Source organism: Mustelus asterias, chromosome 15, assembly GCF_964213995.1.
Source record: "Mustelus asterias chromosome 15, sMusAst1.hap1.1, whole genome shotgun sequence".
NCBI lineage: Eukaryota > Metazoa > Chordata > Chondrichthyes > Carcharhiniformes > Triakidae > Mustelus > Mustelus asterias.
This window is the reverse complement of record NC_135815.1, coordinates 86,500,163-86,629,676: the sequence shown is the minus strand read 5'-3', so window position 1 is coordinate 86,629,676 and position 129,514 is coordinate 86,500,163. Positions and strand designations below refer to the sequence as shown.

The 129,514-nt window shown below is 42.9% G+C and overlaps 2 protein-coding genes across 4 annotated transcripts; one reads left to right on the top strand and one right to left on the bottom strand.

Moving 5' to 3' along the window:
* Positions 1–21,104: 21,104 nt before the first annotated feature.
* dcph1 (damage control phosphatase 1) lies at positions 21,105–40,502 on the bottom strand. Of its 2 annotated transcripts, none has more exons than XM_078230280.1 (5): positions 40,356–40,502; positions 32,548–32,653; positions 28,981–29,222; positions 27,661–27,826; positions 21,105–22,260 (listed from the first exon to the last, which is right to left on the bottom strand). In XM_078230280.1, exons 1-5 carry the CDS (start codon positions 40,424–40,426, stop codon positions 21,484–21,486), a joined length of 1,362 nt encoding a protein of 453 aa, XP_078086406.1. In that variant the 5' UTR covers positions 40,427–40,502; the 3' UTR covers positions 21,105–21,483. The 2 variants fall into 2 exon arrangements, with proteins under 2 accessions (XP_078086406.1, XP_078086407.1); XM_078230281.1 differs by having other exon boundaries at positions 40,388–40,462.
* Positions 40,503–40,524: 22 nt separating this feature from the next.
* On the top strand, positions 40,525–126,019 carry rmnd1 (required for meiotic nuclear division 1 homolog). 2 transcript variants are annotated; one of them, XM_078230282.1, is made up of 14 exons: positions 40,535–40,633; positions 45,659–45,763; positions 55,106–55,534; positions 81,848–81,956; positions 90,966–91,041; positions 96,750–96,789; positions 97,669–97,769; positions 104,737–104,843; positions 106,875–106,939; positions 110,515–110,591; positions 111,897–112,017; positions 119,389–119,505; positions 122,846–124,361; positions 125,449–126,019. In XM_078230282.1, exons 3-13 carry the CDS (start codon positions 55,124–55,126, stop codon positions 122,876–122,878), a joined length of 1,257 nt encoding a protein of 418 aa, XP_078086408.1. In that variant the 5' UTR covers positions 40,535–40,633; positions 45,659–45,763; positions 55,106–55,123; the 3' UTR covers positions 122,879–124,361; positions 125,449–126,019. The 2 variants fall into 2 exon arrangements, with proteins under 2 accessions (XP_078086409.1, XP_078086408.1); XM_078230283.1 differs by lacking the exon at positions 45,659–45,763 and having other exon boundaries at positions 40,525–40,633.
* Positions 126,020–129,514: the final 3,495 nt, after the last annotated feature.

The window sequence follows — 129,514 nt, the reverse complement described above, 5'->3', positions numbered from 1 at the left end:
ACAAGTCTCTCTTTCAACCACTGTAGTTGCACACTTACATCCCTAGTCCTATACTCAAATCCTCATGCTAATGTTTCCAGAGATTATTGATTTGGGAAACCTGGTTCTGGGTGGCTGAACGCACACTCCACCCCCTGGGTCTCTGGCATGTCATGATGTGGAGATGCCGGCGTTGGACTGGGGTAAACACAGTAAGAGTTTTAACAACACCAGGTTAAAGTCCAACAAGTTTATTTGGTAGCAAATGCCATTAGCTTTCGGAGCGCTGCTCCTTCGTCAGATGGAGTGGATTCCTGCAGATATCCACTCCATCTAACGAAGGAGCAGCACTCCGAAAGCTAATGACATTTGCTACCAAATAAACCTGTTGGACTTTAACCTGGTGTTGTTAAAACTCTTACTGTGTCTCTGACATGTTTGCAGTCTCTGTCACTCTGTTGATGTGTTAATATAGGGCAGTGGTCTGTTGTGCAGGATGCTGTCTTTTTTTTGGTTCGTTTGGGGTCTTTGTTTCTTTCTTCTGTTGGTTGTGTTCCTTTGATTCATAGAATCCATAGAATTCATAGAATCCCTACAGTACAGAAGGAGACTATTCAGCCCATCGAGTCTGTACCAACCATAATTCCACCAGGCCCTATTCCCGTAAACCCTAGCTAATCCCCCTGACATTAACGTCAAGTTAGCATGGCCAATCAACCGAACTCACACATCTTTGGACTGTGGGAGGAAACCGGAGCATCCGGAGGAAACCCATGCAGACATGGGGAGAACATGCAGACCCCACACAGACAGTGACCCGAGGTCGGAATCGAACCTGGGTCCCTGGCACTGTGAGGCAGCAGTGCCCTGGAGTGCTTGCAGCCGATCCCTGGGGTGCAGGGAGTGGAGAGAGAATGGGGATGTGTTGCTAACCTCACTGTGGATTGACCACAGCCACATTTCAAGATGGCGCCGGAGCGTTGGCAACTATTTGCGAGCTATGTATGGTATCTGTATGGATAGCAATGTATCTCGGGTACCTGTGACATTAATAAATCAAATCACATCAAATCACTTGTTCACTCAATGTTGCTGGTGCTCTGATATTCACCTGAATTCCAGGATGCCATCAGCAGATCTTTAAGTTGGGCACTTCTGACAACTAGGACCAGGTGGGTATGCAAGGTCAGGGACCAGAGCAGAACTGACTGTCCTGTTCCCCTACTGTGCTGCTCACCTGCGTTTCAATCCTCTTCCAGGCTCAGTTACTCTGTCCACAGGCTTACAGTAACACAGCTAACTCATCCCTACTCCCAACGCTGAGTATGTGTCAGCCATACGAGCGGCACGGTAGCACAGTGGTTAGCACTGCTGCTTCACAGCTCCAGGGACCTGGGTTCGATTCCCGGCTTGGGTCACTGTCTGTGTGGAGTTTGCACATTCTCCTTGTGTCTGCGTGGGTTTCCTCCGGGTGCTCCGGTTTCCTCCCACAGTCCAAAGATGTGCAGGTTAGGTTGATTGGCCAGGTTAAAAATTGCCCCTTAGAGTCCTGAGATGCGTAGGTTAGAGGGATTAGCGGGTAAATATGTGGGGATATGGGGGTGGGGCCTGGGTGGGATTGTGGTCAGTGCAGACTCGATGGGCCAAATGGCCTCCTTCTGCACTGTAGGATTTCTATGATTTCTACCTCAGTAAGCCGGCCTGTTGTTTCTGAGTCGAGACTTGAGAACATGATCCACTGAGATCATAATGCAAAGTTTTTTGTTTTATTCATTCATGGGACATGGGCGTCGCCGGCTGGCCAGCATTTATTGCCCATCCCTAGTTGCCCTTGGAGGGCAGTTGAGAGTCAACCACATTCCTGTGGCTCTGGAGTCACATGTAGACCAGACCAGGTAAGGATGGCAGATTTCCCTAAAGGACATCAGTGAGCCAGTTGGGTTTTTCTGACAATCGACAATGGTTTCATGGTAATCAGTAGATTCCTAATTCCAGATATTTTTATTAAGTTTTAGTTCATTGTTGGACGGTACGGTAGCACAGTGGTTAGCACTGCTGCTTCACAGCTCCAGGGTCCCAGGTTCGATTCCCGGCTCGGGTCACTGTCTGTGTGGAGTGTGCACATTCTCCTCGTGTCTGCGTGGGTTTCCTCCGGGTGCTCCGGTTTCCTCCCACAGTCCAAAGATGTGCGGGTTAGGTTGATTGGCCATGCTAAAAATTGCCCCTTAGAATTCTGGGATGCGTAGGTTGGAGGGATTAGCGGGTAAATATGTGGGGGTAGGGCCTGGGTGGGATTGTCGTCGGTGCAGACTCGATGGGCCGAATGGCCTCCTTCTGCACTGTAGGGTTTCTATGTTTCTAAACACCTCTTTCCATTTGTTTTGCCAAACCACAACTTGGTCTCCTACCATCTGACTGCACTGGGGACAGCACGATGGCACAGTTCCACCATCTGCTGTGGCGGGATTCGAACCCGGGTCCCCAGAACATTAGCTGAGTTTCTGGATTAATAGTCTAGTGATAATACCGCTAGGCCATCACCTCCCCACAAGATAGGTGCTATCTTTTGAATGAGATGTTCAACTGATTTGATTTGATTTGATTTATTATTACCACATGTATTGGGATACAGTGAAAGTATTGTTTCTTGCACGCTATACAGACAAAGCATATCATTCATCGAGTACATTGGGGAGGAAAGAATAGGGTGCAGAATATAGTGTTGCAGTTACAGATAGAGTGTAGAGAAAGATCAGCTTACTATGTGATAGGACCATTCAAAACTCTGGTGGCAGCAGGGAAGAAGTTACACCTGGTCTCTCAGGTGCACATAAAATAACCTACAGCCCTATTGCAAGTAGGGTTGTGGAGTTCTCCTACTGTCTGACCAATAATTATCCCCAAAGCAACAACAGAAGATTTGGTGACTATTACAAGCCTATTCATAGTCTCCTGTGCATAGATTCACTGCCATGTTTCCGATTTTACCCATCAGAAACAACAGCTTAGCGTCATGGCAACTGAAGGCAACAGCCACCAATGCTGGAGCGGTTAAAATAAGGGACCCTCAGGAGGTCAGAATTGGAGGAGTGCCAATGTCTTGGAAGGTTTATGCTGCTGGAGAGAATTTCAGATGTCAGGGAGGGTCAAGGCTGTTGGGGGGTGGGAGGAGGGGGGGGGATTTGAAAACTAGGATGAGAGTTTTAAAAATCGAGATACTGCCTAATGGACAGAGAATGCAAAGCAGTGAGCTCAAGGATGCTCACTTGGGTCACTGTCTGTGCGGAGTCTGCACGTTCTCCCCATGTCTGCGTGGGTTTCCTCCGGGTGCTCCGGTTTCCTCCCACAGTCCAAAGACGTGTTGGTTAGGTGCATTGGCCATGCTAAATTCTCCCTCAGTGTACCCGAACAGGCACCGGAGTGTGGCGACTAGGGGATTTTCATAGTAACTGCACTGCAGTGTTAATGTAAACCTACTTGTGACTGATTAATAAATAAATAAACTTTTCCTATTTCTTCTGTTCTTATGGGTGAATGGAACTTGGCACGAGTGAGGACCTGAGTGACAGAACTTTTGATGATTTCAAATTTACAGAGAATAATATGTGCAAGGCTGGCCAATATGCATTGAAATAGCCAAGTCTTTGATTTGATTTATTATTGTCAGATGAACAGAGAGTTGGGATAAATGGGTCATTTGCAGGAAGACAAACTGTAACTAGAGGGGTGTCGCAAGAATCAATGCTGGAGCCTCAACTGATTTGATTTGATTTATTATTGTCACATGTGTTAGTATGCAGTGAAAAGTATTGTTTCTTGTGCGCTATACAGACAAAACATACCATTCATCAAGACGGAAACAAGAAAGTGCAGAAGGTAATGTTACAGTCATAGCTAGGGTGTAGAGAAAGATCAACTTAATGCAACGTGAGTCCATTCAAAAATCTGACAGCAGCAGGGAAGAAGCTGTTCTTGAGTCGGTTGGTACGTGACCTCAGACTTTTGTATCTTTTTCCCGAAGGAAGAAGGTGGAAGAGAGAATGTCTGGGGTTTGTGGGGTCCTTAATTATGCTGGCTGCTTTGCCGAGGCAGCTGGAAGTGTAGACAGAGTCAATGGATGGGAGGCTGGTTTGCGTGTTGGGTTGGGCTACATTCACGACCTTTTGTAGTTCCTTGCGGTCTTGGGCAGAGCAGGAGCCATACCAAGCTGTGATACAACCAGAAAGAATGCTTTCTATGGTGCATCTGTAAAAGTTGGTGAGAGTCGTAGCTGACATGCCAAATTCCCTTAGTCTTCTGAGAAAGTAGAGGCGTTGGTGGGCTTTCTTAACTATAGTGTTGGCATGGGGGGACCAGGACACGTTGTTGGTGATCTGGACACCTAAAAACTTGAAGCTTTCGACCCTTTCTACTTCGTCCCCGTTGATGTAGACAGGGGCATGTTCTCCTTTACACTGTTTTTACGCAACTGTTTATAATCTTTATCAATGACCTAAAACTATGGGCCAAGTGCTGGCAAGTGGTATTATGTGGGCAGGCCAGGACACTTCATGCATCGGTACAGACTCGATGGGCTGAAGGGCCTCTTCTGCACTGTATTAATCTGTGATTCTGTGAATCTGTGATTCATGAAGGGACTGAGTGCATTAAAACCAAATTTTGTGACAATGCAAAGATAGGTAGGAAAGTAAGTGTCGAGGATATAAAGATTTATCAAAGGGAATATGGATTGGTTAAGTGGGTGGGCAAAAATCCAGCAGCTGGAGTAATGTGGGAAAATGTGAGGAGGTCCAATCTGGTAGGGAGAATACAAAATCAGAATATTATCTAAATGGAGGGAGATTGCAGAATGCTGTGGTACAGAAGGATCTGGGTGTGGTACAGAAGGATCTGGGTGTCATACAGAATCACAAAAGGATACATGCAAGCAGAGCAAGTAATTAGGAAACAGATGGAGCATTGGCCTTTATGGCAAGGAGAAAGAAGGAGAAAAGTAGAAAAGCCTGCTGCAACTGTACAGGGCATTGGTGTAGACCACACCTAGAGTAATGGATAAAAGCAAATTACTACGGATGCTGGAATCTAAAACCAAAAGAGAAAATGCTGGAAAATCTCAGCAGTCCTGGCAGCATCTGTAAGGAGAGAAAAGAGCTGACGTTTCGAGTCCAGATGACCCTTTGTCAAAGGGACTCAAAATGTCAACTCTTTTCTCTCCTTACAGATGCAGCCAGGCCTGCTGAGATTTTCCAGCATTTTTTCTTTTGGTCATAGAGTAACGCATGTGGTTTTAGTCTCCCCATTTAAGGAAGAATACACTTGCATTGGAGACAGTTCAGAGAAGGTTCACTAAGCTGATTCCTGGGACGAAGGGGCTGTTTTCTGAGGAAAGGTTGAGCAGGTTGGGCCTATATATTAGAAAATAAGAGGTGATCTTATTGAAACGTATAAGATTCTAAGAGGGCCGTACACGGTAGATGCCCTCTGTGGGGAATCTAAAGCTATGGAGAGTACAGTTTCAATTTGAAAATGGAGGAGGAATTTCTTCTCTGAGAGGATCTTTAGTCTTTGGAATTCTCTATCCCAGAAAGCTGTGCATCCCAGCATTTGAATATATTAAAGGTTGACCTATCCCTATTGACGGTGACACAGTGGTTAGCACTGCTGCCTCACAGCGCCAAGAACCCGGGTTCGATTCTCAGCTTGGGTCACTGTCTGTGTGGAGTTTGCACATTCTCCCCGTGTCAGCATGGGTTTCCTCCGGGTGCTCCGGTTTCCTCCCACAGTCCAAAAGACGTGCTGGTTAGATGCATTGGCCATGCTAAATTCTCCCTCAGTGTACCCGAACAGGCACAGAGTGTGGCGACTAGGGGATTTTCATAGTAACTGCACTGCAGTGTTAATGTAAGCCTACTTGTGACTGATTAATAAATAAATAAACTTTTCTTATTTCTTCTGTTCTTATGGGTGAATGGAACTTGGCACGAGTGAGGACCTGAGTGACAGAGCCTTTGATGATCTCAAGTTTACAGAGAATAATATGTGCAAGGCTGGCCAATATGCATTGAAATAGCCAAGTCTTTGATTTGATTTATTATTGTCAGATGAACAGAGAGTTGGGATAAATGGGTCATTTGCAGGAAGACAAGCTGTAACTCGAGGGGTGTCGCAAGAATCAATGCTGGAGCCTTAACTGATTTGATTTGATTTATTATTGTCACGTGTATTAACATACAGTGAAAAGTATTGTTTCTTGCACGCTATACAGACAAAGCATACCGTTCATCAAGAAGGAAAGGAGAGAGTGCAGAATGTAGTGTTACAGTCATAGCTAGGGTGTAGCGAAAGATCAACTTAATGCGAGGTAGGTCCATTCAAAAGTCTGACAGCAGCAGGGAAGAAGCTGTTCTTGAGTCGGTTGGTACGTGACCTCAGACTTTTGTATCTTTTTCCCGAAGGAAGAAGGTGGAAGAGAGAATGTCCAGGGTGCGTGGGGTCCTTGATTATGCTGCTGCTTTGTCACGTGTATTGGGATACAGTGAAAAGTATTTCTTTTTGCGCGCTATACAGACAAAACATACCGTTCATAGAGTACATAAGAGAGAAGGAAAGGAGGGGAAACAAAAGGCATGGATGAGAGTTTCAGCAGCAGATGAACTATGGCGGGGGCAGTAGTGGGCAATGCTACAGAGATGAAAGTAGGCTGCCTTAGTGATAGCGTGGAAATGTGGTGGAAAGCTCATCCGAGGGTCAAATATGACACCAAGACTGTGAACAATCTGTTAACGTCTCAGGCAGTTACCAAGCAGGGGGATGGAATTAGTGGTTAGGAATTAGAATCATATAATCCTACAGTGCAGAAGGAGACCATTCGGCCCATTGAGTCTGCACCAACCACAATCCCACCCAGGCCCTATCCCCATACATTTACCCTAGCTAGTCCCCCTGACACTAAGGAGCACGGCCAATCCACCTAACCCGCACATCTTTGGACTGTGGGAGGAAACTGGAGCGCCTGGAGGAAACCCACACGGACACGGGGAGAATGTGCAGCCTCCGCACAGACAGTGTCCCAGGGCGGGAATCGAACCCATGTCGCTGGCATCTGAGGCAGCAGTGCTAACCACTGTGCCACCCTGCAGCTTGTAGCAGAGATCAAAAACAATGGCAACAGTCTTCACAATATTTAGTTGGAAGTTAATTTCTGCTTATCTGCTACTGGATAACAATTTAGAGGCAGTGGAGAAGGTCGAGAGAGTTGGCGGGGAGGTAGAGCTAGATAGAGCCTCTTTATAAATGCAAATTCTTTCTTATAAGATGGCCCAAACTTTACATGGTAGTTTCCTGAATGGTTAATTTTAATTAATTTAATTATCTTCCCAATTGCCTCAAACTAATATTTATGTTGAATGAGGAAGATTAGGAAGGATTAAGAATCTAATTTAATAGTTTCCTGTTGGAAGCTGGATTCATTACATTACCTTTGGGACAAATTACCTTCTCTATTCTTTTGGGTACATTGGTAAACAATGTACCCAAGAATAGAGAAGGTAATGTATTCCAAAGGTTTTATATTCAACGAGATAGTGCATATATATCTTACTGACCTGCTTAATATGGGGGTTGGTCTACAGAATTAGACCTTTTCTATAAATTTAATACTATGAACAGAGTTCGGTTATGTGCATGATAGTCAATGCGAAATTTTATAACACGACACGCAAAGCCCTCAAGAAATCGTAAACTCATGATTGCTCAGTTTGGAAAATGAGTAACAAAGAAGCACCACAAATAAACCGACAAACAAAAATGAAAGGAAACTTAACGCATTAAATTAGTACGTACCTACCAATGAAACATTCCAATACACCTCGGTCATGTTCTGTAACCCTGACTGAATGGTGATGATGCTACCTAATGGCAGAATGCCTCAGTTGCCTCATGGAATCAGTACTTCATCTATTTCCCCATTGTTTAAAGTTTATTCATTAGTGTCACAAGTAGGCTGACATTAACACTGCAATGAAGTTACTGTGAAAAAACCCCTAGTCGCCACACTCCGGCGCCAGTTCGGGTACACTGAGGGAGAATTTACCATGGACTATATAAATTACGTACATAGTCAAATTGGGAAATATATCAAATAGCAGTGAGGAAGAAGCTGGAAAATTGCTACTAAGAAACTACTAAGGGTTTATGAAATAAGCCAAACTTTTATGAGCCATCAGCAGAAATTACTGATAAGAATGTAAAAATTAATTAATCAAATCAATAGGTGGCATGGTGGCCAAGTGTTAGCACAGCTGCCTCACAGCGCCGGGAGTTTGATTCCCGGCTTAGGTGACTGTGTGGAGTTTGCACCTTTTTCCTGTGTCCGCATGGGTTTCTGGGTGCTCTGGTTTCCTCCCACAATCCAAAGATGTGCGGGTTAGGTGGATTGGCCATGCTAAATTGTCCCTTAGTGTCAGAGGGGATTAGCTAGGGTAAATGCAGGAAGGTTATGGGGATAGAGCCTGGGTGGTTGGTGCAGACTTGGTGGGCCAAATGGCCTCCTTCTGCACTGTAAGATTTTATGACTCTAAATCATGTTCCTCAGTAACTGAAATTGATATGTCCAACATGGAGTTTTAAAAATAAAAACAATTACATTTAATCATCAAATTATCTTTGTCTTTTGATATTTCACTACTTGAAGATCCCAGTTTCTTCAAAAAGCTTGGATACAGACTTCATGGGATAGATTTTCTTGATAGAACAAAGCACAAAGAACAGTACAGCACAGGAAACAGGCCCTTCAGCCCTCCAAGCCTGCGCCGCTCATTGGTCCAACTAGACCATTCGTTTGTATCCCTTCATTCCCAGATTGCTCATGTGACTATCCAGGTAAGTCTTAAACGATGCCAGCGTGTCTGCCTCCACCACCCTATTTGGCAGCGCATTCCAGGCCCCCACCACTCTCTGTGAAAAAAATGTCCCTCTGATATCTGAGTTATGCTTCGCCCCTCTCACCTTGAGCCCGTGACCCCTCGTGATCGTCACCTCCGACCTGGGAAAAAGCTTCCCACTGTTCACCCTATCTATACCCTTCATAATTTTGTACACCTCTATTAGGTCTCCCCTCATTCTCCGTCTTTCCAGGGAGAACAAGCCAGTTTACCCAATCTCTCCTCATAGCTAAGACCCTCCATACCAGGCAACATCCTGGTAAACCTTCTCTGCACTCTCTCTAAAGCCTCCACGTCCTTCTGGTAGTGCGGCGACCAGAACTGGACGCAGTACTCCAAATGTGGCCTAACCAGCGTTCTATACAGCTGCAACATCAGACTCCAGCTTTTATACTCTGTACCCCGTCCTATAAAGGCAAGCATACCATATGCCTTCTTCACCACCTTCTCCACCTGTGCTGCCACCTTCAAGGATTTGTGGACTTGCACACCTAGGTCCCTCTGTGTTTCTATACCCTTGATGGCTCTGCCATTTATTGTATAACTTCTCCCTACGTTAGTTCTTCCAAAATGCATCACTTCGCATTTATCTGAATTAAATTCCATCTGCCATTTCTCTGCCCAATTTTCCAGCCTATCTATATCCTGCTGTATTGTCCAACAATGTTCATCGCTATCCACAAGTCTAGCCATCTTCGTGTCATCCGCAAACTTGCTGATAACACCAGTTACACCTTCTTCCAAATCATTTATATATATCACAAATAGCAGAGGTCCCTGTACAGAGCCCTGCGGAACACCACTGGTCACAGACCTCCAGCTGGAAAAAGACCCTTCGACTGCTACCTTCTGATGTGGAGATGCCGGCATTGGACTGGGGTAAACACAGTAAGAAGTTTAACAACACCAGGTTAAAGTCCAACAGGTTTATTTGGTAGCAAATGCCACTAGCTTTCGGAGCACTGCCCCTTCGTCAGGTGGAGTGGAGAACTTCTTACATAGATTTTCTTCCCAGTGGAAATTCAGCAGCAAAAGGCTGCCACTTGCTTCAATGTCAGGGTCGTTTAGATTTTTTCAAAATTCCAGCCCTGTGAGGAGTCCAACTTCAGAAGATGGTGGGTAGATGGATGGAGGACAATCTCTGCAGCGGCCTTGGGCACCAGCTGCAGTGATAGCAGCAACCTGCCGTCGGGACAGCTGGAAAGGACCTCACAATATTTAAAATAGAATCACAAGGCTGAGCGTGTAATTGATTGGGTGGCATGGTGGCACAGTGGTTAGTACTGCTGCCTCACAGCGCCAGGGACTCAGGTTCAATTCCAGACTCGGGTCACTGTCTGTGTGGAGTTTGCACGTTCTCCCCGTGTCTGCGTGGGTTTCCTCCGGGTGCTCCGGTTCCCTCCCACAGTCCAAAGATTTGCGGGTCAGGTTGATTGGCCATACTAAATTGCCCCTTAGTGTCAGGGGGATTAGCAGGGTAAATATGTGGGGTTACGGGGATAGGGCCTGGGCAGGGTTGCTGTCAGTGCAGACTCAATGGGCCGAATGGCCTCCTTCTGCACTGTAGGGGTTCTATGATTCTATGATTATCCCATGATCAATTGCAATCCCTTTGAAAATTTGCAACATTTAAAGTACCACCTATCCCATAGCAATGAACTGCCGTAGGAACCCTCAGTCCCAGCTGCTATGAAGCACAAATTTGTCTTTCCTGTCCTGACCCTTTGACAAACTGATTTAATCTGAGCAATCAACAAGATAGAGCATCAAAAATGCTGCAGCAAACATTAATACACAGCAAATACAGTGTTCAATTCTGGTCCCACACTACCAGAAGGATGTGGAGGCTTTGAAGAGGGTACAGAAAAGATTTACCAGGATGTTGCCTGGTATAAAGGGCATTAGCTATGGGGAGAGGTTGGTGAAACTTGGTTTGTTCTCACTGGAATGACAGAGGTTGAGGGGCGACCTGATAGAAGTTTACAAGATTATGAGAGGCATGAACAGAATGGATTGTCGGAAGCTTTTTCCCAGGGTGGAAGAGTCAATTACTAGGGGGCATAGGTTTAAGATGCGAGGAGCATGGGTTAAAGGAGATGTACGAGGCAAGTTTTTTACACAGAGGCTGCTGAGTGCCTGGAATTCACTGCCAGGGGAGGCAGTTTAAGCAGATACGACAGTGACTTTGAAGGGGCATCTTGACAAATACATGAATAGGATGGGCATAGAGGGATATGGTCCCCGGAAGGGTAGGGGGTTATAGTTTAGACGGGCAGCATGGTTGGTGCAGGCTTGGAGGGCTGAAGGGCCTGTTCCTGTGCTGTAATTTTCTTTGTTCTATTTTATTATGAGCAAGTGTGCACAAAATGTGCACTACAGAAACAGCCACAATGCAATATTAGGCCAATTAGTTTATGCTAACTGAATGTGTCAAATTTATTTTCTGTCATATAGTATTTGGAGATTTTTAATAGGTACTTTCACTTTGACTGCTCTCTCCATTTATTTATCAACTTTTACCCAGTAAAACATCCCAAGGTGTTTCACAGAAGCATCATCAGTCAAGATTTGACAGCAAGAGCCACTTTAAAAGATATTAGGACAGGGTTGCCAAAATCTTGGTGAGAGAGGTGGGTCTCAAGGAGCGCCTTATAGGGGGAGAGAGAAGGCTGTGATGTTTAGAGAAGAAATTCTCTTGAAGGCACAGCTAGCAATGGAAATGCAATGGGAATTGGAAATGACCAAGAGGCCAGAATTGTTGGAACACTGAGTTCTCACAGTGACCTTGATTACTCTGTTCCTTTACATGTGCATGTGATTCTCACCCCTTATTTTCCTTTAAGAGAACGGGGCACACAGGTAGGTAGCACCCAACAAGTTGCATACTGGATCGGGAAAAAGATACAAAAGTCTGAGAACATGCACCAACTGACTCAAGAACAGCTTCTTCCCTGCTGCCATCAGACCTTTGAATGGACTTACCTCACATTAAGTTGATCTTTCTCTACACCCTAGCTATGACTGTAACACTACATTCTGCGCCCTCTCCTTTCCTTCTCTATGAACGGTATGCTTTGTATAGCGCGCAAGAAACAAATATTTTTACTGTATACTAATACACTTAACAATAATAAATCAAATCAAAATCAAGATGTGGAAATGCCGGTGTTGGACTGGGCTGGGCACAGTAAGAAGTCTCACAACACCAGGTTAAAGTCCAACTGGTTTATTTGGAATCACAAGCTTTTGGAGCGCTGCTCCTTCATCAGGTGAGTGGAGAGGTGGGTTCACAAACATGACATATATAGACAGAGGCACAATTGCAAGATAATGGTTGGAATGCGAGTCTTTACATGGAACTCACATCTCTACAGCTACAGATAATGTGAGTGGAGAGAGGGTTAAGCACAGGTTAAAGATGTGTGAATTGTCTCAAGCCAGGACAGTTAGTGAGATTTTTCAAGCCCAGGCAAGTCGTGGGGGGTTACAGATAGTGTGACATGAACCCAATATCCCGGTTGAGGCCGTCCTCATGCATGCGGAACTTGGCTATCAAATCAAATCAGTGGTAGGGAGCAAATTATGGGGTTTTGGAGGATAGCTCCTCAGTAATTTAGAGGGTGAATCTAGGGTCGTAAAGTGAGTGAAAGTTCGTGTTACATGCAATCAAACTTGAAACTCTTAACCACTTGACCATTATTATATTTGGGTTCTGTGTTTCACATATGGCAGTCCAACATCTTGTTGAGAATTATACCATAATTTTCATCAAATTCTAGCCTCTTGCATATCCCTGATTCCCTTCACCATTGGGGACAGATCCTAGAACCATCTTCATAGAAATCATAGAAACCCTACAGTGCAGAAGGAGGCCATTCGGCCCATCGAGTCTGCACCGACCACAATCCCACCCAGGCCCTACCCCCACATATTTACCCGCTAATCCACGCACCTCAGAACTCTAAGGGGCAATTTTTTTTTTTAACCTGGCCAATCAACCTAACCCGCACATCTTTGGACTGTGGGAGGAAGCCGGAGCACCCGGAGGAAACCCACGCAGACACGAGGAGAATGTGCAAACTCCACACAGACAGTGACCCGAGCCGGGAATTGAACCCGGGACCCTGGAGCTGTGAAGCAGCAGTGCTAACCACTGTGCTACCGTGCTGCCCCTTGATGAGAAATTCTGTCTAAATACTCTTCAGTGAGGTGGTATAGCACATTTGTCCAATTAAGAGGCTCTATATAAATGCAAGCTGCATCAAAACAGCCACATTTGCACTTTTTAAAAATCCTACCCCGACATTGGGCTGGAGAGGCATTCCGGGAGCCAAGGGGTGCCCCAGAAAACATACAGGTAAAGAATGAGAGGCTTAGCAATGCAGCGAATTAAAAGCTGAAGTTTCTAAATCAGGGCCGTATCTTGAAAACTGAAGTTGAATAAATCAACATTTAAAAAACGTGGAAAAGAAGATGAGTGGAGCCTAACATTTGCAGTCCAGTTATTTTGCATAATTCCCATTGCTAAAGGTTTTTGGCAAATTAAAGCCGGTCCCTTTGCTATTTAGGGATGCATACAGCTGGGCTTAGCAACCTTTCAATTTTTAGTCCCATCAACAAGAACTTGCGAAAATCGATGTCTTTCGGACCATTATTAATCCGGACTTGCGGCAATGATGATGAAACTGTCAGCATTTGCTACTGTTATTTCTCTGAAACTGATAACAATTCTGGAGTCTCGACGTGCAGTTAAACGCAGAAATTCAGAAGTTATCAGCGATTTAACAATTCTTCGCAGGCTGCACTGCAGACTAATCAATTCAAAATCAGTGGGGACTGATCACTCCCACTTTTACATTGTAAGATCATTGTTAAAAACCCCAAAATAAATTATGCTTCATTCCTAAGGTGTTACTGGAATTTTAATGGTGTATTAAGTCGCAACTATCACCAAAGAACTTCTCTGGTAATTGTATGTCCATGTAATACAATTACAATTACAGGACGGCACGGTAGCACAGTGGTTAGCACTGCTGCTTCACAGCTCTAGGGTCCCGGGTTCGATTCCCGGCTTGGGTCACTGTCTGTGTGGAGTTTGCACGTTCTCCTCGTGTCTGCGTGGGTTTCCTCCTACAGTCCAAATATGTGTGGGTTAGGTTGATTGGCCAGGTTTTAAAAAAATTGCCCCTTAGAGTCCTGGGCTGCGTAGGTTAGAGGGATTAGTCGGCAAAATATGTGGGGGTAAGGCCTGGGTGGGATTGTGGTCGGTGCAGACTCGATGGGCTGAATGGCCTCCTTCTGCACTGTAGGATTTCAATGTAATGTCAATTTTATTTCATGTTGATAAAAATGTTATATGTCAGTTTATTTGTAAGTTCCAATCATGCTTTACTTTCTGTATTATAAGAACGAACAAAATAGGAGCAGGAGGCCATTCAGCCCTTCGAGCCTGTTCTGCCATTCAATGAGACCATGACGGCTCTTCTACTTGTGGTGATAGTAGTGCAATTGATATGAATATATATATATATTGTTTTGTTGTATTTGAGGGGAATGTTTAAAAAATCAGCTTTATGCTACAGGCAGTCAGTATGTCTGGTGGGAATGCAGCTCAGATTTTGGGACAGCAGGGTAATTATTCATTTCAACCTTGCAGGTGTTTATTTTAAGTAGAGCTAATACACTTTTGTTTACTTAGATTCTCCTCAGATTTCTGATTAGAGTGATTGACAGGGTCATGTGATGATGTGGTTAATGGGTAAAACTGGGTCGGAGGCAGAAAGAAGCTTTTGCAGTTTAGAGTTGCAGTTCTAGCTGTGAATTGTTTGAAGACAGAGGCTTCTGCAAGTTGCCTGAAACTCATTTTTCTCTCTGACAGCTTTAAGACTATCTACTGCTCTTGGAATGTTTGATGAGACATTGTACTTGAGCTTTTCACCATATCTAATTTAAGTTATACATGCCGAGAGGGGGGTTTAATCAGACATATTAATTTGCTGTGTACGGTCCTGTATCGGCCTGCATTAAAGCTGAGCATGTTCAGTACACAAGATATGGAGGAAGTAATTCACTCGAGTCTGCTTCTGCACGGGCTATATGTTTGCCAGCTCAGAGCATAGTCATATAGGGGAAAGGGAGACAATTTATCCTCTTGAGCCTTTCATTATGGCTAACCATGACCCAACTCCATACCTGGGCTTTCCCCCCATATCCCTTAATACTTTGGTTCACAAAAATCTCAACCTCAGATTTAAAAAGAACAGCTGATATAGCCTTATTTGCTATTTGCTGTAGACAATTCCAAATCACTACTACCTTGGATATGTAGAAGTGATTCCTAATATTACTCTTGTAAACTTTGGCTCCAACTATTCCCCCCTTGCCTTTCCAATCAGCAGAAACAATTGGTTGATATTTTATGTGCCTCCAGCAGGTGTGTTTCCCATGAGGGAGCACATAAAATGGTGTGGGCACCCATCCCACTACCTTGCTGCCCATCCCCATCTCTAATATGGGGGCTTGGGTAAAGGAGGAGGCGATGGCCTAATGGTATTATCGCTAGACTGTTAATCCAGAAACTTTGGGAACCCAGGTTCGAATCCTGTCATGGCAGCTGGTGGAATTTGAATTCAATTTTAAAAATCTGGAATTAAGAATCTACCAATGACCATGAAACCATCGTTGATTGTCAGAAAAACCCATCTGGTTCACTAATGTCCTTTAGGGGAGGAAATCTGCCATCCTTACCTGGTCTGGCCTACACGTGACTCTAGAGCCACAGCAATGTGGTTGACTCTCAACCACCCTCTGAAATGGCCGAGCAAGACACTCAGCTCAAGGGCAACTAGGGATGGGCAATGAATACTGGCCCAGCCAGCGACGCCCATGTCCCACAAATGAATAAAGAAAGGGTAGGCTCCAAGACCTGAAGCCTGCCCGCCAAATTAAAATGACAATTTGAGGGTCTAGTAGGCAGGTTATAAAGCCTGATAATATGCTGCCCACATCGTAATACACTCAGTGTGAGCAGGATGCCTGATTTTAACCTTGATTTGATTTATTATTGTCACATGTATTAGCATATAGTGAGAAGTATTGTTTCTTGCGCACTATACAGAGAAAGCATACCGTTCATAGAGAAGGAAACAAGAGAGTGCAGAATGTAGTGTTACAGTTAGAGCTAGGATGTAGAGAAAGAAACCTCAAATGGTTAAATGGCAGGAAGGAGGGGTGCTTTGTGGGGCTGCCCTTTATCAATTGTAAGTCAGACCCCTCCTTAGATTAACCCCCTCTTTCCTTCATCCCTGCTCCCTCTCTTAAACTCACCTCTCCCCCCAATGCCCCTCTCCCTTTAATGAGATCCCCTCTCCTTCTAAATTCCAGTGAACAGAGGCTCAGTTGACCCACTCTCTCCTCATACGACAATCTTGCCATCAGTCTGGTGAGCCTTCGCTGTACTCCCTCTATGGCAAGTATATCCTGTCGTAGACAAGGGGCGGCATGGTGGCGCAGTGGTTAGCACTCCTGTCTCACAGTGTCAGGGACCTAGGTTCAATTCCAGCCTTGGGTGAGTGTACGTGTGTGGAGGTTGCACTTTCTCCCCAAGTCTGCGTGGGTTTCCTCCGGATGCTCCGCTTTCCTCCTACAGTCCAAAGATGTGCGGGTTAGGTGGATTGGTCAAGGTAAATTGTCCCTTGATGTCAGAGGGATTAGCAGGGTAAATATGTGGGGTTACGCGGATAGGGCCTGGGTGGGATTGCTGTCGGTGCCGAAGGCCAAAATAGCCTCCTTCTGCACTGTCATGATTCTATGATTCTAAGTGGACTAAAACGGAACACAATACTCCAAGTGTGGTCTCACCAGGGCCCTGTACAGCTGCAGTAAGACATCCTTGCTTCTGTACTCAAATCCTCTTGCAATGAAGGCCAACATACCATTTGCCTACCTAACTGGTTGCTGTACCTGCATGCTTGCTTTTAGTTGACTGGTATACTAGGACACCCATGTCCCTTTATATGTCAACATTTCCCAATCCATCACCATTTAAACAATACTCTGTCATTATGTTTCTCCGTCCAAATTGGATAACTTCACATTTATCCACATTATATTGCATCTGGTGTGTATTTGTGCACACACTCAACTTATCTACATCAATTTGAAGCTTTTTAATATCCTCCTCACCACTCACATTCCCACCAAGTTTGGTGTCATTAGCAAACTTGGAAATATTACATTTGGTTTCCACATCCAAATCATTGAAGTATATTGTGAATAGCTGGGGCCCAAACACTGTTCCCTGCAGGACTTCAATAGTCACTGCCTGCCACTTCAAAAAAGATTCATTTATTCCTACTCTCTGTTTCCTGTTTGCTAACCAATTCTCAATCCATGCCAGTTTGTCACCCTCAATCCTATGCACTTTAGATTTTGCACACTAACCTCTTATGTGGAACTTTATCAAAAGCTTTCTGAAAATTCAAATACACCCATAAAATCCTGACAGTGCAGAAGGAGGTCATTCAGCTCATCAGGTCTGCACAGACTCTTCAAAAGAGCATCTTACCCAGGCCCAATCCCTGCCCTATCCCTGTAATCCCAAACATTTATCATGGCTAATGCCCCTGACTTGCACATCTTTGGAAACTAAGGGGCAATTTAGCATGGCCAATCCACCTAACTCCCACATCTTTGGAGTGTGGGAGAAACCGGAGCACCCGGAGGAAACCCACGCAGCCACGGGGAGAACATGCAAACTCCAAACAGTTACCCATTGCCAAAATTGAACCTGAGTCCCTGGCACTGTGAGGTGCAGTGCTAACCACTGGGCCACCCTTATCAATTCTGGAAATTATATCCTCGAAAAACCCCAGTGTGTTTGTCAAACATGATTGCCCTTTCATAAATCCATGCTGATTTTGTCTAATCCCATTGATATTTTCTAAGTGTCCTGTTATCATATCCTTTATAATACTCTCTAGCACGGTGACACACGGTGCCCGGCAAGAAGCGGGAGAATGCAGGCATGCTGAGATGAACAGTGGGAACAGTTCGAGGAACTAGGGCGGCACGGTGGCACAGTGGTTAGCACTGCTACGTCACAGCACCAGGGACCTGGGTTCGATTCCTGGCCTCGGGTCACTGTGTGTGGAGTTTGCACGTACTCTCCACGTCTGCGTGGGTTTCCTCCGGGTGCTCCGGTTTCCTCCCACAGTCCAAAGATATGTGGGTTAGGTTGATTGGTCATGGCAACTTGCCCCTGAACGTCAGAGGAGATTAGCAGGTTACGTGGGGTTACGGGGATAGGGCCTTGTTGGGATTGTTGCCGGTGCAGGCTCGATGGGCCAAATGGCCTCCTTCTGCACTGTTGGGATTCTATGGAAGTCACCTGGGGGAAAGCAGCCAGAGCCACTGGAACGCGTGGTAATCAGTGGCCCAGTGCCTCTGTCTCTAACTTTACATACTCACTTGTTGGTGCTCATTGACCCTCCAATCACAGCCATGTTTCTCAGTCATCTTTGCTGCTGATAGGCTCCCTATTGAGCCTAACAATGGCAGGAGAATAGCAGATTGGGGGAGGAGTTCCCTGCAGAAATCTTCAAACTCACTGACCCATCTTACTGAAATTTCAGCCATCAGGCGGCAGTGAGGACCTCCGCAGGCTGCAATGCAGACAAACCTGGTGTAGGGTTTTGGTTTCCATACCTAAAAAAGGTTCTATTTCCTTTAGAGATGGTTCAAATAAGCTTCAGTGGATAATGGTGGAGTAGACATGATGGGCCCTGCTGCTGTTTCTTGTTTTTAAGTTCTAATAACCGTAAATAAAGTAAAGTTTATTTCTTCGTGTCACAAGTAGGCTTACTTTAACACTGCAATGAAGTTACTGTGAAACTCCCCTAGTCGCCACACTCCGGTGCCTGTACGGGTACACGGAGGGAGAATTTAGCCTAACCAGCACGTCTTTCGGACCGTGGGAGGAAACCGGAGAACCCAGAGGAAACGCACGCAGACACGGTGAGAACATGCAGACTCCACACAGAGCCTCCCAAGCCGGGAATTGAACCCGGGTCCCTGGTGCTATGAAGCAGCAGTGCTAACCACTGTGTCACCGTGCCGCACAGGGAGGGGCAGGAGGACAAATTGGTCTTAAAAAAAAAAGGGAAGGGGCCAGAGAGTGAAAAAAGAGAAAACACGAATTTTAGGAGAGAAAGATTTCACCAAAAACCAGATTCAAAGTAACATCAGGGAAAGTGAAATCCATGCCACAGAGATTGCTGGATCCTTGCAAACAGCTTTCTTTCAGGTCAATGGCAAGTGCTGTCACTGCTGCTGTCCACAAAATCCAGGCGAATAATCCGACTGCTCAGCAAACCAACAGGATAGTCTCTAAGGGATTTATATTGAAGAATCAAGTTTAGCCTCCATGTCCTAGCACTTGAGAGCAGTGAACAAAAGGCTGGCAGTATTGGAACACTGTTAGAAAACTATGAACAATTTATGTATCAAAATATGAACACTTGAAAGATATAATTCAGGGAAGGAGGCACAAAACATAAAAGGGAAAACTTTCCTTTGGAAAGAATGTTAACTCATTGATTATAGTTGAGCCTCAGCTGATGTCAGAATCTGTCTGCTATACTTTACATCGCAGCAGTACAGGCTGGGTAGACCAAGGCAGACAGCATACAGGAATAAGGCCGGTAGGCTGAGATTTGCAACGATGGGGCTGGAATGAGATTGAAGGCCGTCCACGAAAAGCAGTCATGGATGTTTACAGTTTATTTTAATTTTATTTATTATTATTTTTATTTATTACATTTATTTGTATTAATTTTATTTATTAATTAAATTTATTGCATTTACAGTTGTTTTAACAGTGAAATATGAAAGTTATTCAGTGTTTTGTGTGTATTATGTTCTGGGAAACAAGCTTGCCACAGTTCTTTTTTTAACATCATTATCCTACTACAATGTCCAGGAGGGAAGAAGATTAATTCTATCTCATTAGTATCACAGCAAATAGCTTTACAGTATTAAGATCTGTGAGAGCATGTATTTTGCGGTATCGCTAAGACCTGTTTACCTTGTGTCACCATGTGATAGATTGTTGCAGTGAATTTGCTGTGTTACATAGAAACATAGAAGCTAGGAGCAGGGGGAGGCCATTTGGCCCATCGAACCTGCTCCATCATTCATTACGATCATGGCTGATCATCCAACTCAATAGCCTAATCCTGCTTTTTCCCCATAACCTTTGATCCCATTCGCCCCAAGTGCCATTTTTTAAAAAAAATATCCAGCCACCTCTTGAATACACTCAATGTTTTGGCCTCAACTACTTCCTGTGTTAATGAATTCCACAGACTCACCACTCTTCAGGTGAAGAAATGTCTCCTCACCTCTATCCTAAATGGTCTGTCTACCCTGAATCCTCAGACTTTGATCCCTGGTTCTGGACTCCCCACCATCGGGAATATCCTCCCTGCATCTACCCTGTCTAGACCTATTAGAATTTTATAAGTCTGAACTCCAGCGAAAACAATCCTGACCTAGTCAATCTCTCCTCATACATCAGTCCCGCCATCCCCGGAATCAGCCTGGTAAACCTTCACTGCACTCCCTCGAGAGCAAGAACATTCCTCCTCAGAAAAGGAGACCAAAGCCGCACACAATACTCTAGGTGTGGCCTCATCAAGGCCCTGTATAATTGTTACTGTGATGGGTGAACCACTGTTGTTTAAATAGCCTTGTGGATAATTTAACACACGACCCATGAGCCAAATGATTCGCAGACCTTCAATACACCATGAGCAATGTCGCAGAGAGTGGTTTTACTCGGATCCATCTCGTGGGTAACTTGCATGGTTAGATCAGACAGCCATTTTACACACTGCCTGATTTTACTTTCCATTGAGCTAAGAGTGTAAAATGAGTAGCTGGTTTGATCATACTGATTTTCCATAGGTTAAAACATAGTCTGGCACAATTATGTGTTCTTCATCCTGAAAGGTTATATGTTAAAACAGGTATATATGGTGATACACCTTTTGTAGTCATTTATCAGTTCACATAGGAAAGAAGCCAATATACATTTCACTCTAATTCTATTAGAATAATTACTTGTTGATCGCCGAAGCATCTGCTAAATGTTCACAAAAATGCTTGAAACAAAAGCATAAAATGTCATGTCACCTCCAGCAATCATTTTAATTCTGAATGAACACATATTTCACAAGGAACTGGTAACTGATATTAAAATGATTTGTTGTTAATCATATATTAGCGACACTAGAGTAGCATTTCAGTTTTACATAAAGACATTTTGTTTTCTGCAGATTACGTCCTGGTCGATTCTGCTATTTTCATAAAACATTCCTGAAATGAAGCCCCCTTCATTCCTGCCCGCCTCAAAAAACTAAATTATAAAAAATCTTAGACCATAACTTTCTTAAGATCAGTACGTGTTCTGTAAACAATAAAGAAGCAAGCTGACTGTTACAGAGCAGCCCCATGATCAACCAGACAGACTTGCTGATATACCGTGCAGGTAGCTTTGTAAGCATTATTTTTGGTGAGAGTTACTGAACTGAATCACGGCATACCGTCCGCTGATCATCCATTCTGTATCAGAGGCTGCCAGCTGCTCGCCTTGTCCGGGCTTTAAGCCAACCTGAATGTCAGCTTTCAGTGTTCTCAAGCTACAAAGTGGCGCTGGTTGAAATCCACGTAGAGCAGTGTCAAAGGAAACAGTATAGCTCCACTTTCTGTCCCCTGTTAGTTTCCTATAGTTCAGGTCTCCCTTGAAAAAGATCAAATTTGACTTCTGCAATTCGGCATACAGGTCATGTGCAACCAGAGGCATGTCACAGAACTCGTGAGGGAGGGTCCAGAAAGGATGATCGTGATAAACCCAAATACCTTGCTTCATATTATTTTCCCACATCACACCGCATCTGGACAACTGCGCGTGATTGGCTGCCTGCATCTGCTTCAGCGTCCAGTCAAAATCTTCCTTGGTTGTATCCGAAACGAACCAAGGTATGCTTTTGCCGTGAAAGTGAATCACGTCGGCCAATCGTGAGGTAATGAGAAAATCCGCCAGTATCAGGTCTGTCACCAGCTCAAATCCTGAATTGTCAAGGACAATATCTATTCGGGTGCAAGCTGTTTCTGAGGTTTTGTTTCTCTTACTGTTCATGAGGAGTTCCCCAACAATTTCAGAATCATCCACCAGGATGCAGGGCTTCAGAGATTCCAGAGACGTTAGTGGATTGAGCTTTTGAGAGTTGTCCTGGCCGCCAGAAATGGAAAGGTCACATCTGTTTCCCCACAGTGCAACCTAGATTTTAAAAATAACACGATAAGCGACCAACATTTTCTTCTCACAGCACAGGAAATTAAAATGTTGACAAAGTGTCCACAATAACTCCAGAAACATTATTTCGCACGTTAAGAAAATACTTCTTTCCGCCCAAGATGACAAGACACAGAAATGACAGTGAAAACATTCACTTTGAAGTGATCCTTGATTTAATACTGTGCAACTTAATAAAAGCAGGTGACAGTGAACCATAGAATCCTACAGTGCAGAAGGAGGCCATTTGGCCCGTCGAGACTGCACCGACCACAATCCCACCCAGGCTCTATTCCCATAACCCCATGCATTTACCCTAGCTAGTCTCCCTGGCACTAAGGGGCAATTTAGCTTGGCCAATCCACCTAACCCGCACATCTTTGGACTGTGGAAGGAAACTGGAGCATGACCTAAAGTTTGCATTCATTTTTTAAAAATTGAATACTGCAGTGAGAAAATGTTAAGGAAAATCAATTTTTAAACAGTGCAGATTTATTGCCATGATACCTCAGAAATATGGAAATAGCAATTTGTAATCATAAGCATCACAAATGGACGTTCCACTCAGCCCACATCTTTTCAAAAAATGATTGATATCATAAGTGGACTTAGAACACCTTAAAAGATCACTTGTTAAAGTTTAAAGTTTATTTATTAGTGTCACAAGTAGGCTTACATTAACACTGCAATGAAGTTACTGTGAAAATCTCCTATTCGCCACACTACGGCACCTGTTCGAGTACACTGAGGGAGAATTTAGCATGGCCAATGCACCTAACCAGCACGTCTTTCAGACTATGGGAGGAAACCGGAGCACCCGGAGGAAACCCACACAGACACGGGGAGAACGTGCAGGCTCCACACAGACAGTGACCCAAGCTGGGAATCGAACCCGGGTCCCTGGCACTGAGAGGCAGCAGTGCTAACCACTGTGCCGCCGTAGCACCCTTTTGAAACTTTTCCCTCTTCCCTACCATTCCTAATTGACACATGGAAAGGTGTTCAAACTGTATTTGGTGAGTTATATATGGTAGAGACCTAAGTATATTATTAGTCATCTGTGCATTTTAAAACATTTATTGGTCTATTTGAATTTTCTGGGCCTGGGGAACTTGCAAAGTGATGCGTTCAATGCTGTCCAATAAATCCCAATTCAGAACACTGAAAATCTGTTTGGAACAGCAACTGAGATACACATAAATCAATAAGACATTGAGTTAAATATCAAGGCTACATTGAATGCACTATTGCAATCCATGAAGACAGACCGCCTCAGGGTATTTCATTATTTTGATAACTACCTGCCCAGCTTTGAATTTTGTTTGTAATAATGTGTTATTTATGCAGCTTCTTTTCCGAAAATACTTCTTTATTGCAAATGTGTTTTTTTAATTCATTCATGGGACATGGGCGACGCTGGATGGCCAGCATTTGTTGCCCATCCCTAGCTGCCCTTGAACTGAGTGGCTTGCTCGGACATTTCAGAGGGCAGTTGAAAGTCAACCACATTGCTGTGGCTCTGGAGTCACATATAGGCCAGACCAGGTAAGGACAGCAGATTTCCTTCCCTAAAGGATATTAGTGAGCCAGATGTGACAAACAATGTATATTTTTTAAGTTGTATTTTTATTTGTATGTCTTCTTGTGTTAAGGAAGGTAGAGTGATTTCAGTTTCATGTTGGTGGGGTTTATGAGTTTTGGTGTCTACAAGTCTAGATGGATCTGTGGCGGAAAAGTCAGGCTTTTCATTTTAATGAGTTAGAAGTTAAAGAGATGGGTAAAAAAGGGTTTGAGGTTTCATGATTTTGGGAAAAAAACATGGAAGCAGAAAAAGACATGGTCAAGTGACACAGAGAAAGGCAGGGAAGAATTCAGTATATGTCAGGGAGAGAAGACAGAATTTAAAGCTCTCTATTAAAAAATACTACAAGGCCACTAGGAGACTGAGTTTAGGGAACTCGTATTTGCTCTACAGTTGAAGCCATAGTGAGTATAGAGTACGGCTTTGGGTGCTTCAGGGAGAGATACAAGTTGGGTGAAAAGCATTGAGCATCCACCAAAACTCATAAACCCCACCAACATGAAACTGAAATCACTCTACCTTCCTTAACACAAGAAGACATACAAATAAAAATACAACTTTAAAAATGTACATTGTTTGTCACATCTGGTTCACTAATATCCTTTAGGGAAGGAAATCTGCTGTCCTTACCTGGTCTGGCCCATATAATAATTCACCAGAAGAAACCACTGGCAACTCTTCCAGTCTCAAGTGAAAAGCCTGTTGGTGAGGGTGGTGATGAGTAAATCTTCACTGGTTTATGTGTCTGTAAAGGAATTGTGATGATACTGTGCCTTCAAGGAATGTATTTGTCATGTTCCTTATGTAAGATCTGTTTAGGCAGTTTTTGTTTATTTCCAATACAGTTTTGTCTGTATCCAGCAGCCCTTTATTGTTATTGCAGCAGCATAACTGCTCCTAATTGCTAGAATGTTTGTTTTAATCTGGACTAATGCTGTTCTGGTGCTTTTACTGGTTCCCCAAAGGTAGGACTTGATTAGGTTGATTGATAGGTAAGGTCATATGACTGGGTGGAGCTCGGCATACACAGAGAATTCAAGCTTAGTTGCTGCTTTGAGTTGTTGGCGAACAATCGAAGAACAGTGCCTCTCTTTTTCCCTCTCTGAAGTTGGAGACTGGAATCTGCTAGGAAATAAGTCTCTTTCTCTGCTGTTTGGAAGCTGCAGATAGATGTATCCCTCTCTGACTCTGAAGTCTGAGAACTGCCAGAGACTAGGTTCACTTCTCTGAAGTTCTGCTGTTTTGAGGATATATCCTTCTCTGGAAACTGCTGTCTGGATCTCTGTCCAGAAGTGATAAAAGGCTGGAAATCTAGCATTACATGAGCATACTTGTTTTTTATGCTAATTAATTCTGAAGAAGGATGTATGTCTATGGGGATATTGCTTTAAATTGGAACTATAGAGATTGCTGGTTAAGAATTATACTTTGTCATGTTCAAGTATTTTAATTGGTAAAAGTTATGCTAATTCTTTTTGCTACATTCTAACTGTGTTCTTAAATAAAGTTTGTTCTGATAAAAGCTTCCTACTGAGTCACTTGCATCATACCTGGAGTGAAACACCTTATGCTCACCCTAATGCCAAAAGTAAAAGTTGGGGTCGAGGCTAACTTCATAACATACCTTGGAGTTTCTGGTCTGGCCCCTAACAGATTAGTGTGATTTGAAACATTTTCTTGTGGCATTGACATCTTTCTGCTTTTTGTCTGGTGTAATATAGTTAACATTTCTTGTTTAATAAATGTTTTATTCTTTATGTTAAAAGTTCATCAGCAGTCTCCGTTAGTTCAGTAACATTCCACCATGGTTTCTAAAAAAAGTTAGCATTAATCAAGCCAGGTTTCACTCTAGAATCTGACTTGTCCAGTGTTATCAGCTGGGATTGTAACAAATGGAAGTTAAAGGCTAAAGCATCTCCTGCTGATTTTCCATATTGTTTCTGAAATTACAAAATATAAATTTCAGTGGTGTTGATAATTATAGCTGTTTTGAACAAGTGGGAGTTAGCATTTTTCTGGGGAATTTCAAATTATCTAACAATTTGAAATTCAGCTGTACCGACCAGATAAAGCTCGGCACAACATCGTGGGCCGAAGGGCCTGTTCTGTGCTGTACTGTTCTATGTTCTAAGAGAAAGAATTGGCTGAGGGCTAATCTGCACCCATTATATGAGTGACTGTAACTGTCGCATGAAATACAACACTTATTCTTAAAATTTCAAATACATACTAAAAATGCATCAGATTGTAAAGCATTTATCTCACTGCATCCTAGTGTATCCTGCCTATTTTCACATCTTTTATCTGTATGTAGCATCCTTGGCAGATGCCTTGAACACAGTAAGAAGTCTCACAACACCAGGTTAAAGTCCAATAGGTTTATTTGGTAGCAAATACCATAAGCTTTCGGAGCACTGCTCCTTCGTCAGATGGAGTGGAAATCTGCTCTCAAACAGTGCAAACAGTTCCCTCCACCCACATTGTCTGTACATTTAAGATCTGGCTGGCTGTAGGATTCGCATTCTAATCAGTATTCTGCAACTTGATTCTGTCTGTTTGCACTGTTTGACAGCAGATTTCCACTCCATCTGACGAAGGAGCAGTGCTCCGAAAGCTTATGGTATTTGCTACCAAATAAACCTGTTGGACTTTAACCTGGTGTTGTGAGACTTCTTACTGTGTTTACCCCAGTCCAACACCGACATCTCCACATCATGACAGATGCCTTGAACCCAGGGGTAGGAAAAGTCTGACTGATCCCTACTAACTAAGCGACCAATAATAGATTAATAATCACAAGATTGTTACAAAGCATGGAAATGACTGCAAATGGATGTATATGGATACATGCAATCCTTATAAACAATCATAAAAATGCAGCTATAATAAAATCATAGAATCCCTACAGTACAGAAGGAAGCCATTCAGCCCATCAAGTCTGTACCGACCCAGGCCCTACTCCTGCTGATTTTCCATATTGTTTCTGAAGTTACAAAAGATAAATTTCAGTGGTGTTGATACATAATTTATCCACAATTATCCACAATTTGAACAACTGGGAGTTAGCATTTTTCTGAGAATTTCGAATTATCTAACTATAATCTAACAAACAATATGTGTAAACCCAAATATTTACCTTGCTAATCCCCCTGACACTAGGGTCAATTTAGCATAGCCAATCAACCTAACCCACACATCTTTGGAGTGTGGGAGGACACGGGGAGAAAGTGTAAACTCCACACAGTGACCCGAGGCCGGAATTGAACCTGGGACCCTGGCACTGTGAGGCAGCAGCACTAATCACTGTGCCACCATGCCGCCTCTTCACCTCAAGAAAACTATATGAATGACTACAAGTACACAAAGATGAGAGATCTTGTGGTTGCTGTCAGTTATCTACAATATTAATCATAACTTTACAAACACTCATATCGTGGCACAATTGCTTTTTAGGATATATTTTGTGACTTTTCCTTTGGTGTTGGTGAGATTTTGTTTATGTGAACTGTGCATTAAAATGAACCCTGGAAGCTGATTCTAGCAAGGATCTTGTACCTTGAAGCTATGTTGTCGATACTGAATGAAAATAAGAAAATACTCAAGTATCTTTCTTTCCTAATGCTTAAAAAACTTCACCTTACAGACTTTGTGTGGCACTGAGCAACAATGCCAGGGTCTGTAGCTCCAAGTGAATCATGGATCAATTATTGTATTGTACAATCTGATATTAGCACTCAACCTTCAACTTTAGTAATAACTAGACAAATACAAACTTGTACACGACCCATTTATTTAAGGCCTACCTGCACGAGCAGCAGAAACTCAGCTTTGAGTTGAGTATCCTCAAAACATTTTATTTTCTTTTTCATTTCTAGAAAGTAGGTGCAGATAACAATGATAGCCTGTTGCGATGTGAAGAAACTTTGGGTCTTTGCTTCATTAAATACATCAAAATCACACATGGGAGGACTGCAACACAGTGAACATAAAAGTAAATTAATTTACAGACTTTACAGCTTAAAGTCCAACATTTCCTTGATCTTTAACATCATCGATTCTTGTTGATCTCTTGTGGGATTGTTCAAACAAAAATAAAAGCTTATATTTATTAACACACATTATTAACAGAGAGGAACATCTCAAGGTGCTACACAATCAGACAGAAATTTGCTTTTATATGGCACCTTACTACATCCTCAGGATATCCCAAAGATCTTCACAACTAAGAAACACAGGGACACAACATCACAGTTTGCAAATGTCCCAGAACTGTTGCATTGGTTCAGATGTGGAAATGCCGGCATTTGACTGGGGTGGGCAGTGTGGCGACTAGGGGATTTTCACAGTAACTTCATTGCAGTGTTGATGTAAGCCTACTTGTGACACTAATAAATAGAAAAAACAGTAAGAAGTCTCATAACACCAGGTTAAAGTCATTGAGGTTTACAGCATGTAAACCTCTATGACTTCGGCCCAACCTGTCCATGCCGCCATTGGAGCGCTGCTCCTTCATCAGATGAGTGCCATACTAGAGTTTCACTCAGCTGATGAAGGAGCAGTGCTCCGAAAGCTCATGGTTCCAAATAAACCTGTTGGACTTTAACCTGGCGTTGTGAGACTTCTTACTGTGCATTGGTTAAGAGAGCAGGGCATGACTTCGGAAGGATAAAGACAGATCAGTCAATTGGGTAGATCGACGGCGGATGAAATTTAATGAATAGAAAGGAAAGGTGATATGTTTAGGGAAGAAGAGTTTGTACAAACTCAATGGTAAAACTTTACAAGCAGAGCAACCTTGGGTTTTAGGTCCACAAATCTTTAAAAATGGGAGAACAAGGTGATAAAAGCGTTCTTCAAAAGTGTTGCAAAGACACCATACAAATGCAATTTCCATCTTCAGATCTTTATATTCTAGACACAATGGGTGAAATTTTCCCGTCCCGCCTGCCACGGGAATCGTACTGGGTAAAACACGGACCACGCAAAGGTCCTTTGACCGCGGGTGGGATTTTCCAGCCTTGGGGCGAGCGTGGCCAGAAAATCCTGCCCAATTTTTTCAAATGAAAAGTTATGGAAGTTTTTAAAAGTTTAAAATTTATTTTCAGCGAATTGAATTCACTCACTTGAGTTGTAGTGATTCATGAATGCGACGGTACATGTAACACTCCATGTACAGCCAGGCTGATTTAAACCAGCTGGGGCTTTCACCCGTATCCAGTCTAGCCTGTTGGTGTTCCAGGTATTCATTCCACAGGTCAGCATCAGGTAATCCATCTGTAAGAGGTAGTGCCGGCTTGTCAGTTTGCAGCTCATTCCGTAACTTAGACATGAGGTAGATAGCTCTTTTTTCTGCCTCCACACCTTCCTAGAAAAACACGCAGCATTATCTGAGATACATTCAGGCAAAATCATTACAAATTAACATGTTATTCTTTGAGAAATACAATACAAAATAAAACCAACATTTTTATATGGTCATTTTAAAACAAGTTATAGTTTAGCTATTTCTGGCAAAACCTGATAACTCCACCCAAATGAGCAGAGAAATTATGATAGTACATTAATCCCACTGCTTTAGCTAACATATAACCAAGTAATCACACAGCACAATAGTTTTAAAGTTTACTTATTATTGTCACAAGTAGGCTTACAATAACACTGCAATGAAATTACTGTGAAAATCCCCTAGTCGCCACAGTCTGGTGCCTGTTCGGGTACAGTGAGGGAGAATTTAGCATGGCCAATTCACCTAACCAGCACGTCTTTCAGACTGTGGGAGGAAACCGGAGCACCCGGAGGAAACCCACGCAGACACGGGGAGAATGTGCAGACTCCACACCAAAGTGACCCAAGCCGGGAATCCAATCCGGGTTCCTGATGCTGTGAGGCAGCAGTGATAACCACTGTGCCACCGTGCCGCGCCCATAGGAAAACAGCATTTCACCCATTGGGTCTGTACTAGTTGTTTTTGTTCAATGAGCATCCCAATCTAATCTTAATGTCCTATTGGCTTCCAACAAGCTTCATTCAATATTCTTTTTTAAACCAATTTTTTTGAACTTTAACTGCTACATCAATGCTTATTTATTATTCCTATTGGGATGACTGCTATGTTTTATGGGCTGCAGAGGGAGTCAAAGGTTATGGGAGGCAGACAAAAAAGTGGGGCTAAGATCACTATCAGATCATTGACGATCTCAATGAATGACGGAGCAGGCTCAAAGAGTTGAAAAGCCTACTCTTTCTATTTCTCATGATCTTATGATCAGAGATTTCCTGATATTAGAGGAGGACAAGGAACAGACCTCTAACGAAATTCCATTATTCAAGTTAAATTTTCAGCATAGTTCAGCACTAACACTTTTAATGGGAGTTAGAAAGTTCAAGCCCCAATCCAGCAATTGAGTAAAAAAATGTAGGCTGACCCTCGAGTACGGCACTGTCACAGGACATCTTGCAAATCAGATATTAAAGTGAGGGCCTGTCTGCTTGTTCAGATAGATGTTAAAGATGCCGTGGCCTTTTTGAAGAATTGGCCAATGTTCGTAAGAACATAACATCGGATCTTCAAATCCATTCAATTAGAGAATGGCTTATCTTCACCATGACTCCATTTAACTACATTCTCTCTTTATCCCTACTTGACAAAAATCTAACAATTTCAGTCTTGAAAATCTCAATTGACCAAGCACACACAACCATTAGGAGAATCAAGTTCCAGATTTCCACTCCACTTTGTGTGAAAACACGCACCCTGATTTCACTCCTAAATGGCTGAGCTATAATGTTGAGATTATGACCTCTTGGTCAGGATTCCTTCAACATGGGAAAAGCTTTCTGTGCATTGGCTCCGACGAGTCCTTTAATAATTTCAAACACCTTGCCAAGTTCAACCTTAAATCTTCTAAACTCCAAGGAATATAAAACAAGTTTATGCAATCTGTCCACTTAATTTAGCATTTTAAATTTAGTATCAGGTTTGGTATCAAAGGACCCGAATGTATGGTAGGCAAATTTGCTGATGACACAGAGATAGGTGGGAAATTAAGTTGGCATAGGAAAGTCTATAAAATCATTTAGACAGGTTAAGTGAGTGGGCAAAAATTTGGCAGATGGAGTATAATGTGAGAAAGTGTGAACTTGTCCACCTGGCATAAGAATAAAAACAGCAGTTCATTGTTTAAATAGAGAGAGACTGCAGAACTCTATGGTGCAGAGGGATCTGGGTACACGGACCACAAAATGCTAGTATGCAGGTACGGCTAGTGGTTAGGAAAACAAATGGAATGTGGCCATTTAATGCAAGGGGAATTGAGAATAAAGGTAGGGAAACCAAAAGAGGAAATGCTGGAAAATCTCAATAGGTCTGGCAGCATCTGTAAGGAGAGAAAAGAGCTGATGTTTCAAGTCCAGATGACCCTTTGTCAAAGCTAAAAGGCATAGATAGTGGGATTTATACTGTGGGGTGAGGGAATGAAAGATGAGTCATAGCCACAAAAACAAGGGGAAAGGCTGCTAATGGCAGTCCATTGAGAGAATAAAGACTGTGAATGGCCAAACGGCAGAGAAGCTGAAATCAGAGGGCAAGCTGTGACAGATGAAGATGTGGGAGAAGGGGAAGATGGGTAGGAGAGAGGTAAAATTGAGAAGAGGGGGATAAAATAGAGGAAAGAGTGGGGGGGAAGAAAAATAAAGGAAGGCAATAAAGAAATAAAAGGTAGAGAACAGTTAAAAACTAAATAAGATGAAAACAAAGGGGTTGAGGTGGGGCAGAGCTAATCATCTGAAGTTGTTGAACTCGATGTTGAGACCGGAAGGCTGTAAAGTGCCGAGCCGGAAGATGAGATGCTGTTCCTCCAGTTTGCGTTGAGCTTCACTGGAACATTGCAGTTGGCCAAGGACAGACATGTGGGCATGGGAGCAGGATCATGTGTTAAAATGGCAAAGCAACTGGGAGGTCAGGGTTCTGATTGCGCACAGACCAAAGGTGCTCAGCAAAGCTATCACTCAGTCTACATTTGGCCTCTCCGATATAGAAACCACATTGGGAGCAGCGACTACAATAGACCAAACTGAAGGAGGTGCAAGTGAAATGCTGGTTAACCTGGAATGAGTGTTACAAATTTTGCTACAACTGTATAAAACTTTAGTGAGAGTGCGTCTGGAATACCGTGTAAAGTTTAGAGTCACAGTACTGGTCTCCTTATTTAAGGAAGAATAAAACTGCATTATAAGCAGTTCAGACAAGTTTCACTCAACTGATTCTGGGAATGATGGGGTAATTTTATGAGGAAAGATTAAACAAGTTAGGCCTATACCTGTTGGATTTAAAAGAATGAGAGGTGATCTTATTGAAACATAGAAGACCCTGTGGGGGCTTGACAGAGTGGCTGTTGAGAGGATGTTTCCCCTTCTGGGGAAGTCTAGAATTAGTGGGCACAGCGGAAACTGGGTAGTTGAATATATTCAAGGCTGAGTTAGATAGATTGTTGATCAATAGTGGAGTCAATGGCAATGGGGGACAGACAAGAAAGGGGAGTTGAGGCCAGAATCAGATCAGCCATGATCTTATTGAGTAGCGGAGCAGGCTGGATGAGCCAAATGGCCCACTGCCACTCCTAATTCTTGTGTATTCATTCTGTACCCCTTCCAAGGCCATTATTAGTTTGTAAAATTATATTTCAACCCACCTGTCCATATTTCTGAAAAAAGTTCTCCATATTCCGATGCACTGTATCAATAGCCTTGGTCAGGATTTGTGGAAGTCGGTCTTTCACAGTAAAGTATGCAAATGACCTAGAAAGAGAAATGGATGTCAGCCAGGATCCGCAGCTACAGAATGCAAGAATCGAACATACATTTTTCATTTTGTATAATCATAGGATCACACAGAAGTATTTCCTGCAATTTTAACATAACTGACAGATCTCTCAAATAACTGATGTTATTTTACTGGCAAATGCAGTGGACTTCTATGATGGGAAAGTGCACGCAAAGAACAAAATCTATACTATATTCCATACCATCGTCCCAACTGAAACATGTTCAATATACTGTGCAAGCTCAGGGCGGCATGTGCATGTAATTGCAAAACTGAAAGCATTAAACAAATTCTGATGTTGCAAATTTCTGCTCTGATATAGGTGGACCTGTGTTCAAGTTCAGCCCTTAACGGAGTGGTGAAACTTTTCTCTGCCTGAAGGTTATGTGGGTTCTTTTTAAAATAAATTTGACCAATTTCACAAAATTGCCTGACTCAGCAGCAACAGGGAAGTCACTCAGAGACGCCACAGGATGATGAAGTCGGCATGTGAGGTAGAGCAGCCTTTTGGATGGAACATTAAACTGAGGTCCCATCAGGCCTCAGGCGGACGCAAAGGTTCCCACACTATCCAAAAGAGCAGGGGGGACTGGATCAATCAACATGACTGAAACAGATTATCTGGTCATTATCACATTGTTGTTTTTGGGACCTTGCTGAGCACATATTGATTGTTTCCCAATATAGTGACTACACGTCAAATAGTTCATCGTTGGCTAGAAAGTGCTCAGTGGAGTTAAGTAAATTTAAGTATTTTACATAAATTTAAGTATTCCTTTCAGCGATTATAGATATACGGTTGTTGCTAATGATCGGACATCCATTTGAGTTCCAGGGCAACAGCCTGAGCAAATGGCAGAAATGTTTCAGGCTATGGGCCAGAAAAGATATAGGCCGGAATTATCTGGTCTTGTGCATCCCGTCACTGCTGCAAGTGAGAACGGAGATTTTTGGCACTCAGCCAAAACTCCATTCACTTCAGTTGGACCGGAGAATCCCAGCCGCGGGCGAGGTCGGAGAATTCCAGCCATAATTACCACAGAGCTGAGTGAAACGCTCAATGAAACCTGCTCACATTGGAATGCCCACATCTCTCAGATAATGTTATTCTTGCCTCGGATTTAGAAGCTTGCCCCAATGCAGAATTTGAGCATAGGCTCGGATGACACATTAATGTAGAACTAAGGAAGTGCTGCATAGTTGCTGGTGCCCGTCTTTGATAGGAGACGCGAAACTAAGACCCCAATTCAGTTAGATATAAATGATCCCATGGCATAGCTGGAATAACAAACTTCTCACACCCTGGGAAACATTTCTCTCTCAATCAACACCACCAAAACTGGATTAATTGCTTCTGCATCTCACAGGTATTGCAAGATATCTCTGTGTGCCTACATAACAATTACTGCGCTTTGACCATAATTTATTACATCGATTTTGAAGACATAAATGTCAATAAAGCACTAACTTTAACAGTTATAAAACCTCGCAAGTATTTCACTTAAAAAACAAAATCAGACTGAGTTAATTGGCGTGAGCATTCTGTTCTGTGTACTGACAAAGAAATCTATGCTGGAGATTTTGCTAGCTCTAGACTTGACTATTCCAATGCACTCTTGGCTGGCCTCCCATTTTCTACCTACAGTAAACTTCAAAATTCTGCTGCTCATGTCCTAACTTGCACCAAATCCTGTTCATTTATCATTCCTATTCTTGCTGACGTACATTGGTCCCCCAGTTAACAAAAATCTGGATTCTTGAATTAAAATCCCTCAATGACTTTGTCCCTCCCTATCTGTGCAATACTCTAAAGTCCTCCAGCCTTCCAGAGATACCTGCGCTTCTCCAATTCTGGCCTCTTGAGCATCCCTGATTTTAACTGTTCCACCATTGGTGTCTCTGCTTTCACATGGCAAGGTCTTAGCGCTCTGGAATTCCCTCCTTTAACTTCTGCGTTGCTCTTTCTTCCTTTGGAATGATCATCGTAGAATCCCTACAGTACAGAATGCAGCCATTCGGCCCATCAAGTCTGTACCGACCATAATCCCTCCTTCTGTACTGTAGGAGTTCTATGATTCTGTGAACCCTTATGAAATCATGGGTTTCCAAATCTTACAATTTTTGAACTTTCATAATTAATATAATACCAATAAGACATAAAAATTCCAAGAGCAAAAGATTAAGTACTAAAAATTAGGGCTACATTTCCACATCAATGGGTGGAAAATATATCCTTGATGCCCAAGTGTTTTTGTTTGTAAAATGATGGCAATGCATTTCTGAAATCATAGAATCGCTACAGTGCAGGAGACCATTCAGCCCACCGAGTCTGCACCGACTCTCTGACAGAGTACCTTATCCAGGCCTTTCCCCCACCCTATCCTCGTTGCCCCACACACTTACCATGGCTAATCCACCTAACCTACACATCTTTGGACTGTGGGAGCAAACCGGAGCACCCGGAGGAAATCCATTCAGACACGGGGAGAATGTGCAAACCCCAAACAGACCAAGGCCAGAATCGAACCCGGGTCCCTGGCGCTGTGAGGCAGCAGTGCTAACCACTGTGCCATGCTGAGGTTTCAAGATGTCAAGAGGCTGCCAAAAAAGGTGCCAGTTTTTTTTGTCTTCTTTACGTCAATTCTAAAAGGGTAATTATTCAAAATACAGTCTCAGGAAAGGGTTGCCAATAAACAGTCGCATTTGTAACATGGCCAATCTGAAAAATGACAGGATGCAATGTGCTGACTAAACTCCATTTTGCTGCAGACAGATGGTTGGATCCACAGTGTGGGAACATAACCCCAGAGAGTAAAACAGTTGAAAGGTCATCCATTTCCTCAGTAAATAAATGCAGCAAGCCAGGTCAGCGCTACCACCCTATTATGGTGAAAACATTCCAACAATTCCACCTGCAAATCTGTTTTTCTTCAAAAATAATTGTTTCTCTGCTTTTATTCTTTTTCTTTTTTCAGATTATTTTAAAGGAGCAAGCTGCCTTGATGTGGCTGGCAGCAAAATCAATGGTTGCAATTTTAATGAGATGCCAAAAGTGGCAACTTATTTTTAATAATTTAAGAACCAACATCAGCATTCGGTATCATACAGTAGCTGCTATGTCAAGGTTATCGGAACAAAATGAACCTCAAAAGTACATTCCCATTCACCTACAGCATGATCTCATAGCCCAAAGATCATGTGGTACAAGACATAATCACTTTTGAGTGGCCCATTGATCTAGAGATGAGTTCAGTTTATCTATTAGTGTCACAAGTAGGCTTACATTAACACTGCAACGAAGTTACTGTGAAAATCCCCGAGTCGCCACACTGTTCGGGTACACGGAAGGAGAATTTAGCATGGCCAATGCACCTGACCAGCATGTCTTTCGGACTGTGGGAGGAAACCGGAGCGCCCGGAGGAAACCCACGCAGACAAGGGGAGAATGTGCAGACTCCACACGGATAGTGACCCAAGCTGGGAATCGAACCTGGGTCCCTGGCGCTGTGAGGCAGCAGTGCTAACCACTGTCCCGCCCAACAATGAAAGGAGTGAACAATGGAATGTTGCATATTATCAATGCTAATAATGAACCTAAGATTTTTACACATTAAAGCAACTTAGGTGAAGTCATGCAGTATGATCAGACGTAACTATGATAAAGGCAGTGTCTACTGATCTGACATTGGAATGACCGGGTAAGTTATAGATCTTCTATAAGCTAATGCTAGCTCTAGCTCTGAGTGAATGCTAGCAGTTAGCATTGTGTCTGAATTACTGTATAAAAAGGGACAAGTCTCAGAAGACACTGGCTGGGAGTATTTCAAGGCCAGAGAAGTGTGTGTCAAGTTTCACTGCCAGGATTTTGTGCAGACGTTTATATTTTTAGAACCTCATCATTTTCCTTGAAAAGGTGAATCGCAGAAATAATGATATCACAGCTGAGCAGTTTCAAAAAAAACCATAGGTGAATTTGATGTGAGGGGGAAAGGGGGGAGGGGAAAGCACATAATCAGGTGAGATGGTGGCAGATGGGGACCCTGCCATATTCCTGCTCCACCCCATTAAAATCCATGGTACTTTCTGCCTTGCCACCAACTGAGGTACTGAAGGAGGAAAATAATGCCCAAGGGCCTCTTCCAGCCACCTCGAGATTAACCCAATAGCGGGCAGGCCTATTGCCTGCCCCCAGAGAGCATGAAATGCAAATCTGCGTGGATTGTGTGTGGTCTCCGAGAAAGGCTCCTTGTTCAAAAGCATTCAGTGCAGGATCAAGGGATCCAGCATTGAGAAGTGGGGGACGGGGCTGTAAGAGCAAGACCCCTGCTCTTACTGCTGACCCTTTTACAACTCCTCCCTGTGACACCCCTATCCTGCAAAACCCCTTCTGCCATGACTTAAATCCAGTCTGGGTCACTCTGTGATCCTGGGACTCTGGTGGATGTGATTTCAGCAGCAAGCACCAGCTCCCCCGGTGGCGCTGCTGGCAGCTCTGGGTGGGTCTTCCCATCCCTGGCTCCTGATCCCAAGGAAGGCCTGCCAGTGGTCTCTTAATTGCCTGATTGGGGAAGACCCACCGAATTATGAGCCAAAGGCGGCAACACTGGTCCCTCACAGGCTCTCCAGTTGATGACTGAAGCGCCCCATCTCCTCCGTAAAATGATGGGAAGACCCACCCACCCAGAGCTGCGCTGCCAGCAGTGCCACCAGGGGAGCTGGTGGTTGCTGTTGAAATTACATCCACCAGAGTCCCAGGATCACAGAATGACCCAGACCCAGATTTAAGTGATGGCAGAAGGGGTTTTGCAGGATAGGGTGTCACAGGGAGAGGTTGTAGAAGGGTCAGTAGCAAGAGCAGGGGTCTTGCTCTTACAGCCCCGTCCCCCACTTCTCAATGCTGGGTCCCTCGGTCCTGCACTGAATGCTTTTGAATAAGGAACCTTCCTACAGCAATCATTCAGTGCATTTTTGCAATACTCCAGGAATTGTGTTCAAGAAATCTTTCATTCATTCATTTCACAAACGCATAACACAATCTGCAGTGAAAGCCATCCTGCATTATGAAAATATAGTGCCTAAGTACTGGCTTTTCTAGCTCCCCACCAAATGCCCCCACCTTCCTTTAGAGAAAATCCTTTATCGGTGTTATAGATTTTCAGTAGTAATATTGTTAGCCTAGCCATATCTGAATAACAGATAGGGAATCTCATGCTACATTTAGTTTTCAAAAGGATATTGTGTTAAATAGAATTTATTTTTTAATTCAACATCTGTACACCTTCAACTTTAAAAATCATTTAATCCAAGTATATTGCTTTGGAGTTGAAAAGCAAGCACATTGTTCAAGTCAAGATGGGATGAGGCTTTGAGATGATAGTGTTCTCATGCACTCAGCGATACCATTGCCTCCAAGTGTTTTGGGGAAATAGTTTTGGCTCTTTTATTATAGAGGGTCATTGCCTAGCACTGGTGTGACACGAACATTACTTGCCACTTTATCAGCCTAAGCCTGGATGTTGCCCACATCTTGCTGATTACCATATTAGCCTGTTCCATGCAGAGGAATTGCAAACATAGCTGAGCATTGTGTAATCATCAGGAGACAGACTCATTTCTAACCTTACAATGGAGGGAATGTCATTGTTAGAGCAGGCGAAGATAGTTTGGCCTCGAATGCAGCCTTGACCAACACCTGCAGTGATGACCTGAAACTTAGACACCCATCTTCCTTTCCGCTTTGTATGAATCCAGCCAGAGAGTTTTCCCCCTGAACTCCAGTTTTATTGGGGGGCTTATTGATACTACACTTGGTCAAATGCTGCCTTGATGTTAGGTGAAGTAACAGTGTGACCCAGATACAAACCATTTTTGGATAAAGGTTGTAATGTGGTCTGGAGTTGAGTGGTCCAGATGGATCACAAACAGGGCATCAGCAAGCAGTTTATTAGTGAAAAATGTGCCACTTGATAGCACTGCTGTTGATTCCTTTCTCCGCATTGTTTGTTTATGAGGTGGAAATTGACCCAGTTGGATTTGTCCTTCTTGCAATAGGAATGCGTGAACAATTTTTCACATTATTGGTTCGGTATTAGTGTGAATGTTCGATGCTAGTGTTATAGCTTAGCTAGGGGTATGACTAGTTGTAGAACACAGGTCTTCAGCATTACAGCTGGAATGTCATAAGTCCATAGTCTTAGCTGTATCAACTACACAGTTTATGTCACATGAATTGAATAAAAGACAGGCATGTGATAGTGGGGACCTGTGGAGAAGGCAGAAATGGTTCATCCATACAACAAAGTGAATGAAGATGGTTGCAAATGCTTCAGCCTCATTTTTGCACTCAAGTGCTGCATTGTATCATCGTGAAGGACAGCAATGTTAATAACTCTCCTTGCCATGTCAACATTTTTAACCAAGACTGAGGCAGGACGACAGAGTTTGATCTGGTCTATTGGTCATGTTATATTTTGCTATCTGTGGCATATCGTTATCACTGTTTAGCAAGTATGAAATGCAGTGTTGTAGCTGCACTAGTTTGGGATATTTTTAGGTACATCTAGTGTTACCCTCGACACATGTTCATGTATAGGTTCTACATACCTCATTGAACGAGGGTTGTACATAATTTTGCTGCTGCCCCACAGCACTGCATGGATTCCCTGTTTTGAGCTGCTGGATCTTGACTTAATGTATCCCATGCAGCCCAGTGATAGCACCACATGACACAATGGAAGATCTCCTCTCTTTGTGGTGCTACATGGAATAAATTAACATATTGTAAAGCACTTCCTGAGGTCATGAGGCACTATGTTAATGAAAGTCTTTTTTCTACATTGAAATCTGAACAAGCAGCGGAAACGCAGATTGTACCAGATTACACCAAGTAACTTTGCCCCTCGCCTGAGATGGGGTGATCCTCAGGTTAAATCACCACCAGTCCATTCTTCTCCTCAAAAGGGGAGAGCTGCCAGCTCAAGAACACCACACACACCGGACATACTCTCTTTCACCTTCTTCGATCGGGAAAAAGATCGAAAATCTGAGGTCACGCACCAACTGACTCAAGGACAGCTTCTTCCCTGCTGCCATCAGACTTTTGAATGGGGGGGGCGAGGGGTGACTCGAAGTTAAAGTTTATTTATTAAGTCACAAGTAAGGCTTCCATTAACACTGCAATTATGTTACTGTGAAATTCCCCTATTCGCCACATTCTGGCACCTGTTTGGGTCAATGCACCTAACCAACACGTCTCTCAGAATGTGGGAGGAAACCCACGCAGACACAGGGAGAATGTGCACACAGACAGTGACCGGAGCCGGGAATCGAACCCGGGTCCCTGGGTGTTGTGAAGCAGCAGTGCTCACCACTGCACCGATCCATACCCTACACAAATCCAAAACGATGGAACAACACTTCACAGACCCATGCCCTTTGGGACCACATCGGAGGTTTTCTCCTCCTCATTCGCCAGCCTCTCTATAGACAAGCACTGGATTTGAATGGAAATCCTAGTAAAGACTATAGCATTACGATTCATAGAATCCCCACAGTGCAGAAGGAGGCCATTCAGCCCATCGAGCCTGCACCGACCACAATCCCACCCAGGCTCTAGGGGGAATGGGGGGGGGGAGGGGAATCGGCGCGCGGTACAGTCGGTCCCTCCTAACTACAGACCCGGTGTACTTGGCCGAAAGCGAGTCCGGTACCTCCACCTGTGGCATCGCCAAACCCGGCCTCGCCGCCATCTTGTCGCGCAGCGTCCCGAACGGGAGGGGGCCGGGCCGGAGGCGGGGCCCAGGGCAGGAAGTGACGACACCCAAGGTGATTGGGGCGTGCGGGGGGGGCGGGGCGGTGTCCAACGGTCGGTGCACGAGCGGGGGAGGGGCGATTCGCCAGGGAACGTCAGAGGATTGTCACCCGGGGGGGCTGTGAGGAAGAGTCCGGCCACGGAGGTGCGTCAAAGGAGCAAAAAAAATTCTGTTGAGTCATCCCCGGAGGAACATTTATTTATTTGGGAGGAGAGAAGCTGTGTGCACGCGCGCATGCGCTTAGCCGGGGATCCGCGGCAGATCCTGCTCACCTCCCACCTACTGCGCACGCGCGGCTGCTCACCTCCCACCCACTGCGCACGCGCGGCTGCTCACATCCCACCCACTCCGCACGCGCGGATGCTCACCTCCAACCCACTACGCACGCGCGGCTGCTCACTCCCCCAAAGCATTGCATATTGGTAGCAAAGTGCTTTGCAATGGCTTAAAATAATAGAATCCCTGCAGTGCAGAAAGAGGCCATTCGGTCAATTGAGCCTGCACAGATAACAGTCCCACTCAGACCCTATCCCCGTTACCCCACCCCTGTTAATCTCCCTGACACTAAGAGGCTATTTGCGGCACTAAGAGGCTATGGCGGCACGGTAGCACAGTGGTTAGCACTGCTGCTTCACAGCTCCAGGGTCCCGGGTTCGATTCCCGGCTCGGGTCACTGTCTGTGTGGAGTTTGCACATTCTCCTCGTGTCTGCATGGGCTTCCTCCGGGTGCTCCGGTTTCCTCCCACAGTCCAAAGATGTGCGGGTTAGGTTGATTGGCCAGGTTGAAAATTGCCCCTTAGAGTCCTAGGATGCGTAGGTTAGAGGGATTAGCGGGTAAATATGTGGGGGTAGGGCCTGGGTGGGATTGTGGTCGGTGCAGACTCGATGGGCCGAATGGCCTCCTTCTGCACTGTAGGGTTTCTATGATTTCTATTTAACGTAGCCAATTGACCTAACTTGTGCATCTTTGGACTGTGGGTGGAAACCAGAGCACCCAGAGGAAACCCATGCAGACACGGGGAGAATGTGCAAACTCTGCACAGTTACCTGAAGCTGGAATGGTGGTGCTGTGAGGCAGCAGTGCCAACCACTGTGCCAGCATGCCACCCATGGATCTTAAGCTTATGAAAGACGTTATGTCAATGCATTCTTTTATACCAATAGCTGACAAACATGTAGGTCTATTAATGTGAAAGCTGAGCAGATTGATGTAGGGGCAAACATAAGCATGAATCATAGAATCCCTATAATGCAGAAGGAGGCCATTTGGCCCATCGAGCCTGTACCAACGACAATCCCACCCAGGCCCTATCCCTGTAACCCCATGTATTTACCCTGTTAGTCCCCCTGACACTGATGGACAATTCAGCATAGCCAATCCACCTCAGTATGTGGGAAGCTTTTTCCAAAATTTTAATCTAAAATTGACTTCGTTTAGAACCAATCACAAATCCCAAATCCAATGAATATTGGCTGGGTGGTTAACAGTGAGGTTGAGTGTCTTGGGTGACAGGAAGATATAGATGAGATGGTCAAATGGGCAGATAAGTGGCAGATGGAATTTAATCCTGAAAAGTGTGAGGTGATGCACTTTGGAAAGAGTAATTTGACAAGGAAATATACACTGAAGTTCTGAAGAACAAAGGGACGATGGTGTGTTTGTCCATAGATCTCTGAAGGCAGAAAAGCAGGTTAATAGGGTGGTGAAAACGGTATATGGCACACTCACCTTTAACAATCGGGGTATAGATTACAAAAGCAGAGAGGTCATGATGGAGTTGTATAGGACTTTGGTGAGGCCACGGCTGGAGTACTGTGTGCAGTTCTGATCGCCACATTATAGGAAGGACGTGAACGCACTGGAGGGGATGCAGAGGAGATTCACCAGGATGTTGCCTGGGATGGAGCATTTTAAGTTATAAAGAGAGGTTGGATAGGGTTGGGTTGTTTTCTCTAGAGCAGAGAAGACTGAGGGGTGACCTGATTGAGGTGTTCAAGATTATGAGGGGCATGGACACGGTGGATAGGGAGCAGCTGTTCCCCTTAGTTGAAGGGTCAGTTAAGAGGGGACACAAGTTAAAAGTGAGGGGTGGGAGGTTTAGGGGGGATTTGAGGAAAAACTTTTTTACTCAGAGGGTGGTGATGGTCTGGAATGCACTGCCTGGGAGGGTGGTGGAGGCGGGATGCCTCACATCCTTTAAAAAGTACCTGGATGAGTACTTGGCACGCCATAACATTCAAGGCTGTGGGCCAAGTGCTGGCAAGTGGGATTAGGTGGCAGATCCAGGGCCTCTCGTGTTGGTGTAGACTCGATGGGCTGAAGGGCCTCTTCTGCATTGCAGGATTCTGTGATTCTGAGTCTGTGATTAATCTGGCAGACCTTTGCTGCACCCCCTCTAAGTCAGCTTGGTAAGGAGATCAAAACTGTACCACTTCATATAGCCCCATATAATTGCCGTAAAACTTTCTGACTTTTATACTCCAACCCCTTGCAGTAAAGGTTAAAATACCATTTGCCCTTTGAATTGCTTGCTGTACTTGCTCAAGGACACCCAAATCCCTCTGAAATACCAACCTTTTTTAGACCTGGTGTTGTGTAACAATATAAGGCTAATTAGTAATGAAGGATCCTGTGGAGCGCGATTAGAATATGCTGGAATTTCATATTTATGAGTGATATGTCAAAATGTAAACAAATTCAATTACAGATAGATGAGGATGAGTTGCCTGAAATAGATTAGGAAATTAGATTTTAAAATATGACAGTAGATAAACAAGGGAAAACATTTAATAATATAATTCTCAATGGATATCCATTTGCTTGAGATATAAGAAGTGCACTGAGTGATCCAAACACGAGAGAAGTTGCAGATAGTGTTAGATTAAAAGAAAAGGCTTACAGTATTGTCAAAAAGGGTTGTATCACAGAATCCCTACAGTGCAGAAGGAGGCCATTCGGCCCTTCAAACCTGCACTGACAACAATCCCTCAGACCCTATCCCTGTAACCTCATGTATTTACCCTTCTAGTCCCCCTGACACTAAGGGGCCGTTTTAGCATGGCCAAACCACCTAACCTGCACATCTTTGGACTCTGGGAGGAAAGCAGAGCACCCGGAGGAAACCAACGCAGACAGTCACCCGAATTGAACCTGTGTCCCTGGCGCTGTGAGGCAGCAGTGCTAACCACTGTGTTGCTGTGCCACTCTGTAACCCTGAGGATTAGAAAGGTTTTAAAAATTAGCAAAGGATGACCAAGACCTTGCTAAAGGCATGAAATAGAATATGAGAGTAAACTAGCATGAAATATTAAAAAAGATTAAAAGAACCATTCGTGGATGTAAAAAAGAGATTTGTGAAATATGGGTCCCGTATAGACTGAGCCAGGGCAAGTGCCATTGAGTGTATTGTGATGGAATTAGCATGGTCAGTACTTCTGAGGAGTCAGGACTCTTGACCTGCCAAGAGATGCTGAGGATGTACCTGAGACAGTGAAGATGGAAACTGTTCAAACTTTTCTCTGCAGCACATATGTGGTCCAGGCCTCACCACCAAGGATGCAGAATCATAGTTTGCTGTTCTCAGTCAAATTACTGTTGTTCCACAATCTCTTATTCAGCTTGGACTTAAAAATTACAGCCTTTGCAATGTGTGTTGATATCAGTATCAATTGACAGATTGCTGGTGATTCTGGAGCTTAGATATGTGAAGCTAGCAACAACCTCCAGCATCACATTGTCAATGCTGATAGATAATGCTATGGCAACATCCTGGACCATGACATTTGTCCCCCTGATGGTCAAACTAAACTCTTACATTGAAAACCAATTTAAGATTTTCAGCAGGACAGTTAATTGTTCCATGCTGTATTCTCCCTGGCAATGCCTCCACCAAACCATTGTCTCGTGCAGTATAAGTTGTTGTTCCCCTGTACTGTTGGTAATTTTTTGCGAGCTGACCTGATGAGTCCAAGATGAAAAGCTTTGATAGCCTATCCTGTTTTTAGCAATATTCATAAATACTTGTTGTTGGCCTTTGTTAATGACCTCAATGCATCTCTGCTAATCTCTTCCATGCCTCTTAATCCAAATTTCCTCTTTGTCCAATTGTATGCACACTTCACGTGCTCTTCCAGAGCCAAGCCATTACTTCTATCTCCCTCACCCACTCTCTCCTCTTACTGTCACTTGGTCATTGCTACCTTTAATTTTTCCTCCCTCAATAACTTTACGCCTCCGTCAATCTAAACCAACATCAGAGGGAGCACATTAGCATTCTGAGGACCTATGGGCTAGGACTTGTATTAACTTTGTGTGAGCATATTTTGTTATACAAATCCAATTTTTAAAACTAATTTAAGTCTTTTTTATGCATAGCCCAAAACTTCTTAAAACATGACAATATCTGAATTATTAGAATATGACATTTTAAATTTCCAGGGAGCTTCTCGTTCTCTTTAACCAGTGGGACAGAATACCGTGCCTCTTACATGACTGTAGTTGGTGTTACTCTCGTCCAGGGTTTTTCAAAGTGATGGTCGTGACCCATGCGTGAATTGCGAGGATTTTGAAAATGTGCCGCTGGATATCTTGTTTACAAAAAAAAGTGAGATGTTTCTTGGTCCTTTTCAAAAGAAAAGCAGGATGTGCTGTGGTTCTGTTCGAACATTGTGAGGTGTGTTCAATGCATCACAACATGTTCTGTGATCCTGTTCGTCGCAAGATGTGTTCAAAACATCGCAAAGATGTTCAGTGATCCTTTTTGAAAGAAAAGCGGGATGTTCTGTTTGTAGAGCGCATTTTATAGAAGGTGGTATGATAACAAGGATCTCTTGACTCAGACGATGACAGGGCCAGCATGAAGAGAAAAAGCTTAGTATTGCCTGATACAATTCAAGTTATGTGCATTTTATGAAAGGGAAACGTAAGAAGGTGTATTTTTAAATGTACAGTAAATCCCATTTAGATTGTGACTGTAGTACTGCATGTTGTCTGGCCAGTAGGTCGTGAGGAGTGGCCATTTTGTAAAAAGGGGTCCCCGGAAAAATAGTTTGAAAACCACTGCTCTAGTCAATTGATAAGAGGTGAATTTAAAATGGGAGCCTAGATTCACTTTGCTGTTGTTATGGTTTAGGCACCTAACTGTCTATGCTTTTCTTTCCTTTTGACAGTGATTATGCATTTGTTTTTAATGTTCCTTCCAATGGCCTTGCCAAGAACTGAGGAAACTCACGACCAATAGCTCCAATCTTTGGAATTAAGACTATAGTTACCTGGTAGGTATAGACTACCATTTTCTGTAATACGATATAAACCTTTATATTTAGCTAGTTTTAAGGAACAAAAGTTAGACTGAGAAAATAATTCTATTTCAATAGAAAAGGTCGAGTACTTAGCGCCTATTACATAACAAGGAATGCTAGTACCAGTACTTGGTGCTAGAACAGTACTTCCAGCTTCTGTCCCACTTTCCTTATCCGTTTCCCTTAATTTTCTGTTAATCCTTTAATTTAACATGACTATAGTTTCAAAATATTATTTTGAGAATGCTAGAGTTCAAAAGCAAAGTGAGAGGTTGAGGCCCAAGAATTTGAAAGCAACATCAAAGGGGAGATGTCCAAGAGTTTGAAAGAAATGTGAGAGGGGAAAGGCCGGAATTTGAAAACAGCTGAGTCTTTTAGCTAACTGCATTGTGTGAGAAAGAATAAAATGTGATGACACAAGGAAACAAGTGAGTGATTAGTTGTTAAGTATTTTGCTTTTTTACTCATTTACCTTTCAAAGCATAGATAATTTATTAGTAATTGTAAGGTTTTATTAGTAAAGTTTACCAGCTGTTGTAAAGCTTATTGAAAGTCGTTGGGTTTATTAATTATGCTCTGATGAAGGGTCATCCAGGCTTGAAACATTGGCTCTATTCTCTATCCACAGTTGCTGTCAGACCTGTTGAGATTTTTCCAGCACTTCCTGTTTTTGTTCATTAATTAGTTAATTAAGAAAAAAACACTTAACTAAGATGACAGAGCAGGTGATATGTTGCAACTGCAAGATGGGAGTTCCTGGATGTCAGTGTGATCAAGGGCAAACATGTTAATGGCAAGTGTCTGCAGCTGCAAAGTAGTTGGGCTGGAGGCCAAGCTGCAGACATTGCAATGCATCAGGGAATGAAAAGTTACTGGGATGCTTTATTCCACGAGGTAGGCACACCCTTTAGGATAAGGATTTCTGATTTGGTCAGTGGTCAGGCACAGGAGGTGTGCCTGCAAATGAGGCAGGTATGAGGACATGGAAGATAGAAGCGGAGGAGCATCAGCCTTTGTGGTTGTCTAACAGGTTCAATGTGCTTGCAACCTGTATGGGTGAAAGTGGGGCTGCAAATTGACTATGGCACCATTGACTAGAAAACCATTCAAGCAGGGGTGGGGGAGAATAGGAATGTACTATTAGCAGGGAATAATATTTCTCTGCAACCAAGAGTTCAGGTGTCTGCCCGGTGCCAACATTGAGGACATCTGCTCTGGGCTGGAGAGGGAATTACAGTGGGAGGGGAGGATTCAGTGGGTCCAGCTTGGCGAAGATAGGGATCTAGATGAGTATACGGCTTGTAGGAAGGGACTAAAGAAGGAAATTAGGAGAGCCAGAAGGGGTCACGAGAAGGCCTTGGCAGGTAAGATTAAGGAAAACCCTAAGGTGTTCTATAAATATGTGAAGAGTAAAAGGATGAGACGTGAAGGAATAGGGCCTATAAAAGGTGAAGGCGGGAAAATCTGTACGGAACCAGTAGAAATGGCAGAGGTGCTTAATGAGTATTTTGCCTCGGTTTTCACAGAGGAGAAGGACCTGGGTGGATGTACTGCGGGCTTGCGGTGGACTGAAAAGATTGAGTATGTGGACTTTAACAAAGATGTTGTGCTGGAATCTTTGAATGGCATCAAGATAGATAAGTCGCCGGGTCCGGATGGGATGTACCCCAGGTTACTGTGGGAGGCGAGGGAAGAGATCGCAGAGCCTCTGGCGATGATCTTTGCGTCGTCGATGGAGACGGGGGAGGTGCCGGAGGATTGCAGATGTGGTTCCTAGGGATAGCCCAGGAAATTACCGACCGGTGAGTCTAACCTCAGTGGTTGGTAAGCTGATGGAGAAGATCCTGAGGGACAAGATTTATGAGCATTTAGAGAGGTTTAGTATGCTCAAGAATACTCAGCATGGCTTTGTCAAAGGCAGATCGTGCCTTACGAGCCTGCTGGAGTTCTTCGAAAATGTGACTAAACACATTGACGAAGGGAAAGCGATAGATGTGGTTTATATGGATTTTAGCAAGGCGTTCGATAAGGTCCCCCATGCAAGGCTTCTAGAAAAAGTGAGAGGGTATGGGATCCAAGGGGCTGCTGCCCTGTGGATCCAGAACTGGCTTGCCCAAAGGAGGCAGAGAGTGGGTATAGATGGGTCTTTTTCTAAATGGAGGTCAGTCACCAGTGGTGTGCCCCAGGGATCTGTTCTGGGACCCTTGCTGTTTGTCATTTTCATAAATGACCTGGATGAGGAAGTGGAGGGATGGGTTGGTAAGCTTGCTGACGACACAAAGGTTGGTGGGGTTGTGGATAGTCTGGAGGGATGTCAGAAGTTACAGAGGGACATAGTTGGATGCAAGACTGGGCGGAGAAGTGCCAGATGGACTTCAACCCAGATAAATGCGTAGTGGTCCATTTTGGCAGGTCAAATGGGATGAAGGAGTACAATATAAAGGGAAAGACTCTTAGTACTGTAGAGGATCAGAAGGACCTTGGGGGTCCGGGTCCATAGGACTCTAAAATCGGCCCCGCAGGTGGAGGAGGTGGTTAAGAAGGCGTATGGTGTGCTGGCTTTTATCAATCGAGGGATTGAGTTTAGGACTCCGGGGATAATGATGCAGCTATATAAAACCCTCGTCAGACCCCACTTGGAGTACTGTGCTCAGTTCTGGTTGCCTCATTACAGGAAGGATGTGGAAAAGATTGAAAGGGTGCAGAGGAGATTTACAAGGATGTTGCCTGGATTGAGTGGCATGTCTTATGAGGATAGGCTGAGGGAGCTCGGTCTTTTCTCCTTGGAGAGACGAAGGATGAGAGGAGACCTAATAGAGGTATATAAGATGAGAGAGGCATAGATCGGGTGGACTCTCAGAGGCTTTTTCCCAGGGTGGAAATGGCTGCTACGAGAGGACACAGGTTTAAGGTGCTGAGGGATAGGTACAGGGGAGATGTTAGGGGGAAGTTTTTCACAGAGGGTGGTGGGCGAGTGGAATCGGCTGCCGTCAGTGGTGGTGGAGGCAAACTCAATAGGGTCTTTTAAGAGCCTCCTGGATGAGTACATGGAGCTTAATAGGATGGAGGGTTATAGGTAGGCCTAAAAGGTAGGGATATGTTCGGCACAACCTGTGGGGCCGAAGAGCCTGTTTTGTGCTGTAGTTTTTCTATGTTTCTATGTGGGTACCAACAACATAGGTAGAACTGGGAAAGGGGTTCTGCTGAGGGAGTATGAGCAGCTAGGGGCTAAATTAAAATGCAACACCTCAAAGGTAATAATCTCTGGATTATTACATGAGTCACGAACAAATTAGTGTAGGCAAATCAGATTAGAGAGTTAAATGTGTGGCTGAAAGATTGATGTGAGAGAAGTGGGCTTCAATTCATGAGGCTTCGGCATCAGTACTAGGGAAAGTGGGAGCTCCTGTTGGGACAGTCTTCACCTGAATTGTGCTGGGACTAGTGTTCTTACGAGTCATGTAACTAGGATGGTAGGGAGGGCTTTAAACTAAATATTGGGGCCAAGGGATCAATTTTGGGAAGACATGATAAATAGAGAAGACAAGGCAAAAAAGCAAGGTAGCAATAAGGGAAATGGTGAAGGAACAAACAACATGGGAGGAAGGGACAGAATGTACAAAGAGTAAGCAAGTAAGGCTAAAGGTTGCAAAAAAATGAAAAAGGCAGTATTAAATGCTTGATCTGAATGCTCATGGCATTTGTCACAAAGCATCCAAATAGAAATAAATATGTATGATTTGATAGCCATTACAGAGACATGATTGCAAGATGTCAAAGACTAGGACCTGAATATTCAAGAGTATACGAAGGACAGGAAGAAAGGAAAAGGTGGTGGGTTGCTCTGTTAATAAGGAATGATATTGATACAATAGAGAAAGATTGCTTAGTTCTGGAGATCAGGTTATAGAATCAGTTTAGGTAGTGATGATAAATAGTAACGGTAAGAATACCATTGTGGAGATAGTTTAAAGGCTCCCTAACAGTAACCACATTGTAGGACAGGGTATACAGAAATAAATAATGGGTGTTTGTGTAAAAGTTACAATGATAATCATGGGTAATTTTAATCTACATATAGATTGGATGAATCAGATTGGCAAAGGCAGTCTGGTAATGAGTTAATGGAGTGTTTTCAGGACAGCTTCTTAGAGCAGGATGTTCTAGAATCAACCAGAGAGCAGGCTACATGAGATCTGGTAATGTGCAATGGAATAGAATTAATGAATGATCTTGTAGTGAAGGTGCCCCTAGGTAGCAGTGATCACAATATGATTGAATTTCACATTTAATTTGAGGGAGAGAAGAGTGGACCTAAGATTAGTGTTTTAAACTTGAGGTGGAGATGCCGGCGTTGGACTGGGTGGGCAAAGTAAGAAATGTCACAACACCAGGTTAAAGTCCAACAGGTTTATTTGGAATCATGAGCTTTCGAAGCGCTGCTCCTTCATCAGGTGAGTGGAGATTAGTTCACAAACATGGCATATGGGCAAAGACACAATTGCAAGATAATTACAGCTGGAATGAGAGTCTTTACAAATAATCAAGTCTTTTCAGGCATGAACAGTGTGCATGGAGAGAGGGATAATCACAGGTTAAAGAGGTGTGAATTGTCTCAAGACAGGACAGTTAGTAGGATTTTGCAAATCCAGGCAGTATAGTGGGGATTACAAGTAGTGTGACATGAACCCAAGATCCCAGTTGAGGCTGTCCTCATGCATACGGAACTTGGCTATCAGTTTCTGCTCGGCGATTCTGCATTGTGTGTATTGAAGGCCGCTTTGGAGAACGTTTACCCTAAGATCGGAGGCTGAATGTCCTTGCCTGCTGAAGTGCTCCCCAACTGAAAGGGAACATTTCTGCCTGGCGATTGTGCGGTGTCCGTTCATCCGTTGTCATAGTGTCTGCATGGTCTTGCCGATGTACCACGCCTCAGGACATCCTTTCCTGCAGCATATGAGGTAGACAACATTGGCCGAGTCGCATGAGTATGTACTGTGTTCCTGGTGGGTGGTATTCTCATGTGTGATGGTGGTGTCCATGTCAATGATCCGGCACATCTTGCAGACGTTGCCGTGGCAGGGTTGCATGGTGTTGTGGTTGCTGTTTTCCTGAAGGCTGGGTAGTTTGCTGCAAACAATGGTCTGTTTGAGGTGGGCGGTTGTTTGAATCCATTATGACACTTGGAAGCTCTCAATGCAATCAACAGAGTCAACATGGTTTTATGAAAGGGAAATCATTTTGATTTATCTATTGGAGTTATTTGATGAAGGCACAAACAACATGAATAAAGTGGAATCTGTGGCTGTGTTGTACTTCGATTTTCAAAAGTAATTTGCTCAGGTGCTACATCATAGTCACTACACAAAAAAATCTTATGGTGTAGGAGGTAACATTTTGGCATGGATAAAGGATTGGTCAGCTAATAGGAAACAGAGCAGGCATAAATAAGTTATTTTGAGGCAGGATGTGACGAATGAAGTGCCACTGGAATCATTGTTGAGGGCGGCACGGTAGCGCAGTGGTTAGCACTGCTGCTTCACAGCTCCAGGGTCCCGGGTTCGATCCCCGGCTCGGGTCACTGTCTGTGTGGAGTTTGCACATTCTCCTCGTGTCTGCGTGGGTTTCCTCCGGGTGCTCCGGTTTCCTCCCACAGTCCAAAGATGTGCGGGTTAGGTTGATTGGCCAGGTTAAAAATTGCCCCTTAGAATCCTAAAATGCGTAGGTTAGAGGGATTAGCGGGTAAATATGTGGGGGTAGGGTCTGGATGGGATTGTGGTCGGTGCAGACTCGCTGGGCCGAATGGCCTCCTTCTGCACTGTAGGGTTTCTATGATTTCTATGATTTACAATTTATATCAATGATTTGGATAATGGAATCGAATGTATAGTAGCTAAATTTGCTGATGACAAATGTAGGTAGGAAATTAAGTTGTGAAGAGGACTTAAGGAATCTGCAACGGGTTACAAATGGGTTAAGTGGGTGGCAACCATTTGGCAGATGGAGTCTGATGTGGAAAAATGTCCACTTTGGCAGAAAGAATAGAAAAGAATAGAAAAGAATAGAAATAGTGGAGGCGTTAGTTATGATCTTTCAAAAGTCACTGGAGTCAGGGAAAGTCCCAGAGGATTGGAAAATCGCTGTTGTAACCCCATTGTTCAAGAAGGGAACAAGAAAAAAGATGGAAAATTATAGGCCAATTAGCCTAACCTCAGTTGTTGGCAAAATTCTAGAATCCATCGTTAAGGATGAGATTTCTAAATTCTTGGAAGTGCAGGGTCGGATTAAGACAAGTCAGCATGGATTTAGTAAGGGGAGGTCGTGCCTGACAAACCTGTTAGAGTTCTTTGAAGAGATAACAAATAGGTTAGACCAAGGAGAGCCAATGGATGTTATCTATCTTGACTTCCAAAAGGCCTTTGACAAGGTGCCTCACGGGAGACTGCTGAGTAAAATAAGGGCCCATGGTATTCGAGGCAAGGTACTAACATGGATTGACGATTGGCTGTCAGACAGAAGGCAGAGAGTTGGGATAAAAGGTTCTTTCTCAGAATGGCAACCGGTGACAAGTGGTGTCCCGCAGGGTTCAGTGTTGGGGCCACAGCTGTTCTCTTTATATATTAACGATCTAGATGACGGGACTGGGAGCATTCTGGCCAAGTTTGCCGATGATACAAAGATAGGTGGAGGGGCAGGTAGTATTGAGGAGGTGGGGAGGCTGCAGAAAGATTTAGACAGTTTAGGAGAGTGGTCCAAGAAGTGGCTGATGAAATTCAACGTGGGCAAGTGCGAGGTCGTACACTTTGGAAAAAAGAATAGGGGCATGGACTATTTTCTAAACGGTGACAAAATTCATAATGCTAAAGTGCAAAGGGACTTGGGAGTCCTAGTCCAGGATTCTCTAAAGGTAAACTTGCAGGTTGAGTCCGTAATTAAGAAAGCAAATGTAATGTTGTCATTTATCTCAAGAGGCTTGGAATACAAAAGCAGGGATGTACTTCTGAGGCTTTATAAAGCACTGGTTAGGCCCCATTTGGAGTACTGTGAGCAATTTTGGGCCCCACACCTCAGGAAGGACATACTGGCACTGGAGCGGGTCCAGCGGAGATTCACACGGATGATCCCAGGAATGGTAGGCCTGACATACGATGAACGTCTGAGGATCGTGGGATTATATTCATTGGAGTTTAGGAGGTTGAGGGGAGATCTGATAGAAACTTACAAGATAATGAACGGCTTAGATAGGATGGACGTAGGGAAGTTGTTTCCATTAACAGGGGAGACTAGGACGCGGGGGCACAGCCTTAGAATAAAAGGGAGTCACTTTAGAACAGAGATGAGGAGAAATTTCTTCAGCCAGAGAGTGGTGGGTCTGTGGAATTCATTGCCACAGAGGGCTGTGGAGGCCGAGACGTTGAGCGTCTTCAAGACAGAAATTGATAAATTCTTGATTTCTCGAGGAATTAAGGGCTATGGGGAGAGAGCGGGTAAATGGAGTTGAAATCAACCATGATTGAATGGTGGAGTGGACTCGATGGGCCGAATGGCCTTACTTCCGCTCCTATGTCTTATGGTCTTATGGTCTAAAAGAGATTGCAGAGCTCTGTGGTACAGAGGGATTTGGGTATCCTTTTACTTGAATCACAAAAAATTAGTTTGAGGGTAAAGCAAGTAATTAGGAAGGCAAATAGAGTCATAGAGGTTTACAGCATGGAAACAGGCCCTTCGGCCCAACTTGTCCATGCCGCCCTTTTTTAAAACCCCTAAGCTAATCCCAATTGCCCGCATTTGGCCCATATCCCCCTATACCCATCGTACCCATGTAACTATCTAAATGCTTTTTAAATGATAAAATTGTACCCGCCTCTTCTACTACCTCTGGCAGCTTGTTCCAGACACTCACCACCCTCTGCATAGTGGTGTTTATTGCAAAGGGAATGGACTATTAAAATTGTGGTATTTGGCTACAGTTGTCTAGGGTGTTGGTGAGACCACATCTGGAGAACTGTACAGTTTTGGTCTCCTTATTTAAGAAAGGATAAATATGTTCAAAGCAGTTCAGAGAAGATTAACTCAACTGATATCTGAGATGGAGGGGTTTTCTTTTGAAGAACAGGTTTGGACAGGTTGAACCTTTATCCATTTGTGTTTAGAAGAATGAGAAGTGATCCTATTGAAACATACAAAATCGTGATTGACAGGGTAGACGCTGAAAGGAGGTTTTCCCTAGTGGATGAGACTACTCGAGGACACAATTTAAAAATATGGGGTCTCCCATTTAAGACATAGCTAAAGAGAATTTTTTCTCTCAAAGACTCACGAGTCTTTGGAACTGTCTTCCCCAGAGACCGTTGGAGGCTGGGTCGTTAAATATTTTTAAGTCAAAGGTATAGATTCTTGACTAACAAGGGAATCAAAGGTTTTCAGGGGATATGTAATGTAAATTGAGTCTGTGTCTTATAAGTTCTGTTTGTGAACAGAATTCCCACTCACCTGAAGAAGGGGCTCAGAGCCTCGAAAGCTTGTGTGGCTTTTGCTACCAAATAAACCTGTTGGACTTTAACCTGGTGTTGTTAAACTTCTTTCAGGGGATAGGCAGGACTGTTGGGTTGAGGCCACAATCAGATCTTATTGAGTGACGGGACAAGCTTGAAAGGCTGAATGGCCTACTCCTGCTCTGAATCTATATGTTTGTACGTATGTTCCCAACTTCAGCTGCACTATTCTGTAGAAAAGTATCTTGTTAAGCAATCCAGATGCGCAATCGCTAGCTCGAGCACTGTCACGATTATGATGCTCCAGTAAGAACTGACCTGTTTTACACTGCAGAAATATTTTACATCTGAGAAAGGCTATTGGCTTTCAGTTCTCGTGGGGAAATAGTGAGAATCCTATAAAATCATGATAACGTTTGGATTTAATTTATTTTGTTGACATAAACCATTGTACTAAGAATAAGGATTGTATTTACAATACCGGGATTTTATTTTGCATTACCTGCAAAAAGGTAACAATCCAAATCATGGTTAGATACACAATGATATAATGATCCAGAGAAAGGCAGACAGCTAATCATCCTTTGAGGCTACATTTAAATGTAATGATTACTCAGCAATTCGGAGGAATTTATTGATTTGCATCAGTAACAAATGTCTATTTAATTTGTGACATGTCTCCTACTTTGAAGAGAATTTTACTTTTAAGCACAGATTAATGATGAAAGTTTATGGGAGGGAGGTGATTGGAACTAGTTATACTGTTTCTTTTGTGACGAATACAAGTTCTCCAAAATAATCTATATTTTTCTCCCTTTAGATTGACTGCCCATTAGTCATGGCTGTTAGATTGCTCAGAGTCTTGGAACAATCTCCATACTTGTTGAGAAGAATTTTCTGTTTGAGATCCCCTCTGGGAATTATTCGGCTGCCCGGGAATAAGCCCCACAGCTTTTATCAGCGAAATGCCCTGTGCAGCCCATGGAAACACCAAGATGGAAAATCATCCAACTATCAGCTGACATCATGCTGCCTAAAATGGAAAGGGACAGTTTGTATGCGAACAGTGCATCACCAATTCCTACACTATACACAGTCTGCAAATGTAAGGAAACTGTTTTACTCCACTGCAACAGGCAGCAATAAAATGATTCCACAACATAAAGTACTGTCAGCCAAAAGACCTCTTAAAGGGCCTCGGACCAAACAGCCATCAAGGACCAACCAGCCAGCACTTGCTGATCTACAGGTAAACAAAATGTTTTACGTTTTCTTGTTAACAGACAGCTCTTTAGATCTTATCATTTACATATCCATAAAGGTAAAACCCCAATAACCCAATAGTTATTATCATTCATGTGTAAAAGCACGAAGCTTGATTTGTGGTAGCAGATACCAACTGATATGTGTACCGTTTGGTGAGTTCACCAGTTCTTGGCTGAGCCACAAGATGGAGCATTCCTCTATAATGGCTAGATTTCAATTTGGAGAATGAAAAAAGAACTATGAGCCAGTACTGCTTTGCAAACAGCAGTTGCTATTCAGATGGTGAGTAATCATACAGTTTGGTTGTCCCTTAGTACAGAGAGGTCCATAGTCCAGACTGTTTTGCTCTTGTAACTGAAGAAGGAACTGTGATGACAAGTGACAGGATTTAGGGTCCTAAAGGCGGGGTAAATATGAACAAACTAACCAGTGAGAGATGGTGGTGAATTTCAGCTCTCAAAAGCATGCTGGGGCCAGGGTAAAAAATATTGATCTTTGAACAAGAGCAACAACCTGGCTCCGACACATCCACTTCTGGGTTTAACAAACTTTGATGCCAGCGGAAGGCTGCTTGGGAATTTTCTATTTGGGTAGGGTCTGTGTTTATTGTTGCAATTAACTCACTTAGAAGACAGTAATGAGGCCTTTTCAAATTGTTTTGAACTTGGCTGCAAATGTTACTTCAGCAGCCTTTATTTTCCAGAGCTTGGAAAACTGATCAAGGAAACATAGGCAAGTCTGACCAGCAGTTCAGGTGGATACTTAATCCCAGTTGAATCAAACCTCAATTATTGTAGATGCTGTCTCAGTTCCCCTGGCAAAGAGGGTTAGGCTTGTGAAGATTTTGAATTGGTAACATCAGGATGGAAAGTGCCTTGGATGTGCTTGACAGTACATCAGAAGTATAAGACCATTACTGCCCATGGCAGCAATGATGTGCTGTGGTGGGATCAGTACATGCACAAGGGAGGGGCCCAGGTCGCAGGAGGTGCCACCCCATGTCACAGGGTTTACAGAGGCTTAGCTTTCTTGACCTCTTGAAGATTCTGCAGGCTGAGGTCGCATCAGGTGAATAACAGACTTCTTCAGCCTGCTACAGAAAGACCAGCTCCCTGGTGGCCATGCATTATGAGAGGCTGTGAAATCCACCTCGGCTACCTCCAACCACACTTTTAGAACATCAGAAGTTGGAGTAGGTCATTCAGCCCTTGAACCTACTCTACTAATCATCTACTTCAACTCCACTTGCCTGTACAATCCTCATATCCTTTCATTCCCTTAGTTCCAACTTCTGTCTGGAATTTCGAATGACTGAACAACCAAATCTTTATGGAGTAGAGAATTCCAAAATCACAACACTTTGAGTGAAGATATGTCTCATAATCTCAGTCCAAAGTGACCGGTCTCTGATTCTGAGCCTGTGACCCCTTGTCCTAGAATCCTCAGCCTGAGGAAACATCCTCCCAGCCTCTACCCTGTCAAACTGTTTAAGAATTTTATGTTTCATTTAGATCACCTCTCATCCTGCTAAATTATAGGCCTGGGATTATATGCTTGGACTGCTCAATCTCTACATAGGAACCTTCTTGGTAACAGCAGCAGGTTTCTTAATTCATTGCTGGGGATAAGCAAGACCTGCCTCTTTCTAAATGCAGCCAACAACAATTCCAGTGAGGCATCTTTAAATTGGAGTGGTGCTTTTGCTCGATGTGTCACATCCATTTGAAACATCTCCAATTTTAATTTGTGCACTGACCCATTAAATGCAGCTAAAACTACACTATGAATGCACATAGCACATTCATTGCGCAAGTTGGAAGTTGATAAAAACAGAGGGCAAAATTAATTGGTGCAATTGAGTCAAAATTGCAAATTCCAACCCATTTTGTTGACTCCTGGGTTTTTCCCATGCAATTAGGCAAGTTAGGTGGATTGGCCATGCTGAATTGTTCCTTACTGTCCCAAGATGTGTAGGTTAGCGGGGTAAATACTTGGAGTTATGAGGATAGGGCCTGGGTAAGATGCTCCGTTGGAGCATCGGTGCAGACTCAATGGGCTAAATCCCTGCTTCTGCACTGTAGGGATTCTAATGTATGATCTAATGATGTGGAGATGCCGGCGTTGGACTGAGGTGGGCACAGTAAGAAGTCTCACAACACCAGGTTAAAGTCCAACAGGTTTATTTGGGGTCCAGGGTGAGGTATTTAAATGGATACAAAATTGGCTTCTTGACAGAATGTGGAGATGCTGGCGTTGGACTGGGGTAAACACAGTAAGTTATAAACTCTGTTTGTGAACAGAATTCCCACTCACCTGAAGAAGGGGCTTAGAGCTTCGAAAGCTTGTGTGGCTTTTGCTACCAAATAAACCTGTTGTTCTTGACAGAAGCCAGAGGATGGTTGTAGAGAGATGTTTTTCAAACTGGAGGCCTGTGACAAGTGGTGTGCCTCAAAGATCAGTGCTGGGTCCACTGTTATTTGTCATTTATATTAAGGATTTGGATGAGAATATAGGAGGCTTGGTTAGCAACTTTGCAGATGACACTAAGATTGGAGGCATTGTGGACAGTGAAGAAAGTTATCTCCAGTTGCAACGGGATCTTGATCAATTGGGCCAGTGGGCTGACGAATGGCAGATGGAGTTTAATTTAGACAAATGCAAGGTGATGCATTTTGGTAGATTGAACCAGGGCAGGACTTACTCAGTTAATGGTAGGGCGTTGGGGAGAGTTACAGAACAAAGAGATCGAGGGGAACATGTTCATAGCTCCTTGAAAGTGGAGTCACAGGTGGACAGAGTGGTAAAGAAGGCATTTCGCATGCTTGGTTTCATTGGTCAGAACATTGAATACAGGAGTTGGAATGTCTTGTTGAAGTTGTACAAGAAGTTGTACAACTTCAACAAGACATTGGTAAGGCCACACTTGGAATACTGTGTGCAATTCTGGTCACCCTATTATAGAAAGGATATTATTAAATAGAAAGAGTGCAGAAAAGATTTACTAGGATGCTACTGGGACATGATGGTTTGAGTTATAAGGAGAGGCTGGATAGACTGGGACTTCTTTCTCTGGAGCATAGGAGGCTGCGGGGTGATCTTATAGAGGTCTATAAAATGATGAGGGGCATAGATCAGCTAGATAGTCAATATATTTTCCCAAAGGTAGGGGAGTCTAAAACTAGAGGGCATAGGTTTAAGGTGAGAGGGGAGAGATACAAAAGTGTCCAGAGGGGCAATTTTTTCACACACAGGGCAGTGAGTGTTTGGAACAAGCTGCCAGAGGTAGTAGTAGAGGCGGGTACAATTTTGTCTTTTAAAAAACATTTAGATAGTTACATGGGTATAGAGGGATATGGGCCAAATGTGGGCAATTGGGTTTAATTTAGGAGTTTTAAAAAAGAAAGGGCGGCATGGACAAGTTGGGCCGAAGGGCCTGTTTCCATGCTGTAAACCTCTATGACGAGCTTTCGGAAAGCCCAAACAGGAAAATGTCTAATTTTCTAAACAAAGACCGCACCATACTTGTTGGGTTGATCAATGATGGCTATATCAGTGCAGCTGGTGTTCTGAATTGTGGCCCAAGTACAGACAATGGCCTTCACTGAGGAGGGAAAAAAGCCTAAAGGCTGATCTGCAATGAAGATCTAGGCCTTGTTCAGATGAAAAGGGCTTGCGTATCAAGTCCCAGTGTACATTAAAAAATACACTTCATCAGACAGGTCTAACCAGAAACACTTTTTGGTCACATCAAATTCCTCTCCTGCATACACCAGCAAGCTCTGTCTCTCATTACAATTCATTGTGGAATCTATTTTTCTCTTTTGAGGTCTGTGTTCACCAATTGAGAATTGCTACATCAGATTACTTTTCCACCTGTGATATTGATTCTGGATCATTCAGTGTAAATATTGCATTAATGTGGACTTTTAACTTCCAGTGGGAATTCCAATAAACTGGGGGGACAATTCTCTCAGCCGGCTGCGGGCTTTAGCAATGCACCAGACCTGGAGACTCAAGCGGAGGTCGTTTAGTGGACTTCCCGCTGGGGCGCCACGTCCTCCGTGAGTCTCCGGCCGTCAGCTCCGTGCCAGAAATCGGCGCGGCGCTGAATAAACCTTGGAAATGAGGATTAGCATCTAATTAACGGGCCCAGGACTGAAGATTCTGGGCCCGCTAGCCTCGGCTCTCTCTCCCCCCCGCCCCCCCCCCACAAAAACCCCAGCCAGGAGTGCTTCACTGCAGCAGGGTTTACAATAGCTCCCCACTTGTGGGGAGCTCGCGGCCAGATCCCCCTGGAGTGAAGGGAGGGTCATCGAGGCCCCCTCCCCAGGAGGTCGGGGGTGAGGGGGGGTGCCCCCTGGGCATTGCCAGCTTTGATGTGGAGATGCCAGCATTGGACTGGGGTAAGCACAGTAAGAGGTCTCACAACACCAGGTTAAAGTCCAACAGGTTTATTTGGTAGCACAAGCTTTTGGAGTGTCACTCCTTCTTCAGACCTGAAAAAGGAGTGACACTCCGAAAGCTTGTGCTACCAAATAAATCTGTTGGACTTTAACCTGGTGTTGTAAGACTTCTTACATTGCCAGTTTGTCAGTGCCAGCCTGGCCCCCGGCACTGCCCAAAGGGCAAGGTGGCAATGCCCAGGGGGAGTGCTAACAGGCAGGGCCAGAGGTAATGGTGGCGGGGCCTCTGGTGAGGGGATCGGTGGAGATGGGGGTGTCCCACTGCTACTCTGCACTCGGCAGTGACAGATGGAGAGAGGCCAGCACGATCGGGGCTAGCTATCTGGGGACGCTGGGGGGTGGGGGGGAGATCGGGAGTGCCGGAGGGTGTGAGCATTGAGGCTGGCCCAGACACATCCGAGGTGACAGCGATCAGGCCGCAAGAGGGTCGGAGGGCAGCGATGTAGGGGCGCGGGGCTGGCCAGTGTTCGAGCTGGACAGCGATCGGGAGGCCAGCAGTGCACTGCACGTGCACCGATCTGTCAACGCCGAGTGGCCCGTTCAGCGCTAAGCTGCCACATTTCCAGCGGGAATAGGCCCCGCCCACAGCTTTTTAATGATATTCACGGAATGTGGAAGATTCATTTTGAAAGCCCACTGAAAAAACCAGCAGGATTTATTCCAGTTTTTACACTAATTCGACACTTGGAACCTTTTTGGGAGAATCGCACCCCAGAGCTTTAGATCATTATCAGGAGCAATGAGTTATTCATAATATTGAGTGGTATGGGTAGTTAAAGTAAAGTTTATTTATTAGTCATAAGTAAGGCTTACATTAACACTGCAATGAAGTTACTTTGAAATTCCCCTAGTCGCCAAACTCCAGCGCCTGTTCAGGTCAATGCACCTAACCAGTACGTCTTTCAGACTGTGGGAGGAAACCGGAACACCCGGAGGAAACCCATGCAGACACAGGGAGAATGTGCAGACTCCACACACACACACAGTGACCCAAGCAGGTAATCAAACCCAGGTGCCTGGTGCTATGAGGCAGCAGTGCTAACCACTGTGCCACCGTGTCGCCTCAATGGTGCTGTATGTGTAGAACGGTATTCTCCTATGAATCACAGTGAAATTGCCCACCCTCAGTGAATAGGCCAAGTTAACCAACGTATGGAATCTGTGGAAGAGCTTTATTTGAATTGATCCATTTGTACTCTGTTAGAGATGAAGTACACACTTGACCAAGTCGCCTGCCAATTGAATGTCAGTTGAGTGCTTAGTCCTCTTTTGAGATCTTTTGTATTTTATCAGTTACACCAACTGATCTCCTGTGATTCAAATCACTGTGTGATCCAGCATTACAGTATTTTGATGAATGGAGCATTGCAGATGTAACGCAGTATATTATATGATGGTTGATCTCCTATGCATTGGACAGAGAAAAAACTTTCTGTAACTTTGAGTGGAAAATCATGTCTCACAAAGTTGATTGAGTTTTTTGAAGGGGTAACCAAGAAGATAGATGGGGGTAGTGCAGTTGAAGTTGCCTACATGGACTTTAGCAAGGCCTTTGACAAGGTACCACATGGTAGGTTGTTGCATAAGGTTAAATCTCACAGGATCCAGGTTGAAATAGCCAAATGGATACAAAATTGGCTTGATGACAGAAGACGGAGGGTGGTTGTAGAGGGTTGTTTTTCAAACTGGAGGCCTGTGACCAGCGGTGTGCCTCAGGAATTGGTGCTGGGTCCACTGTTATTTGTCATTTATATTAATGATTTGGATGAGAATTTAGTAGGCATGGTTAGTAAGTTTGCGGATGATACTAAGATTGGTGGCATAGTGGACAGTGAAGAAGGTTATCTAGAATTGCAACGGGATCTTGATCAAGTGGGCCAGTGAGCTGATGAATGGCAGATGGAGCTTAATTTAGATAAATGCGAGATGATGCATTTTGGTCGAATGAACCAGGGCAGGACTCACTCAGTTAATGGTAGGGCGTTGGGGAGAGTTATAGAACAAAGAAATCTAGGTGTACAGGTTCATAGCTCCTTGAAAGTGGAGTCTCAGGTGGACAGAGTGGTGAAGAAGGCATTTGGCATGCTTGGTTTCATTGGTCAGAACATTGAATACAGGAGTTGGGACGTCTTGTTGAAGTTGTACAAGATATTGATAAGGCCACACTCGGAATACTGTGTACAATTCTGGTCACCCTATTATAGAAAGGATGTTATTAAACTAGAAAGAGTGCAGAAAAGATTTACTAGGATGCTACCGGGACTTGATGGTTTGAGTTATAAGGAGAGGCTGGGTAGACTGGGGCTTTTTCCTCTGGAGCGTTGGGGGCTTAGGAGTGATTTTATAGAGGTCTATAACATAATGAGAGGCATAGATCAGCTAGACAGTCAATATCTTTTCCCAAAGGTAGGGGAGTCTAAAACTAGAGGGCATAGGTTTAAGATGAGAGGGGAGAGATACAAAAGTGTCCAGAGGGGCAATTTATTTCACACACAGGGCGGTGAGTGTCTGGAACGAGCTGCCAGAGGTGGCAGTAGAGGCAGGTACAATTCTGTCTTTTAAAAAGCGTTTAGACAGTTACATGGGTATAGAGGGATAGGGGCTAAACGCGGGCAGTTGGGACTAGCTTAGGGGTTTAAAAAAGGACAAGTTGGGCCGTAGGGCCTGTTTCCATGCTGTAAACCTCTATGACCTCTGTAACTATCTTTCTGCTTTCTTTGTATTGCTATTTGTCTGTCTCTCGCGCACACACTTCCATTCACATTTTCACTATCTCCCTCTAAAGTTTTAAAAAAAACCTTGGAACTTGTTACTTAAAATTTGATCTAAGCTTGTTTCAAAACATTTTGTCAAATCAAAGCCACAACATTCTTATAGCCTGAGGAAAGAGAGACACTTCCAGTTGGACTGCATGTTGCACTCATGCATGTTGGGAGATTTCTACACACTACACATGCTGAAACTGGCATACTGAGAATTGCAGGCACATATATAATTGGTATTCCCTTCGGTTGATAGCGTGGTGTGTCTGGCACAAGTATCCGTTGCAAGTTCTGAATTTTGAGGGGCTAAGGCTTTGTAAAAATATTAATGAAGGTATGTAAGAAAATGTTATAATTAGGCTTACGATACAAAAAAATCAGCTAGTATTTGTCATAACAGAAAATTTATGTTGAGTATTTCATATTTGCATTGCTGAACAAGAAGAATATTTTGAGCAATTTTGATTCTGATTGTTTAGTCAGGTACTTTTAAACGAGAGTGTTATCCCATGTTAATCAAGATATACACAATATTATGGAATCTGTGAGAGAGCTTCAGTTGAATTAATACATTTTGTAAATTACTAAGAGAATGTACTTGGGGTGTTAAGCAGTCTTTAAATTCCTCAAAAGTTGGTGTCCTTCTGAATTCATAAAATCTTACAGCACAGATGGAGAAATTTGGCCCCTCATGCTTGTCTTGGATCTTTTGAGAGAGTTATCCAGTTAGTTCCACTATCCTTCTCTTTCCTCACAGCCAGCAAATTTCTCCCTCTTCAGTATTTATGTAATTCTCTTGAAAGTTACTCCTGAATCTGCTTCCACCACTCTTTCAGACAGTGTATTCCAGATCATTATAATTCACTGCATTTAAAAACAACTCTTCATATCATCTTTGGCTCTTTTGTCAGTTACTTTAAATTTGTGTCTTCTGGTTACCCAGCCTTCCAAAGGTAAAGTTTATTCATTAGTCACAAGTAGGCTTACACTAACACTGCAGTGAAGTTACTGTGAAAATCCCCTAGTCGCCACATTCTGGCACCTGTTCGGGTACACTGAGGGAGAATTTAGCATAGCCAATCCGCCTAACGTGCATGTATTTCAGACTGTGGGAGGAAACCAGAGCACCCAGGAAACCCACACAGAAACGGGGAGAATGTTCAAACTCCACACAAGCAATGACCCAAGCCGGGAATTGAATCCGGGTCCCTGGTGCTGTGAGGCAGCAGTGCTAACCACTGTGCTGCCTCCCACCTCTTCCCCCCCGCCTTCTGCAAGTGGAATGGGTTCTCCTTATACTATCCAAAGACATCATGATTTCAAATGTCCTTGTTAAATTTCCTCTAACTTTCTCTGCTCTAAAGAAACGCTCCCTACTTTTCTACGCTCTCTGCTTATCTGAAGTCCCTCATTTTAAATTGCAGTCACATATAAAGTTGCTCATTGCAACTTAATTTAAAAATTAGGTCAAAAATTATGAGATTTGTATTTCCCCAACATCTTAAAAGACTCCGCTTTCCTTAAAGATTGTTCTTTGGAAATAGTTATTCGGTGAGGATCAACATTTAAAAATATTTGCTGAACAAATGCTGAGAGATATAGAGCTTTAAACAAGAATTTTGTTTGGAGTGGTAATGGAAATCATTTTAGCAAAATGTCTGCTATATGTAGGATGGTTACAGATTGCAAATCAAGTCTATCCAAATGTTTCTTCGCTGGATTCTCTTCTGTCTACCAACCAAGAGGGTCCAACATAAAATTGAAATTTAGGACATTTTAGTGCCTTTAATGAGGCACTAAATTAGTAATGCCCCTCACAATGATCAGAGAGGATGGTTGATGTCATTAAAAATTGAGAGTGGTGCAGTTGAAGATGTTGAAGCTAAGAAATGTTGTTGAGTTAATGCATCTGGGGTGGATGTGGGTGCATTGTTGGGGGGTGTGGGGGGAACAGGGTTGAGGAAGGAGGTTTGTTACAGATGGTAACATTGGACGCTAAAAGTTAAACATGATTTCATTCCCATTAATGTGAATGCAAAAAGTGCTATTATTCAATTATAGCTTTCAGATATAGAATCATTGAAAGGATCATAGGGACTGTAGAGTGTTATCAATATAACTTGATACACAAAGTTGTAGAAATCTCTCTTGAATTGTGTTATTAACTTCAACTCTCTTTCTTTATTCACGGAAGTTCAAAGGCAGAATTAAATTATTTTTGTTTGTTCATGGGATGTGGGCATCATTGGAAAGTCGGCATTTATTGCCCATTACTAATTGTCCTCAAGAAGATGGTGGTGAATTGTCTTCTTGAACTGCTGCAGTCCTTGAGGTGTAGGTACACACACAGTGCTAATGGGGAGGGAGTGCCAGGATTTTGACCCAATGACCATGAAAGAACGGTGATATATTTCTAAGTCAGGTCATTTTGGGACTTAGGGGAACATGCAGATGATCGTGTTTCCTGTACCTGCTGCCCTTGTCATTCTAGATGGCAGAGATTGCAGAATTGGAAGGTGCTGTGGGTGAATTGCCGCAATGCATTTTGTAGATAGCACACACTGCTACCATTTTGGACCAGTGGTGGAGGTGAATGGAGTGCCAATCAAACAGCTGTTTTATGCTAGATGTCACAATAAGAAGTCTCACAACACCAGGTTAAAGCCCACCAGGACTTTAACAGGTAATCAAGTCTTTACAGGTGCAGACAATGCGAGTGGTTGTCTGCACCTGTAAAGACTTGATTACCTATTAAGACTCGCATTCCAACCATTATCTTGTAATTGAGTTTGTGTCTATATACGCTCTGTTTGTGAACCAAATCCTGCACTCACCTGATGAAGGGGCAGCACTCCAAAAGCTTGGACTTTAACCTGGTGTTGTGAGACTTCTTACTGTGCCGACGACCCCAGTCCAACGCCGGCATCTCCACAACATGCTAGATGTTGTCATGATTTTTGAGTGCTATTGGAGCATCTCTCAATCTAGTTAAGTGCATGCCATCACACTCCTGACTTGGTCCTTGTAGATGAAGGACAGGGGAGTCAGGAGGTAAGTTACTCACCACAGAATAATCAGCCTCTGACACGTTCCTGTATCGACAATATTTACATGGCTCGTCCAATTAAGTATTTGGTCAGTGGTGACCCCCCAAGATGTTAATGTGGTGGATTTGGTGATGTCAATAACGTTGTTTGTCAAGAGTGTTAATTGTTTATTCAACTGTTGGGGATGAGCTGCTTATTTTTTTTTTTCTCTCGGGCCCCTAGCCCTATAAATTGGTGCAGAGGAGATACCCGATCCTCTACACTGGTAGAGGATCCCACCCTTCCATCCTCCTCTAACCTAATTATAAGTGTGGGGAAGTTTTTTGTTTTCTTTTTTTCTTGCTGGTAATGGCTTCAGGGATGGCAGTTCAGGCAGTATGCTGCATCTCCTGTGGGATGTATGTGGTGAGGAAATCCAGTAGTGTTTCAGGAGATTTTAGTTGTAAGAAGTGCATTAGATTGCAGCTTCTGGAGGAGCGTGTAAAGGAGCTGGAGGGGGAGGTAGAGGAACTCCGCATAATTCGGGAGGCGGAGGTGGAAGTTGATAGGAGTTATAGAGAAATAGTAACTCCTAGAAATGAGGCTTGGGTCAATGCCAGGAGGAGGGGTAAGAAGCAATCGGGAAGACAATCCCCTGGGGCGGTTCCCCTCCATAATAGGTTTTCGGTGCTGGAGGCTACAGTTGAGGAGGAATCAACTGAGCATAGAGAGCAGATCTCTGGGGGTGAGCCGAGTGAGAAAGCTCAGGTGGTTAGGGGCTGTAAAAGACTGGGCCTTGTGATTGGGGACTCCACAATTAAGGGGACAGATAGGAGGGTCGGAACTAAAGGTAGGGACTCAGGGTTGGTGTGTTGCCTACCAGGGGCTGGGGTCCGGGATGTGTCTGACAGGGTATTCAGGACTCTTAGGGGGGAGGGAGATAAACCACAAGTTATTGTACATGTGGGGACACACGACATAGGGAGGATAGGGGAAGGGGATATTAGGCAGGGATTTATGGAGTTGGGGTGGAAACTAAAGGCCAAGACTGACAGAGTGGTTATCTCTGGACTCTTGCCTGTACCACGGGATAGTTTAGAGAGGAATAGGGAGAGGGAAGGTTTGAATTCATGGCTGAGGGGATGGTGCAGGAGGGAGGGGTTCAGGTACTTAAGCAATTGGGGCTCGTACTGGGGAAGGTGTGACCTCTATGAGAAGGATGGTCTACACCTTAATCAGAAGGGGACCAATATCCTGGGGGGTAAATTTGCTAAGGCCATGCAGGGAGGTTTAAACTGATTCGGGGGGGGGGGGGAGGGATCCTGAGTAGTGGGGCTGAAAGTGAGGGATGCATGGATGGGGACTGCAATGCACGGCATTGCAGAGGTGGGGTGGAGCAGGGTTTGAAATGTGTATACTTCAATGCCAGGAGTATTCGCAATAAAGTGGGTGAACTTGCAGCGTGGATCAGTACCTGGGACTTCGATGTTGTGGCTATTTCAGAGACATGGATAGAGCAGGGGCAGGAATGGATGCTGCAGGTCCCGGGGTTCAAATGTTTTAGTCGAAGTAGGGAAGGAGGTAGAAGAGGGGGAGGGGTAGCATTATTGGTCAGAGATTGTATCACAGTGTCTGAGAGGAGGTTTGATGAGGACTTATCTGTTGAGGTAGTATGGGCGGAGATTAGAAATAGGAGAGGAGAGGTCACCCTGTTGGGAGTCTTTTATAGACCTCCTAAAAGTTCTAGAGAGGTTGAGGAAAGGATTGCGGAGTCAATCCTGCTTAGGAGTGAAAGTAATAGGGCAATTGTTATGGGGGATTTTAACTTGACTAATATTGACTGGAATTGTTATAGCTCTAGCTCGTTAGAGGGGTCAGTTTTTGTTCAAAGCGTGCAGGAAGGTTTTTTGACTCAGTATGTAGACAGGCCAACTAGAGGTGAGGCTATATTGGATCTGGTGCTGGGAAATGAGCCAGACCAGGTGCTAGACTTGGAAGTTGGTGTGCATTTTGGTGATAGTGACCACAATTCGGTTACGTTCACCTTAGTGATGGAAAGGGATAGGCATGAACCTCGGGCCAGTGGTTTTAGCTGGGGGAAGGGTAATTATGAGGCTATTAGGAGAGAATTAGGAAACATAGGTTGGACTAGGAGATTACAGGGACTGGGAACATCCGACATGTGGAGTTTTTTCAAGGAGCAGCTACTGCGAGTCTGTGATAGGTATGTCCCTGTCAGGCAAGGAGGAATTGGTAGGGCTAGGGAACCGTGGTGCACCAAAAAAGTTTCTTTGTTGGTTAAAAAGAAAAAGGAGGCTTATGTTCGGATGAGACGTGAGCACTCGGGTAGTGCACTAGAAAGCTTTAGATTGGCTAAGAGGGAGTTGAAGAGCGAGCTTAGAAGGGCTAAAAGGGGACATGAGAAGACTTTGGCGGATAGGGTTAAAGAGAATCCTAAGGCGTTCTATAGGTATGTCAAGAACAGAAGGTTGGTTAGGGCAAGTTTAGGGCCAGTTATAGATGGCAGAGGGAAGTTATGTGTGGAACCGGAGGAGATTGGTGAAGCATTGAACCAATATTTCTCTTCGGTGTTCACGCAAGGGGACATGAATATAGCTGAGGAGGACACTGGGTTGCAAGGGAGTAGAATAGACAGTATTACAGTTGATAAGGAGGATGTGCAGGATATTCTGGAGGGTCTGAAAATAGATAAATCCCCTGGTCCGGATGGGATTTATCCAAGGATTCTCTGGGAGGCAAGAGAAGTGATTGCAGCGCCTCTGGCTCTGATCTTCAGGTCGTCGTTGGCCTCTGGTATAGTACCAGAAGATTGGAGGTTAGCGAATGTTGTCCCATTGTTTAAGAAGGGGAACAGAGACTTCCCCGGGAATTATAGACCGGTGAGTCTCACTTCTGTTGTCGGCAAGATGTTGGAAAAAATTATAAGGGATAGGATTTATAGTTATTTGGAGAGTAATGAATTGATAGGTGATAGTCAGCATGGTTTTGTGGCAGGTAGGTCGTGCCTTACTAACCTTATTGAGTTTTTTGAGAAAGTGACCAAGGAGGTGGATGGGGGCAAGGCAGTGGACGTGGTATATATGGATTTTAGTAAGGCGTTTGATAAGGTTCACCATGGTAGGCTTCTGCAGAAAATGCAGATGTATGGGATTGGGGGTGATCTAGGAAATTGGATCAGGAATTGGCTAGCGGATAGGAAACAGAGGGTGGTGGTTGATAGTAAATATTCATCATGGAGTGCGGTTACAAGTGGTGTACCTCAGGGATCTGTTTTGGGGCCACTGCTGTTTGTAATATTTATTAATGATCTGGATGAGGGTATAGTTGGGTGGATTAGCAAATTTGCTGATGACACCAAAGTCGGTGGTGTGGTAGACAGTGAGGAAGGGTGTCGTAGTCTGCAGGAAGACTTAGACAGGTTGCAAAGTTGGGCCGAGAGGTGGCGGATGGAGTTTAATGCGGAGAAGTGTGAGGTAATTCACTTTGGTAGGAATAACAGATGTGTTGAGTATAGGGCTAACGGGAGGACTTTGAATAGTGTGGAGGAGCAGAGGGATCTAGGTGTATGTGTGCATAGATCCCTGAAAGTTGGGAATCAAGTAGATAAGGTTGTTAAGAAGGCATATGGTGTCTTGGCGTTTATTGGTAGGGGGATTGAATTTAGGAGTCGTAGCGTTATGTTGCAACTGTACACAACTCTGGTGCGGCCGCACTTGGAGTACTGTGTGCAGTTCTGGTCCCCACATTACAGGAAGGATGTGGAGGCTTTGGAGAGGGTGCAGAGGAGGTTTACCAGGATGTTGCCTGGTATGGAGGGGAGATCCTATGAGGAGAGGCTGAGGGATTTGGGATTGTTTTCGCTGGAAAGGCGGCGGCTAAGAGGGGATCTTATTGAAACATATAAGATGATTAGAGGTTTAGATAGGGTGGATAGTGATAGCCTTTTTCCTCTGATGGAGAAATCCAGCACGAGGGGGCATGGCTTTAAATTGAGGGGGGGTAGTTATAGAACCGATGTCAGGGGTAGGTTCTTTACCCAGAGGGTGGTGAGGGATTGGAATGCCCTGCCAGCATCAGTAGTAAATGCGCCTAGTTTGGGGGCGTTTAAGAGATCCGTAGATAGGTTCATGGACGAAAAGAAATTGGTTTAGGTTGGAGGGTCACAGTTTTTTTTTTAACTGGTCGGTGCAACATCGTGGGCCGAAGGGCCTGTTCTGCGCTGTAATGTTCTATGTTCTATGTATTGTTAGAGCAGTTTCAAACTGTAGTTGTTGGGTTTGGAGATGCATTCTTCTAACGAATGTCTCTAAAAGGAAAACACAATTCTGTAAAGAGCAGACTTCAGTTTTATACCTTACGACCTGACTATCTGAATTAAAAGTGAAGGTAGTTTAATTCTCTGTTGTTGGAAATGACCATTGCCTGGCATGGACCTTTTTGCCACTTAATCAGCCCAAGTCTGAATGTTGTTCAGGTCTTATTGTAAGGGGCATGGACTACCATGTTATCTGGGGAGTTACAAATGGAACTGAATACTGCAATCATCACCAAGCACCCCCATTTACCGACATTATAGAGTCATAGAGGTTTACAGCATGGAAACAGGCCCTTCGGCCCAACTTGTCCATGCCGTCCTTTTTTTTTAAAACCCCTAAACTAATCCCATATTGGCCCATATCCCTCTATACCCACCGTACCCATGTAATGATGGAAGAAACATCATTAATAAGGCAGCTGAATATGGTTAGGCCTCGGGCACTGCACAATGGAACTCCTGAAGTGATGTCTTAGGGATGCGATGATTGGCCTCCAGCAATCAAAACCATATTCCTTTGTTAGGTATGACTTCAGCCAGTAGAGAGTTTTCCCCTCATTAGCATTAACTTCATTTAGTATGTTAAATGCTACCTTCATATCAATTGCTTTCACATTTCTTTCAGTTCTTGAGTTCAGATCTTTTGTCCATAAAACCCATAATCCCTACAATGCAGAAGGAGACCATTTGGTCCATTGGGTATGCACCAAATCTCTGAAAGAGCATCTTACTGAGGCCCACCCCCACCCAATCCCCGTAACCACTGGCATTTACCATGGCTAATCCACCTAACCTACACATTTTTGGGCACTAAGGGGCAACTTAGCATGGTCCATGCACCTAACCTGCACATCTTTGGATTGTGAAAGGAAACTGGAGCACCAGGAGGAAACCCACGCAGACACGGGGAGAATGTGCTCCACGCAGACACGGGGAGAATGTGCTCCACACAGACAGTCATCCAAGGCCAGAATGTGTTTGGACCAAGACAATAATGAATGAAATCTGGAACAAAGAGTGGTCCTGGCAGAAACCAAACTGTCCATCATGAACAGACTATTGTTGCTTGATAATGTTGTTGATGACACCTGTCATCACCTTGCTGATGATTGAGAGTAGACTGATGGAACGATAATTGGTTGGATTGGAGAACTTGTCGTTCTTTCGTGGGCATGACATTGGGCAGTTTTCCACATTGTTGAATAGTTTCCAGTGTTGTAGCTGTACTGGAACAGCTTGGCTAGAGACATGGCTATTATTGGAGGACTGGTGTTCTGTACTTCAGCCAGGTTGTTTTCCAGGCCATAGCCTTTTAAGTATCCAGTATGCTCAGCTGTTTCTTGATATCATATGGAGTGATTCTAATTGACTGAAGGATGACATATACAATGACGGGGGGGGCCTCAGGAGGAGTTCAATATGGATGATCCTCTCAACTGGGGAAATGGGGTTTCAGATGCTTGTTTTTTGCAGTGACGTTCTGGGATCTGCCCTCATTGAGGATAAGGATGTTCATAGAGCCACCTCCTCTCATTAGTTGTTTAATTGTCCACCACCATTTATGACTGGATGTGGATTGCTGGCTATGGGTTCTCTTAGCTCTATCTATAGTATGCTGCTTCCACTATTTGGTATTAGTGGCTAAACCTGTTGCTGTATGTGACAGATCTGCCTTGCCTTTAGGCTCTCAATTAAAACTTCAAGCGTAGTGTTGTGGGCTTGTTGAAGGATTTTTTTTTCTTCTTCATATTGCTACACATAACTTTTAAAAGAAAATGCTTTATGGCATTTTCATTTCCCACACTAGTCACCAATTGTTATTTTTCTATTGCAGTTAAAAAGGAGCATTGGATCATGGTCGTTCTGTTTTCGACCTGAAACCATTTGGAAATGGGTGGAGAAAACTAAAATTCGTACAGCGAATGGCAAACTTGTCTCCATTAGTTTAGACTGAATTACATTCAAATTTAAAAGGTCAAAGTTAATTTGCCACCTCCCATATGCTGCAGCATTTTATTCTATTCCCCTACCTTGCCACTACGTTATTCTCATATCTGTACTATACACTTCCTACACCAACGGGACGGACAGAACCAGTATTCCTGATCTCAGACAAGGCATCTGTCAAGTGCCCTTTGGAGATCATGTGCAGAGGATGGCATTAGTTGAAACTCCCTAGTTATGCTTATCATAGAAACCCAACAGTACAGAAAGAGGCCATTCGGCCCATCGAGTCTGCGCCGACCACAATCCCACCCAGGCCCTATCCCCAGATCCCTACATATTTACCCACTAATCCCTCTAACCTACGCATCTCAGGACACTAAGGGCAATTTTTAGCATGGCCAATCAACCTAACCCGCACATCTTTGAACTGTATTGTTTTACTTCCTCAGGGGAGTTTGTCCTCTAGACATATCTGGAATTAAAAGTCTAATGGTGGCCATGAAACCATTGCCGATTGTTGTAAAAACCCATCTGGTTTGCAAATGGTCTTTGGGGAAGGAAATCTGTAGTCTTTACCCGGCCTACATATGATACAGATCCACAGCAATGTGGTTGACTCTTAATTGCCCTCTGAAATGGCCTTGTAAGCTACTCAGTTCAAGGGTAATTAGGTTTGGGCAACAAATGCTGGCCCAGCCAGCGATACCCACCTCTCATGAATAAATAAAAAAAACACCCAGCCAAAATCAGAAATAACTACTCAAGTGATTGTGGGACGAAATGCCTGATGAAATGGTGGACTGCTTTCATTGCAGATGATCTAAATGTACAAAAAAAAGCTAGTTTAATTTGATGCAGCTTTGCTTCTTTAAAGTAAAGTTTATTTATTAGTCATAAGTAAGGCTTACATTAACTCTGCAATGAAGTTATTGTGAAATTCCCCTAGTTGCCACACTCCGGCGCCTGTTCAGGTCAATGTACCTAACCAGCATGTCTTTCAAACTGTGGGATGAAACCGGAGCACCCGGAGGAAACCCACGCAGACACAGGGAGAATGTGCAAACTCCACACACACACTGACCCGAGGCCGGGAATTGAACCCGGGTCCCTGGCGCTGTGAGGCAGTAGTGCTAACCACTGTGCCACTGTGAGTAAAGGAAAAACTATCATGATTAATGAACTGATTTAATAAACAAGGGAAATTGTAAGCTTTTCTTGCAAAAACCTTTTAAGTGACAGATGTCGGTATCAGTTTGTGCAGATTGAAATATTGAGAAAGATTAGCAGTATATTTACAAGCCACTGATTCTGCAAGTCCATGAACATCTGGATTATAGCCGCTGAAATAATATAGTTATTTTATAAGCTTGTAACAGACTCTTTAAGATAAAACAATGGGGAGTCCCCACACTAATAGAAAACCACTAAAGTAGATTTATGATGCTTGAATGTTAACAGATGTAACTCTTGAAACAGCATTTGAAGTCCTCACGTTTGTTATTATAATTGAAGCTAAACTATAAAATCTTTACAACTGAAGAACTTAAACGACACCAGATTACACACTTGTTCTTTGATAAACATATTTAAATGTTTAAAGCCTTAAACACATTTGTGTAGATTACTTTTTAAATACTTCCACGCTTGAATTAAACCCTTACTACTTGGATTTTACTCAACTTATATTTTTGTATAGAACTTTTGTCCAACTGTTTCACAGTTGCCATGGAAATTTTATATACACACAGAACTATTACTCAGCATTTCCTCTCTCTCATACTAAGCTGTTTTCTTTCAGATCTAAACATTTAGCCTTAATAACTTCGTAAATATGACGAACTTTATACTATTTCAGTCTATTTTCCAAGGTATTAATACAAGTAGTAATGAAGGAACATTGAGGTACAGGAAGGCAGAAGAAGAGCCATTTGGTGCAGAGTAACTAGTTTCTGCTCTGCTAATGTAGCGTGGTTTTGATATGCCCAAAGGTGGCTCGGTGTTGGTGGTGGAAATTAAGTAATGGTGGTGCTGTTGCAGACTGGGAAGGTTGTTGGAGCTTTTCTGGTTTCAAATGCTCATTTACTGACACTTATATGATACAAGTATTCATCCACCCAAGATTAAATTTTTCCACGCCCTGCAGTAGGCCTGTAAGGAATACTGCATTACTGGAAACATTGTGAATGGAAGTGAACACTGATATCATCAACAAGCAGCCAATTCTTGATCTTATGATGTAGGGAAGTTCATTGAAGAAATAGCTGAAGATAGCTGGGGCTAGGATTCTGCCCTAGTGAACTCCACCAGTCAGGTCCTAGAGCTACAATGCTGATAACCATCCTCCTGCATGTCAATTGCTGCTCAAGTTCCTGGAGACTTTTCCACTGGCCTTGAATTTTGCTAGGACCTCTATATACCACTTAGTTGAATGATGCTTTGGTGTCAAGGACAGCTACTCTTTCTGAGTCTAAACATGGACAATAGAGCTGAACCCAAAAATAGGGCTGAGAGTGACTGCCTTTGACATCAAAGGTAGCATTTGACTGAGTGTGGCATCAAAGAACCCTAGCGAAACTGGTGTCAGTGAGATTTGGGGAAAACTCTCCACCAGTTGGAGTCATACCTCACACAAAGAAAGATGGTTCTGGTGGTTGGAAGTCAATTATCTCAGCTCCAGGACATCACTGCAGGAGTTTTTCAGGGTAGTGACCTAGGCCTAGCCATCTTCAGCTGCTTCACCCTCCCTCCATCTTAAGGTCAGAAGTGGGGATGATTCTTGTTGATTGCACAATACTCAGCACCATTCACAACTCTTCAGATATTACAGTAGTCCACGTTCATATGCAGTAAGACCTGGACAAAATTTAGGCTTGGGATGCCAAATGGCAGGTAACATTCGCAGCACACAAATGCAAGACAATGACCATCTCCAATAAGGGAGAATCTAGCAATCTCCCCTTGACGTTCCATGGCATTACCACCGCTGAATCCACACCACTCCTCCCCCATCAACATCCTGGGGGGATGGTTAACATTGACCAGAAATTGAACTGGACCAACCAAAGCAAGTCAGAAGCTGGGAATTCTGTGTTGAGTAACTAACCTCCTGACTCCCCAGGGCCTGTCCACTATCATTAAGACACAAGCCAGGAGTATGATGGCATACGTTCCTCTTGCCTTGATGAGTGCAACTCCTACAACACTCAAACAAATATGACACTATCCAAGACAAAGCAGCTCACTTCATTGGCATCCCATCCACCACATTCGCTCCTTCCACCACTGACGCACAGTGGCAGCACTGCAGCAACTCACCAAGGCCCTTTCGACAACATCTTCTAAATCCGTTACCCACACCATCTAGAAAGACAAGGGCAGCAGTTGTATGGGAACCCCCACCATTTGCAAGTTCCCCTGCAAGCCACAGCACATCCTGGCTTGGAGCTATATCGCCATTTCTTCATTTATTAAGTCAAACTCCTGGAACTCCATTCCTAACAGCACTGTGGATGTACTTACACCAGATGGAGTGCAGCCGTTTAGGAATGTAGTTCACCACAACCTTCTCAACTGCAATTAAGGATGGACAATCAATTTTGGCCATCCCAGTGATGCCCACATCCCATGAGCAAATAAAAAAGGTTCAAGCTATGACAAAATTAGGAGTTGAATGCTTTCCGTGGAACCCAAATTGAGCACCAGTGTGTAATTGACACTTGAGAATACTATTCCATAACTCATTTTCCGCTAGCTAAAAGGATTAGCTGAATCATTTAGCAAGAGAGATAATAGGAACATGATTCAACAAAGTAGTATCATGAGTACCGTTGCAAAGCGCAAAGTGCTGTGTTTTTTAAAATTTTCTGCTTAATAAGGGTGCTGCAGTGATTTTTTCAAAGTAACTGGAGCCCATGTCAATCACATTAATCTCATTTCTTCATCAGAAATGATCAGATAATGATTAAGGATGAGCCCAAAGACTTCCGATCCCCACTAGCCCCGGATTCCAGATAATTACTGGAAGAAGATCCAAAAGCAAGAAAGGAATGAGCAAAAAGCAGAACAGCAAGAGAGGGAAAAAACAAGTGAAAGAAAGAGATAGATGCGAGTGAAGACGCAGAGGATATATAATTGAAAGAGGGATAAATAACACTGAGAAGAAATAGCAACTGGTCCAACCAGCCTGTCTCGGATAGTTATTTGATGAAGAACGGGAACACTAGACCCCCAAAAGGATGTTGAAAAACTGGTGAAAATGGGCAAACATGGGAGATGAAATTTTAATGCTGAGAAATATGAAGTGATGCATTTTCATTGGAAGAATGAGAGGCGATATGAACTAAATGGTACAATTTTAAAGGGATTGCATATACAAAGAGACCTGGGTGCATATGTGCAAGATCACATTGGCATGACAAGTTTACAAGGCTGTTAACACAAATGGGATCTATGGCTTTATAAACAGAGATAGCATAGAGTACAAAAGCAAGCATGTTATGCCAAACCGTTTTATAAGTTACCGGTTAGATGGAGTATTGTGTTCACTTCTAAGCACCGCATTTTAGGAAGCATGCCACCCAAGAGAAGATGCAGAGGAGATTTACTAGAATGGTTCCAGGGATATGGGATTTGAAAGCTCTTCATAAATGGCAAAAAGTTAACAGAAGATTTAATAAGTATTTAAAAATCATGATGGATTTGATACAGTAAAAAAAGAGAAACTGAATCTGGTGGCTGAAGGGTTGGTAACCAGAGAATGAATTTCAGGCCATTGGCAAAAGAATCAGAGGTGAGCTGAGGAGACGTTTTTTATTCAGGGACTTGCCACGATCGAGACTGTGCACTGCTTGAAAGGTTAGTGGAAGTAGATTCAATAACGACTTTCAAAAGAAAATTGGATACTTGAAGGGTGAATATTTGCTCCCCCGAAAGCCATTTGTACATCTAAATTACTATAGTCTCCTATCGCTTGCTTTTCTTGCATTTGGGGGTTAGAGGCCAATTTCCCAGAGTTTTTTTTCCTAAATTAGCCTACAGTTATTTTTCACCGTTACTTTGCCTACCCCAGGAGATTGTGAGACTGCAGTGGGAGGAGGAGGAATTGTTTGTAACAGCTCTGGTGAAACAGTCCTTTTTCATTTGCTCATATTTATCTGTGCAGATTAATTTTTGTATGGATTTCAGGAACGCCAGAGAATTACAAGTGGGTATAACTTGCCTTACGTGTAGAAAGATAAAACATATTCAAAGTTACTCCTCACAATTTATTTTTGCCAAGCAATTTTTCTGCAGTTTTCAACCAAGTCCTACAGCAATAAAAGCAAAATCTTGTTCCATTGTGTGGCTGCTTTGGACCCATTCTTTTGGGAATGAAACACAGATTTTTGTAATAGGCTTACATTAACACTGCAATGAAGTTACTGTAAAAATCCCCAGTCCCCACACTCTGTGGCACCTGTTTGGGTACACTGAGGGAGAATTTGGCATGACCAGTGCACCTAACCAGCACATCTTTGGATTATGGGAGGAAACCGGAGCACTGGAGGAAACCCACAAAGACATGAGGAGAACTCCACACTGGCAATGACCCAAGCCAGGAATCGAACCTAGGTCCCTGGCACTGTGAGGCAGCAGTGCTAACCACTGTGCCACAAAGCTCAGTTGATTAGGAATTTGATTACATCACAGGATAAATTTTTGAATGGTCTTGGCTCGTATCTGTGAGGCAATTCACCCAATATTATTACTATTTGGACCTTTTTTCTAAAACCAGTCTGTCTTTTGGGAGATCGATTATGAAGGCAGACTTTATTCAAAAGATTAAATGTGCTTCCTAGTGTGAAGAACTGAGCTAATATCATTTGATAGCTGGACAATAACTGAATGCGGAGAGCAATTGCATGCCTTGCATAGCATACATACCGAAGTAGGGTTATTCTCATTCTTCGAATATAAGTCATCCTTCACATTCCAAGCTTACATTATCCACAGCCATTTTTTCTCTTTCTAACCTGGAATACACCAGAAAATGCTGTGATAGACTATATTCATATAATATTTCTATTATTTTCTTGGGTTCTAAGATTTGTAATCCCTGAGAACAGCCTTATACTGGAAGGGGAAATAGGAGGAATCATAATATGCTTATATTTACTGCATTAAAAGTCTGAAAGGCGTTATGTTTCCCTTCTCTCATGACATGCCTGAAAATGACTAGGCTAAATCTTTGAAATACCGAGCATTAGCTGTGTTCCAAAGAGGAACTCTACACTGAAACCATGCAGTTTCCCCCCTTGTAACAAAATAATTTTTATTTTTCATCACTTTGGTACTACAATGCATTCATGTATCAACCATTTCCTTTGCCACATTGCTCTCTCCAGCACTTAACGATGTTGCCACATTAGTGGGGTGTTGTGGTTACAAGTCCCACAACATGAGATTTTGCTGCTTAACAACGCAGATTTTGGAATTGTACTTTTCAGCATTTCAAGTAACCATGATCATTGGTCAATTTCTGATTTTTTTTGGTGTCATAATTGAAAAGCAACAGCTTCATCCCTATTGATGAATGGAATTCCAGTTCACATATTTTGAAACAAATTTGTGCATGTGTATTTAGTGATTAACTCTATTGTTTCAATACATGATAACTCGCAGAATAAACTGTGACCAAGAAAATAAAGCATGCTTTGTCTGGCATGTTCTTTGCAAATAACCTTTTACTCATGGTGGTTAGCACTGATGCCTCACAGTGCCAGGGACCTGGGTTCAATTCCAGCCTTGGGTGACTGTCTGTGTGGAGTTAGCACGTTCTCTCCGTGTCTGCATGGGTTTCCTCTGGGTGATCCGGTTTCCTTCCACAGTCCAAAAATGTGAAGGGAGGGTGGTATAGCCATGCTAAATTGCCCCTTAGGCTCCAAAGGTGTGCAGGTTAGGTGGATTAGCCATGGTAAATGCGCAGGGTTGTGGAGATAGAGCGAGGAGTGGGCTTGGGTAAGATGCTCTTTCAGGGGAGTCATTGCAGATTTGATGGGCCGAATGGCCTCTTTCTGCACTATAAGAATTCTATGGATTCATGATGCATGAGTCCTTGTGCATGAGACGCAAAAGCCCAGTCTGCAGGTACAACAGGTGATCAAGAAGGCAAATGGGATGTTGGCCTATATCGCGAGGGGGATAGAATATAAAAGCAGGGATGTCTTGATGCACCTGTACAGGGCATTGGTGAGGCCGCAGCTGGAATACTGTGTGCAGTATTGGTCCCCTTATATGAGGAAGGATATATTGGCATTGGAGGGAGTGCAGAGAAGGTTCACCAGGTTGATACCGGAGATGAGGGGTTTGGATTATGAGGAGAGGCTGAGGAGATTGGGTTTGTACTCGTTGGAGTTTAGAAGGATGAGGGGGGAATCTTATGGAGACTTATAAGATAATGCGGGGGCTGGATAGGGTGGAGGCGGAGAGATTCTTTCCACTTAGTAAGGAAGTTAAAACTAGAGGACACAGCCTCAAAATAAAGGGGGGTCGGTTTAAGACAGAGTTGAGGAGGAACTTCTTCTCCCAGAGGGTGGTGAATCTCTGGAATTCTCTGCCCACTGAGGTGGTGGAGGCTACCTCGCTGAATATGTTTAAAGCGCGGATGGATGGATTCCTGATCGGTAAGGGAATTAAGGGTTATGGGGATCAGGCGGGTAAGTGGTACTGATCCACGTCAGATCAGCCATGATTTTATTGAATGGCGGGGCAGGCTCGAGGGGCTAGATGGCCTACTCCTGCTCCTATTTCTTATGTTCTTATGTTATGTTCTTATGATGCTGATAAGCTTATCATTGACTTTGCTCAGTGACTGAACATAGGATAATATTGGAATAAGTTATCTCTGTGGATGGAAAATGTTATCTTAAATAAATTATGTTCAAGTTGTAATGTACCTCAGAATAAATGAGTACAGTCAGGTTCTGGTATAGTGATGGTGCTTTACTGCAACTGCCCCTTATGTTTAGTCTCATTGAGCCATCTAACTGAAGTCCATCCTTTGTTTGTTGGGGCCAATAGAAATTTCTCCTTAAGTTAAAGTTTATTTATTAGTCATGAGTAGGCTTATGTTAACACTGCAGTGAAGTTACTGTGAAAATCCCCTAGCCCCCACACTCCGGCATCTCTTTGGGTACACTGAGGGAGAATTTAGCATGGCCAATGCACCGAATCAGCACTTCTTTCGGACTGTGGGAGAAAACCAGAGCACCTGGAGGAAACCCACGCAGGCACGGGGAGAATGTGCAGACTCCACACAGACAGTGACCCATGCTGGGAATCAAACCCGGGTCCCTGGCACTGTGAGGCAGCAGTGCTAACCACTGTGCCATCGTGCCCCCCACTTTGTTACTGCCTCACAATACCTCTGTGAATTCCCCCCTTCTTTCTGTTTGTTTCATTCTAATTGTCTCTCTCATCATTTGTATTTTTCTTCCTGCTAATTTTCACAATTGTTTTGGTACAAAACGTTCCTCCTAATGTCTCCCTAAATTCAAGATGTCACAATAGCCTTAATAAGAATATTAGGCACTTAATTGATACAAACGGGCCTCGCTGATATAATATTTGTAATTGTGTTTACCAGACATATTTACAAAATCATCTTTGACATACAAGTAACTTTGTTTCATGAATTATTTATGTTCTAAACATATTAATTGTTTTGCTCTATTTCTAGCGGTGTTTTGCAGTATTGGATTAAGATCATCTGCATTTTGTTTATCCTTTCCTCTCAAAATTTTGCTCCTTTTTCACAATTAATGGCATCAAAGGTTTTTTTTCCTTCCCTTTACTTCTCACAATGGATTTGCAACTCGTGCTGCAGCTGTAATTTGCCCTGGGATGTTTTTAGCCTGCAGTGGGACGGGTGATCACTGCCATATTCAGGGCTGGCTAATTCTATCTGCTTTGCCTGAGGTTGACATCCAAATGCTGGATGAATTCCCATCAGGCCTGTGCAGATGTTAGTTTCCCTTGGTGATGCAACAAAGAAAATAATCCCAAACAAAGGTATAGAATCACAAATTTTAATTATGGTATTCAGTATAAAACATTTTTAAAAATTTTGCCTATCTATTTTTGAAATGTTATTTTCTTTCCTGTCCATATCTTGTTTAAAGACAGTGTGAGAACTCCAGGGAATTCTCCAATCAGGCTGTTGTGAGTGGAGAATTTAATCTGTTTCACAATCTAGAGGAGAAAACATTGAGATAAGTCAGACATGGGAAATTATTTAGCCCAATAGGGGATCAGCCTTTTCTACCTTCATTTTCAGCCGTAATTCTTTCGGCAAGAGCAGCAAAGACATTAAGTGTTCATGTTCCTTAAAATGGCTCCCAAAAGGTAGTTACTCCCTGTGGAGCTCTATCTCGGCACAGCTGATTCTTTGAAGAGAGAATAAGGATGCAAATCTGAGGAAAATCTGGAATTTAAAAAATGTTAAAATTGTCATCAGGTTGAAAATTATCAACAATTATGGGTTTTTGCAGAAAATATTCACCTTCATCCACTCTCATTTTTGCAAATATATACAAGGCCATACCCTAATTTTCTTGCAGGAGTGGTACAGGGGAAGGAAACCAGCAGCTATTGAAACAAATGTAATTTTTCATGTGACATGGGGTAGGACTACATTAGTCATACAACAACAAAAAAAATTATCAGTACTTTGTTGGACTATGCATATTATAAAACTGTTTTATCTCTGTATATCTGTTTGGGTAGGATCTGATGAAGTGTACAGCCTTTGCAACAGCAGATGAATACCATCTAGAGAATCTTTGCCATGATCTGATGTCAAGTGGTTACCATGAAGTAACAGATCTGCCGAGAGGTAAGACTAGCCATTGAACTCTGTATCTCAATGAGATTTTTAACTCTGTCGTAACCATAAACTATAAATCCCCACATGAGAGATTTCACTACACTGTATGGATATGGCCCTATAAGGCTTAAAGGAAACGTATGTCAAGTGGGGTCATGGCCTAGAGTTTGCTGAAGCAAGACAACTTGCAGTAAAGGTGTCTGCACCTTTTCTCAGCTTTCTGCTGCAAATAATTTTGTACTGCAAATTTTTGGAAGTATGGGCTGATAGTGGTGCAGCGTGCTGGACCTCTGGGTTCTTGGGGAATGACGGGACCAGTAGTCAATCTCAATTTTTTTTATTCATTCAAAGATGTGGGCTTTGCTGGCTGACCAACATTTATTGTCCACCCCCAATTGCCCTTGAGAAGGTGGTGATGTGCTACCTTCTTCAACCACTGCAGTCCATGTGGTGTCAACACATCCACAGTGCTGTTAGTTAGAAAGTTCCAGAATTTTGAGCCTGTGACAATGAAGGAATGGCAATACAGTTCCAAGTCGGGGTGGTGAGTGGCTTGGGGCGGGAGCTTCCAGATTGTGATGTTCCCGTTATTCTGCCAGTCTTTTCCTTCTCGGTGGTAGAGGTTTTTGGTTTGGAAGGTGCTGTCTAAGGAGCCTTGGTGAGTTGCTGCACTGCATCTTGTAAATGGTACACACTGCTCCGATGTGTGTTCATGGTGGAGGCGAGTGAATGTTTGCAGATGGGGTGCCATTCAAGTGGGTTGCATCGTCCTGGATGGTGTCGAGCTTCTTTGACTTGATTTATTATTGTCACGTGTATTAGTATACAGTGAAAAGTATTGTTTCTTGCGCTATATAGACAAAGCAAACCGTTCATAGAATACATAGGGGTGAAGGAAAGGAAAAGGTGCAGAATATAGTATTACAATCATAGCTAGGGTGCAGAGAAAGATCAACTTAACATAAGGTAGGTCCATTCAAATATCTGATGGCAGCAGGGAAGAAACTGTTTTTGAGTTGAGTGTTATTGGAACTGCACTCATCCAGGCAAGGGGACAGTGATAAGAGTTAAGGATCAAGAAAGAAACAAAGGGATGATGGAAAAGAAAATATGAATTTGGGGGGGGAAATCCTAACCCACAAGAATGGGTGGGATTTAATTTTTTTAATTCTCAAAGCTGAGCATCCTGGCTCCAGCATGCTCCCTTTCTGTCTTAATGAAGATGCATTTTGGTGCTGGTGTGAAATCTACACATGAAGTTGGGAGGTTAGTCCTCTTGTTGCTGTGGAGAAAGGCAGAGCTGTGACTGGTGACAGGATTTTTGGGGTAAGAATTAGTTTTAAGTACTTTTCCGCGGGTGTTATTTATTTATTTAATTTAGTTTTAAATTTTGGCGCGCAACCGGCAGTGGCCGCGGGGTTTACTGGGAAGGGTCTCTTGAGTTTTTTTTTTAGTGCACAGGAGGTTTAAAAGGCAGGTCCCACTGTCTAGCGTGCAGCGTTGGGAGCGGGCAGCGGAGTGAGACGGAGCTGAGTGAGAACTGAGGGGCTTTGGCTCATCGGGCTTAGGCAGAAAGGGCGAGCAGGGGTGAGTTTCTTATTTTTAAAAAATTTTATTTATAAGTTACTTTTCTCCGGGTACCTTGGTAGAAATAATTTGGAACAGAGAGGAATAATCTTCATTCACTTTTTTCCCTGTGTTTAAAAGGGCAATTATGACTGTCAGGCCAGTATGTTGTTCCCAATGTAGGATGTGGGAGGTCCTGGAGGCTCCTAGCCTCCCGGACGACCATATCTGTGCTGGGTGTGTTGAGCTGCGGTTCCTAAGGGACCATGTTAGGGAACTGGAATTGCAGCTCGAGGACCTTCGCCGGGTTAGGGATAGTGAGGAGGTCATTGACAGGAGCTATCGGCAGGTGGTCACACCGGGACCACGGGAGGAGGGTAACTGGGTAACAGTGAGGAAGGAGAAAGCTCGGGTGATGGTGAGCACCCCGGTGGATGTGCCCCTTAATAATAAGTACTCCTGTCTGAGTACTACTGGGGTGGACAGCCCACCTGGGGGAAGCAGCGGTGGCAGTGTCTCTGGAGCTGAGCCTGGCCCAGTAGTGCAAAGGGGTAAGGAAAGGAGGGTAGTGCTAATTGGGGACTCTACGGTGAGAGGGTCAGATAGGCGTTTTTGCGGACACAGACGGGACTCTCGGATGGTGGTTTGCCTCCCTGGTGCAGGGGTCCGGGATGTCTCTGGTCGAGTCCCAGAAATCCTGAAGGGGGAGGGAGAGGAGCCCAAGGTCGTGATGCATATAGGTACTGCTGACATCGGTAGGAAGAGGGAAGGGGTCATGAAAAGAGAATATAGGGAGTTGGGTAGACAGCTGAGAAAGAGGAATGCAAAGGTAGTAATCTCGGGATTGCTGCCTGTGCCGCGGGAGAGTGAGAACAGGAATCGGTGGAGAATTAATGCGTGGCTGAGGGACTGGAGCAAGGGACAAGGATTTGGGTACTTGGATCATTGGGACCTCTTTAGGGGCAGGTGTGACCTGTTTAAAAAAGACGGGTGGCACTTGAATCCCAGGGGGACCAATATCCTGGCGGGAAGGTTGGCTAAGGCTACTGGAGAGACTTTAAACTAGAAAGGTTGGGGGGAGGGAATCGAAATGAGGGGACTGAGAGCGAGGAGGTTAGCTCGCAAATAGATAAGGAATGTAGACAGGGTAAGAGGGAGGTTAGACGAGTGAGGGAGAAGGGAAGTGCTCAGGCTGAAGGTCTGAGATGTGTCTATTTTAATGCCAGGAGTGTAGTGAATAAAGTGGATGAGCTTGGAGCGTGGATTGCTGCTTCGAATTGTGATGTGGTGGCCATTACGGAGACTTGGATGTCTCAGGGACAGGACTGGGTGCTTCAGGTGCCAGGTTTTAGATGTTTCAGGAAGGACAGGGAGGGAGGCAAGAGAGGGGGGGGAGTGGCACTGTTGATCAGGGATAGTGTCACGGCTGTAGAGAAGGTGGACGCCGTGGAGGGACTGACTACGGAATCTCTGTGGGTGGAGGTTAGGAATAGGAAGGGGTCGGTAACTTTGCTGGGTGTTTTCTATAGGCCGCCCAATAGTAACAGAGATGTTGAGGAGCAGATGGGGAAACAGATCCTGGAGAGATGTAGGAATAACAGAGTTGTCGTGATGGGAGATTTTAATTTCCCAAACATAGATTGGAATATCCCTAGGGCTAGGGGTTTGGATGGAGAGGAGTTTGTTAGGTGTGTCCAGGAGAGTTTCCTGACACAGTATGTGGATAAGCCTACTAGAGGAGAGGCTGTTCTTGATCTGGTGCTGGCTAATGAACCTGGACAGGTGGAGGATCTCTCGGTGGGTGAACATCTTGGGGATAGCGATCATAATTCTATCTCCTTCACGATAGCATTGGAAAGAGATAGGGTCAGGCAGGCTAGGAAAGTGTTTCTCTGGAGTAAAGGGAAATACAGTGTCATCAGGGAGGAAATTAGACGGGTAAATTGGAAGGAGGCATTCTTGGGGAAAAGTACCGAAGGAAAGTGGAGGATTTTCAAGGAATGTTTGTCTGGAGCTCTGCATGACAACGTTCCGATGAGACAGGGGGGTGTTGGTAGGGTACGGGAACCGTGGTGCACGAAGGTTGTGATGAACCTGGTAAATAAGAAAAGAGAGGCGTACAGAAGGTTCAGAGAGCTAGGAGGTGTTAAGGATTTAGAGGAGTATACGCGATGTAGGAAGGAGCTTAAGAAGGAAATTAGGAGAGCGAGAAGGGGTCATGAGAAGACCTTGGCGGGTAAGATTAAGGAGAATCCCAAGGCTTTCTACAAATATGTCAAGAGTAAAAGGATGAGATGTGAAGGCATAGGACCCTTAAAAGGTGAAGGGGGAAAAGTTTGTGCGGAACCGTTAGAAATGGCGGAGGTGCTTAATGAATACTTTACCTCGGTATTCACGGTGGAAAGGGATCTGGGTGGTTGTACTGCTGGATTGCGGAGGACAGAAAGGATCGAGCATGTGGACATAAAGAAAGAGGATGTGTTGGAACTATTGAATGGCATCAAGGTTGGTAAGTCGCCGGGACCGGATGGGATGTACCCCAGGTTACTGTGGGAGGCGAGGGAGGAGATTGCGGAGCCTTTGGCGATGATCTTTGCATCGTCGATGGAGACGGGAGAGGTTCCGGAGGATTGGAGGATTGCGGATGTGGTCCCTATATTCAAGAAAGGGAACAGGGACAGCCCGGGAAATTACCGACCGGTGAGTCTAACCTCAGTGGTTGGTAAGTTGATGGAGAGGATCCTGAGAGACAGGATTTATGATCATCTAGAGAAGTTTAGTATGATCAAAAGTAGTCAGCACGGCTTTGTCAGGGGCAGGTCGTGCCTTACGAGCCTGGTTGAGTTCTTTGAAAATGTGACCAAGCACATTGACGAAGGAAGAGCGGTGGATGTGGTCTATATGGACTTCAGCAAAGCGTTCGATAAGGTCCCCCATGCAAGGCTTCTTGAGAAAGTGAGAGGGCATGGGATCCAAGGGGCTGTTGCCTTGTGGATCCAGAACTGGCTTGCCTGCAGAAGGCAGAGAGTGGCTGTGGAGGGGTCTTTCTCTGCATGGAGGTCAGTGACCAGTGGAGTGCCCCAGGGATCTGTTCTGGGACCCTTGCTGTTTGTCATTTTCATAAATGACCTGGATGAGGAAGTGGAGGGATGGGTTGGTAAGTTTGCTGACGACACCAAGGTAGGTGGTGTTGTGGATAGTTTGGAGGGATGTCAGAAGTTGCAGCGAGACATAGATAGAATGCAAGACTGGGCGGAGAAGTGGCAGATGGACTTCAACCCGGATAAGTGTGTAGTGATCCATTTTGGCAGATCCAATGGGATGGAGCAGCAGTATAAAATGAAGGGTACCATTCTTAGCAGTGTAGAGGATCAGAAGGACCTTGGGGTCCGGGTCCATAGGACTCTTAAATCGGCCTCGCAGGTGGAGGATGCGGTCAAGAAGGCGTATGGCGTACTAGCCTTCATTAATCGAGGGATTGAGTTTAGGAGTCGGGAGATAATGCTGCAGCTTTATAGGACCCTGGTTAGACCCCACTTGGAGTACTGCGCGCAGTTCTGGTCACCTCATTACAGGAAAGATGTTGAAGCCATTGAAAGGGTGCAGAGGAGATTTACAAGGATGTTGCCTGGATTGGGGGGCATGCCTTATGAGGATAGGTTGAGGGAGCTTGGTCTCTTCTCCCTGGAGAGACGAAGGATGAGAGGTGACCTGATAGAGGTTTACAAGATGTTGAGGGGTCTGGATAGGGTGGACTCTCAGAGGCTATTTCCAAGGGCTGAAATGGTTGCTACGAGAGGACACAGGTTTAAGGTGCTGGGGGGTAGGTACAGGGGGGATGTCAGGGGTAAGTTTTTCACTCAGAGGGTGGTGGGTGAGTGGAATCGGCTGACGTCGGTGGTGGTGGAGGCAAACTCGTTGGGGTCTTTTAAGAGACTTCTGGATGAGTACATGGGATTTAATGGGATTGAGGGCTATAGATAGGCCTAGAGGTGGGGATGTGATCGGCGCAACTTGTGGGCCGAAGGGCCTGTTTGTGCTGTGACTTTCTATGTTCTATGTTCTATGTTCATTATTGCAGGTGAGTGTGTACCTACTGACACTATTAACAATTTTAGGAGACATTAGTGAGGTATTTTGAAATTGTTTTTAACTTTGGTCCTAATTTAGCTTGTGCAGCATAGGTTTCTCAGGGCAGGAAAACAGAGGTGAGTTTGAGCAGAAGTTCAGGTGGGCATTTTAAACTCCTCATTGCCCCAGCTATGTAAAAGCTCACTTATTGTAGCTGGTATCTCCGTTTCCTCTGGAAAATGTTTGGCAGAGGGTACCTGCGAGACTAGAGCTTTTTCCAATCTTGGAGGATTTCAAAAAATCAAGCACATGATTGGAGTTGTATTGAAATGGCTTGACAGCACATCAGAGGAGGAAAACTATCACCATCTACATCAACAATGATGTGTTGCAATGGGATCAGAAAGTGCAGAAGAAGGAGGTGCATAGGGGAAAATGTGAGGTGGCAGGAGGCACTACCCACACCACAAGGTTTACAGGCAGAGTCTGTCAGATCAGTTGGCATAGTAAGAAGTCTCACAACACCAGGTTAAAGTCCAACAGGTTTATTTGGTAGCAAATACCATAAGCTTTCGGAGCGCTGCTCCTTCGTCAGATGGAGTGGTCTCTGTTCTCCAACAGTGCACAGACACAGAAATCAAGTTACAGAATACTAATTAGAATGCAAATCTCTACAGCCAGCCAGGTCTTAAAAGGTACAGATAATGTGGTTGGAGGGAACATGAAACACAGGTTAAAGAGATGTGTATTGTCTCCAGACAGAACAGCTGGTGAGATTATGCAAGACCAGGGGCAAGCTGTGGGGGTTACTGATAATGTGACATAAATCCAACATCCCGGTTGGATCAGTTGGCAGCAGACATCTGCAACCTTCTAGAGGGATAGAAGATCCTGTTGGACCTAGCACCTCTAGCAGCAGTAACATTGATCACCACCCTCAGGTTGTGACTTCCTGATCCTTCCAGGGTGCTAACAGTGATATATCCAGCATATCCTAGTTGGCTGCATAAAAACGCATAAGGCAGGACACAGACAGATTGTTTTCCAGGACCATAAAATTATGTAAATATCCCCTATGATGGCAATAGCCCCAGATTGAACACACATTCAGAATAGGCTCTCTGGCTCCCTTTTTGAAAGTCTTGATTGGATTGGCTCCATCACAATCTCAGGTAGTACATTACACTATTGGTCCTCTTTCCAGCCACCTTAACTCAGTGTCCTTTGGTTATTGACCCCATTCCCCAATGAGATCTGTTTCTCTCTATTTACCCTGTCTGGATCCCTCATGATTTTTAGTCAATTCTCCTCTCAATGTTCTCTTATCTAAGGAGACCAATCCCAGCTTTTCCAATCTCTCATCTTAATTGAAGCCCTCATGCCTGGAATCATTCTCGTAAATCTTTTCTGTGTGGTTTATGCACTTGTGGTTATCCCTGATATGAAAATTGTTCTGGTGCTCCCATAAGGAACAGGATGTGCAATCCATGGGGTAGAGGTGCCTTGCTATTGTCTTCATTAGACTAACTAACAGAAACAAACTGAAGACTTGGATTAAAAATAAACTCACCAACTATTCGCCAATTGCAAGAAGTGGTTTGTGGAGGTTTCATCAGTTTCCTGGGCGCCACTGTGATGCTTTCGTAATATTGAAGTCCAGCAGTCCAGACCTTTACAATCCAGGGTGCATACTTAAGAGCTGGTTTGTAGAAGAAAAGGGGTATTTCTTGCAAACCTGACTCAAGATACCTGTGAGGATTCCCATCAATGAGGTGCAGGAACTGTACAACAAGAGTCTCATGGTAACCAGCAAGTCTTTGGGAAGTTTAAGATCCACCTCCGATACCTAGAAAGGTCTGGGGCTGCCCTTCAATGCTTACCAGTGAGCTGTCATGATAGCTGGTGATTTGCTGCATCTTACAGAAGTTAACATTGCTAATCAGCTTTTTAGCTACTTCCAGCCAGGTTTTATTCTTGAGAATAGCAAGTTTCTTCCTTCTATTGCTGGGGAAGAACATCTTTGTGTTCCTGACTATACCCAGCAGTCATTCTAGCTATTTGTCACTGAATCTAGCTGCTGCCCTTGCTCCAGGTCCACTATCCTCCCAGAACATTTCCAACATCCATTTGTGCACTGTCCCCTTAAATATAGCTGAATTGAGTCATGTGGGTTCATATTAGAACCACTGCACAACTTGAAGACATGGAGCTTTGAATTCTAAATTACATTTTGCAGTTGAGGTGATATTTCTGATTCTGATCTGGTTATTTGACTTCTGTATTTCCCCCATGCAAATCTTCCCCCCCCCCCCCCCCCCAGAAGCCACCTTCAAATTAATATTGTGCAACTATGACATTTTTAAAAATCTGTGGAAAGGTTAATGGCAGACTCCATTTCTGATGGAGCGAAAGGAGGGGATGCACAAGTGATCCAGCGATTTGTGGCAATAGGCAACTGAAGAAGTATCACTTTCTCGCCAGAAATTGATGGATTTTTTCACACACTAACAACAGCTAGCGCTGTTATTTAAATGAGATTTAAATATACTAATCTGGTTCACATCCATGCTGGGTGGGAACCAGATTACCTCAGGACGCGGGGAGAATCCCAAAGGAAGTTGTTTCCGGCGCTGAGCATGCTATGGCCCCTCCCCGTGAATGTCCAGCCCCACACAACCCCAGTATGAGTGCGTGGGGCCGGAGAATCGCCCCTTTGAATATATATATTGTAAATATTTTTCAAAAATTGCTTTCTATCTCCTTCACTTGCTTTTCTCCTCTTTCTGGGCTCAGGTTCAGTGATAGACATGATTCGATCCTCTTTAGACACTGAATCTGACAACTTGTGCGGAAAATTACTGTCATGACAATAAATTCCATCATTCCAAGCCTTGCTCACCCAAAAGGGAAAGTGAACAATAGGGTACTTCTGTGTGCAAAGAAGAATAAATTTAAAATTTATTCACGTTATGCAACATTGCAGCTCGTGCTGCATAAACATCAGCACTTCATCAAAACCAATCTTTAATGGTCACGATACTGGATAAATGATGATTGCATATTACTCAATTTACTCAAGTAGTCCAAGTGACAATTAATGATCAAGTAATAATCATACAATTAGGATGAATTTGAATGTTCATTGATCCAGGAAATCAAACATTGTACAAATCTTCTGTGATGTCCATTTCTTATTCGCACTCCATTCTTGGGCTTTAATAATAACAGAAGTTACAGTGCTTTCATTTTCTGTTGTTTTTTTCCACCATAAAGTATGCTACAAATTGAACTGTATCACCCGTCTCTTTTTTTTGTTTTGCATTACTATAGTATTAAATCCTTTACAAACCTCTTTATTCATTCCTCAATATTTTTCCCCAGATGCCTCCAATGTCTTGGTAATTGGAACTGATATGTTGGCCAAGCCAAATGATTATGGACTAATTTTCTTATTCAGGTTGGTTTGCATTACATCTCTGCACCTACTACGTTCCTGTAAAATGTGTAATGTTTGGGTTGGCTCCAGTGCACTTTTGGTGTGTTTTGTGTTCTCTTGATTCAATTATATGAATTTTATACTAATGCAACTGATCACATTTTTGTTAAATCGACCCCCATTAAACAGGTGCAGCTTATGCAAAGGATTTTTGCAATCATTTTCCATTATTCTAACCGTTGAAACTGTTTTGTTAAATTCCAACTTTACTGAAGTCATGATAATTGAAAAAGGATGCATTTGGATCGATTTTTGTATACTGAGGTTTTAGATACCCGAGACATGAATAAATAGATGGCTGAATCTGAATAAGATGCTACATTATCATTTCATTTTGCATTTTCATAATACCACATAGTATTTATAACCATTTCAGCCCAACAAGTCCATCAAGTGTTTATGATCCTCCTGAGTGTCCACCCACTCTACTTCATCCAATGGTGTGGCACAGTGGTTAGCCTCACAGCGCCAGGGACCCAGGTCCAATTCCCGACTTGGATCACTGTCTGTGTGGAGTCTGCACGTTCTCCCCGTGTCTGTGTGGGTTTCCTCCGGGTGCTCCGGTTTCCTCTCACAGTCCGAAAGACGTGCTGGTCAGGTGGATTGGCTATGCTAAATTCTCCCTCCGTGTATCCGAACAGGTGCCAGAGTGTGGCAACTAGGGGATTTTCACAGTACCTTCATTGTAGTGTTAATGTAAGCCTACTTGTTACTAATAAATAAACTTTAACCTTTTAATCCCATTAATAAATCTTTCTATTCCTTTCGCCCTGATTTGTTTATTGTTCTATCTCTTAAATGCATCTTTGCCAATCATCTCAACCAGTCCCTGTGGTACCTAGGTCATTCTGAGTAATGAAGTTTTTCCAGAGTTCCTTATTGGATTTATTAGAGATTATTTTACACTTAATGGCTCCTAATTCTGATCTTAGCTGAAAGTGGATCCACCTTTCTCCAAGACTACCCTATCAAACCAGTTCATTATCTTAAAGACCTCTCACAGTCACCTTGCAACCTTCTGTTTTTCAGAGAAGAGTAACCCAGGCTGTTCAATTTTTTCTGATGGATATATCCTTTTAGTTCTGTATCATTTGTTTTCTCCACAGCATTCTGAGACTTGGTGAATGATTGTGCCGCGTCATGAATTTTCAATTATTTGACAATCCAGTTCATCCTCCCCTCCCCCCCCCTGCCCTTAGTTCCCTCATCTTAATCATTAGTATATATATTGTGAATAGCTGGGGTCCCAGCACTGATCCCTATAGTACCCCATTAGTCATTGCCTGCCAATCGGAAAAAGACCCATTTATTCCTACTCTTTGTTTCCTGTCTGCCAACCAGTTTTCTATCCATCTTAGTACACTTTCCCCAATATCATGTGCTTTAATTTTACACGCTAATCTCTTACGTTGGACTTTGTCGAAAGCTTTCTGAAAGTCCAAATTTGTTGGCTTCCCATCATCAACTTTATTAGTTACACCCTCAAAAATTCCAGTAGATTTGTAAATCCATGCTGACTCTGTCCAATTCTACCACTGTTTTCCAAGAGCTCAGCTATTAAATCTTTTACAATAGACTCTAGAATTTTCCTCACTACTGACGTCAGGCTGACTAGTCTATAATTCTCTGTTTTCTCTCTACCTCCCTTTTTAAATAGTGGGCTTACATTAGCTAGCCTCCAATCTGTAGGAAATGTTCTAGAGTCTATTGAATCTTGGAAGATGACCAATGCATTCGCTATTTCTAGGGCCACTTTCTTAAGTACCCTGGGGATTTATCAGCCTTCAATCCCATCAATTTTGCCAACACTACTTCCTTACGAGTACTGATTTCCTTCAGTTTCTCTCTCTCACTAAACCCTGTGTTCCCCAACATTTCTGGTATGTTAATTGTGTCCTCCATTGCGAAGTGAGAACCAAAGTATGTATTCAGTTGGTCAGCCATTTATTTGTTCCCCATTATAAATTCCCTTGTTTCTGATTATAAGGGACCTACATTCATCTTCACCAATCTTTCTCACTTCAGATACATATAGAAATTTTTACACTCAGTTTTTATGTTCCCCGCAAGCTTACTCTTGTACTCTTATTCTTAATCAATCCCTTTGTCCTTCTATGCCGAATTCTAAACTGCTCCAAATCCTCAGGTCTTGTTTTTTTTGGCTAATTTATGTGCCTCTTCCTTGGATCTATTACTATCTCTAATTTTCTTTGTAAGCCCTGGTTTGGTCACCTTTCCCAATTTACTTTTGCAATAAGCAGGGATAAACAATTATTGCAATTCGCCCATGCACTCTTTGAATGTTTGCCATTGTCTATCCATCCCTTTAAGAAATGCTTCCCAATCCATCATATTCACCTTGCACCTCATACCTTCGTAGTTTCCCTCATTAAGATTCAAGACCCTCATCACAAAATCAACTATGTCACTCTCCATCTTGATAAAGAATTCTGTCACATTACGAACCTGAGGCTTACACAATGCTCTCTGGACACATACAATCAAACCCACTCACATACCTGGAAATTAGATCATTGACCTGTGTGGAATCCTACTGCAACAGTCTACATTATAAGATCTAATGTCCAAAGTCTGGTGCACTTACAGTCTTCATATTTGAATGCAGGATGTTAATGTTGTTGAGTTAGGCACACCCACATTTCTAAGTCTTTGTATCTTACCATTGTATCCTGGATAAGCAACTCCTGTCCAACAAAAATGGGTATTTTATTTATTTCCAATTAATTATTTTGTTAATTACCGAGTGTCACACATCTGATTCCTGGCAATAATGGTGCTTGGGGAGGGAAGAATGCATCTGCTTTCCCTGGCGAGCTGATGAGGGAAGTCTTTGTCTGATTCCTGCCAATAAAGAGCTGTCAGTTTTCATTACTGTCTTGGGAAGATCATACAACAGCAAGTGAGAACAGATATTTTGGCTTTGTGAACCTCCAAACTTTAAGATCTCAAAAAAAGCTAATCCATAAAGAAGCTTTTATGTCTACTTCTGGCTTTTTTATTGTTGAAAGGACAAAATATATTCATAGCTGTCTGAGCTTATATGCACATGCAGATTTGATGCGGAACAATTAAAATTTCAGTGGCTGAACAAAACCATTGAGGATCTCTCTCCAATGCAAGAACTCTATGCCTCTGGAATTAATTTATCAAATTTCCTCATTCACATCTCCTCCATCACCTGTTACACATTCTGTTTAATACAAGACTTTGTGCACTAAGCTTTCTGTAGGACAGAGGTCCGCAATCTCATTACGCTTCTGCTCCCCGAGCTCTGCTGGCATCCTGTGCCCCAATGCCTCAAGGCCCGCATCCTTTCAATCTCTTTCATTTACTGTGCAGTCCTACCCCATCTTTCCTAAGAAACCTTCTCTAGCCCAATGTTTCAACTTGCACATTCTTGCTCTGAGCCAGGCTTACTCATCTGCTCCATCATTTCATTGCTACTTCACAAAACCACTCCAGTTTGTTATCACTACATCTCATTTTAACAACCTACCTCTTGACCATGCATTCAGTTCCCTGGCTTTAATATTTATACAGTAAGAAGTCTCACAACACCAGGTTAAAGTCCAACAGGTTTATTTGGTAGCAAATACCATAAGCTTTCGGAGTGCTGCTCCTTCGTCAGATGGAGTGGAAATGTGCTCTCAAACAGTGCACAGAGACACAAAATCAAGTTACAGAATACTGATTAGAATGCGAATCTCTACAGCCAACCAGGTCTTAAAGATACAGACAATGTGGGTGGAGGGAGGTTAAAGAGATGTGTATTGTCTCCAGACAGAACAGCTAGTGAGATTCTGCAAGCCCAGGAGGCAAGCTTGCAACATAAACAGTTTTATAAAATACAAATTGGTGACCAATAAATGTTTTACTACAGTGAGTCCACCTCACTTGCCTTAGAATGCCTCAGTGCTCTGGGATTATGTTGATGCCTTAAATATTAAGCTTAATCATAAGTAGTAGATCTGTCCTGACAACTCGGGTCTCTGCTGGTCTGCTCCTAATTATGGGTTCTCTGGGTTGATCTTCACTGCGGTATCGTTAATTTATTTTTTAAACTGATATATCTATCACCTATTGCTTGCCCACTTAAGCTTTACAAGGACATATGTATTAATATATTGTTAGTTTCCTTTAAGCTGCAGTTCAGATTGAATTGCCATTCTGCTGAACACAAGTCATCATAGAATCCCTACAGTGCAGAAGGAGGCTATTCAGCCCGTCGAGCCTGCACTGACAACGATCCCACCGAGGCCCTATCCCCATAACCCCACGTATTTACCTTGCTTATCCCCCTGTCACTAAGAGTCAATTTAGCATGACCAATCATCCTAACCCACGCATTGTTGGAGTCCTTGGTTCAATACCACTCTGCATGGCAACCTTATAGCATCTTTATAGGACATATCCCTAGAATGTTGTGAACTACAGTCCAGCTGCAGTAGTGTGTGGAGGGTACATCATTTTGCGTAATAAAGAGCCTTTTTGTGAGAAGTGCTTTGCTTCTAGCAATGGTGTCAGTTAGGTGGGTTACTCATTGCAGAAGACATTAAGTCAGGAGGCACAGTAAGTTGTGTGGATGGAAGGAGGAAATTGTAAAAGAGACATAGACCAAGTGAGTGAAGAAAACTATAATGGATCAGAGTTTGATGTAGGGAAGTGTGAGGTCATTTATTTTGGATTTGAGAAAGATGAATTAGTATGTTTTCTAAATAGAGAGCGGATGAGTTTTGGAAACAAAAGGAAATGGGGCCCATGTACACATTACTAAAAGCTAATGCACAGGTATGAGATAAGGGGAATTAGAATTGAAAAGTGTGGCAGTAATTCTTCAGTTGTGCAAGTGTTGATCAGACCTCATCTGGCATACTGCATTCAAACCTCTGCAGAGACCTTGCAAGGGCTGCAGTGCAAACTGGGTTAAAAGGATTAAATTATAAGGATAGGTAGCAAAGACCCCGGTTACACTTCCTTGAGTTTAAAAGATTAAGGGATAAAGGGTAATTTAATTATGGTATTTAAAATGTTTAAGGGATTTGATAGGATAGATATAAGGAAATTCTTTCCTCTGGAGAAGAAACCCAGAATGAGAGAACATAAAATTAGAACAAGGCCTTTCAGGAGTGAAATCAAAAAGCACTTTTTCACACACATGGTGTTAGGAGCCTGGAACTCTTTTCCACAGATGTCAGTTGGAAGTCAATTGAAATTTTCAAGACTGGGATATTTTTGAAATGCAAAAGATTTGGGCCGGGATTTTCTAGCTCTGCCGTGGCAGGACCCACCACAGTGGGTGCCAAATCTCCATTGATTTTTGGTGGGACCGGATGATGCCAGCAGTGGGTGGAGCTAGAAAATCCTACCCGTGGTTTCATGATGAATATTTTAATTCACTAAACTTATTTCACCAAACACTACCTTTGGTAGTGAACTTATCATTTGAGGTATTAAAGGTATCAATAATTGTTAATAGTTTGAGAAAAATGAATTGACTTTTGCATTTTCTATCTATGATTCAGTCATGGGCTTCTTAAGGCTGTGAAATTATATTCTATCCAGTCTATTATCTGGCTGTTAAAAGATAACAGATGGTCCTCTCCATGACCTTCTGCAACACTAACAATCTTTATTTCTTGCACACACAGGGAGGGCTCTGTTGTCTTTTGGAATGTGGAAGATAAAGCGGTAAGTTGAATCACACTGCATGTATCTAGGGTATAGTTTAGTTTACCTACGCCCTTTTTAACTGAATGTTTACCTCAACCTTCATTTTTATCTATGCTGGTATGAAGCATTCTTCATCATATAAACCAGTGGCACCTGCTTCCCACTGGTGGCACACACTTCTCATTCTGGCAACATATGCGGCCTCAGTCTAAGAGGTATTCTGTCGACTGGGGTACCTTGCAGTTCTGATTGTGCCAGTTAGTGGAAATAACTGCCCATTTTTATCACATCATTCTGCAAAACCTGGGGACTTGCTGCTCACTAATATCACGCAGTGAATCCTTTTAATACACACCAGTAATCAACAATAGCTTCTTGTCTCTTTCTATCAGCATTATTCAGTATTCCCTATTCAAAACATGGGTATGTTATTCCATTAATACTGCAGTGGAAATTAATTTATTTACAAGGTTTTTAATTAATGCACGTCTACATTTCACAATAAAATGTCGTCTTCACCCAGAAAAGACTTCGAAGTAAATAAAGCTAATAGGAGAGGCTTAATGAAACATTTTGAAAATAGATTGAAATGTTAAAATTCTCTCTGTGCTGTGCACCAGGTATGTGTATAGAGGTAGAAATGAACTCATTTATGAAGTGAGTGACAAAAGAATTGATCCAATGCAGTTCTGATGTAAGAACTCCAACAGGCCTATACTTTCTGATTACATAATTTTAAGGAGACAATAAATCATTGGGTTAATATTAGCATTAAAATCAATGTAAAAATCTCAGTTCGAGTGTGCTATTCAGATTGAAATCATTAAAGTTTGTATTTCAATGTGTTTTTTTTTTGTAAGCTGGTGCATTTTTATGAAATTAATCCTCTGTCTTTAGATGAAACGTGTTATGCAAATCTTGGAGCCACATGAGATCCAGCCATATGAAGTTGCTTTGGTTCATTGGGAAAATGAGGAAGTTAACTATCGCATTGCAGAGTAAGGGCAGTCAATTGTCTTACTTGATTAGAATGTTTTCAATGTTTGGTGAAAACCCAAAAGCCTAGAAAGGAAATGCTTCTTGTGTAATGAGTTGCTTAATATAATTTAGCCAGCATACAAGTTCATCTAGACATACATTAAAGTTCAGATAATCTGACCTTGATGGTAAACCCTCCCCACAACAAGTGTGAGAGGTTGATGAGGGGAACCAAACAATGTAAAACTGAGATCAGGGTAGTAGTGCCCTGAAAATCATAGTGCGGCACTTACAACCCATTTCTATCTGCCGCTATTTTGCTCAGATATTTAACAAGGGCCCAGACGAGAGCCTCATTAAAGTGTTCAAATATACCCTATGATGTCAGTAGAGCAACACATTTTTTTGTGAAGAACGTGTGGAAGCACTGAATCCATCCAGTGCCACTGCTCTAACATGTGATCTATCTCACAAGGTACCAATTTCTAAACTGGTCCTTGGGAAGGATGGAGCGAATGCTGGTGCTTCTTCAGGATGGTTGTCCCTCTCCCAGTCATATCTTGCAGAGTTCAGGTGTTCACATGGGAGAAGGGAGAAGGGCGGCACAGTGGTTAGCACTGCTGCCTCACAGCGTTCTGAAAGCTTGTGGCTTGTGCTACCAAATAAACCTGTTGGACTTTAACCTGGTGTTGTGAGACTTCTTACTGTGCTTACCCCAGTCCAACGCCGGCATCGCCACATCATGTCTCACAGCGCCAGGGACCCGGGTTCAATTCCCGGCTTGGGTCACTGTCTGTGCGGAGTCTGCATATTCTCCCTGTGAATGTGTGGCTTTCCTCCCACATACCGAAAGATGTGCTGGTTAGGGTGCATTGGCCGTGCTAAATTCTCCCTCAGTGTACCCGAACAGGCACCAGAGTGTGGCGACTAGGGGATTTTCACAATAACTTCACTGTAACTTAACAGTAGTGTTAATGTAAGCCTACTTGTGACAGTAATAAATAAACTTTAAAAGGGCAAAGGTCAGCAGGACATGGAAATTCTAGGCAGCAGTAAGGTAATTGGACTTGCTTGAGAATGGAGAACAAGTGCAAGCAGTAGCAGATGTCCTGCAGATCATAACCTCCAGCCTCGCCATCGTCAATGGACCTTGACCTGTTTGCTGCAGAGATTTCCATGTCTTATTCCTCCATCTGGCTGTCAATCTTTATATACAGTCTTTACATTATTACTTGTAGAAACTGATCCTTCCTCCGATATAATCCACTCCCGGTTACTATGGGGGAAAGTTTTATACCCTCTCTTATGGTGTGTTTGGAAGTAGAAAAGGCGTTTAATCAGACTGGAGGGTGGCTTGTGAGCACGCCGCCACCTTCCTGCCTCTAGTGGGCGGGCCTGTTGCCACACAGGAAGCATGACAAACAAACCTGTGCTGGCTACTTATGGTCTCCCGTGAGGGGAGGCTTCCCTCTTTCAAAGGAACACAGCACCCAATGTCGGGAAGTGGGTGGGACTACTGAGAGCTATCCCCATCCTTGCTGCCGAACCCCTGAAAGACATCTAATTCCAGCAAGCCTTCCTGGTGGAGACAACATGGGTCTCTCTGACTCTCCTGCCAGCAGGCAAGCTCCCCCCAACACTTCCATAAAATCTCCTCCAGTGAGCCATATTCTATTGCAGAAACAGAGGGAACAAGTTAGTATGTGGTTGTTAAAATTGGTTTGCGAACATGTAGGCATCATATCATGCATCATTTATTGTGCATGCTGAGAGACACAAGACGTGAGCAGGCTGACGAGGTGGTCATTTGTAAGAAGTGGCTTCAATGTGAAAGCAGTAAGCAAAATACTGGGTTGGAGTGAGATTAGTACAGTGTCCTGTTGTGATTGGTGGAGGAAGCAGGGGAGGAACGTGCTTTGCCCATAATTAATGCAGAGAAATGGTGAAAGGAAAACATAATTCACAGCCTTGCTTTAGCTCAATAAAGTATTTGTGGCATTGAGCCCAAGCCTTTGGACACGATATTGTTTGCCATCTCACTACAACATTCTGCAACATCTGCTTGGGCACCTTCATATCATCAAGGGGAATAGTCGCTTCACCTCTTCCACAAGCAATACTGAAAGTGCTTTTCTCTGCAATATTTTATCCCCTAAGTGCTTCTATGTAGTAGTCCAGATTTGCACAAAGATAAGTGATGCTCCACTCTAACTTGCACTCTAAGTAGGCACTGAACACATGGAAATCCAAATAGGCAGGGTGCCCATCACCACTGGAAACACAGCCCTGCAATGCGTTCGTCAGACACATGGCATTAGGAGCGTGGCCCAGTCACCCACTCAAAAACTGCATCCTGGCAGTAACCCTCGGCTGCTCCATTGGGAGGATTCCGCTTATCCGTCACAGAGCGGGGAGTCTTCAAGATTGGGCGCTCTTTAAAAAGGACATCCCAATCTCTGGATTCCCGGTGTTACCAGCTTTTGCCAGCCCCACCCCCGCCGGCCTGGCGAAATGGGCTATGCCTCCATTTTATTTTGCACAGTGTGGTGAGAAAAGCCGGCTGTGCTGTAGACGATCTGCACGCCGATTTTTCCCGCCTCAGCCAGCACTCTGTACGAAGGAGAGAAAATTCTGCCCTCTATCTATTACAGCATATAACATCTCAATTAAGTCATTTGATATCAGCAAGTACCAATGTGACACTGTTCTGAAACAACTGAAACTGAAGTCCTTGATATCAGCATCAAAATATTTTTCTGCCATTTAAACATATTCAGTCCCAAGCACCAATTAGAAGGCATCATCACTGATATCAGTTACGATTCAACATTAGTAATGAGTGGCCATTACTGGCTCTGTATTGCAAGACCATAAACTCTCTTTTATCTGTGTTTGTTAGTATGTTATTTCAGTTTTGATATCTGCTGCTGCATAAACCATGAATCTGTTTTCAGCATGATAGTGTAAAGTTATTGGACAGAATTTTCTTGGCCCTGTAGTAGTGGGCTTGGAGGCGAGAGAACCAGGAAAATGGGGAGAACCATGTTGGGGCAGCTCCCTGATGCATTCCCGCTGCTGGGGATCTTTCCCAGGGACAGCCTGAGAAGCAGATCAGCTGCCAGTTTCTTGGAGATGGGCAGCCAATTAACATAGCTAAGACTCCAATTAGGAGGGATTTTGCAGCCTTGCCAGCATTTTGCCAGTGGCAGAGTAGCCTTTTGTTGCATACGGAGGCTGCCAGCTCAGTAGAGGTGGAGGTTCCATGCTCCATGGATGGGGCCGCAAGCAGAAAATGCCATACCGGGCCCAGACAATCGATTTAGAGGGGTTCGCCCTCCACTCTGAGGGCCTGATGCTTTGCCCATTTGAATTTTTTACTTGTATGTAGGCCTTCAACCTGCCTCAGTAAGGCCCAACTCTCCTAGCAGGGCTGTTGAAGTTCCAGAGCTGCCAGCCTTTTGATTGGACCAGCAACTGGGTGTGGCCTGCTGTGCCTTAATGGCTATCGTCTGGTGGCTCTGACATCCATCATTATGAAATACCTCGAAAGGTTAGTCATGGCACAAATCAATTCTGGTCTCTCAGATTGCCTGGATCCACTACAGTTCACCTATCGCCGCAACAGGTCCACAGCAGATGCCATCTTCCTGGCCCTGCACTCAACGCTGGAACACCTTGACACCTATGTCGGACTCTGATTGACTGCAACTCAGCCTTCAACACCATTATTCCTGCAAAACTCATCTCCAAACTCCATGATCTGGGGCTTGGCTCCACCCTGTGCGACTGGATCCTAGACTTCCTAACCCACAGACCACAATCAGTAAGGATAGGCAACAACACCACCTCCACGATCATCCTCAATCCCAGTGCCCTGCAAGGCTGTGTCCTCAGCCCTTTGATATATTTTTTATACATCTATGACTGTGTGGCCAAATTCCCCTCCAACTCGATTTTCAAGTTTGCTGATGGCACCACTGTGGTAGGTCGGATCTCAAACAGTGATGAGAAGGAGTATAGGAAAGAGATAGAGAATCTGGTGAACTGATGCAATGACAATAATCTCTCCTTCAATGTCAACAAAACAAAGGAGATAGTCATCAACTTCAGGAAGCATAGTGGAGAACATGCCCCTGTCTACATCAATGAGTACGAGGTGGAAATGGTCGAGAACTTCAAGTTTTCTAGGTGTCCAGATCACCAATAATCTGTCCTGATTCCTCCATGCCTATGCTATAGTTAAGAAAGCCCACCAATGCCTCTACTTTCTCAGGAGGCCAAAGATTTGGCATGTCCACTACGACTCTCTCCAACTTTTACAGATGCACCATAAAAAGCATTCCTTCTGGTTGTATCACAGCTTGGTATGGCTCCTGCTCCATCAAAGACCGCAAAAAACTACAAAGCCCAGTCCATCACGCAAACCAGACTCCCATCCATTGACTCTACACTTCCCACTGCCTCGGAAAAGCAGCCAGCATAATTAAGGACCCCTTGCACCCCAGACATATTCTTTTCCATCTTCTTCCATCAGGAAAAAGATACAAAAGTCTGAGGACACATACCAACTGGCTCAAGAACAGCTTCTTCCCTGCTGTCATCAGACGTTTGAATGGACCTACCTCGTATTAAGTTGATCTTTCTCTACATCCTAGCTATGTAACACTATCTACTGCACTCTTCTTTCCTTCTGTATGAATGGTATGCTTTGTCTGTATAGCACGCAAAAAACAATACTTTTCACTGTATACATGTGACAGTAATAAATCAAATCAAATTTTAAACAAGAGAGCAAGGGCAGTTGTGGCTAATTAGGAAACTGCCTCCGGGAAGACTGCGATGCCAGTCTTGCTGCTGGCAAGTGTGGGCTCCAGACTAATGATAGGGCTCTGAAGTCTCCAGGAAAATCCAGTCCATTATTTTAAACTTATCAGAAATGTTACTGTGAGTACTAAAATTGACTTCCTTTATGCATAGGAGCATGGAAAGCTGCAGGAGGGTGATTGGGTGCTTAACATTTCCTGAGTTGTGCATTGTGTGAATTTTTATGATTTCCTGCAGCAGCTACTCTGCGGACCACAGCACAAGATCTATGAATAGGCCATATCTGATTATTTTCAAATCCTGTTGTAAACAAAAGCATTTTTTATGAATGCAGCCTGGATATCCTGAATTTTATGGCCATGCCTGACTCTTAGTGATATCAGGAATATGTCATCGCAGGATATTACTAATGATCATCAGACAAGTAATGCAAACAGTTAAACCCTTTTTGAAGAAATACAGTATTTGTACTGAATTCACTGGGCAAGGTTTTCGCACCACGGGGTGACACAAATTAAGTCAGTGATACAGATGGCATAGCCATCCATGAGTAGTCTTTCATTCCCTTGAGTCAAAATTAAACTACTGACTATTTTACTGGAGCAGCATGACGCAACTTCCACCTTAGACCCAGGAGCTTTTTTTTTTTTTGCAGCTTTTGTCACCGTTTTTGGATTTACATTTCTGGTCTGAGTAGATTTGCAGACCAAGTTACTTGAGATATCCTTCATTTTGAAAGGACCTCTGTGGGGAGTAGCTGGACGACCTGCTGGAGCTTTAATTTTTCTCACAGTCAGACAAGCTAGCCTAATCCCAAGTGAGCAGACAACCTTCTAGTCCACAGGTTGGAATATAACCTTTTATTAGTCAAAGTTGCAGTCACTTTGCACAGCAACCACTTCCCTTCTCTCTTTTCCCTGCAGTTTCACCCCTCCCCCATCGAGGACATGGATTTAAGTCATTGTGGCATCAACCCACCTTATCCTCCCAATAATGACTCCGTCCACCAACTTTCCATCTTATAACATGAGACCACTGGAGGTTAGAGACTGCCACTGTTGGATATATTACTGATAAAGGAACATCATGGATGCTTGGATTAAAGACGCAAGCCTTTACAATTCCAGTGATTATTTTCTACATTCTGTGTCTTGTCCATTTTGATTATTTAGGATGATTTTTTAAATGTGCAGGAATCGATGGAACAATATTTTTGCTGCTTAGTTCACAGTCAGTCCACCTAAATGCTGGTTAGAGCTGGAATTTTAGGAGAACTAAAAAAATCTTCTGGGCAAGCCAGCTTCTGGGATTACCGTCACATCTGCTACAGAGCAGAAGTACATAAACCAGGCAAAGCAAAAGCATCTGTGAAATTGAGGAAAACACAGGAGAGTGTAATCTTTCCAATCTAAGAAACTCGACAGATTCTGCTGGAAAATAGTACCTTGTATTGTAATGCAGCAAGCATACTTTGCTGCTTTTAGATATGTATTTTATCGTGTAAAAATCCATATCGTTCAACAAACAATTAAGAAAGAACTCGCAACGAAAACCTTCACTGCATGTCATGTTCATTTATAAACAATTCTGGGATTAATCACCCTACTGCAGATAATGCGGAAATAGAATTGACCCTGTTTAAACAAGCCTGAACAGTACATTTTCTGTATGTTATGTCCAGTAGCTGTGGTTACTGCAGCAATACTGGCGACAACTCTCGTGACTGCATGAATTTAACGGTTTCCCAAGCAGATATAAATGTTGTAATGTGTGCAAGTAAACTGAGGCTTTATTTTGGGCATTTGCGAATGGAATTGAGAACAGATTTATTATCAGTGTAAGGTACAGTTTCCAATGCCTTTGCCTCACCTGTTTGCATCCTAATAGTATTGGGAAACCCCTTTTACAGAGAAGTCCCCAATTATCAAAGGGGCATTTCTGTGATCATTCAGCAGTTCCAGAACCTATCCTACACCCAATATGTATTTTAATTTAAGGACAACACAATAATGGTTCATTTCATCATTTATACTTATGTTTGAATCAATTTATGGTCCCTTAATGGTGTATGAGAAGATCAATTTAGGCAAATTGTTAGGATTTGGCAAGAGTTTGCAAGAATATGGTGTCATCTCTACCACATTGTTTATTTATTTTCAACAGAGGGCATTCAAAGCTCCATCGAGGACAAATTTCGTTGAACTCTGACCTGGAACCAGATGAATCTATTTTGGAGAAGTTTGCATTTTCAAATGCACTTTCCCTGTCAGGTGAACAACAGAAAGATGTGGATGAACCACTGATCCTATACATTATTCTCATTACATCCTGGAGATTATTGTGAATAAAGTAATCATGTTTCAATATAATCACTGATATCCCTGAGTATACGATATTCAATCCATTGTCAAGTTGATATGTCATTGAACCATCTGTATCAATAATCTTCTTCAGATGTACTGTTTTGTATAGTCCTCTCCAAGATTTTGCTGTTTTGTAAAATGAAAGTTATTTTATGTTATACGCATATTTTCATAGAAAATCATAGAAACCCTACAGTACAGAAAGAGGCCATTCGGCCCATCAAGTCTGCACCGACCACAATCCCACCCAGGCCCTACCCCCATATCCTACACACTAATCCCTCTAACCTACGCATCTCAGGACACTAAGGGGCAATTTTTAGCATAACCAATCAACCTAACCCGCACATCTTTGGACTGTGGGAGGAAACCGGAGCACCCAGAGGAAACCCACGCAGACACGAGGAGAATGTGCAAACTCCACACAGACAGTGACCCAAGCCGGGAATCGAACCCAGGTCCCTGGAGCTGTGAAGCAGCAGTGCTAACCACTGTGCTACCGTTTTTTAAAATTGTTTACATAGAGAGACATTCCAGTTCATTTACAAAGTAGCTAGATCCTTTACACTTTGGCCTAAATCTACCGGTCCTGCCCGCTGTGGGAATCATCGTGAGCAGGTCAGTAAATATGATGGACAAGCCAAAGGTCCGTTGACCTCGGGCAGGAATTTCCAGACTGAGAAACCCCACCCATTTGTCTCAATAGATAACTGTGGGTTGATAACTCTGTCGCTTTTAGTAGGCTGAAAAAGGAGATTGGGAGTATGTGTTTGGTTCCCTTCTCCAAAAAGATAGCAATGAATCACTCGCATTGAATTACAATCTAACAGCTTTGTTGTCAGTTTCTGAGGCTAGATCACAAGTTTCCATATTTGTTGACACAAAAACAGAAAATACTGGAAAATCTCTTGCATCATACAGCATTTGTGGGGAGAGAATAGAGGCAGCATTTCAAGTCTGGATGACCCTTCGTCAGAGCTCTTGTGGAAGTTAAAATACTCAGATTGAAGTTTCATAGCTTGGGAGCTAAATTGTGCAGAAGCTAAGCTGTCCAAATTAGAGTTTCATGCCTTCTCTGTAACAGCTTTGTAATAGCTAGTGAAAATGTTTATCAGCTTGCAAACGTTCAAAGGAGTCAGTGTCAGCTATTTCAGCATGAACAGGCTAATCTTCACCTGCGTAGGCCCCATAACATTCTGCTTTTCGACCTTCACCAGAGTGTGAGCAAGACCAGATTTTTCCATAACAAATAACAAAGGCAAGATATGGGGATATGCTATGCAAATGAAGGATTAGCAGAAGTCAATTTTTCATCGAATGAGAAAGGGCAAAAAGCCAGGATTTAATTGGCAAATATCTATGCAAATGAAGGATTAGGAAAAATTGTTTGTTTCTAATTTGCTGTAATTGGCTATATGTGCTAAGTTGTTTTTCTGTAATGTCAGAACCACTTGCAGGACAGCTGCAAGGGAGGGGGCTCTCCTTGTGCACAAGTCATTAAAGGCTTCGCTTTGGATGCACGGTGTCTAGTGCTGTTTGTACTCAAGTCGACTAAGAGTGCTTAAAGTTGCTGGTACCCAGGATCTCTGACACTCTCTCCACAGATGCTGTCAGACTTGTTAAGTCTTTCCAGCATTTTCTGTTTTTGTTTCAGATTCCAGCATCCTCAGTATTTTATCTTTATGCATATTTGTTGAATTAGGTTTCACTTATTACCATTTTGCAGTGTTAAAGGCACATCTGCCTTCTTTAACAGTAGAATATTGCATTGTGCATGATAAGGTATGACGCTGATGCTGGTACAGAATAGCTATAAAATCCAATTTAGCATTAGCCATCCAATAGGATGTCTACTGATAGAGTAGCTTCATCTGCAAATTGCTGAAATCTTTGGTGGTTTTGGAAGTTGTTAACAGCTTCATTTTATCTTGGTTGCAGTGAAACTTGCCATCTGGGAGGTGTCATTAGATACCTTTGTCGAGTCCATTCAGTCCATTCCTGAGGTGAGTAAAGTAACATTTTCCTACTTCAGATTGATAAACAGACTGCATGTCAAACCTAGCACCTGAACATACACAGTAAATAATATTGAGGTATTATCTGACTCCCTGCCCATCTCCAATAAAACAATTGTGTTAACCACAATACCAGAAAGGCTGAATATTAGGTTGATACCTGAAGTTGAAAATATTTTGAGAAAATTTGGGTGGAATTGAAATCTTAACAACTGAAATCATAAAATCCCGACAATGCAGAAGGAGACCACACAACCCAGTCTGCACCAACGGCTATCCCACCCAGGCCCTTTTCCTGTAACCCCAAGTATTTACTCTACTAATCCCCCTGACACTAAGGGTCAATTTAGCCAATCCACCAATTTAGCCAATCCACCAAACCTGCACATCTTTGGACTGTGGGAGGAAACCAGAGCACCCGGAGGAAACCCACGCAGACACGGGGGAGAGCGTGCAAACTCCACACAGACAGTGACCCAAGGCCAGAATTGAACCTGGATCCCTGGCGCTGTGAGGAAGCAGTGTTAACAACTGAAATGCTTGCAAACATCGATTAGCTATCAAGGTTTCCATCTTGATTTGCTGGCATTAACTGGAACTTATGAAAATTGACTCCAACTTTATATCTCTCTTGTAAAAAGAAAAATGATTTTTTTGTGGGACTTCACAGCCTCCTTAATAATTCAGTGGGAGAGTGCATTGTCATGTAATTCAGAGAGCAGGAGGTTCCCAAGTTTAATTCTTGGTCTATACTGTGTTAGCTGGTCTCAAAAGGATAGATGGTGGGAGTGTTACAATTGGCCTTGGTGTGTGGATGGCTGATAAGGACAGAATGACAGCATTGTAAGTGTACCTACAACAGATGGACTGCAATGGCTCAAGAAGGCAGCTCAGCACCATCTTCTCATTGGCAATTAGGGATGAGCAACAAATAACAGCAACACTCGCATTCCATGAAAGAATATAAAAAATATGGATTTGTTTTGTGCATTGGGTGAGATTAAGAAGACTCTGTCAGAGCAGAGGGAACACCATGAGTCAGCTATAGTTGAAGCAACACACACAAGCAGTGAGTGATCAGGAATAGGCAGTGCAAAGAGGAAAGAAGTATGGATGGTGAGGGAATGGGTTAGTGAAGGAGACTCCGCATATTTAGGTGTATAGGGAGAGTGGGGATATTTTGATGTGCAGAATGAGCAAAGCATCATACAGCATGAGGACAGCGGAACTTCACTCAGCATCTAAATCCTACCAAACACCATCTCTAGAAATCACTTATGAGTTTAGCACATGTAATACACAGAAGAAATCTTAAATTACATAAAAATTAATGTCTTTCAACAAAATCACCATCCTATTCATCATCCTCTGCGTAAATTTAAATACAGTAAGAAGTCTCACAACACCAGGTTAAAGTCCAACAGGTTTATTTGGTAGCAAATACCCATAAGCTTTCGGAGCACAGCTCCATCATCAGATGGAGTGGATATTTGTTCTCCAACAGTGCACAGACACAGAAATCAAGTTACAGAATACTAATTAGAATGTGAATCCCTACAGCCAGCCAGGTCTTAAAGGTACAGATAATGTGGGTGGAGGGAGCATCCAACACAGGTTAAAGAGATGTGTATTGTGTCCAGACAGAACAGCTAGTGAGATTCTACAAGCCCAGGAGGCAAGCTGTGGGGGTTACTGATAATGTGACACAAATCCAACATCCCGGTTTAGGCCGTCCTCATGTGTGCGGAACTTGGCTATCAGTTTCTGCTCAGCGACTCTGCGCTGTCGTGTGTCGTGAAGGCCGCCTTGGAGAACGCTTACCTGAAGATCCAAGGCTGAATGCCCGTGACTGCTGAAGTGCTCCCCCACAGGAAGAGAACAGTTTTGCCTGGTGATTGTCGAGCGGTGTTCATTCATCCGTTGTCGTAGCGTCTGCATGGTTTCCCCAATGTACAATACCCCGGGACATCCTTTCCTGCAGCGTATCAGGTAGACAACGTTGGCCGAGTTGCAAGAATAGGTACTATGTACCTGGTCGATGGTGTTCTCACGTGAGATGATGGCATCCGTGTCGATGATCCGGCACGCCTTGCAGAGGTTGCTGTGGCAGGGTTGTGTGGTGTCGTGGTCACTGTTCTCCTGACGGCTGGGTAGTTTGCTGCGGACAATGGTCTGTTTGAGGTTGCGTGGTTGTTTGAAGGCAAGAAGTGGGGGTGTGGGGATGGCCTTGGCGAGATGTTCGTCTTCATCAATGACATGTTGAAGGCTCCGGAGGAGATGCCGTAGCTTCTCCGCTCCGGGGAAGTACTGGACGACGAAGGGTACTCTGTCCACCGTGTCCCGTGTTTGTCTTCTGAGGAGGTCGGTGCGGTTTTTCGCTGTGGCGCGTCGGAACTGTTGATCGATGAGTCGAGCGCCATGTCCTGTTCTTATGAGGGCATCTTTCAGCGTCTGGAGGTGTCTGTTGTGATCCTCCTCATCCGAGCAGATCCTGCGTATTCGGAGGGCTTGTCCGTAGGAGATGGCTTCTTTTACGTGTTTAGGGTGGAAGCTGGAGAAGTGGAGCATCATGAGGTTATCCGTGGGCTTGCGGTACAGTGAGGTGCTGAGGTGACCGTCCTTAATGGAGATGCGTGTGTCCAAGAATGCAACCGATTTCGGAGAGTAGTCCATGGTGAGTCTGATAGTGGGATGGAACTTGTTGATGTCATCATATAGTTGTTTCAGTGATTGCTCACCATGACTCCAAAGGAAGAAAATGTCATCGATGTATCTAGTGTATAGCATCGGTTGAAGGTCCTGTGCGGTGAAGAAGTCTTGTTCGAACCTGTGCATGAAGATGTTGGCATATTGAGGTGCGAATTTTGTCCCCATGGCTGTTCCGTGTGTCTGGATGAAGAACTGTTTGTTGAAGGTGAAGATATTGTGGTCCAGGATGAAGCGGATGAGTTGTAAAATTGCATCTGGAAACTGGCAGTTGACGGCATTGAGTACTGAGGCCGTTGCAGCAATGCCATCATCGTGGGGGAAGCTGGTGTAGAGTGAGACTTCTTACTGTGAGACTTCTTACTACTTACCCCAGTCCAACGCTGGCATCTCCACATCATAAATTTAAATAAGCATGTAAACCCATCACCTTAACCTGAGAAGGGTTGTTTTCCTGAAAATTAGAAACAACTCATTCCCCTCGTTAAATTCTGTCTGGTTCATCTCTGGCACTTTTCCAGTACTGTATGGAAGACAGATCAAATCACTTGGGGTTATAGGAAAGGGATTAGCCTGAGAGACATCTTGCCTCAGCTCCAAACTTCTTGCATGTTTGGATGACCGAACTCTCAACTCTAGATCTAAATCTAACCTCTGGGTGCCACCCAATAAGTTCAGTTACAGTTAAATACAACTCTATTTCATCCAACATGCCAAATCAGCATGGATTTAACTTTAACTCAGATTTTTTTACTGATACATTATGTATAAACTTGATTCTTTCTGATAGTCAGATTTATACCATCAAATGTTCACATAACTTCACAGCATTTTGCCTTTTACTCCACTCTATTCAGATGCTGAAAGCAGGAAAACAAGTGAAACTTTCACGGTCTGAAGTCATGCAGAAAATTGGTGAACTGTTTGCTTTGAGGTAAACGATGTAAAGCAGAAATTTTTAGGTTGTTTCAGAAGTGCCGCCAGTAAATGTATTATATATCATTCTTTATATCTAATTCATTTTGTAGCAACTCAAAGATCATTAAGACTACACTAAATGTTCTACAGAGAGGTCTTGTGGTGCAGTGGTAACGCCTCTACCTCTGGGCCGGAAGTCCTGGGTTCCAGTCCCGCTTCAGGACATGATGGCCATGGGAGGTGCTTTTGTAACATGGCCAGATAGGTTGATTGTTAGCCTGTAAATCCTTCCACTAGGCTTTACCGCAAACAGGAAGAGTGGGAGAGTTTCCTGATCAGTCGCACTACAGAAGGCAGCAGCAAACCACTGCAGTACTTCTCCATACGTAATCTTGGACCAATCCAACGGAAGTCCATGGTCGCCAACGCCCTCTTAGGGAATGGTACCTGAATGTGAAGAACGAAATGTTCTCCAGTTAATAACCTGACTTATCCACAGAAACATTTAGTGGCTACATTCATGTGACATCCCCAAATTTAATTGTCCCACAAAAGTCCCACAATGGCTTTAAGCTGCCAAGGCCCCTCTTTCCTCCCTTAAGTTGCTGCTTAAAATCTACTTCTTTGGCAATGCTTCGTTGGCTGGTGAGCTTATCTCTGATGTATCTTGGCATTTACTATCAAGAGTCTATGCTTCCAGAGCAGCGTTACAGGAAAGTAAACTGATGACAGAAATCCATTAGACAGGCCTTTAAAACAAATTATCTTCTAAACATCTACAGAGATAACAACAAAAAAGACATTCTGTTATCATGAAGAACACGTTCAGAAGCTTGACGAGATTAAATTTTTTTAGGATGATAGGAATCTAAAATAGGGTACACTCTGTATGACAACTGCCTGAAATCCATATACCAAACATAAGTACAAATGGTAGAATTGATTGTGTATTTGTTAGTTTAAATGGTACAATATTGGGTTAATTTTCAAATAATTAACTTTTTCATAATGGAGAAGCATTCTTATATCACACTTTTCTTGGATAGGTTCTTAATCAATAAGGGGATCAAGGGCTATGGGGAGAAGGCAGGAGAATGGGGATGAGAATCATATCAGCCATGATTGAATGGCGGAGCGGGCTCGATGGACCAAATGGCCTAATTCTGTTCCTATATCTTATGGCCTTATGGACATATATTTTCTACATATTCTTTTCGCGTATAAAACCTTTCTGAATTGTTTCATAAATGTTAACATAAGGAATCAGTGGCTCATACAACTCTAACCTGCCTGGTGTTATCCTAACTTTGTTCTCTTTCAGACACCGTATAAATTTGAGTTCAGATCTCCTGATGACCCCTGATTTTTACTGGGACAGAGAGAACCTGGAACAGCTGTATGATAAAACTTGCCAATTTCTGAACATTAACCGACGTGTAAAGGTGTGTGTTCTGAGAAACGGTAGCAAGCTATAATCTACCCTGTGTAGAAAGAATAGAAACAACTCTGTGCTGCCAGTGGGGAAGCTACTCAAGTAGATTTTGATGAAAGGAGATGTGTAAATTTCTCCACAAGTCATGGCTATTGCTACAATTTTTCCAAAATTGTACATCTTATTCTCAGCAGTAGTCATTCAAAAGTTCCAATACACAAAAATAACAGCTTTGACAGTGTTCCATTTTATAAATGTAATAATGATAGTTATCAGCATATGATGTTTGTGTACCTGCAGAAAGAACTTACAGAGAAATCACAGATGTACAGCAGAGGAAATGTAGTCTCCAAGGAGTGTTTGACCAAGGTCCAAGGAGGTTGAATTTGCCATTTAAACTGTATTGCGGCCTTTGTGATTAGAGAAGGGTTAGGCCACCATATTCGTATTATTTAGTACTTGCATCTCAGTGGACATGATTGTAGAAGAGCTCAACACCAGATGAATATATTGCCATACTTTGGATTTCAGCTCAAGGTTTTACTAAACAAAATGAGGAATTCCTACTGCAATCTCATTCAAGGATTGCAATAAATATGAGTATTAAACAAAATTTCACATTGTACGTGGGAAAAATAGATTTGGTACACACCAGAATATGTCTATTTGCTGTCAACTTTGCTTTCCACTTATTTTCAGAGGATGAACTGCAACCGAAAGCACCTAGGTACAAAACAACGGTTTAAAGCTTGACTTAGAATTCCAGCTTTCATTTTCATATTCAAAAACTTAATATTTTACCTTCAACATTGTACCACTTTTAAAACTCAAACTGTTGCATTGGATCGTTAACCTCTTTTTGATTTTTAAACCATTTTGTTTACACAGTATCTACAGGCCAAAAAGCCAGAATAAGCCAAAGTTTATGCTGGGTTTTGTAGTTCTCTTCTAAAGAACCTGCTTTGGAAGAATTTCTAGGTCTGTCTGTAACATACATAATTGGAAAGATGGTAAAGGCCTCTTGGATAATAATCACAAGTCCTTTGCTATCTTGAATGATCATAAACATCTTGTCATTCACTTTTATGAACATCTCCCACCACGTTTTCAAGGGCAATTATGAATTGGTCACTCACATTCTGACACAACAGTTTTTTAAAAAACCCAAGGAATATCTCGGGTAACTCAGGTCATCTCCAAGACCATTGACATTTCAGGCCTGGAAAAGCAGCCTGTCAGCTGTTAGAAGTGACCCAGGAAAAGAAAGTGCCTGACAAAACCCTGGAACCATCTTGACAACTTTTTCAAGTACTAGCACAGCTACACACATCCCAGAAAATGCAGGTAGTAAGTTTGAGATGGTAGACCCAGTGATTCAGGATGCACAATTGGGTAAGAGAAGGTGGTGGTACTGGAGGAAGAGCAAGGACATTCTGTGCTGTGCGATAACATGGAATTGGGCAGTGGTGACATGCACTAGTTGCTTTTCAATGGAAAGAATCTGAAACTGCTGAGTGAGGTGTGTATTTGATATATGTGTGGGCAACATATTGGCTGATGGTGCAGATGATCCTATGCAAGCCTGAAGAGATAAGTTGACAGCAGTGGTGATCTTGATTGCCAGTGAAAGTGTTGAACTCCAGTTGACCCCACTACAGATGATGTGGAGATGCCGGCATTGAACTGGGGTGGGTATAGTAAGAAGTCTCACAACACCAGTTAAAGTTCAACAGGTTTAGTTGGAATGACGAGCTTTCAGAGCACTGCTCCTTCATCAGGTGAAAAAGAAGCATCACCTGAGGAAGGAGCAGTGCTCTGAAAGCTCGTGATTCCAAATAAACGTGTTGGACTTTAACCTTATCCTGCTACAGATGGTACAGCTCTGCACAATCTGAAGTCTGCTTGTGTGATAACACTTGTGCTCAGTCATTGCTAGGTAGATTGCCAGGTCTTCAGATATAGTTTGTGGCATAATGAAGTTTAGCCCCGATACTCTGTACCATCTATGACATTAGAAAATCTGACTACTTTATTCAGAGCACCACTATGTGTTTTTGCCAGGAATTAAAGGGAAACTACACGATTGCTATTCACTATCTAAAACTAACAGTGATGTTTCAGACACTACTTTTCTTGACTGAGAATTTCCATCCTGTGTTTGGAATCCTGTCCCGTCAAACTAGGAACTAAACGCAGACTTGTCTATCATATGCATGGTTGAGAAGCAGATGAAAACTTCCCTTACTATATGTCAACTGATTGCTTTAACCCTGACTTCAGAAGAGCACCTTTACTGCAGCATTATTTTTACTTCTCACACCCAGTCATCCTTGTCACCTCTGAGTGAGATTGCCAATTGGTGCCAAGTTAAGCTCAGATCTGTATGACAGAATCATCATCTTAAAAAGGTGATTCCGGGTCAGATCTTTTCAGTCAGCAAACAGAAGAGGCTTTCATTCGTATATTTGTGCTGGATTTAAACCCCGGAGCCAGAGGTGAAAGGACTGACTGCTGAACTTCTGTGCCAATCATCCCACAAAGCTGGCATTTCTATTTGTATTCAACGTTTCAATGTCAGGGCACTAGTACTGAATCCCTAGGAGTAATTACAGTGGAATAACCTGGTTGAAGGGCTCAGAATCATGTCATAAACTACAAAGGTGACAACATTTACCATCATTTGAATCCCAAATCGCACCATGCTTAATATTTAACACTATATGCAGTTTTAATTGTAAGGGGTATTTTATTTTCTTGGAAGCCCATGTTTATACAGGTAATGATGTGGAGATGCCGACGTTGGACTGGGATAAGCACAGTAAGAAGTCTCACAACACCAGGTTAAAGTCCAACAGGTTTATTTGGTAGCACAAGCTTTCAGAGTGTCGCTCCTTCACATGAACCCAAAATCCCGGTTGAGGCCGTTCATGTCACACTATCTACAATCCCCACGACTTGCCTGGGCTCGCAAAATCTCACTAACTGTCCTGGCTGGAGACACTACACACCTCTTTAACCTGTGCTTAACCCTCTCTCCACTCTCATTGTCTGTACCTTTAAGACTTGGTTAGCTGTAAAGACTCGCATCCCAACCATTATCTTGTAAACTGAGTTTGTGTCTATATATGCCCTGTTTGTGAACGCAACTCCTCACTCACCTGAAGAAGGAGCGACACTCCGAAAGCTTGTGCTACCAAATAAACCTGTTGGACTTTAACCTGGTGTTGTGAGACTTCTTACTATACAAATCATGCCAGTCATATAGGATGGCAATTACAGTACTAATTTGCCCTTTGTTATTGATGCATGATAGTGATTTTGCTATATAATTGTTAATTTACTAGTTTAGTGGAGAATAAACTTCCATTCTCGAGTTAAAATGGCAAAGTGGGGATGCAATAGTTGAACAGGGCTTTTATCCTGTGAAAATATGATAATTGAGACAAAAGTAAAATACCTGGATAATGGAAATCTGAGATAAAAATAGAAAATGCTGGAAATACTCAGCAGGCCAGGAAGCTTCGATGGAGAGAAAAACAGTTAATCTTTCAGAGTGGCGGTTTTACATCAGAACTGGAAAAAGTATGAGATTTAACAGTTTTTAAGCAAACAAAGGGCCAGGGAAAGGAGGCGATAGTGAGTGAGGGGGGCCGAGGGGAGAAAAATCTGTGATTGGGTGGAGGACAGGAGTAACTGAATGTAAACAGGGATGGTGGTGCAAAATAGTGGGGCAAGCAAAGAAACAAATAATGGGTCCAGAGGAGGTATAAATAGAACCAGCTGCTGACTAAGAAAATGAAGCAGTGGTTGTAATCAAAGGGTGTTGAGCTCAAAGCTGACGCTGGATGATTATGAACTGTAAGTGAAACTCAAGCCTGTGAGTTTCATTGGAACAATGACTGAAGGGCATGGAAAAGTAAAGTGGCATTTGTGCCACTTTAAAATTAATGTGTTAAAATGTGCCACTGAAAATTAAAGTGGCACTCCAAAGATATGCAGATTAAGTTGATTGGCCCATGGTAAATTGACCCTTAGTATCAGCGGATTAGCAGGGTAAATATGTGGGGTTACGGGAATAGGGCCTGGGTGGGATTGTGGTTGGTGCAGACTCGATGGGCTGAATGGCCTCTATCTGCACTGTAGGGATTCTATGATTTTGGTCTCAGTACAGAGAGGACTGCATTGTAAACAACAGGGATTGTATCTTAAGTTGGAAGAAATAGAAGTCAATTGCTATTTCACCTGGAACAAATGTTTAGGGCCCTGGACGAAGGAAATAAAAGGGCAGGTGTTATATCTCCTGAACGTATATGGGAAGGTGAGGGAGAAAAGCAGACGTTGGGAGTGATTGAGAGTGGGCCATGGTATTCTAGAGGGAAAAACAAGTTTTTTCCTGCCTCCCACATACATTTTCCCTGGCTTACACCTGCTTCAGAACTACTACATTCCTAACTTCTTACAGTTCTGATGAAAGGCCATTGACCAAAAACTTTAACTCTGTTTCTTTCTTGTTGAATATTAGTTAAATTAACTGAAGGATGTGTTTAAAGACTTGACCACAGAATTAATCAATAGACATTGGGCGGGATTCTCTGGCCTCCCCGTGCTGCCTTTCTCTCAGTGCCATTGACTGGCAGTGGATCTTCTGGTCCTGCCACTATCAATGGGATTGCCCATTGAATCCACCCCACACCGCTGGGAAACCCACAGCGGGGGTGTGCTGTCAGCAGGACCAGAAGATCCCGCTGATGAGAACAGCCAGAATGTTCCAGCCATTCTTTATCTATTTTGCAAATCATGAGTTTTTAATACCAAATGTAATTTTGAGAAGTAAATATAGATTACCTTGTTTTGTACCAAATAGTTGATGGAATCATTCAGTTGCTTAGAATTCTATTTATAAAATGATAATGCGATAACATAGGAAAGAGATCAGCCACTGCTACAAGTATGAAACTGAGTAATCGTATAGAGTACCTTTCTTAATGATACCAAGCTAGAAACCGTGAAGATCCAAAGATACATGGGGCCCATGTGCATAGATGATTAAAATGTCATAAACGGCTTAAATTTTTTTTTAAGGCTATTGAAATGCTAGTCTTTATATCTAGAGAACTGGACAGTGGCAATCCGGTCAAGCACTGGAGATTAGGTTAGTTAAAGAACGGTAGTCATGATGTGGAGATGCCGGCGTTGGACTGGGGTAAACACAGTAAGAAGTTTAACAACACCAGGTTAAAGTCCAACAGGTTTATTTGGTAGCAAAAGCCACACAAGCTTTCGGAGCTCTAAGCCCCTTCTTCAGGTGAGTGGCGACTCACCTGAAGAAGGGGCTTAGAGCTTCGAAAGCTTGTGTGGCTTTTGCTACCAAATAAACCTGTTGGACTTTAACCTGGTGTTGTTAAACTTCTTACTGTCGTTAAAGAACCACAGGTGACAATATAGAAAAGCTTTTTTACACAGTGAATGGCTATGAGTTGGAATGTACTGCCTGATGGGGTAGTGGAGTCAAATTAAATTGTGGCTTTCGAAAGAGAATTGAGTAAGTAGCTGAAAGAAAGAAAAATAGCAGAGGGAAAGACAAGCGAGTGGGACTAGCTAAATCCCTCTTGATGAGCCAGCAAGGGCTCAACAAACCAGATGTCCTCCTCCTATTCTGTGACCATTCTATCATTTTATAAAGTCATGCTGCAGCTGTGCAAAGTACTGTTTAAACCTTACCTGGAGTTTTCAGCAGATCTGGACACAATACCCCAGGAATTATATCTTGACCTTGGAAGAAGTAGCTTATAATTACCAGAATGATACTGAGGGTAAATTACAAGAAGTGTTCACACAAACACAAGGGTTGTACAGAGATGGAAAGAAAGTATGATTTCTGATTGAGGAATCTCGGACGAGGGAGCATCATAAAAAAGTTAGAACCAGATCTTTTGGGAGTGAAGTTAAGAAACAATTGTTTTTCTAAAGATTTGTTTTAAGTTGATTCATTAGTGTCACAAGTAGGTTTACATTAACACTGCAATTAAGTTACTGTGAAAATCCCCTAGTTGCCACACTCCAGTACCTGTTCGGGTACGCTGAGGGAGAATTTAGCATGGCCAATCCACCTAACCTGCACATCTTTGGACTGTAGGAGGAAACTGGAGCACCCGGCGGAAACCCACGCAGACACAGGGAAACCATGCAGACTCCGCATAGACAGTGACCCAAGCCGGGAATCGAACCCGGGTCCCTGGCGCAGTGAGGCAACAGTGCTAACCACTGTGCCACCGTATTTGGAACTTACTTCTACAATTGGAAATTGATGCTAGATCAATAGTTAATTGCAAATCTGAAATTGTTAATTTTTTTTTATTCATGAGATGTGGGCATCACTGGTAAGGCCAGTATTTACTGCACATCCCTAATTGCCCTTAACTGAGCAGCTTGCATAGCCATTTCATAGGGCAGTTAAGAGTTAACCACATCATTGTGGACCTGGACTCATATATACTATATATTATTTATATATTTATATATGTCAGGGTAAGAACAACAGGTTTCCTTCCCTAAAGGATATTAGTGAATCAGATAGGCTTTTACAACAATGTGGTAGTTTCAAGGTTACCATTACTAATACTGACCTTTTATACAAAATTTGTTTAAGAATGGAACTTTAGTTTACCAGCTGCCATGGTTGTTTGCCTCTGCATTATTAGTCCAGGAACATTATGCTTTGCTATCGTTCCACTGAATTAACCAAAGATATTAAGGAATATGGAGGAAAGGTATGTAAATAAAGTTAGATCCCAGATTAGCCAGGATCGCATTGAATGGTGGAACAAACTCCAGAGTCTTGTTCTTATGTTCATAATTTGGATTGTGCAAGGACAGCTTGATATTGAGTCACTAAAGTACCAAAATTTGCTGGACGTGATTTCTTTGTATTTTCACCTAATAAAAAAGAATAGGGTCATTTTTTTCAGTGAAGAGCTTCCAGTGTTCCATATAATACGTAGTCAAGAATGGTTAATTTTACAAGGCTCTACATTGACACAGAACACAAATTGGAAATGCAGTCAATGAGTTCAGATGCTTCTGATTTTTCAGTGATTAATTTTAATGACAGTAACAAAGATATGCTGACTTCTATGCACAGCACAGTTGTGCAATCTATACTCTAGCAGAGCTGGGAACTCCCTTTGCAAAATGTCCAATGTGTTTATCTCCATGAGAGTCTGTATATATGCAACAGTATGCAAAATGAGTTACAGAAGCAAGCTGTATGAAATGGTGCCTAACTGGTATATTTGTATATATACTGTGCTGAATTAGTATTATAGTGAACCTTGAACAGATGAATATGCCATTCAGAATGCAAATTTTTTGAACCCTGTAGGTGATTAACGAAAAGTTGCAGCATTGTACAGAACTAACAGACTTGATGCGAAACCATCTAAGTGAGAAACATGGACTACGCCTTGAATGGATGATTGTGATCCTCATTTCCATTGAGGTAGATCGTGCAGCTGCTCAGAACAGCCTTGTTATCCCATTGTTCAGGATATGGAATATAGTCTCATCCAGATTTCTACACAGCAGCAAAATATCTAAACAATCTAAAATTAACTATTAGAGATCCTACACCACTACCTATAACTCTAACATTGACTATTTCTGTTCTATTTTGCACTTATTAGATAAGGGTTACTTTGAAAAGTGAATGACTTTCAACCTTGGGTCCCTGCATAACACCAATCATTCCCATGTTGACTATAACACAAGCCAAACAGAGTTTTTTTTTCCACTCTGGCCCTACAATGAGCCTTTGCACCAAAATGAAGAGTACTCTGTAATGTACCAGTGTGAATTTTTCTGCTTCCCACACCAGCTGTTCTCCAGGCCTCGCCAAGTAAAGCGCTTCAGTCGTGCCAAATTCAAAGCAGACCTACAAATAGTTTGAGATGGGCCAAACCCATTTCACATAATCCCATAACAGTCAAATGTGACTTCACTACAATTAACGTTCAGCATTAGAAGAACCAGCAAGTGAAAGGGGTTTTCATTCCATCAGTCTGGGTTAAATTTTAAACCTGATGGAAGAGCGTTTAAAATAACTGATTCACATCTTTTCATAATTCTTACTGGAATACTATGCTCAGTTTATTTATTTATTAGTGTCACAAGTAGGCTTACATTAACACTGCAATGAAGTTACTGTGAAAATCCCCTCGTCGCCATAGTCCAGCGCCTGTTCGGGTACACTGAGGGAGAATTTAGCACGGCCAATGCACCTAACCAGCACATTTTTCAAACTGTGGGAGGAAACCAGAGCACCCAGATGAAACCCAAGCAGACACGGGGAGAATGTGCAGACTCCGCGCAGACAGTGACTCAAGCCGGGAATTGAACCCGGGTCCCTGGCGCTGTGAGGCAACAGTGCTTGCCACTGTGCCGCCCTAATTGTGTACCTATTGTGTACCTTCAGGTTACAAACTTAGCAACAATGATACTTTATGCTAAAAAGCATAATCTTCCCTTTGCGCAACAGTCATCTCGCTCACCTGGATTACAGATTATGGAATTTGGCGAGGGAAGTCAGTGAGCTCTCGATTTTCTACCCATTAAAATTGATGGCTCTATTTTTCTCTTGAACAAAACATTTTAACCCACGAGTACATGTTTTACACCTTATCTCAGTTATATTACATTCCACAATTATGTATTTCAGCATCATGCCGTGGAACAGTTTATATTTAAGAAGAAACATAAGGGGTGATTCACAATCCCAGCAGGGAGCCATGTTCACAGGGTTGAGAATTGGAGGCTACAATGTTCTTTATGACCCCTGATCCCATTGAGCATGAATTCGTCACTGAGAGTGGAAGAATGTGGGATCGCTCCTATAATTTAGTAGGGATATTTTAATCTCTGAAATTGATTGAACCAAGGACAAGAGGAAATTTGTATTTTTCCACTGTACTTTGCAGAATGTTATGGAGAGGGCCATTTTGGATTGCAATGCTTTTTTTCTTGTTCTGCGCATTCCTACGTTTCTACTTTATCAATTTGATAATTCGATTGAGTTGAGGGTCAAAATGTTCATTTTAATACAATTTGTTCATATTGCTATGCATACATAGCAGGATAGGTCAACCTCTTTTAAGTGGTAGTCAATTAGTTTACATAATCTCAGTAATACTTAAAGGTAGTCAAAACAATTTAATCAAGAAGCAGTGAGACAGAAATAAATGCTAGCTGCTACACTAAAGGCCAGATTAATGCATAACAATATCATTTACAAGAGAAATTATCCAAGCATTCATACCTGTAATTAGCTGCAACGAGCAAGTGAAAGGCTTGAGTATTTTCAGTCAAGAATTAGTAGAAAATATTACTTACTCCCATTGGCAATAAACTTACTAATTTATTTTGCTTTGGAGTTCATTGTGCGGTTTCTAGTGTCCCTCAAGAGATTTCTGGATGTTTCTAGTAAAGTGATGTAGTCATTGAAATTAAATGTAAATACCGAAGAAGAAAAAAATCAAACAAATTGTAGCTTTATGGTTGCTTTCAACTTTCAATGGTTGGCACTGCTGCCTCACAGCACCAGGGACCCGGGTTCGATTCCCGGCTTGGGTCACTGTCTGTGTGGAGTTTGCATGTTCTCTCCGTGTCTGCGTGGGTTTCCTCTGGGTGCTCTGGTTTCCTCCCACAGTCTGAAAGACGTGCTGGTTAGGTGCATTGGCCATGCTAAATTCTCCCTCAATGTACCCGAACAGGCGCCGGAGTGTGGCAACGGGGGGATTTTCACAGTAACTTCATTGCAGTATTAATGTAAGCCTATTTGTGACTAATAAATAAACTTTAAGTTCCAATTTTCAATTGATGCTTAAGTTTTTTAATCCCAGAATAAGAGTAACCCATTTGGCCCATCAAACCTATACCACAATTTTGTCAAGCATGGCAATTATTTATCTTCTAAATCTCAATTGACCACCTTTCCCCATTGGGGAATCAAATATTCCCATAGCATTATGGCTTGGAGATAAAGGTGCACAGTGTAGCTCAGATTCTCTGATACGCAGAGCCTTTAAATGTGTTTCTCCACTGGGTACACAGGACTGCTCAATGTATTCCCATAGCTATGCATTTGCTTCTTCATATGTAAAAAAAAAAAATGCTCTTTTAAACATCCAAATTGATTTTCTTGTATGACCTGATTCAGAATCATGGCCCTTCCTGGTCTTAAGAAACAGGTTAAAAAATTCAGACTACGAAGGTTGTGCAGAGAAGAAACAAAAGACAGTCCCTAGTGTTGAGGAAGGATCGGAAAAGTTTTATAACAGTGACCTCGCTTCTAATGTGCCTCATTGGTTGTAAAGTATTTTGGAAGATCATGAGAATGTGAAAGATGCTATTTAAATGTAAGTTCTTATCAGCCTTGCTTTAAGGCAATAGAGAGAAAACATAGAGCTGTTTAAAATATTAAAAAGTAGAGGTGAATTGAAAAGATCCTTCCAAACTATGGTAAGATCAGAAGGCAAATGCTAATGAAGACAAATTTAACAATGACATTGCAAGGTTCTTCACACAAATTATGCAAGGCACATAGACTGATCTTCTAGATAGCATAGTGGGAGCAAAAATTTTAGAATTATTTTTAAAACGCTGGTAACTCTGATGGGGAGGACAGTAGGGACTTTCTGAATAATGAACTAAGATAGGCCAAATGGCTTTTCTTTTCCATTAACTACCTTTGAGAAAAATTGCACAAGCAATGTGAGTTACAGGGTGTAATATTTTGCAATCGTCAAGCCAGCGAATTAATCTACTTTTTTTTCTTTCCGATACAGGTTTTATTTGAACTTGCACGTGTTATTTTTTAAATTAAATTGGAGTTAGCTGGAAGACAAATGACCAACAATCGTACCTTCAGGTGGAGCATAAGGAATATCCTCCAAAAAGGTTCAAGTACCACTCGATGTCCAGATCACTGGGGAAATTTTGCGCCGTTCACTTCCTATCCAAACTATTCTGTTTATTCACAGAAGCACATTGCATCCATAATTTGATTTGATTTATTATTGGTTTCTCCTCTCAATTACTTATCTATTTAGTGTTGGTTTTTGCAGACTATATATGTATAATGGAAAATGAGCAAAACTACTAGAATTGTTAGTTTATTTTAAACACGTGGGAGCCAAGACTGAATAAATTTGAATTGGTAGCAATTTCTTACAGCTAATGTTTGAGACGAGTATGTAATGGAACAAGGACACTTTTCAGGTGTGTGGTGCCTGTAGAAGCGGGGTAACTAATATTTCCTAGTGCGTTCCTTGGGCTAAGTGGGTACATCACATGGGCTGTTACTTTAGAGCTTGGGAATTTAATACTAGTCATTACTACACCACAGTTGACATAGGTGTCATTTGCATCATTTAACAAGTACTTGAATGCTGTTCAGACCATTACTTAAGAAAATCATTAGGAAGCAAATTTAAATCAACTTTAATTATTTATTGGAACAGAAAAATATACTTTTTATAATATGACTTAAAATAATTTAAAAGAGAGAAAATATATTTTTCACACCTTCCTCTTCAGCGAGAGACATGTAACAAACTAAACACATTATATGAAATTTGCTCATTTGTTTATATAAAATACTTCCCACATCAGTTTTACTGTCAAAACTAATATCTCATGTTTAGTTGTCAGAGTTATTTGCTTGAATAGATTCTGCAATAGTTTTCTCCCCATGTGGAAGACTCTACAGACATCTTGTTAACCTTTGATACCTCGTGACCAATGAGTATAGTTTGAGTCGATACCTGCAAGTCACAGTCCACAATACTGCCTGAGGGGCTGGAACATCCTTCATAAGAGGCTCAATACTTTCTTAGATCAAATAGCAGGACTATTACAGGATAACTGAAATCTACTTTGTACTCTTAATTTGGACTACTGGATTATTCCGTTTTTTTTTGTCAAGCAAAGCAAATGTCTTGGAATTACAGAAATGGATGATTTATTACACAACTATCCTGGAACACAATTCATTGCATATAATAATGGAAATAAATACATAACATTAGCCATTCTTGTATGTGGAGAGTTGCTTTTTAACCTTGTATGAGCATCAGTGCTACTGTCAGTAGCTACTTCAGTGATGCTGAAGAGTTTACCCAAAAACCATCAAAGAACCACTACAGTTCACTCGCTACAGCGGCAACTGAATCATTGATTTTGCTCTACTTCTTGGAACTTCTTTGCAAGAAAATCTTCTCTGTGTTGCGGTTATCAGTGTACATTGCCCAATTGTTTGGATAATGAATCAAAGAGATAACACTGTGATCATCAAGATATCAGGTTGGTAATTAACATTTGAACATCACCTTCCACTCTTTACTTTCTTCTAATTGTTTCCTAAAGTATTCCATCGTTGTCAATAACTTTCCAAAAAGGTGCAGAAAGCCCAATTGTGCTGTGATCTGTAAGGACCTGCAGTGTAATATGTTAATGTAATTATCCCAGAACTGCCATAAATTGACTTGCTCGTGATCTCTTTTTTTCAAAATTGACAAGATTTGGTAAACTGTCATTAAAAATAATAGATTCTGCAGGCACATTGAAATCTGCTATTGCCAATTTCAACAATTTTTCTGAACATTAGGTTGAAAATAATTTGCTCTATACCAGTCAGTATCAGAATTCATTGAAACTAAAACAGAAAATGCTGGAAAATCTCAGCAGGCCTGACAGTATCTGCGGGGAGAGAATAGAGCCAATGTTTCCACCCTTCGTCAGAGCTGAGAGCCCTGATGAAACTCTGAGGAAAGGTCATCTAGATTTGAAATGTTGGCTCCATTCTCTCCCCACGGATTCCGTCAGACCTTCTGAGATTTTTCCAGCATTTTCTGTTTTTGTTTCAGATTCCATCTGCAATATTTTGCTTTTATCTCAGAATTGATTGAACTCTGCTATCGTCATTTTCAACAACCTTTCTGAATATCAGGTCGAACATAATTTGCTTTTTACCAGTCAGAATCAAAATGGATGCCTTTGAATGTTTAGTCACCGTTAGACAACCTGCCACCTTGGTTTTCATAATCATCGGTTTGTTGGGTCCTTATGACCTGAAAAAAAATCCAAAACTTTATTCTTTTGCCATTTTTTAAAAAGTGACTTACTGCTGAACCAAAGAAATATGGCTGCTACAAGTCACATGATGATAGGATTGGCCCTTTGTTCTGGAAGCTATCACCAAGAGTTGCAAGAACAAAGGAATTCAGCTCGCAATCTGTGGAATCTCTCATTTTATTGTACTGACCCCTAGTGATTAACAAAAGTGGGGGAAATGCAGATGAACTGGTTCCCCAATCTGAACTATCACAAAAGAAAAGATCGAAACTCATTATACCAAAAGAGCTACTAATAGCCACCTTCTCTTCTACAGGGAACAATGGGATTCTGGCCAGCAGCACAGAACAGATTGTTTGGCTGCAATTAACCAGTAATGGGTCATGTAACAGGACCCCAGCCTCTGGCCTTTTGGACTGTTTTAATATTGCAGCTTTGGGCTCACAGACGGGTTGCTGTTTTAACATCATCTGGGAAAGACTTCAGTAGCCTGGCTGAGCAAGGAGTCGGTTACCATCTCTCAATTCCACAAAGGCGAAGCCTGCTTGATTTTAAAAGTCTCTAATCAATGCTTGCCAAGCGGTCTAAGCACAGAAAGCCCATCATGTTGCAGCATCGTTTGTTTAAAGGATTTTCATATTCTCATTTCCAACCGGAAACCCATCGGGACTGAACTCTGCCAGGAAGAAAACAACCTTGGACTGTGCTTTCTCGGACTTTGGAAATCATGTGAACGAATATTCATTTCTGCGGTTCTTGTACTGTTACTATCCATAGTTGTAAACCTTTTGTTTCTATACCTCCTTACTGTATGTGTGGAGTGGAGTTAGAACTGGCGAATACTCCTCCCCAGGTTTTGAATGTGAAATAAACTAACCTTCTGAGTTAATCATAGTGTGAATTTGCAGCAAGTTATTACAAGGGTTTGGGAACCAAAAGAGAAAATGCTGGAAAATCTCAGCAGGTCTGGCAGCATCTGTAAGGAGAGAAAAGAGCTGACGTTTCGACTCCAGATGACCCTTTGTCAAACCTGGGCTTTTATCAAGGATTTGGGAAAACATGGCACAAGATTACTTTAAAAATAATTTAAAACACTTCTGCTTAGTTGGTGAGAGGAAAGAAATACAGTTTGCCTGTCTCTCTTCTGTGCAAAACAAGTATATGGTTCCTTAGGTCTATAGTTTGCTCTTTAGTCAAAGATTGCAATCTTGCTACGATGGAAATTCAAATACAAGTTTATACAACTTATTGTCTGCATCAGCTGTTGCTAATGGATCTTAGTATTGAAGAAGCAGCTAAATATTCTGACTTGTGGGAACTTTCAAATTATTGAAATAAGATTAAAGTTGAATACGAAATAATTGAAGTTTTATTGCTTTGAATATTTTGAAAATTGTCTTTGGAAATCAGTCATGAAGTTTAGGATTATGTTGTGATTTATTGAATATTGCACATTACTTTCTTGCACATTGAACCTTTAAGTACAGTTTATTTATTAATGTCACAAGTAGGCTTACATTAACACTGCAATGAAGTTACTGTGAAAATCCCCTAGTCGCCACACTCCGACGCTTGTTCAGGTACGGGGGGGAGAATTTAGCATAGACAATGCACCTAACCAGTACATCTTTCTATCCTCACCCCCACACAGCCCAAAAAAATGGAAAGTTAATGTTAAGCTCATCAGGATGGAATTGTTTTTACCTGCTTGTATCTCCCCAGTTTTTAATGAGTAGCCATGTTAGACCAAGTGCCTCCATCATATTCTGCATATCCTGTCTTGCCTATGGTACCAACGTAGAGAAAAGGGAATTGGGTCCTTGTGACGAGCAAGTGATTACTTGTCAGCTTTGTTCATGGAAGAAATTAGCGTAAATGTATCTTACATCGTCAATTGAACTGAAATTAGCATCTAACCTAAATATGAGGCAGAAACTTCTTCTAGCCTCCTGAAGCTAAATTCTGGCTTTCATACTTTTTTGGTCCATATCACCTGTCGGATTTATTTCTTTTTATACAAATCTAATGAACAAAATTGTAATTTTGATGTGAGAAAGGACATCATTTCAGGTACGGCACCCTACTCTAACTCCAACCAGTCTATATTCAGTCCAAAGGTGGCCAGTTCGGTGGATTGGCCGTGCTAAATTGCCCCTTAGTGTCAGGGGGACTAGCTAGGGCAAAAGCATGGTGTTATGGGGCCTGGGTGGGATTTCATTTGGTGCAGACTTGATGGGCCGAATGGCCTCCTTCTGCACTGTAGGAATTGTATGATTCTTTCCCCTTGAGGCTAACTCATCCTGCATTATCTGAAAATGGGAAGAATGGAGGTCATTTAATTTACATACCACTTCTTGACATTGGCTGTTATACTATCACCTGTTCTGCAATACTGAAGACAGCAGCTTCGTTGAAATTAATCAACATGCTACTCTTCGTCAGTTGTTGTTAATGGACACCTTTGTATTGAAGAAGAAGCTAAATATGCTGACTTGTGGGAACTTTCAAATTATTGAAATAAGATTAAAGTTGAAGACTAAATAATTGAAGTTTTCTTGTTTTGAATATTTTGAAAATTGTCTTCAGAAATCAGTCATGAAATTTAGGATTATGCTGTGATTTATTAAATATTGCATTACCTTCTTGCACGTTAAACCTTTAAGTAAAGTTTATTTATTAGTAGGCTTGCATTAACACTGCAATGCAGTTACTGTGAAAATCCCCTCTGGTGCCTGTTCGGGTACACTGAGGGGGAATTTAGCATAGCCAATGCACCTAACCAGCACGTCTTTCCGACTGTGGGAGGAAACCCACGCAGACACGGCGGGAACGTGCAGACTCCACACAGACAGTGACCCAAGATGGGAATTGAACCCGGGTCCCTGGCGCTGTGAGGCAGCAGTGCTAACCACTGTGCCACCGTGCCTTTAAAATGCCATATATTTCCGATCTTGAATTGTTTCAACTGAAAATAAAATACAATACATTGTATGTCTATACTGTTACATACCATTTTACACATCGCAACTTTCACATTTCTTTTCCTTCAGGTGAACTTTTTGGAATTACTCAGTCTTTCGGTCACCTTGGACAACTTTGTTGGTGAACTAAATAGTGACTACACTTCTAAAATCTTTCACTGGCTATAACACAGTTTGGAATATCCTAAAGTCAGGCAAGGCACTCTAAATGCAAGTTTATTATTTAAATATGTTAATCATCTGTGAATTTGATTTATGGGCAGCACAACTCCAGCTTGAGTTGTATAGTAACAACAGCAACTTACATTTACATTGTCATGTACCAAATTACAGATCCATTGGGGGTGCAGAGAGCAGGAGAGAGAGGCTGAAGGTATTGTTGAAAAGTTGGGTTTTCAGAAGGCTTTTGACGTTGAGGAGGGAGTTAACAATAGGGAGGAGTTTAAAGAGGGAGTTCCAAAGTGTGGGGCATGGATTACTGAAGGCCCTTCTACCAATAGAATGGAGACAGGGAAACATGGAAACTAGAAGCAGGAGGAGGCCATTCGGCCCTTCGAGCCTGCTCCGCGATTCATCTTGATAATGGCTGATCATCAAATTCAATATCCTGATTCCCCCTTCCTCTCATACCCCTTGATCCCGTTAGCCCCAAGAGCAATATCTAATTTATTCTTGAAATCAGACAATGTTTTGGCCTCAACTACATTCGGTAGTGAACAGGAGCAGTAGGACAGAGTTCAAAAAAATGCAGGATAACATCAGCAATATAGGGCTGGAGGATGTTGCAGGAGTAGGTAGGGAGGAGTCTACTGACAGAGTGGACCATGACTACAAAAAGAGCAGAGAGCCAATGGAGATAAAAAGGATGATAGAAGAGCTTTGGCTAGTTGTCTTTGCTGTAGAGTGAAGCTTCTGAGGCCAGAAAGGAAGGCATTAGGAAAGATAAATCTGAAGGTTACAAAGGCATATTTGAGGATTTTTGTGGTGATTGAAATAGGGTAAAGATAGATGGGTGAGATTTGAAGCTTGATTCAGGATCATGCTGGACCCTGAATTTGCACACAATCATATTGAGCTTGAGCAGGAGGTCAGAAAGAAGATGGAACCAGGAGCAAGACCGTGAGGTTTTTAGTGTAGTTGAACAGATATATTAGAAAGTGGCTGGAATTTTGTGCCCGTATTTACCATGGGCGGAAATGGCGACTTGGGCGCAAAATCCCGCAAATCAGAAAATTAGAATCTCATCGGTGAGATTTAATTTCCAGATTCTCCCCGCCCCCACTGCCGGTTGACTTAACAAAGTTCTCAACCTAAGGTTGGAACCTCATTTAAATAAATTAGACTGTCATTAAAGGGCTTCTCTGCTGGATGTTCCCCCCACATTGGGATCTCCCCACATTG

Bases quoted from the DNA above. Each gene is read 5' to 3' on its own strand.
- dcph1 (XM_078230280.1), bottom strand. From the start codon at position 40,426: ATGGCGGCGAGGCCGGGTTTGGCGATGCCACAGGTGGAGGTACCGGAC. The intron at 27,827-28,980 runs GTGAGTGAATTC...ACTGTGTTGCAG, and splicing joins CATGAATCACTACAACTCAA to TCCTCCCATGTGTGATTTTG. The intron at 22,261-27,660 runs GTAGGCCTTAAA...TTTAAAATCTAG, and splicing joins AGTTTCTGCTGCTCGTGCAG to GTTGCACTGTGGGGAAACAG.
- rmnd1 (XM_078230283.1), top strand. From the start codon at position 55,124: ATGGCTGTTAGATTGCTCAGAGTCTTGGAACAATCTCCATACTTGTTG. The intron at 106,940-110,514 runs GTGAGTAAAGTA...CACTCTATTCAG, and splicing joins CCATTCAGTCCATTCCTGAG to ATGCTGAAAGCAGGAAAACA. The intron at 119,506-122,845 runs GTAGATCGTGCA...TTTCCGATACAG, and splicing joins TGATCCTCATTTCCATTGAG to GTTTTATTTGAACTTGCACG.